Genomic DNA, 129,336 nt, shown 5'->3' with positions numbered 1-129,336 from the left:
ATCATCAAATGAAATATTGGCTTTTTCAGTGGCTTGGCAGCATCTTTTAGTGTCACTAAATCCCATCCTTGTCTGCCTCCTGTTGTCTGCATTTTTCTGGCTGTTTTTACTTTTAATTATTTGAGCTTGCTAGACAGCTTAAACCTACCAAACGATGTGTTAGTAGGGTTGCAGCAGTCCAAGTCTGCCACAGACACAGCAGCAGAAAACCCCCTCAGTCCTGTCTTCTTTCCTTTTTTTCTTCTGAGGGCACAATGGCCCTTGGTTTTGCTGATGCATACAGAAAGCTTCAAAGTTAGACGTTGAGGACACCTGACACCCTACAGCACAATACCTGCCACCAATGCACTCTGGAGGATTTTGTCATTTAGTGTCTGCTTGTGCAAATTTGTATATATTTTATTTTTCTGATGATTTAATTTTAGCACACAGTTGTAAAAAAAAAATGTGTGTGTAAAAACTTCTCTATGGTTCAAAGCTGTGCATCAGTTTATTGTCTGTGGTACATGCTGTTCGTGTACATATGTGTGCATGTCTGTGTACATGTTGTGGTTTGTGTGAGTGTGGGCTGTCTCTGTCTCTATATTCCTCTCTCAGTGGGTGGTAACTGTTAAACTCTTCCATTTGCTGGGATTACTCCTCCAGTCAGTCCTGTGGGAGCAGCCATCAGCCCGTCATCTTTCAGAGCAACACTATACCTTCTGAGGCTTTAATCCCTTCTTCCCTCTCCTTCCCCTCCTTTTCCCACACTCAACCTCTTAACTTCATCTCCAATTTTCTTTTCCCTCCCTCCCTCACTGGCTTTTTTTTCTTTTGCTGGGGCTGTCAACTTTTAGCTGAACTGGCTAAAACTCAGTGGATGCAGCAGTGATTGCATTAAAAGCTGTGATTTTACACCTTTTAAGATGCGACTGTTCTTAATCTTTTTAGGGAGAAACTGTCGGCATTTTAGCACCAATCACCCAACTGATAAACAAAATGCTATAAAAAAAACCCCACATTTATTTCATTGGTATTAAATATGTGCATTCATTTGTTAATTGTTACAAAATTCAATAATAATAATAATAGTCATATTATACAATAATATCTTGAATGCTGAAACTAAACTTTGCCTGTAGCACTATAGGCTAACCCTGTCCAATACAGGCAACCCGGGGCTAGATGATGTGGATTTGAGATGGCTGTGTGTTACAGATAAAGAGTGATGCAGTGAGACAAGCACAACTGGAGGACAAGAAAGGGTCTAATTCTGTCTCTGCGGCTTGACCTGGAAACAACCCATACATAAAAATTTCTTAAATGAGTAGGAAATGGGTGTGTGTGTGTGTGTGTGTGGGTTTTATGTGTTATTAAGTGCAGGAAGTAAGTGGGTGAGAAAAAAGAAGAAGAAGAAAATAACCCCTTTTAAAAAAAGGTACCTCTTGTCTGTGAATCTAGCTGCTGTTCTTGGCAGAGTGCTACATGCTGAATGTTATACTGCAGAGATGCTTACAATAACAGTACTAATAATAATCTGTCTTACCACCTTGGTTCATTTTGTTAGGATACTTTCATGTATAATGCAAAATGACTAATATATATCCACCTTGTTAACCTGCCACAGGTACGTGTGTGTGTGTGTGTGTGTGTGTGTGTGTGTGTGTGTGTGTGTGTGTGTGTGTGTGTGTGTGTGTGTGTGTGTGTGTGTGTGTATTGGGTGGTTGCATAGGAGAAGTTTTTGCAGGTGCTTCCATTGGGCAGCTACCAGTTAGCTATCTAAATCATTACTGAAATAGCAATATATATGTTTGTAGTTTTTATCAGTCAGAGTTTATTATTCTCTTATTAGGCATCATTTCATTGCCTTTGAGTTCTTTCTCATCTACCTTGCTGAGCCATGTTACGTGACATATTAGCACTTTGAGAGAATGTCACATCTGAATCCATTTACAGCCTTGTCCAAGAGTCCCTGATGAGTAGTGAACTCTTTTGATGTTTGAGGCTGTAACCCCACAAGAGTTTGAGCTCATGGGTCTCATAACAAAAGAGCAGTCTGGTGTGTGTATGTGTCAGTGTATGTGAGACTATTTGTGGCAGTGGAAATGATGAAATTCGCTGTGCACTTTAGTGCTCATTAGGTTGTGACGAGGTCAGAAGGTTACTTTGTGTGCACAGTCATCTGAGCCCTGCCAGAGTCTTATCTGTCTCCTCCCCCAGATGACAGACCTACATGGTGCATTGTTCTCCACACACACACACACACACACACACACACACACACACACACACACACACACACACACACACACACACACACACACACACGTCACGTATTATTTTTGCTGCCGCTTGTTGGTACGTATTTATTTTACAAATAAGAGTTAGTAAGAAAGCTGAAGTAAGTCAAAAGACCAACAGAAACAAATACAGTGTTTTCACCCCTCCCATGTCCTGCTATCCCACATAATTGTCTTTTAATCCAGCACCATAATTATCTCTGTTCTTGGTTTACATTGAAGGTTATTATGGTTGTGAGTATGATTTCATGTATTTACTCTGGTGATCTGGGCTGAGCTACGCTGAGTGACAAGTGATTATTTCTTTTCTTTTGATCCCTCAGAAAAACTGCACATAGATACCCACAACTTAATTCTGTATCTGGCTTAGTCATTTTGGAGTATTAAGAAGAGTTTATCCTGACTAAACATTGTTAATGATGCACTGTCTCTTCAGGTGCCCTGTGTATATTTTAATGGATTACTATGTGGATACAACTGGCATCTCTGCTGTATTTAAGCATCCCTGTTTCGTGTAGATCTCTGTATAAAGATCTACATCTCTGTTGACTCTTCCAACACACATTACATATTTCTTTCCTTTTGCTCTCTTATTGACTATTTTAGTCTCATCTCAACCCACATTCATGCTCCTACCATTGTGTCTTAAACCCACCTGATTCCAAAATAAATTCATGTTGACTGTAGTGCCCATCTTGTTTAATTTATCATGCTGTTTATCTCAGTATAAGCTACAAAAAGACATATGGTAAATTAGTTTAGTGTAGTAATGATTTTGTAGTGTCTCCAGGGAAAGGATTTGTAGTTGTTCTGCTGTGAGGGTCTAACTGCAACTTCAGCGTGTTATCTGATTAAGGGCTAAACATTGCTGCCAGTGTATTTCAGTGAGTGTTTATTAGTATGGACTGAGCTAGCTGTGTGAGCTAACTGTAATACAGCCCATAAATTTACAAAGGGAATCAGGGATTTGCTGATTTACTCCAAGGCAGGCCATTGACGCCTCTGTGTTTATGTTTGTCTTGTACTGATATTGAAACTGTTTAAAAATATACAGTACTGTGGAAAAGTCTTGAGCTACCCGTTATTTCTTTATATATATATTTATATTTCAGGAAAATGGATGTAGTGATTACTGGGACATGTGCAAACACACATAGAGATACATCATATAGGGCAAAAAACAGAGTGTACAGTTCTTGATATGCCAATCTTCTTCAACATAGTCTGAACTCTCCAGACCAACAAAGTAACAAAGTGCGTAAAGATGTAGCTTTCGTTCATGCCTTTAGTTAGGTAGATACTGAAATACTGGGTCTTTATTCTTAACATGACTATGTTGCAAGCTTCCACCTCACTTACAAAGAATTATCATGAACACCCTACTTTTTTGGGCAATCCAAAGTTGCTTAACTGAACTTCATGGAGTCTCCGGCAGATTTAACTGCACTGTGGCAATAGCACACTTCTGCATCTGACACAACAATGATGTAAATGACTAACTCCATTCTTTTAGACAGCAGGCAATGGGCTTACGGTCATGTTTGTCTTTACTGTAAAAGCCTATTAACAAACCACATAAGTGCAGCAGTGGTTTAGGAGCAGTAACATGAGAGTGACCAGAATAAAAAGAACAATATATAATGTTCCTGTTCGATAACCACACCGCAGGTAATGAACTAACCTCTCCCACATGAATATTCATTATAGACTCAAAGCTTTAGGCTAATGTGGTTCTGTGTGACCTTGCAGTCTAAGGGAAATAACCAGCTAGCCCATTAGTAACTGTTAACATCAACTCAGCAGTATTTTTGCTCTTTTTGTCCATCTGCTCCTAGGGGCTATCAGCTCCTAGGCTGATAACAGTGAACTTGAATTCATTCACTTGCAGCATCTAAAATAGAATTGGAAACATATGTGCATCGCATCCAGTAATGTCACTCTTTATAGTGTTTCTTTTGTTGTTGTTGAAATGATTACATGCATAAACATTTATTTTATAGGTTGAGATGAAGATATTTGTCAAATCCAATAAACAAGTGAAGGTACAGTATGTGTGCCACATCCTCTATGTACATACATGGTTGTATGTTGGGGTGTGTATAACCGGGTATACTTGACAAATGGAACAACTAATATAACATTTTTTTTGCCAAACCCACAATATCCAGCGTACGCGATATGAACAGTAATCTTTGAATTCAGCTGTTTTCAGTCTCATTGCCAAATGTTTATAAAATCAAGCACCTAGCCATGCAGTCTGCCTTTACAAACATTTGCGAAAAAATGGGTTTTTCTAAAATGCTTACTGAGACAGTTTGTTAAAGTTCTTCCCAGTAGATAATTCACATTCACACATGGTACTGTTGCAAAGTGAAAGCATTTAGGAACCACAGCAACTCAGCCATGAAGTTACACACCAGGTAAAGTTAGTGGGCTGTGATAGGAGCTTCATGGCACGGGCTTCTGTGGATGAGCAGCTTCTGTGTACGTGTCATAATGTTAATCACTAGACAAACATGCAGTCTAACTACTGATGCTCGCCTTATTTTAAAAGTCTGTCAGTCAAATCTGTTGTCACTATTCATGAGTGAAGTTGTGTCTTCCTCTGTAGGCATTTTTGTCCGTGTGTCTCTCTATTCACCGCATGCTTTGTCCACATACGGCTCAACATGTGTCTTTATAGTGATGTCCCCTGGTAATGGAAAATGTAATAGAGACTAGCTATTATGACCCTAAGCAGTGGAAAGAGCAACCAGTAGCTAATATGACTCCTGGAGAAAGGTAGAAGGCCAGGAGCAATGTGCTATTGTGGACCAGCAATGCATTATTCAACAGTTCTACTCGCATGGCTGATGATAATGATTTTATCAAATCTGGCACAGTGGATGTTGGCGGGGTGGGGGTGGGGATGTGCAATACAGTATGTTCATGAATTTCAATATGATATGTATGGCAACAGAGATGGCAGGAACCATGAAATGGGAAACCGATCTCATCCCGTCAGCTCTTAACTGATATTGCCACCCACACATACACACTGTGATGACATCTGATAAGGATCAAAAGGTGGAGTCTATTGTGCTGAAAGGCCAGCTCAGGTGGGCTGGAAGAGAGGGGAAAAACAGATACACTTGTGTAGTGGTGCTCCTACCAGTGTTTATTCAATAGAAAACTCAACTGGTCAATGGGCTTTGATATTCATTTACCCTGCCCTATCCTAAGCTCTGACACACAGCTGACAGAAGACTGTGTGTGCGTTCTTATTACACAAGCATCCCACCAGATGAGTGCAGACAGAGCAAAACAACAAAAAAACACACCCCAACATCCTGATGTTTTTGCAGCCCCCCTACGTCTCTACTTGCATAACATTCTCCACCTGCAGTTGTTGTTTTTACCAACGCTGTTTTCTACTTTTTCAAGCATGCCATCACATACAGTACATAACTTGGAGTTATCATTAAACTACTGACTAATTTCTTCCCACTCCTTGGATAATTGCATTACAGTCCAATAAAGGAATGTTTGGGTAGGAGTGTGGGAACAGGTTTCTTTTCATCCTCCAGGACCGGCTACTTCCTGTCTCAGCCAGTTCACAGCACGACACTACCTTCCCCAGTCATGCTGTTAGATAACACGGAAGACTGGGAAGATAATCGGGTCTGATGTGTAGACAGGGAAACTAGGAGACAGATACATAAGTGGACGTACATGCATACAATCCTACGCAAAGGAATTATGTCATGCAAGAGGCACAGCGGTGGGATAGTCTCAGTAAGGTGCTGAAATGTCACCATGTGCCTGGGGGGGAAGTGCTGTGAATGCATGTGTGTGTGTTGTCTGTGCATTATCATGTAGTGACTTTGTGCTTGTGACTGTCTCCCCTGTTTCCCCTGTGGAGACTGTATGAGGTCCTTTTGTTGGGTAGATCTGTTACCTCTCCTGGCCTTTGTCCGGACATGTTTGCCTGCATAAATGCTAGACACCTAAACACCAGCTATTTCAGTAACTTCACAGTGCAGAAAAAAAAGACAACAGGGATCATTGGTCTATTATATAAATGCAGTTGTTTTCCCCATAAATGTTCTGTTTGGGTGATTGAGTTTGGTAATATTAAGAGATCCAAAAGCTCTTTTGTCAGACAGTAAAGAGCAAATTATCTACAGACAGAGAGAAAGTTACTGACTGTTGTAGTGTGATTTACGCATTTATCTTTTTGGGATTTGCAGAAACTCTGAGCATATTTTGAGATGGAAAACTTTCACTAGTTCTGGACGAAACTCTCCACTGAATTTACTGTACAACCGACGTATCAAAAATGTTCCTTTTGAAACAAATGCCTGAAGGATATTACTTTCTTTCTTGATTGTTACAGATCTCTAGTGTGCTAAACCTGGTTTTAGCTCCATAAAAGCCCAAATGATCATTTCTTTGCATTTCCTGCCCTTTGATCTTGGCATTCCTCTTTGAATCTTAAATGAATTAGGTTAAAAAGCAAAAAACTATTAGTTACTAAAAAACAAATGAGGAACCAATTGGGAAATACCTCATTATTGATACTGTTCATTATCATTTCTCAAATCCAGATCCAGGATATATTTAAAGATAATTATTGTTTGCCAAAGAACTGCCTAGAAGATGCTAATACTGAACCATTAGGGAATAATTGGTTTAAAATATCTCTAATCAATCTAATTCCCCATTTTCTAAATGAATCATACCTGAATAACTCAGCAATAAAAATTAAGTGGTACAAAACAATACTCAAGATTACTCCAAAGTCAGTTGTTCTTTTTTTAAATGCTCAAGTACTGAGAAACTACTGAGTATGATTAATGTTTCATGACTTAAAGTGATGCAAAATGAACTTTTGCTGTTTACTGCCACTTAGTTTTTGAGGCAGAGGTAATCAGTATTAAAACTCAAATAAAGTGGGCAGTTAGATCTAAGTCTCACCTAATGTTTCTCTTATTTAGTGTCTTACATAGTTTATCCCCAGTTAATAATCCGCATCTCTTATTAAGTTGTACTTAATGACTTATTAGGAACGCATTGATGAATAATTCTTTCACAGTTTTTTTTCTTGTATTTACTATAAGGTGTGTGTGTGTGTTTGCTTGTGTTGACCACAAGGCAAATAGCTATCCCATCTATGATGTAGTCCTGCAACAGTGATTTGGACTTTGAGGGTCCACCGTAGATGATGTTAATCCAAGCTGACAACCCATTTCAGAAGGCTGCAAAGGTTCAGCATCATGTTTCCTGATATTCAAAATAGTCAAAGAGAAATTGAGAAAATAGTCAAAAACATCAAAAGAGACTTAATCCTTTTTTATTTGATACTTCAAATAAGAATGCTGGCTGGCTTATAAAATAGTAAATACAGAAATGATGGAAGAAAAGACAAGATTGCAGCAGAAGCATAACATGAGCAACATCAGCTTGTGTGAAAGGCTTCAGAGAGGGAGAGAGAGAGAGAGAGAGAGAGAGACAGGTTTTTCATGTACTCCATCACGCAATATCTTCACCTTTCTATTCAAAACCACGTGTGCCTTGCAGGGTATTTTACTTTTTTAAAGTTAGCTAGCTGATAAGTATTTCCTGCTAGCTTACCATCAGTAGAGCGTTGGTTTGGGCTATCTATTATCTTTCCCCAGAATTACTTACTGTATCAGCCTATCTTTCCTTGCAGGCAAATATCGTTTTCTTGTGTGTTTGTGCAGGCCCATGCTTGTCCACTCCACTCCACTGTGCCTTTGTTTGTGTGTAGAACGAGGCCAGAGAGCCAGCAATTAAAAAGAGGACTGGGACATTTAGGCTTAGAGGCGCAGACCCAGCACACACGCTGGCAGTCAATTGGCGAGGCAGAGGAGGCGAAATTGGAGCGAGAGAAAGAGGGAGTGAGCTGGAGATGAGAGAGGGGAGAACGAGGGCTGGGTTGGAGCGCATGTGGGAGAGAGAAAAGGGGAAACCAGAAAAAAAAAAAGGGGCGGGCTCACACTCAGTACACACACACCCTTCGCTAAGCCTTCAGTCTGGTGTAGGCACGCAAAAAGACAGCAAGTATGCGAGTATGCGCTCTAATGTGTCTGTGTGTGCGTAAAAGCTGCGCTGGAGTCCGGGAGACGTTTCGACGTTTGCAAGGATTTCCCTCTTTTTAATTCTTGAAGAGGACGCACACAGGCTGTGTTTTTACCAGTTCAGGGGATTAACTGTAACACGCACTGGGACATATTAAGTAAAGGTAAAGAGACCGGTTTCTTGTTTTGAGGACGTTTGGTGAGCTTTGTGAGAGGTATAAAGAGAAACTGTTGCCTATGGTGACTGGCTTTGTGTTATGTGTGATTAGATAAGTTACTAACTCTGTGTAGCACGTGTCCATCTTCATAGAGTATAAGATTTTTTGTCATACCTGTGTGTATGTGTATATATGTGCTACACCAACATGTGTGTTAAGATATGCTGCGCAGTCCCACACATGGTGTGACTACTCTTCTCTGCTAGTACAGTATAGGCTCTGTTACTGTTTGAGGGATGGCTTTTTTTCTTTCGCTCTTTAGGGTCTCTTGCACTTCTTGTCACACACAAATTGATATAAATACACGAGAATTGCACAGAAAGCCCATTTTGGTTAAATGCTAATCCTGCATGGCCACTTTATGTGTGACGATGAAAGGAGTTTATCAATCATTAATTCTCTGTGTTGGGACTTTGCCTAGTTTCCCAGTGGTGCTAATTTAATGATGATAAAATACCTTAACAGCCCTCTGAACCCACAGCACCTGGCAGTGCCCTTTGAGCTGTGCAGTTTGCTCTCTAAGAGTAGGGGAAACACAGTGAGGCTGTTATATTCAGTGCATGTGTTTGGTTGTGTGCTTTCACGTACTGTAACAGATCTGATATGCAGAGTTATGAAATTACTTGAGATAAAAGTGTGATTACTCTCATTTCAAGATCAAAAGATCAAGTGCTGCTTACAGTAATTATGGTCTGTCAGAAGCTTGTTAGCCTCTGCTCTGTGAAGAAGCATAAAAAGCACTCAGTCCTCGACATTTCTGGTTATACCATCAAAGGTTCACAATGGAAGATGAAAAAAGACAGATTCACTGAGAAATTTGGATCTGATAAAGACATCAGCCTGCTCTGTGCATGTGCATATGTGTGGGAATATTAAGAGAGGAGAAAAGAAAAAGCAAAAGAGTGAAGCGGAGGATGAGACTGACAAAGAGGGAGACTTTAGAGCTACTGAAAGTCTTGAGGGAACAGCAGTTAAAGGCAGATTGGTACAGACGACTTAGCAGAGTTGCAGTAGGCAGCAATACATAATAAAAAAGTAGGGACACATTGTAAAGTAAGGGAAATACAGAAACAGTGGTGGGGATTCTGCAAATATCCACTGTCATTTCCTACTCAACACTGCAGACATATTTAGCATCTGTCACTCAAACGTGTGTATTCGAGGAGGTGTGAGGTCTCAGCTGTGCCAGGATCCAGACAGCAAAAGAATTATGGCGGATCAAAGGGCAAGTAGTCTCTGCTGTCCTTTCCTCCACCCTTACAATCCCTCTTCTTTGCTGGGAAGGAAAAAAAAAACTTTGGTGGTTGGCTTGAGATTTTTCTCAACACCAATTATCTGTCAGCATAGACCATGTGAGGATTCCTTTCATTTTGCTGTCATTTTGTTGTTTTGGGACCTAATAGGGAAAGCTAATGCCTCACTGCCTATCAGCAGTATTTACAGTAGATGGTTTGATATTGGTGTGGTCAACCTAATTGTTTGATAAGCCAAGCAAAGGACTTACCCCAAAAGATATCCCTGTTATATAAAGTCAAATCATAACAGCTCAGTAGCCAAACTTTTAAAGCGACTGTTACACGCCTCTCTTCCACAGAATCCCGATAAGAGCTGTCACAGCACATTTTTGAGTCAAACTGTAAAACAAAGAGCTCTACAGCAAATCAATTTGCCCGCTCTGCCTTGTAACTTGGTGAAAAACTGTGCTCGTTCTGTTAATATTTGCTTTTCTTTCTTTCTTCTGATGACTGTTAAACCAGATCTCTTTATCTGTGTCACTTTCTTGTGTTTTCTTCACCTTATCTGTCTTGCCTTCTTGCCACAATTCAATGCCTCAGTTGCCATGAGGAAGTTGAATATTGGCAGGGTGTTTTGAGGAAGCGATCCGTGAAAGGATTTACAGTGACAGATAAAAACTGGTGTGTGTGTGTGTGTGCGCGCGTAAGTGTGAGCGCGTCTGCATGCGCACACTTTTGTTTATATATTTATATATTTACAAAAATGACAAAGACTTTGCAAAAGCTGGGGGCAACGAAAAGAGGGGGGAGGGAGCCATTATCCCATTCAGTTTTTTTTTTGTGTGTGTCCATTTACTGTGTACGCAAGCGTGTGCTGGGGACAAATATGTGCACATCCACACAACCACACGGTGCTGTGTATACTGTAGGCTAATAATGTGTGTGAGCATGAAGGGGGGATGGGACTTTGTTAAGTGAACCCTCTGGGTTGGTGAGTGTGTGTCTGTTTGTTAAGGTGTACATACTGACCCAGATTGATACACTTGCTCTCATGCTCTATCAGCTCACTTTTAAGGCCTGTATATGCTCAGTTCAGAGAGATCATTGAATTTACCGACAGCTTGGATAGGTCTTAATCACAAAACAAGTCAACTTAACAATGAAGAGTTTCCTTTGGGGGAAGAGAATTTTGTTTTCAGATGTAGTCCATCTCACGACATTAATACATATTCTTTATAAATGCACTGATACGTAGATATAATTTGTGTATTAAATAAGAGTCACCAAATCAACTATATACTCTGATTTCTTCATGTAAAGTTCAGTTTCCTGCATACATTAAATAACAAATATAGTATTTTTCTTCATCATCGACAAGAGAAACGACAAGGGTTTGTGCAGATATTCTCACATTGTCGTCTACTGCAGTGAATAAATCTAATAATGAAAGATATAATACACACGATGCAGGAACGGTCCTTATATGTGTCTTATTTTCTAAATTTACCTTTTATCCCTCTTCCTCTCTGGTCCACTCATTTCTGCTGTTAAACAAATGTGGGGCTTATGCTCTTCCCCACCGACCCCCCCACCAACCCCACCACCATCCCCACATGCAATCAAGCTGTTTAAATGTTTGTGTTTCAGTGTGCGCCTCTGGGTTCTCTGTGTGTGTCTGTGTGTGTGCGTTCATGTTTCTCACTGTCTGTTGCCGTCATTTGGAGCCCAGTAAGAAGAGAAATATCGCTGAAGTCTGTTTTGGGAAAAGCAAGAGAAAACTGACAGCTGAGGGTGGGGGGAAGTTCAAATGTTTTTTTTCTCTCTCTCTTCTCTGGTTTCACTGAGTTTCTCTAATTACGCTGCTGGTTCAGTTCTGGCTACACGCAAAAGGAGAGGGAATCCCTTTGCAATGCAGATTGTAACAGAAAAGGCCGTAGCTCTGAAACTGAGCGGGTCAAGATCAAGTGGATGAGATGAATCTGTGGGTTAGTAAGATGAGTTACAGAACAGGGGAAAATATGTTTATGCTGCAAAAAAAACAAAAGAAAAGATACATTTTTCAGATATTCCCCCAGCTCTTCTTTCTGGATAATTTAACTTCCTCAGTTGTATTTAATAAAAATGATTCTAATAAAATCTCGTAATGTCATAAACCGTGCAGTGGGGGTTGATGGGTCACACATGTCTCCCTATTAAAGTTGAATAGGTTGGAAATCATTTGGATATCACATATACTGCGTACACATCTGGATGTTTCTGGGCACTTGTGAAATATTTGGAAATTATGAAAAGCATATGTGACTATGCGTGATTATGTCATACTAACGTCTTTGCTTTTCCATTATGAAATGTCACTCGTCTGGTTGAGCAGGACTACTTTGTTGTCACCTAAAGACTGCAGATCAGGTGGAGAACATTGTCCCAGACTCCTTAACATTAACCCCCTGATGAGAAGTAAAAAAAGCAGAAGGGATGGCTCTAATTTGCAAAGGGGGCTAAGCAGGGGAGGGGTGTCTCACAGTTGACATGAGCTGGCATGTGCCCTCATCATTTCCTCCCTTTTGTCTGTTCTGTCTGCTGATGAATTGGGAGTTTCCTCCTTCCTTCCTTCCTTTACTCCCTCCCTCATTCTCCCATGCTTTATTTTCTCTTTGTCTCCCTCTTTCCGTCTCTTGCTCCATCATGAAATATTTCAATCCTTACTCTCTGTGTGACAGCATTACCACCCTTGTCATGTCTGCCCATTATCTCTGATCAGTGTGGTGTTCCAGCCCACACATCAGCTCTGGATACCAGCTGATGAGGTTGAAACCCATTTGCGTGTGTGTGAATGCATTTTAGCTGTTAGATTTTATTTTCTAGGGCACCCTCAATTCATAATATGTATAATTTGGTATACTTTGCGATCAGTCTCCACAGGATGTGTGCAGTGTGAGATTATACCTGTCCTTCTAAAGAATATAGTTTCAAAGTGTGTGGTTTCATGGAAAAAGGAAGCTTTGCTTTGAGATAACCTGAACAGGAAAATGCTTTAACAGACTTCAGAGTGCGAGAGAGGAAATGCACGTGTGTGTGAAGTGCTGAGTAGGGATTTAGAGCTAGTATTACTAAAGTGCAGAGAACTTTTTCAATGACTGTGTTTATGCTTTGTTTGCACTGGGAGATTTGGCCTTCCTGGGATCTTTTTTTTTTTTTTTTTTTATCTCTGATTGGAAATCTTTACTCTCCTGTTTGGAATCTGTTTCTCTGTCTAACTTCACACTCACTGGCTGTATAATTAAAGCACAGGAAACAGGCCACTTAGCCATTGTCTCTTCTCTTTATTCCTTCTTCGGCCCCATCGTTCTCCTCAACCCCCTCATAAGAGCTGGCAGGCGACTCAGTTCTCATCACACAGTCGCACTTTACGTCCCTGCCTGTTGACCTGGAAGTGATGCAGTGGGATATTGCAAGGCGGTCTGAAAAGCCTGTGTGTGCATTTGTAAGTGTGTGCAAATATGTACGTGAATGTACAGTATGATGTGTGTGTGCGAGAATGACAAAAGCAAGGGCTTACAGGCAAAGCTGCATGACTTTTCTTTGTTCTATGGAGTGAGTTTCTTTGGGGTAAAAAAAGAAAAAGCTGTGGTGAGTCCTTTATGAGGTCTCTTTCATATTGAGTGATTTTGTTATTGTCCTGTGGTGTGTTAGCTTTTAGGGACGTGAACGTGTGTGCATATGTGCCTGCGTGATGTCAGGTTGTCTTTTGTTGTTCTCCCCTCAGGCTGGCACTCAGATGTCGGTCGTGTGGAGCTTTTACAGGTCACTAATGCACTGACAGAGGAGGATCTATTCACTGTAGCCACTCAAAGTCCAAACAATAACCCCCTAGCTTTAGCCTGCACAAGAGATCAACTCCAAGGAAATGGACCCATTGACCTAGATCCAACCCCATCCTCCGAAGAGATGCCCCGTAACTGACATGCCGTTGATATCCTCGTCTCAACAACAGTGTTGTGTTTGCCACAAGATATCTCACCCCCATTGGCTCGAATCGGGGTATAGTAATGTGAGGATCCGTGTTCTAACAAGCCCACTGTGGTTTACTAGTCTTTATGATGTTTATGATAATCAGAAAAAAGAAAGATGACTCAGTCGTGCATATAACCATTAGTTTCAGCCCTAGACTTATTTTAGTCTTCCTGTGTGTGAGAAACTGACCTATTGTCTACTAGAATTACTGGTGTGTGTGGTTTTCAGCTGCTGAAGTTTGCAGAACTGGGCGTTGGTCCCCTGTGTCATTCTCTGAATTCTTCACACCTTACTGCCACGCCAGTTATTTTTCTGTTTCTGCATGAGATGAACAAATGGAGAAAGAGACCACAGTTTGTGATGTGGTAACTGAGATAAACAAATGAGATCATATTGAAAATTATAGTATGTGTGTTGCAAACCTAGCCTTGAAATTCCAGCTTATATTTTCAGCAACTGCCATAGTTTTGTGTTCTTATTTTCATGTTATTTTGAATGATCTCGTCTTCTAATTCCTTTGAACAGTGTATAGGTTTAAGTTTCCCAGAACTATACTGTATTGTTTTTGGTGGTTTGTGACCTGTGCTGACCCGAGAGTCGGCACAGTGAGCCCGGTGTTTGCCTGTCACATTCTTCCTGAGCATTTCTTACCCCCGTCCCTCGCTGAAACACATTGTCTCCTGTGTCTCCTTCAAGCTAAACTTTGTTTGCTATCCTTGTTATTGACTCAGGTGCACGGATGCACTAAGATAACTTCCCCTTCTAAATCCTGCTGTTCCCCTCCCCCAACTCCCTCAGGCCTCACTCTGTGCTGCCCATTCCTCTGCTGCTAACATCTTTCATTACATTACCTCTGACAGGTTTATACTTTGATGTTTTTCCCTGCCTTTGTCTCAATACCATCTCTTCCCTTAATTTTTAATTTTTGCTTTCTCGTGCTCCCACGGTACCCACTAATCTACGCCTTACCTAGTTTGTTGTTGTGCCAAAGCCTCGCTCTTGCTTTCTGGTAATGATTAGGGTAGTACTATAGCTTTAGCAGTAATCTTAATTAAGTGATAACAGTGTTGCTTTGCGTATTATTAACTCTCTTGGCATTACTCTGAAATGTTGAATCATTTTCAATAATATGAGTGAACTTGTACTGGTATAGTTGTAACAATTAAAGATTAATCCTGCTGTTTTTGTTTCACTGAGCTCAGGCATGGAATGAGCACAGAAGTCCATTTACATATCTGGGTTAATAGCCATTTTCAAGCAGATTTGTAAACTCGTATTTGTTAGAAAGACTGGATCCTATAAGTCCTGTGTAAACAACTGTGTGCAAATATTAGTTTTGTTTTGTTTTTTTTACAATATTTAGCGCCTAAATCACAGTTGTTTGGATAATGTGCATAACTCCATTTTCTGCAAGCAAATTTTATTTTGAAGACTAATTAAAGAGTGCAAACATATTTGAGCTTTTTCATCAAAACAGTAGCAGACTACCAGTTTTCCTGGAAAAATTGCTCCCATCATTTTTAGAGACAGTGGTTTGGTCACCTCCTAACTCACTGTAACACACACAATGGCCTCTTCAATGGCTCTCTTTTCAGATAGTCTTGCAGTCATGTCATTACTGACAACAAATCGGGTCTGTTCACATCTGGCCTACTTTGAACTGACACAACATCCATCTCTATCAGCCCCTCAAGACCTATCAACACCACTACACCTCTTTACCTCTCGTGTCTCCTTCCGCCTCGGCACGCATCATTCATCTGTCTACCTGTGGCCCAACACTCGATTCCACCAGCTCCCCGCCGCATTAACAGCCTCTCATCCCCCTTTCACCACCATCATCATCTTTTTTTTCAGACTCTCTTTCCTCTCTCGTCTCATCCCCCTGTCTCAACCTCCCACCTCAATCAGTCTACCTTTGCCTAAAACCCTCTTATCCCTCTCTCACACCCACTCAGTCGCTCTGTTTTTTCACCGTCCCTTCAGCCAGCACAGAGCACAACAGAAGTATTACCCGCCAATTTGGCTCCATTGAAAGCACTTTGTGGTTGTCTTTGACTGTTGATATGTGTCAGTGTGTGACTTCGTGGCAGTGCCGGGGTTTGACTTACATTTCTGAAGATAATATGTGATGCTAATATAAAGATTGTTTGGATTTGGCCATGATTTTTTTTAACCTTGGTGATCAGTTCAGACTTTATTCTTCAACACAGTTTGAACCCTTTTAGGCAAGCTTTCTTGTAATTTCAGGAATAGTTTTCCAGGCTTTGCTTTCTTTTGTTCTCTGTCAAGATGAAAATTTCCCACACTGTTTGATTAATGGTAAGGTCCGAGCTCTTGGGAGGCCATGACTGATATTTGTGCTTTTACTGTATTGGCAGTGTGTTTGGGATCATTAACATACTGAAAAGTAAAAGTGCTGCCAATCAGATGCTTTGCAGATGGTATTGCATGTGTTAGTAATTTCAGTTCAAGTCAGTTTTGACAACACCACTCACTAAAATGCAGCCTCAAACCATGACAGAGCATCCATGTTGCAGATAGCTGTAGATACTCACTGTTGTACCTCTCTCCTGACCTTTCCTGTTCATATCGCTGATGATTTGAACCCAGACATTTGAATTTATCACTCTGTAATTCCTGTTGTTTTCAGCCAAGTTCTGGTGTCTTTAAAAATGTATTCTTGACAGCTATCCTTGCACTGAGACTATTTCTGATGAGGCTTTGGCAAACTGTAGATGAATCGGCTGAAAAAAAACCTTACTTTTTCAGGTTTTTTGTATAATTATGTGTGTGCAATTTCTTTAGCGTTGCATCTCTCAGGTCCTGAGTCAGGTGTTTAGTGGATTTTTTCCCCAGTTTCTGAAGGTCTTGACTTTTTATCTGGTGGAGATAATACTTTAGGCCTGCCATGTCTTCTTCTCTCTTCTTTCTAACAGCTCTTTGGGATTCACCTTGATACAAAAATACTATTTTATTCCTGTCAACCTGTGTTATCGTTGCTATTTTTTGGAGATTCAACAAAAGAAATGGGAATAAATTGCATGTTTCTGCAACAGGCTGCTAGTAACAAATCGCCTAGAGGGTCAATTTCAAAAAGGTTCTTTGCTGTTGTCTGTTATATCTGGTGATCCCTTGAGTTAGGTTCCATTTTTGATTCATACATCAATTTTAAATGGCTTAACAAACAAACAATAGTACTGTACTTGATTAAAAATAGTAACAGATTAGTTGTAGTTATAGCCCCGTCTTGACTCCAATTTTTAGTTTAATGCTTCATTCTTTTTCCATATTTTTCTCCTTCTTTTGACACTCCTCCTCCTCCAACATGTCTTCACGCCCATTTCTTTTACTCCTTCTCACATATTTGAAACAGAAAATCACCACATGAATATTCAGTTGATTGGTTTTGATGACTGCGAGCCGATTGTCTGCGCAATCACCATCTCATCAGGAAGGACGAGTGAGCGTTGATTGAGGAATGGCAAAAAAGGGGATGATTTATTAATATTTAACAAACCGCACACGGTAGTTTTTCACGTGCCAGTCAGTCCGCTACAAAACGTGGTTTTGACCTTATCATGTCACATATTAACCTACAACAAGAGTCCGAGTTGGATGTAATACAGAGATATCTTGATCTTCTAGTGTAAAAGCCTTGCATTGTAATGGAGGTTAAATTGTGGGGTTTCCTGGCTTTGAATTCATGCAGCGACTTCTGATAGTTGAGGTTGTAGCAGTAGCTACTGAGCAGAGCATCAAAATCTACACACTTTCATTGACTCTCCCGGGCTCCTTGCTCAATGGAGAGCGGGAGGTAGAAGAAAATCTTCTTTAAAATATGGTAATCCCTGACTGCGCCCTGCTGCAGAGACAGTCAGCTGAAATCTGAGTTAAGGAGCATATAGCGTAAGCTCTTAGAAAGCCAGAGGAGCGTATTTAATGAGGTTAGTGACACTTGAGGAGCCAAGCAGAGTGAATTGGCTGACAGTGAATTCCACTGGCCTTTATCTTTCTTTTTAAACATGATCCTCGGTTGCCACACTGACCCCAAATCTCAAGTCTTTTACGTCATATTGCCATTCTTTGCTACATTTTTTTCTAGCTTTCCAAAAACATTTTTTAAGGAATTGTTTTGTTACTACTAAAATAAAACCCAGTCTAATTTTCTCCGCTTCTGTGTTAGAGGATGACAAGCAGTGGGGACCATAGTGAATGAATAACAATCAGCTCATATCCTTCCACTCCACTTTGTTCTGTCATCTCTGTGTTTTGCTTCTGTGGCCTCAAAATGAAAGCCCTCTTCAGGAAGGAATTATCATTTGTCCCTCGCCAGTTAAAAGAAATTAATGTTTGATTTAAGGAGTCGAGACTCGTGCTTGCAGCCACACACTGTTTGTGTATCTGCATGTGTGTTTAAGCTTAGAATTGGGGCGCGTGCCTTGTCAGATCCCGGAAGGATGAATAGAAGCTAATCTCCCTCTTCCAGGGAATTCTGCTGGTGATGTCTCAGGCAGTCCTGTCTCAAAAGAACTGTGGGAGTGCGGCGGAGCGTGCACTACCGTCTCAACAATGGTATATTTTCAAAAGCATATCTGACTCTTGTCTTGGCATTAGATAGACGTGGTTCCTCCTCAAATGTGAACAATGTGCCCACCTATGTTTGCAAACAGATGCATACTTGTGAATAACCGCAGTGATTCTTATTCATTTGGACCAAGAGGCTTCCTGCACCCATGCTCATATTTTGGCAGACTTGCTAACATGTGGTGTGTGCAGGTGTGCATGGAAAAAAAGAGGAGCATAGAGATACTCTGATAAGGTCTTGTTGTCACATTCCCATGGCAGTCTGTCTGGACTTGTTTTTGGATTGAATTCTCCTCCAATAGTAATTCCTTTTTTTTTAAACTCCCCAGAGTAAGCATAAAACCTCACTCCGCCAAGTGGGAGGAGAAATGGTAACAATTCAAAGAATGTGAGAGGTGCAGGAGAAAGGCCTCAGGGAAGGGTGATTCCAATAATTACGTCATGTGTTTTAGAGCTTCGTGGGGGGTGTTGTAGTTTGAAGATGTGAAGAAAGGTCAGTCAGGCTGGGAGCTTTTCTGGCTTCAACAATGTTTAGAGTAGTCACTGTTGCAGTCTTTAGCAGAGATTGGATTTATTTCTCTTGATCTTCTTTTTTAAGCATCATTTTTTTAGGTTTTTGGATGAAGCACATCTAAAGAGTGTTGTTGTGAGTGGTGACAGAGACTGTTTGGTCTTTTAGACTTAATAACTTTGGATTATGATGTTATTTTAAAATCAAAAAATATATATTTGCTCACTTTAAAGTAGTGTGGAACTCTCAGGAGTATTTTTTTTTCATCACTGTGTGCTCTTGATGTGTGATACAATGTGAATAATCAGTAATAGTTGACTAAAAGATAGATCTGCACAAATGAATGAACACGGGTAGTTTCATCTCCGCCATAGAAGTAAATTTGTAAAATACTATGATGTTGTGATGAGTTGTTGTCTTTAACAGTAAGTGCTCAGTGATTCACTTATGAAAAATCAGTGTCTGGTTGCAACATCCTTTTCCAGAATACAGTCAACACAGTGACGAGATGAAAGACAACAAGTGACATGTGTTGTTTGGCTTCAGTTGCAGTACAGTGTAGAGCTACATCAGCATCACGTACAGTTTGCGTCTGCTGAGCTGAGCTGTGTGTCACGTAGGGCGGTGCTGTGAGACAGGTGCAGAGATGAAAAGATTGGCAGGGGAGAGTAGGGTGTGTCTCCTTTGAGTGTGTTCTGACAGGCCTTTGGTATTTTTCCAAAAAGTGTGAGTGCATGCTGTGACTCGGAAAAACCAGCTCTCATTTCTCTTGGGATCCTGCAGGTGTGTCTGACTGAAAGTGTGCGCCTGCCTTTATTCCACAGTACTCCGCCGTGTGCCACAGCAAACTATGTTCATGCGTTAGGTGATAGACGTGCGGGCCTATAGGTGTTGAGCAACTGACTAATGCAACAGTCACAATGTGGCATAATGAATGTGACAGCTCCAGTAGAGAGCTGTTATCGGCAGCGCAGGTAAAAGGAGCCTCCAGTCCCAGTAATCCTCAGCCCTGTGTGGTTTGTAGTCAGACAGATGTGAGTGCTGCTGTTTGTGACATATTTAGACAATACTTACCTTTTTTATCTTCAGTTGTGGATATTAAATATGGAATTTTGTTGTCTTCAGTTTTCTTTCTTTGTCCCCTCTGTATGTGTGTGTGTGTGCATGTGTGTGCTTGATTGCGAGTGGGCATGTGTGCATGGTAATGATGCTTTGGCGGCTGTTGCACGGTGCGCCGTGGTAATACACTCTCCCGATGCGTTAATATACTGCGAGAATGAGAGGCTGAGAGAAAGAGAGCGAATAATTATGTTTCCCCTTTTGTCTCGGCTCCCTCAATTAAGCCTGAAGAGAGGCAGACTGAGCACATGTCTACTTATCCACTTAAAGCTCAGCAACAATAGGACCCCCCAATTTCTCTGTCTTTATCTCTCCCTCTCACGCCGTCTTTATTTCTTCCTCCTTCCCATTTTCTCACTTTTCCCTATCAAACTTCTTTTCATAGCGCAGCACCCCAGTATTTTGTTTCCCTCCCTCTCTGTCTGTACCAGACTCGACCCCCCCCATTCTTCATGTGTTTCGCCTCCAGCCTCGCCTCACCTCTCAGCTCCACAGGGGTTTAACAGAGAGGTCTCCCTCCTCTCCTTTTTACCCTTCTCCCTCTGCCTCTGCGGTGCCTTGCTGGGGGGCACCGGGAAGAGGAAAAATGAAGAGACTAAACATTTTAGACTGTACACTGCCAGAGGAAAGGCAGTGGTTTGATTTCCCCCGTGTTTTGTCACTCAGGATTGTGTTGTTTGTTTGACCCCTGTGCGTTTGTGTGTGTGTTTTGCACCTTCCCGACTTAGACTGTATGCTATAGAATATATGGGTTTGCAAAAATGATGTAAATTCAATGAAAGGGTCATCAGTGTTTTTGTGTGTTAGTGATTTGCATTTACTCCACATGTTTATCTATCTTTAAATCACTCCAGCTGAGACAATGAAGTCCTGTTTTTGCAGTAATTGTTAAAAATGAAGCAGCGGAGGAGCCATAAGCCCAAAATGAATATTCAGCCTATTTTTTTTAAGGTGGGTGGGGGGCAGCATGTGGGTTGGCCTCAGTGGGACAGAGGGTGTAGGAGAGATGAGATATAAAGGACTGCATGAGAGGCAGGAGAACTGTATCAGGGTCAAGTTCAGCTTATGTAACTGCTTCCCACAGCTGGGGTTGGGATGCGCTGCACTAGCCTCGGATGCGTTTGCACACATGGTGTTGTGGTGCAAAGTCAGAGTTGAAAATCCTCTTTGTAGTTTCCATCAGGTTTCTGATCAGATGCCTTCACTTCTCTTATTGTCCTGTTTACTTCTTGTTATTTAAAGTCTCATTTCTGTGTCATTTCCCAGAACTGTAACACGGTTGACTTATTGTTTTTGTGCCCCAGAGAATAAAAAAAAAAAAGATTACTGAATATAGAACAATAACACTAACAGAAAAAAATAGCAGCTGCAGTCAAAGTTTAGTAAAATTAAGATTTTACTTAAATCTGCAGCATAGACCTCGGGGGAAAAATTGATGCTTTTGCATTCAAAAAACAGGTGACTCACCAGATGTGGTATCTCCAAACAGATGCTCCAAACAGTGCGCTAGTGGCCATATGCTTTGAAAGTATATTGTTGTACATGGCAACACGAGGGCTTTCTTCCATCATTTTCCTGCTTATTGGCTTATCCGGCTGCAGTCAAATGCATTTGCAGCAGACTAACTACTGGGCAAATGTTCACAACAGCAAGCATGCTTGCTCTTGCATTCCTTCACACTATACATAGCACATTATGGAAATCTCGGTCTACTCTAAGCAGCTCAGGGCTGGTATTAGAGAAAATTAGGTCGTGTTGGCATGGATCATTTAATTGAGTCTTAAGCACAAAATCGTTCCCATAGCTTCTTTCATCTTCTGTCATTTTGCTGATGGTGTGTATGTGTGTGCGCTTCTCTTTGTCTGCAGCGAAACAGGGGGTGTTTCCCAAAATGTTTTGTGCACACGCCTGTACACGTCTGCGTGAATTTGGTGGGCAGTGAGTTTCAGGGTAGAGTTAGAAGAAATTGTGGTTGTTTGTGAGTCCCCCCTTCCCTTCCCCCCCTAAAAAACCCCTTCAGGCTCAGACAATACGTCTTTTCTTTGTTTCTGATGAGCTGTTTATATGTGTGCATTTGATTATTTCTTGTTTCTCTGTCTTTTTTTTTTTTTAGTCAAACTGCATTATCTTAAAAACCACTGTGATTTATTCCCTTTCATCATCCACATTCATATTCTACAGACCGTCTTATATTGCACTCTTCACAGCTGCCTTTTCAGCTTTACTTGACCAGCGTTATGTGACATACTGGGCAGGTACTCCTTCCTTCTGCTTTTAGAAGTACCTTCCTCTTCTTGTCTTCTCACTTCTTCTCTGTGTGCATTTGACACATCAGGTCACTTTGAAGTTGTGAGAGCGCTGCTAAAGATCTCCCTCTCTCTTCTTGTTTCTCTCAGGGCAGACTGACACCACCGTATGAGGATGTGTGGAGGATTATGGAGCCGGTAAAGGATCGCAACGCTCTGATGCGGGGAAGCTGGTGATGTGGCTGCTTAATCATCGGTAACCACAGTTTTCACACTTTAGTGATGCACAAATCTCCAGAAATAATAGTTTTTTAAGGACTGATAGACTAAACACAAGCAAAAAAACAACTACTTTTTAAGGCAGATTTTTTCACCAGTGTCTTTGCAGTTCGAGCCCACACTGAGAACCTGATGGTGTGGGTTTGATGATGTGTGACTCTCTGAGGACAAACTGATCCGACAGCCTTTGACTCAGCACTTCCATGTGCTTGTATAACAGAGAGCTTGAGGTGAAGTGGGCTGCCGAGATAACTTCATGATGAAAATAACGCAGGTCTAAAGTGATTTCTTTGATTGTTTTGATTCTCTGTGTTGGGAATATAGCTAGTGCATAATTTGAACACTGCTCAGGGAGAAAAGGCGCTGCAGTGCATTTGTGTTGGAGTTCAAAAGTGCACTGGCAGAACACTTAAATTAGTCAGAGTTGAGAGATTTATAACTTACTTCAGCTATTTAATTTTTTTGAAGATTTTATAGGCACTTAGAAAAGCAAATAAGATTTTGATGCATTATGAACAGTAGGCTGGGATAAAATGGAAAAGCAGGAAACTTTTAACAAACCTTTTATATATAATGTGTGTACACATCCGAGCATGCTGTGCAAATCAAATTAGACCACTGATACTTTTGAGCCATAAGTTTTAATGTGCCATCAAATCTGTCATGCAGCACACTGATGGACCTCATTACCAGCAATTTAAATCTTGCAGAGGGCTGGTTCAAACCTTTTTACTTTTAGAAGTATGGGAGACAAGGAATATTTGTTTAAATGTTTTGACATTGCAATTAAAAGACAGATTTTTCAATTTAATATTGATTTAATATTGAAACAAGTTGTATATCTAAACCACTACTTTTGCCAGTTGTGGGTTTGGTTTTCTTCTTTTCTTTCATCAAAATTGACTGACCTTACATAGATAGATATTCTAGTACAGAATATCTGACCAAGGGTCTGGCACCTGCTTTGAGTATTTGACAGTTTTTGTAGTTGAAATGAACACATTTTAAGGCTACTACTATTTTAAGGCCAGACGCCTCCCTTAACAGAAAGGACAGATTAATTTTTTAAAATCTTTTTAAATTTTCTTATTTATTTCAAACTCTTTCTTCTTTCGTTGATCTCCACAAAGCAAGTCATCCATGTACAACAGATGGCAGATATGTGTGTTGTCTAAAATCTGTGCTGCTACTTGTGAATTTGACACTGTTCACTCACCATTAGATAGGACACCAGCTCCCATTTATGCAGTTTGTGTGTGTTAATGACTTTCTGTGCTTACAAGTAAAGACGCAGTTAATAAATATATTATCTTATACCGTATGATGTGGCAGACATTACGGAATAATTTTAAACTACTTTTGTATCTGGTTTCTGATTTTTTAAGAAGAAGTTGTCTAAATTACGTAATATGCAAACTTTATTACTTGATCCACAGTTGAATCATGGGAAACGTGGAGAGTCAAAATGGAGAGAGTAGTATCCATGGTGATGTGCCGGGACATCTCTCCCGTAAGCACATGACCCGCTCACTCCGTATCTCCAACAAGCAGCAAATCAACCGCCGTTCGAGGCACTCTTCCTCAGTGAAGCAGAATCACAGAAACTCTGAAGCCTCAACCCGTTCCTCCAGCACCCCGAGCATCCCTCAGTCCCTGGTAGAGAACGGACTAGAGCTTTTCAATGCAGCAGATGAGTTTGACAATTTCGGCATCAACCCTCACTGGACCCAGCGTGTCGCTATGACAATGAGGCCGGAGTCCTATCAGCACGATGATGACCCCTTGGCCACGCCGACTCCCGAAACCTCAGAGGCAGACACCATTGCCCAGGATGGAGGAGAGGACTCAACGGGGGAAGGGGACACTATTGGAGAGGAAAGGTTCCTGCAGCAAATGACTGAAGGGCCCCGAGAGGGAGCAAGTAATAAAAAGAAGCGATCAAAGTCAGCAGACATGTGGAGAGAAGACAGCTTGGAGTTCTCTATGTCTGACCTCAGCCAAGAGCATCTGACCAGCACAGAGGAGATGGTCGATGGAGGAGAAGAGGAGGAGGGGCAGTTTAGATGCCCTAGAGGCAGCAAAGGCAGCACAGGTGAGAATGTACACAGAAGCAAAAGCATCATATTTACCAGTAGATTGTATAAACCTGCAGAAAACATGTGTAGTTTGCACACATTCAGAAATGTAGCCATCATTAGTGGCAGGATCTGTGTGGCTTATGCTTTTATTTGATGACTTGAAGTCTTGACTGACAGATTTTCTGATACAATAGAATTAAAGGATATTTCGAGATTTCTATTTCTACTATTTAAAAAAACAACAAATAAAAGCAAAACGCAAGACAATGTAGCTTTCTAAAAATAATGACAGCTACAGTGGTGATGGCTAATAAGTGGGGGGGGGGAAAGTTCAGGGGAGCATGTTCGTAGCTGTTGATTTGATTCAGTGAACAGGTGATGAGGGGGAGGGAAGTGGGAAAAATTGCAGGCACTCACTGAGTAGGGAGAAAATGATCTGAGAAAATCTGCTGATTGAAGGTTAGCTGCCATCTATCAGTTGCAGCAGTTCAACTGATCACAGGGTTGTTAGCTTAACTGGTTTTGTGCAGGAGCTGCAGGGGTTCAGTGTGACAGCAGGCGGTACCTGGTAACTCACTGAAGGTCTAGGCACTGCCATAGGTGGTCGTCTCATTCAGAATAATGTATGGGTTTGCCTCACACACACACAGATTCATAATCACTCAAGAAAAATCATAGAGTTTCACTGAAGGACACAGGCACATATGGAGAAGGTCAAATGTTTCAGAGTTAACTGAAAGTACCTGACAGTAATCAGCACTCACCTTGCCCACAAATACACACTGTGCTCTGCAATAACCACCTGTGTGTGTGTTCCAGGCTCAACTGAGAGGGCATCGTCTCTGGACCATCTGTGCAGCCAGCAGAGTCCGGGCTTCAGGGGGCAAAGGAGCCGTTACATTAAAAACTGCAGAGAAGCCGAGTGCGACGGAGACGGGGAAGTGGAGGAGGGTTTGATGTCTCCAGCAGAGGATGATGGTGGGGGGTATGGAGCTTTCACGCTCCCCTGCCGACGCTCACACTGCCTTTCTGAAGGCTTGACTGGGCTCGGTATTCCGGCTACACCTTGCCCTACCTTCCAGGGACGACGCGCACAGACTACTCAGGTATTTCATGAATATACATATAGATAAGTATTAAAAGCAGATGGAACAGGACTCAGGGTAAAAGTCTTCTTGCTCTGTTTTTTTCCAGTATTGGAAAAAATACAGACTTCTAAACTTAGAATAATAGAGGACTTTGTTTACCAGTGCTGTCCAGGAAGTTCAGGGGCATCACAGACATGACACCAGTTCATCAAGTAATTAACATGTTGTTGACAACCAGCGGAATTTCCTGTGTGTGCTCTGGACTGGTGTATATGCATGTCATATCTTTGCAAATCCAAGCATCCAAGCATGTTTGTATATTTATGCAGTTGGGAAGAGGATTACACAGAAAGATAGTCAGATAGAAAGTTACCGTGGGACTTCATCCTCTGCTCACATACTGAGCTTTGAACGACAAAGACATTTTGAACTTTGAACTTTATCTAGAGGATTTTCTTTGTCATCTTACTAAAACAGATAAAATCAAAAAGTAAGAGGAGGAAAGTAAAGTTTATGTAACGTTCATGCAGGCAAACATAAAAGCTAAATTAGTTGAATAAATAATAATATCCATGCCTCCCCAGTTGCCATGCGTCACTGATAAAAACAAAGTTGCTAAACAAAAAGTACCAAAATACTGAACCAAGCTTTTCTTTCAATGCATTCCCGGAACCCCCAAGCACCCTTGGATAGCAGATCACCCTAAGTGCTTATTATAAATTCATCTAGTCAGGCTGAGGGGGTTGTTAGATATAAATAGACTGACAGCACAGCGAAACAAAAAGAAAGAACAGAGGGAGACTCAGTTTGGTGAAAGCGCAAAGAATTTCATGCTCAAAGTGGAAAGCCTTCTTTTTTTGATCAGAAATTCATACAAAAATGAGCACAAAAGGATATTAAAGTGCACTTATGCAACTGCCAACTCATGTATACAAACAAAAGTAAACCCAGAAACCGCTTGTGCAGCCTACGCTGTCAGGTCTGTGTGAAAGAATTAACTTCTTGTGTTATGTAGATTGAGGCTGTTACTTCTCTGTCTGTTTTTGTGCAAATAAACCAGTTTCCATCCATTAATAATGCCTAATCTGTTTCTACCCTGTTTTTCTGGATGACAGGACATCTCTGGTGTTTTAGGCGAGGGCAGCGAGTATGGCGACAGTGGGATTGATGGCGTTGCCCCTGAGATAGATGGAGAAGGAGAACTGCTCTCCCGGCGTTGTAAGGCCATGTCTGCCTCTTTCTCAGTGTACTCAGCTACAGAGAGCAGTTTTTTTAATGGCAGCGACAGTGGGAGCAGCAGCGCTGGAGGAGTTGACGGAAGAGGAGGCGAAGGAGGCAAAGGGGGAGTTTATGAAAATTTCCGGAAGGAGCTAGACAATCAAGCCTGGGTTAGTTACATTTTTCGTATATTATTAAAATATAGGTAAATTCCGTGTATTTCTAACTCCTTAATCTTTTCTCATCAGACAAATCGGGGCCGAGACTGCACAGAGGAGGCAGGCTCTGCTGTAAGTGATGAGCAGAGTAGCGGCACACTCAGTAGTGTGTATCCGCCTGACACTCTGATTAGCTGTGCACACGGCACAGTCAGGAAAGCAGGGACTCTGGCTGTGAAGAACTTCCTGGTTCATAAGAAAAACAAGAAGGTGGAACCTGCAGCGAGACGCAAGTGGAAACAATACTGGGTTTCTCTGAAAGGTGTTGCACAGATTTTCAGCACTATTATGTTTAATGTTTGTCTTGGATTTTACCTGCGTGTGACTGATAGTCCACAAAAAGAGAAAGGGAGAAACTGTAAGGCAGCAGGTTTCAGGTGTCCATCCAGCTTCAGTCTGAGTACTTTATGAATGCTTAACTAAGCAATATTGTTAGTACATAAAAATGCTTCTGCAACTTTATTCTTTTGGCTGCTGCCTTTAGGGGTCACCACACTGGATCATCTGCCTCCATCTTACTCTATTTCTAGCATCCTCCTCTGTCACGCCAACCAAGCATGTCCTTCTTCACTACATCCATGAACTTACTCTGTGGTCTTTCTCTTTCCTTCCTGCCTGGCAGCTCCTTATTCAACATCATTTTTCCAAAATATCCTCTGCACATGGCCAAATCATCTCAGCCTTGCCTCTGGAACTTTATGTCCAAATCTCAACATGAGCCGTCGCGCTGATCTACTGATTTCTAATCTTCTCTATTCTCTCTCCTTCCCGCAATAAAATCTTAGCATCTTCAGCTCTGTCGCCTGTGTTTGTGTCTGCTCCACCGTCTCCAAGCCATACATTATAGCAGGTCTCACTACTTTCCTTTAAACCTTCACTCTCACTCTTGCTGCTATCCTTATCTCACACATAACCCCTGACATTTGTCTCCACCCACTCCACCCTATGTGCATTCCTTTCTTTAACACCTCTCTTGTACCACATATTTGAGTTGGCACAGATTTTAAGTTGAATGAACTTGCTGGCGCAATCCGACCGACACTAGGAGTTTCCTGGCTTGTGGCCTCTGTGGCTGGGTTTCAAATGCTTCTGCAACTAAGAAAATAATCTTAATCTCATTCAGATAACCAACCCAAAGCTGTTTAATCTTCCATACACTCTCTCTGCTGTTAGACTACATTCACATCAGCTTTAACACATTCCCTGCCCTTGGTTTTCACCTCTGCTGTCCTCTCTCACGCTCTTCAATGCAGCCTTGCATTTTCTCCCCTCAGCTTCATCACAATTTAATTTTACGGCGAAATCCGTGCCTAATCCAATCCCGTCCTGTTGAAATGCATAAGATAGAGCATCTCTTCTATGAATCATGCTAAAAATAAATCAGTCTTATCTTTATAATGTAATGTTATAGGTTTAGTTGTACCGATAACAAAATAGGTTCATGAATTAAACTATTACATTTTATAATCGTTGTTTAAATAAAGTTCAGGGAAAGGAAGGATGTTTAAATTGATTTAAGGGTACTTATTTTAACATCTGTAAAAAAAAAACCCCAAAACATCTTTTTGTCTTTTTTTTTAAACTCCTTTCCATCTTTATTTTTGTGCGTTCTTCAAGGCTGCACCCTGTTCCTGTATGAATACGATGGCCGTTCAGGTATCGACCACAACAGCATTCACAAACACGCGCTGTGGGTGGAGAACAGCATTGTCCAGGCTGTACCTGAGCATCCCAAGAAAGACTTTGTCTTCTGTCTCAGCAACTCACTGGGAGATGCTTTCCTCTTCCAGGTGAGAGAGGCACTGGAATTTAAAACATCTGCGTTACACAACATATCTGTTACTCTTAAAACCGAGTTGGCATTACAATATTTTATGCAAGTTAAAGTTAAATCAGGTTGGCATTCATGCATACAGGTCCAGTGTTTTTATATCCTGTCTTTGTTATTTGGTGCTACTGTTCATACCAGCATCAAACATAAAGAGAAACAGGAAATTGGAAGCTATATTCCTCTAGGGGATTTGCGTGTGGCACACCAATACATGTTCATCATGTGCTGGAGATAGGCAGCCCTGTGTCCTTGTGTTTATGTTTGACATGTTTAAAGGCCACGCTGTCACACTGTGACAGTGATCCACCAGACTGACCATTGTGTAATATTAAAATCTGTCTATTTATATTCATGACAGCTCTCCTCACTGACATTTAATTCATGAATGGGAAGAAAGTAATAAAATGATGATGAGATTATAATGACCATTTTCTCCCAGAGGCCGATATTGGAAGTCATGCTTCAATTCTTTCAGCTGTCAGTTTCTTGATTTTATCTGCTCACTATTGTTACCCGCTTTGTCATGATCCCTTCCTTCTGTTCAGACATCAGGCCAAACAGAACTAGAAAACTGGATCACGGCGATCCACTCGGCGTGTGCTACTGCTCTTGCTCGACAGCACCACAGGGAGGACACCGTTCGATTGCTGCGAACTGAAATCCGCAAGCTGGAGCAGAAGATTGATATGGATGAGAAAATGAAGAAAATGGGAGACATGCAGTTGTCCACTGTCACTGATGGCAAGAAGAGAAAGACCATACTTGAGCAGGTATGGGGTCAATCGGGTGGTCGTTTGGGGCTAAAAGTGGAGCTAAGTGTCAAGGATTCTGACATACTGAAAGCAGTCAAACAGATTAAAGCTGTACATGAGGTGGTGGAGCATTACAGAAACAACACCTATGAGACAAATGCCCTTTAATTTTGTCATATTATTGCAAATTAATAACACTTTATGCCCATAAAATGCGACTGTAGGGAGGTTTGTTATCTCATGGCTAAAAACCGTCCTCACCTCTTTATCTTCCAGTTAATGTGAATGAAAACACCTGAAGGCGGTTTATAGATGTACATCATTGTTACTTGAACTGCACCGACAATCTCAGGCACTGAAATCATGGCATTAAATCATCTTTACAGCATGCCGTCATCCAGGCAAAATGCTCTAAAGCAGCCTTTCCAACCAAAAATGGTTTCACTTATTCCAGCTGGTGCTCATTTAGAAACACACGCGAGTCCACTTGCTGAAACACACGCAGCGCATACAGACACATAGCACACAGGTAAACCTGGCTAATCCTTTTAGATTCAAGAGGTCTTTTAAGAGCATTGCAACTTTTTCAAATCTTTTCCAGAACCAGTTTTTGTTCAGTTTCAATTGAACATTGATTTAGGCTTATTCCATGCAGGATGTCTGGAGTTGCTGGTGATGGTAGCCAGCACTGACTGGAAAATCTTACAAAAAGAAAAAAAGCCTAGAAGTGTGGTCACTAACAATAAGCCTCCTTGTCCTAGCAAGTCTGTGCAAGTCTATCTGTCTTTATATTGGTGTTGTTGCATAATGCTCTTTCTATTGTTATATGTAACATAAAAAGAACTAGAAAGCAGTTAATCCTCATCAAGTAAAAGAGCTGCAATTTACGAGGAAGCACTTTGATTGCCTGCTGTAAAGACACAGTAACTGAAACTGTGGCATCAAAGAAGAAAACAAAGCCTCAAGCAGGGTTTATGTCATTGACTGACTTCTTTCAGTTGAGTCACAGAGCTGCCAATAAGGATATAGATGTGAAAAAAAAAAGAAAATGGGGATTAAGCACAAAGATAAATAAATAAAAGATCAAAAAAGTGGAAAGTGTGGAAATATAATGACATATAAAACATATAAGAATTGTTGCAATTATTTGTATGATAATTATATTTATTTATTTTATCTGTACATATTTATGTATACTTTATAAATAAATCTGAGGAGAGGTGAGGTGAACAAACATATGTGAAAAACCATTCAAACTTCTACTTCCGTAATTCTTTATATTTTTTATTTGTGTTAATATTTCCACACTTCCACATAGGTGACCATGGGAACTAATGCAGCATTAAGTCTAGTTTTGTGTTTCACTGTGAGTGTGTGTCCCTGTGTTTCACCTCCCACGGCCCACCCTGTGATACATTGCACATAGAACAGCAGGTCACCAACTGGTGGGGGCTGTGTTGGTGAGTAATACCTCTCCACAGGGGCTGCAGTACTCCCACATCTCACTTCTCCTGAAACAGCCGAATAACCACCTAACACAGCGTCGGTTCTTTATCTTTTTATTTTTTCTTGTTGTTCTCATTAGAGATAAAACTGAATAAATCTGGATCTCATCAGCAGAGTTTGTTTATATTGCATAATCACAAACGCATGACTTTGACTTTTTACTCTGTAATCTCTGCTGCTTATAGATCTTCTTGTGGGAGCAGAACTTGGAGAGATTTCACATAGATCTCTTCCGCTGCCGCTGCTACCTGGCGAGTCTGCAGGGCGGTGAACCTCCCAATCCCAAACGGCTCCTGGGCTTTGCGTCACGTCCCACAAAAGTTGCCATGGGACGACTGGGGATCTTCTCTGTTTCCTCCTTCCATGCACTGGTATGGTTAAAAATGTTTAGTGCTGGTATCTGACTATTCACTCCAGGTGTTTCTCAGGTTGCGATTTTTCTAGTAAACTCGATCGGAGCTCGTGAATCCAAACCTGAAAACCCAAACTCACGTGCCTCTACATGTTCCACGTAGAGATTGCGTGAGAGGTTTCTAACTGTCGACCCTCAATAACAGCCCAGCTTGAAGAGTGGGTGTGTTTATCTGCCTGTGAGTGCCTTGTCACATACGCCTACTGAAAGCAAGAATTTCTGCTTGCCTCACAAATGTTCAAAGAAATAGATACTGCCATATACCCCAAGGTTATAAAACAAATGAACAAACCAGGTATGCTGGTTTGATTCTCAGGCCCAAAATTAGCATGAGCGCTGTAAAGTTGAGTGAGTTCTTATCCGTAACACGCAATTAGCCACAACATTAAAACTGGTGAACAAGTGAATTATATAGCAATAAATTTCTTATTATAAAGATTTAGTTTAAGTGATGAAATTTAAGTAGAGTTAAGTAAATGGCAGCTCTCACAGTTGATCTGTTGGTAGCATCAAAAATGTGAAATGAACACCTACATCATTTCTGCTTTCTGTCATAGTGATGCATGCGTGCTTTTTATTCTAAGAGCTGTGACTCTTAAGCCTAACACTCAAGGTTAAGATTACATAGACGGTTTACCTTAACAAGATGGGTAGAGATTCAGACTTGCGAAGCAAACACACACCACATATTAAAATGTATCACATACACACTATCCTAAAAGCTTGACAGAAAAGTGAAAGCAAAACATTCTACCTATAAATCCTCTCTGAAACCCAAGTTATTATCTCAGTGCTGCAGAATGTACAGAATGAAACCCAACCTGATCTCGATGCTATTGTGTGTCATTGAGCTGATACTACGCAGAGCGTACATCCAAAGAACAAAGAGCAAAACATGGAAAACATTTCTCTACAGAGCAGTTTTATACGAGCAAGCTAACAGATATGCCAAACATACACTAGCACGCACACACAGCATCAAGCACTGACAGTGTTTTTTGTGATTGGTCGATCAATACAAACTCTTTTAGCAAGCTACCATCCCTGAGGCACTTTCCCACAAACAGGCTTAACACTCTCTGGCCCTTGCTCCCCCTCCTTTTACTGCCTACACCCTCACTTCCTTTGTTTGTGTCTCGCTCCCTCAGTGTCTTCTTCTCCTTATCTGCCATATTTTATACCATCCTTTTTTATGTCTCTCCTGTCCCTTTCATATTCTTTTTACTCTATTTTTTACCACATTCCTTCTAACTAATTTGAAATGTCATTATTGCATCGCTTAAATATGATAAATGGGGCATATTTATGAGGAGAATCACGTTTATAAATACATGTAACGCAAAACTACTGAAATGAAATGAAATGCAATTAAAATAATTGTTCATGGCTACTAATTAATGAATTGCAAAAATATTAAAATGAACTCATTTGTCTTGCCTAAAGGGAAATATAATTGTTCTCTCTCTCAGCTCTGGTATTCAAAGTTTTTGATCACAAAAGCAATATTTCAGTTTTTTCCTTTATTTACTTTCTACAGTAGATTTGGGTTGTAATAACAGTATAAAGGCCTCTCATGTGGGGACTGAGAAGATGCGTCTAAAAAGCGGTTTAAGCTGTTATGTTTGAAGTGTACGTGTCTGATGAAGAGACAGCACGCACTGCCAAAAAAACCCCAGCTCTTTGTGCTGTTTGTATACAAGCAGCTCTTTACTAATGTAATGCAAAGTTGCTCATACTATTTGAGTGTGATTTAACCTAAAGAAGCCAAAAAACGGGAAAGAAAAGTTTCCCTGTGCCAACGTCGTAGGTCACTGAAGGGGATTAGAGGTTGAAAGTATTCAGTAGCCGCTGAAAACTATTGCTTTTGTGTGTCAAACTGTTTTCATTCAGGGTGTTAAAGGTGTCTGTTTCATTTATGTTGTGTTTTCTGTAACTGTCACTGTCACAGGTGTCTGCCCGTACAGAGAGCAGCATGAGAAAGCGGAACCAACCTTTCCCTCGCACCTTCAGTAAACGTCGAAGCCGTTTCTCCTCCCTCTGGGGTCTGGACACCGCGTCTAGGAGAAAGAGCAAAGGACATCCTTCAATTGACCAGGTACGTTTGACTTTGAGTGACTTTGCAGTGCTTGATGTTTAATTGAAATCTGTAAAATTAGATTTTGGTGAATAAATACTACTACAGCTAACTATCTGCTTTCAGTAATCAATAAAAATGTTGTGTGTTTGCAAGTTTATGCTTGAAACTGCTTGTTGGTGTCAATGTAATAACTATACTTATGTGTGTTTTAATTTTGCGGTGCTTTGTGTTATTGCAGGTGTTTGCTGATGGGGCGGAGCCAGTGAGAAAGTCTTTGCAGAAGGTGTTCGAAGACTCCTCCAGTGAAAAATCTGTAAGCTTTCAACTCTGTTTATGTGTAAAAACCTACATTTAGATTAGATTTTGTTGTCAATGTAATATTTTATGTCTGCCCTCTTTTAACGTTCCAGAAGATGAAGCAGTCTTGCTGTTTCTGCTGAACATTAAGTAATAGTGCAGCTGAACGTCTCCTCACTGGGTGAAATTAAGTGCTAAATACATATAATCCAGTATCAACTTGTTCCTACTTCTGTTGTACAGTGCAATCATTTCCCATCCACCAATTAAAGGGAGTTGACAACAACCACATTGTACCATTTACAGTAATAATCCTCCTTAGGCTAAACATGAAGCTCCTCCTCCCTTTATTAGTTTGGTATTCACCGCAAATCAGCAGAGTTCATGTGGCTGTGGACTAATTTCTTCTCATTGTTTGCCTTTTGCATACACCAAGAGGAAAAATCACTGGAGCATCTGATGAATCTTTGTTCTTGTATAATGGGTAATGGGCTTCTTAAGACCCTGAGGCCAGCTACATCACTAGATTTTCCACCTCCTTTCACTTAACTAAGATCCTTTTGGGGCTCTGGCTCTTTGCAGGGTGGGTTATCTAAGGGAAAGCACAAAATCCCTGCACCCTTCTGCACCATTGAGCATTTCTTTGAGGTCATTTTTAAAGCCCTTGCTTTAATATTTTCAGACATTCGCTTCTCTCCTCGATAAAGAGTGATTGGAGACATTTGCAGACTCATAAAACTTTAAAAGCGGCAGAATATCTGTGTCTCTCTCAGCGTCATTGGACTATGCTCAGGTTTATTTGTGTTGAATAAACAACCCTTTGTCATCTTCTGCAGCAGTTTTTAGTATTCTGTTTTAATTTTGTCAAAAAGCATTTACAGAGCAGTGTGGACAGAGTCCCTTTATTTAATTTGCTTCAGGCAATTCCATCTTTATCAGTATCAAAAAGGCTATCAACTGGAGGGATTTTCTGTCTGCTAATCCCACAGAGACGAATTTAATCTGATATGTTCACATCATTAGTGTTCTGATGTTTCAACAAATATGCAGACATTTGCTACCATAGGATTCGCTGGTTTCACACCATCTGTGTTCTCCTGTAACTGCTGTACTGACCACACTTGCACACAATTGCAAATAATTAGCTATATATCTTAAGAAAGAAAAACAGGTTTCCTAAGACACCCATATCGATGTAGTTTTCCAGTATGCGACGAATCTATATGAATTTTAAGGAAAAATGTCCAGTTACACATAGGTTGTATAGGACAAGCCTGCTAGCTCCATATTTTATGAGCACTGGTAAAAAGCACCAGAGATGAGGAGAAGAGAAAAAAGATAGGCTTTAGTCTGAATCAAGCAGACAGAGGCTAAGTCTGCAGCAATAACCTGCTCTGGCAGTGCAGGCCCCCAGTGGCACAAAGAGAGATCAATTTTTTTTTCCACCCACGCCAGGCTTCAGCTGGCAGTGTATGGGATGACTGTAAAGAAAAGCATAAGATGTAATGTGCTGTAGTTGGCAGTAAACTAGAGCTGGAAATGCTATATCAGTGGCAAAGATTTTCCTCATTGAGCATTTCCAGCAAGAATAGCTCCAAATGTTCACATCTGATGGACTTTCCCAGCTTTAATTTGCTGTTTGTTCTGGGGAATCCCTTTGTTAGCATAAGCTGGAAAGGAGAGTTTAGCAGGGATCTGAGAACCCCGCCGCCCCACACACACCATCACCACCCTCCAGCAGAGGCATCCTAGATAGGCCAGGAGGGGAGCCAGATGGTGCCGAGCAGGACTGGGAGTTCAGGGAGTTGGGGGAGGTACTACTTACAGGCCCCCCAGTCTGTTGTCTGTCTGAGATAATGTGTGCGCGTCTGTATTTTGTTTGTGTATGTGAATGTAGGCCTGTTTGTGTTTGTGAATATAAAAATGTGCTGTTGCATGTAGTTTACTGTGGCTGTTTCCCTCTTTGTTTCACTTTATCTCTACCACACAGATTCACACACAGACACACACACGTGTACAGATACAGCCAAGTCGAAGTTCATTTCGACAGGGACCACCGGGCCTGATTGTTAACTGCCAGCAGATTGTATGGCGTGAATGAAAGATGGGGAGGAGAGAGCTGATGGAATGATGTACAGATAGGGGGAAAGGGCACCAGAAGGAAAGGCAGTGATTAATTGGAGGCTGGCGTGATAGAAGAATGAAAGAATAAATGTGGATGCTGTTACTCGATAGGTGGAGATATATTACAGATGGGGGGAATAGAAGACAGCAAGGCAGCTGACAAGGCTGCCAGATTGTTGGAGGTCAGACTGATGGGCCGAAAGGTTACAGATTATGCTTTAAAAACAGTAACACACCCATAAAAATGCAAGTGTAAGCTATATAACATGTTCTACATGCAATGCAAAAAGCATTCTGCAGTACAAGTCTCATTACTAAACTACTGTTTATGAGTTTCATGATTGCATTAAACCTGTCTTGTCTGTTTATGCTTTCTGCCACTGCAGCTGCTCAAAGATGCATAAACTTAAACTTGCTGAGTGTCTGTGTTTGTTTTATTTTCAGAAGGAGAGAGAAGCTTCCGTGAAAAGTCTTCCTCAGCAAAATGTAGACAGTGATATTTGGGTTCCTGAGTACCTGAAACCCTCCTGGGTGTGTTTGCCAAACAACCAGCCCATCCTGGCCGTCATACAGCCCGGAGAGACAACACTGGAAGTCTTGAACACTGTCTGCAAGGTGGGCCATTAAAAACAGCATTGCAAATGTTGCATTACTAGAGACTGCACATAAGAGAAATGCATTTTACACAGTGCACTGCATGTAATCACTGATGTACTTTAAAAGAAAAATGACAGTTTGCAAAGTGACAGACTGCACAGTGTTTCCTCTTTTTATTGCATATGCAATAGCACTGTATAATACTGCAAATTTTAGTAATGATCCAATACCGAGTAAATACTGGGCCGGTATTTAATCCTGTAAAGGCAGCTGAGAGCATTATGTTATGATTCATGTGATAAATCATCATTAATTAGCAAATTCTCAATGGATTTTATGATCACTAAATCATTTGTGATTTGGAGGTTTTGGAAGTGTGGCTGTCTGTCACCCACCTCCAATATGCAGCTTTATTACCTGCTAGCTTGCAGACGCAGAATGACACACATAGCATTCAATGCAATTAATTCTTCTCAACAGCTTTTTCAAAACACAGGCAATCCCCAGAGTATTAAGAGATTAGACACAGCCCTGTAGAGAGGTCAGAATACCATTAAGTTATATGAGGAAAATGAAGATCTGCCATATTACTGTCAGCTGTCAACTATGACAGGCAAAACATGTGAAAGTCAACTGTGTGTCAGATGCACATTATCAGCGGTTCAGATACCGTCTTCTTCAATATACATATATGAATTTGAGTATAACCGAGTTCTTTCAGTTCTACTTCTGTGACAGTTCTCACAGAGTCACAGATCTTTTAATAATGCTCTTACCTTTCAGGATACACTGTATATTACTGTCATTCACAGTCCATCACTTGTTTTCACTTCATTACCTTTTCTCCTTAATTGGCTTCAGCAAGAGACACATAATAGGCGTAATATTGCCTAATGACGCATATGTGCGTGCAAGTCACAAACATATCAGAGTGAAGCAGAGCATCCATCATCATCATCGTCCATGATTTTGGACCAGCATGTTAGACAGCATTCTCCAGCACTATTATTAAAACTCAATATGAGGGAATGTCTTTTTGAATAGAGTTCCAGAGATTTGTTGAACTGATGTCAAAGTGGAATGAAATTTGAAGTATCTGTGGTAGGCGGTGGCACAACATTATGTTGGTTTCTGTTTACTTTTCTCCTTGTCCCCAGATCACCAGATATTTTAAAACTTAAACATGTACAAGTAATATGTTCTTGTTGCCCCCAGACCCATAAGATCGATCCCTCTGGCCACTACCTGCGTTTGAAGGTGTTGGTTGACAACGAAATACTTTATTATGTTCCTACATTTGATGAGGACATCTCCGATCTGGTGAGGAAATACACTCTAAGCCACTTCAGAAATAATTTTTTTCAGTAATAACCAGGTGAATATCCTAGGTTTAAATATCCATATAAGTTAATCAAAGACATGCAGCACACATTATAATGCTGTTTGTGTGATTCTAAGTTTATTGCAGTATGTTGTTTGGATTTGCCATCTTCTCATTCATATTTTTATTGTCAGATATGGATGAATGCTTGTGCATTTTTTATGAGTTGGTTGCCGTTTTGATTTGCCGTGCATACAAAATCACCAGGATGGAAAAGAAGCACTATTGCATAAACTATAAATTATGCAAAGTAGCATTTCAAGTCTATTGTGTGCACTACGAAGTCGTCGTTTGTGTTTGTGTGCGTCTATTTATCATAAGAACAGTCGCACTCACTGACAGTCCCCACCACCACCGCATTATTCATCTGCTGTAAACCCCAAAACAAATCCTCTTTTTGATTGCGCCTTGTAGGTGATACACTGAAATCTTTCTCAAAGCACAATCGTTGTATAACTCGCTCTTTTCCTCAAGAGCTCTTTTATCTTCCTGCTTTGATCAGTGACTCATTTCACCCGCTTTCATCCTTAGTCTATGATATTACGTTATTATTTCTCCTCAGTGAAGGCTACTACACACTGCGGACTTCTGTTCCTGTCTGTTGCTGCATACACACAGCTGTGTCCATGTTCTAGGCTTTTGTGAGCTCAGGGTCTTGTCTGAGCACCCACTCACTTCACAGCCCTGACCTGGATTTTGACCCCACAACCTTCAGATACAATTGCTTGGCTAAGGAGCCAGAATAATACATGAACCTGTTCATTTCTTATTAATAACAACAGCATGACCTTGACCTTATCTGTCCAACAACACTGCTACCCATCCATTTTTTCCCTATATATAGCTATATCTCTCTCTATTTGTTTGTTTCTCTTTAATTACAATTATTTATTTATATATGTGCTGTTGTGTGTTTACAGCTCTACAAAGAGATTGAGATTTATCCCAAAAGTACCAAAGTCGTCCAGTTTGACAAAGCCGAGTTCTGCAACAACGGATATGGTATGCTTATTTCTGACAATAGCAGTCAGTTCTTGACACACCCATAAATTCTGTTTCAAATTGATTTTCTAATGGGCTTCATCTAGTCATGCTTTGTTAATGAATAAAAGGGAATTACCCAAATGAAGGGCACACATGATATGGGGTGGATTTAATTGCTGTGGTTATACAGCAGTTTACGCTGTCAAATAGAAATATTTCAAAGATGACCGAAGGAATTAAATGAATTTCTCTGTGTCTAACTATCTATGTCTGCAGGTTTTTCTGTGGCAGTTTTAGAGGAGGATGGGGTGCAGCAGCTCCAAGTTACTGAAGTGAAAGCAGGAGGAATGGCTTCAGCGAAAGGTACACATTTTATGCATACTTTGACATGTGTAAAGGAGATTAACCCATTACTGTAGCACACTTACAAGTGATGCTTATACAGAACACATTCACAGCCAAGAGATGCTACAGTCAAGACATTGGCCAAAATGATGTTTTTATGCTTTTATTCTGAAGGCATGACGTTCCAAAACCTTTATCCATAAAATAAAAAAACAAACAAACCATAAAACAAGAACAAAGAGATTTTTTATAAGGTGTTGATTTGTGGCTGTTTTCTCATTCCTGAGAGCTAAAACAGAATTCTACTCTCTGCTTTGCACTGCTGGGTCTGGAGATCAACCCCCCTTCACTGGTCCCTATCTTTTAACTGAGACAGTGACACTCTAATGGGTTTGAGAAACATATGGCTGCTTGGTAGATACAACACTAATGTATAGAAAATAACATGCCCCAAAACTAAGCCCCAGGGTCAGACCAAGGTTACTCAAGTGTGAGATTGTGCCCTCTAGTGTATTAGCAATCTGAAAGCTGCTATCTTAGCAGGCTGCCAAAAGACACAGGACTCAGTTGATGGTAGAGGTAGAAAAAGATTGAAGCATCCACATACCACAAAGCATCTTATTGCAATCTGGGCACAATATCCTGCTGAATCACAGTTAGGTGCAGTTTAGTGGGTCCACATGAACACTGTGATGAGCCTGTGTGTATGTGTGTGGTTTATTAACAGTGCAGAGAGTGAATGGGGAATTGAAAGACATCACGCTTGATTTTCTGCAGGGTACATGCAGAAACCAGGCCAGCACTGGACAAGGAGCCCCAAAGGGTCTATTTCTCTCTCGCTCTTTCACTGTAATTCCCGTTTCCCCTCCTCACACAGCAGCACACACAAAGGCACATCCATGCATTGGACACAGGCATACACGCAGCAGTATATGACCAGAGGGGTTATCTCTCTCTGCCCAATAAAGCCTCTGCTACAGCTGACACTTCACATTCCAGACAACTAGGTCATAACTTAAGGCTAAATGTGTGCCTTATGCGTCTATACGTACGTAACTGTGTGTTGCTGTTCTATGAGAATCCTACTGCATAATGTCTCTGCTGTTTCTGTTGCAGCAAATAATTTAAAATGAGACTGAAATAGGAAGATAAGCTCATATTCACAGATGACTGCAGTCAAAACATGTCCAAAAATCCCCTTGTGTGTTACTAGATGAGATGAGACTGCTGTGACATCTCTAAACAGCTGTCACAGCCAATTTGGTTTATTGATAAGGTTAGCTGCTAATTGGTTTGCTGATTGAGTGATAATTCTCAATTAACAGAACGGGGCACAGGTGCTTGAGAGGAGGAGCAGCAAGACAAAGAGCAAGGCTCAAACTGAAGCTATGTTCCAGTGTTTTGTTTGTTCACCTATTGTACCATGAAGAACGTATACACACAGTGGGCAGGACAGGAATAGACAGACATTGTACTTTGCCTCTTAAATCCACCCCGTCTTGTTAGATCAGTATTTGCCTCAGGCAAGCAATCATAGAAGGATCCATTTTTGATGTGATGGAACACATTTGCATCTCAGAGCACCTGATTAGTCTCCGAGGTGCTGCTGGGAAGTATGGTGCAAAAGTTTTCTTTACATAAGTCATCTGTGAGGATGCTTTTGAGCGGCCCATAGGAATTCTGCTGTTGGTTGGATGTTTTTTGGGTCATGAACTCACAGATAATGCTCTTACTGACTGTGCATTGTTTGAAAACTTTCTCTACAATAATTTATTTTATATTGACTTTGTTTCTTAAACTGTGTCTTACCATATAATTAGTGAGATTTCACATTTGTTACATTTTTTTGCCCGATTCTCTGTCAGGTTTGAAAGCAGGGGATGAGATTCTGTTACTTAATGGTAAAGAGGCATCTGCCCTCCAAAAGGATGACATGATGTCTGCATTTACAAACCAAACCCTGACCTTGAGCATCAGCACCCTGCCCCAGCTGGATCTTCGGATGGTGTGCGCCTGTCCACCCCGGCGCTCTGATGTGGAACAAAACCAAGCCACAGACATTTTCTCCCAGAGCCAAGGTAAGGTTTCCTGTCCCAAAAAAGTTGTGGATCAGTTGAATAAGCTGTTTGCTTTTTAAAATAATATATATGTAAGCAGTTTTTCTTAGTTGATATTTATATACTGACATATTTACTTAGACATGCATAGTTCTGAATGAATGAGAATAAAGGAAAAAGAACAAAATGATTCTTCCTTTTTTTGTCCTTGGCATTGAATTCACAGATCTTGTGTTGCGTGATCATTCACCCTCTGAAACCCAACTTTCTGTGGTGAAAAAGAGAGGTTTCAGATACATCTTTTGCATGCAGTGAGGTGAACAGGGCGATCTACTAATTATGCATGGATGCTGTCTGATAACTAACCTGCAGGCAGCCGCCATCCTTCCTTTGACCTGCTCTTTTTATTTGTGCAAGGGCATCATTTGTATTCCTTATAAACCAGGGCTTGCAATGCGCAGCCTGACAAGCTGGCATTGTTTGGAACTTGGAGCAATATGAATATTAATACGAATCCTTCAGCAGCGTGGAGCTGTCATCATGCAGGATATGCCATATGCAAAGGGTCAGATGGAGAGAAAAACACTTAAGCAGCCAGATGGAGGTTATTGATGATGTCATGCTTTGAGGACACAGGTGTATTAAAGAGTTCTTCAGCACAGAGGAGACTTTAAAATGGAAAGAATAGTAACTAATTTTACTAAACAGTGATATCATAATAAGAAACACTAAAGGTAATCTTTAATTGCTGTCACTTTAGTCCAACACAAAGAGGATGCTATTAAATTATTATTTTCATTAAAAAGTTACAACTACATACTTGTTACCTTTGAAAAATCAGCCAGACTCACCCAGGCTCTTAAAGTAAATGCAGATTAAGTGCACAAATAAATGAAAGCATCTTGGTATATGTATGTGTAGTCTTCTTTGTCAGCTTTGCCTTTTGTCCTTTTTGTAGAAGACATCCTGGATGATGTGTCGGGTTTGACACTGGAGAGCCCGGATGATACTTATGAGGAGGAACCTTGTCTGCCCTTGCAGAGCCACAGAGATCATCAGGAAGACAAAACTTGCATTGGGACTGGATACAAAGTAAGATATGTTTTACAAAGCCAAATTTTACACACCAAGCCAGGTAAAAATTCATACATGCAAAAATAACAGGGTATTAACAGTTTAGCCCAACAGAGGATGGAGTTTTTGGTGCTCAGTGTTTGATGTTTTGGCAGCTTTAGTCTTAGCTTTCTTAGTCTTTGATTTGTTGCATTGTCATCTTGCAGCCTGACATCTTCAGGGACATTTCTTACATTTCATGCCAGACAGCAAAGGAAAACACTATCATTTGATCAACAATCCAACACAGGCTGGATTTATGTTTGAACAAATTTCAGCAGTCGCTTTGCTTTCATGTTTTATATAGGAACAGTTTGCCCAAACTAAGTCTGAACAGAGTTAAAAGGATCAATAGAATAAGTGCTGGATCAAAAAGTTCAGCAGATATGAGAAGAGATTGACCGGCACATCAGTAGGCCCTAGCATGATACATAATGTGCGATGGTTTTCCTCAGACTTCTAAAGAAAAGATGCACTATGATCTCATCTCCCCTGTTGTTACAATTGATCAAACAATGTAAAAAATGCATCACTATCTACACAACCAAATGTATCCAAGTTATATGTTATATACAAGGTATCTATGTTACTACAAGTTTAACATAAAAAAAATCATACACCAATTATTGTTTGTGTTATATAAAGGACTTGAAAAAATAACACTATGGGCAAAATTACACATACAACAAAAGTGTGTGTAAAACGCAACATAACAAAACGGCAGTGTGGCTATTTTTGCAAAAGGCTGTCACAAAAATGTTGTAATATAAAATTCCTTATTCATTTCTTTAGGCATGCAGTGTGTTTCTCCAGAATAGTTTCTTTCCCTCTGCGTGAATGATTTATTATCTCAGCTCCTACAATATCCAAGAAGATTGTTTTGCTGAAAAACTCACAATTAGTTGTTTCTGATGCACACTGTGGTGTTTAACTATACCTTTTTAATGAGCTAGTGATTTGCTAATCTATGCCAATCCATAAGGATATGTATACATGTATATGATGCCGACTACAACCTGACCTTCTTTATTTTGTAGTTTTCCATATGGGGGTCACTGAATAACTGTGAAATGGCATTGTTGGCAATGACCACATGGGTCATTTCCACAGGGGGTCTGATTAGCAATACTTTGAATGACACAATAATCCAATAATTCAGTTTCTTTTGAACTTGTAGTAGCAAGACACCCAGTTAAATATGTACAGACACACAACAGTTGATTTATGCTCTTTTTTTGTGTAATTTTTCCAGATCCTGTGTGGAGTTTCTGATTACTTTTGTTTGAATTGTTTCTGCATGTCACATGAAACCAGAAAAAAAAGTGTTGGTCTAAAAAGATAGGAGATTCTCAGTGGATTTTCTGTTGTCATAGTCATAATATATAGGGCATATATAAATTAGTCCAACATGATGGTTACAGTGAATCTGTGAATCCTACTGATTTAACACTGTAATCATAACCATATTCTTCCTCCGATAACAGTTTTCTATGGTGCTGACAGCATATTGCATTAGCAGCACCGTATTCATAGCAAAATGTAGTGTGTATGTGTCTTGGCACATTAACAGATGTGCATGTAGTACGTGTTGGGTGCGAGTGTGCGTTCTGGAACACTGAACTGGAGACAGGTGAGTGAACAGCATCACTTTCTAATTAAGATTATGTCTGGACTGATCAGGGTCGGCGCAGTGATTGCTGGGACAGGCCGTGTGCCATCCACTCTCCCTCTGATACGCTTGTCACTTCCATTACCGTGGCACTGTCTGATAGCCAGTAACCACCGGAAACATTTTTTCCTTTTTTGGACCACAGTTGATAGCCTAGGCATGAACAAAGAAGAAAGGGAAGGGACATCGCTGTATTCTCTCTTCATTTTGTGTCAATGAGCTTCAATCTCAAGGGAGAGCTAATGGGTGAGGTCAAATGCAGCGTCAGTGAAGACTCCTCTATGACTCCAATGTGCTAGTCTGAGAAGTGAGTGAAATACTTAAAGAAAAGCTTGCCTTGCTCTTGATATAGAGGAGTCTAATTTGGAACTCATGATGAAAGAAAACATTTAGTTGAAGATGCCGCACAAAACTTTCTGAAACTCTTAGCAGTTTTTAATTAACATTGAAAATAGTTTTGCTGTTTTAACCTCACAGTTGTTCTGCTGTGTATCTGCTGTATGGTTAAATTCAGTAATCAGTCAAAACTGTGATCCTAAATATATGGCCAACAAATCCAAAGCCTTTTCGGGGAATCGACCTCTTTCAGCCACACAGCCATACAGACTAATATACTCGACTAAACGGGATTGTTTATAAGAGGAACAAATATTCACTGCAAACCAGTAGACAAGAATAGAATACAAGTGTTAAGTCAGTGATCTTCATCTCACCTTTGTGTCTATCACCTCCTGCTCTCGTCTAACACGAGCTGTCTGATTTGTGCCCTAATTTCCATCTGCTGCTTTTTTCCATCCTTTCCTTTCATCTTTACCTTTGCTGTACCCCTAATTTTCTTAGACTTTTGATTTACTGTCATATTATTTTCCAAATTGAGAGCAACAATGTGACCATGACCATCAGACACAGCAGCTCTTTTCTTTTCATCCAGTACCTTTATCTGCCGTCTTGTTTTGAATGCCCTTTCTTTCCTTCTGTCCTTGTAGTTTCATTCTGATCTTGGGTCTTTTTCCACCCTCCTCCTCACGAACCCCCTGCTGTTCATTACCATAAACAACATGAGGCTGCCGTTGGCACTTAAAACAGCCCGCTCCCTTAGCTCTCCAGCCAGCTGTGGGCACTGACCTTAGCCTGAACACTTGGATGCTCAATCCAAACTTGCCACAGACTGCCCAAACTGTGGCATTTTCTTCAAAAACAAACACACATTCACCCAAACTATTTGTCCTTTCTTTATGTTGATCAGCCTTTTGTTTCTCAAGTCTCCTGTTTGGAAAAGCTTCGAAGTGCTGAGGATTGCGTCTTACCTCATTTCACCCAGTGCCTGCGGTGCCATGGTGGCAGAGGAGTGAGGAAAACGAGGCAAAGTGGGACAATTTTAATTATCCCCACATTCTAATTACTCCATTCTCCACAGTGTTTCACATCATTTAGTGGAGATAAATGAGTGTCTGGCTAGCCGGGGGATATGGGAATGTTCATTATTTTAGACAAAGCACAGAGCAACCTCCCCGCTATGATAAACCAACCAGAGAATAAAGCGCCGATTTCTCAGGATAACGGCGATAGTAGAGATGTCGGTGATTGCTAGTGTTCTCCAAGGTGTAGTCAGCCTCACTGACAAGTGTGATGATAATTTACAAATGTCTAATAGTTTGGCTTGAGGGCATTTGAAATAGAAAATACATTATTCAGTGTTTGAAGGGTGGGGTGCAATTTTTATCAAGGTTTGTTTTGATTTATTCTTGATGATATAATTCCAGTTATTCATTTGGAGTTAGTGTATTTGTTTAAAATAATTATTATAGCTTCTGGCTATTATGAATGTATAAGGGGCACAAGTCTTCAGTTATGCTTTCACTCCCCCCCTTCCCTCCAATCGGGCCTTTTCACCTTTGTCTCAGATGCTGTTGTCCTTCCACAGTTTTCCACTGGAGGGAGCACTGTGCTGACTTATGAAGCCTCTAAGGCAGCAATAATCTTCACAAAATCAACACTGAGGATGCAGAAATAACACATCAATTTGTATGTTAGTGTTAGAATATTTTGGTAATCACACACCAAGAAAACACATTCTCTCTGATGGTTTTCCAATATTTAAATAAATTAAAATGTACACGACGTAATCCTCTAATGCTGTGTTATCAGAGCGGGCTGGTTGCTGCTGTTTAAGGGAATAAAAAAAGTGCCTCTAACTTTTTTCACCCATTACAACTTTGAGTTGAATCCTGTAGTCTGCAAATCCACGGCTCCGAATTCGAAATGTTCCTGCGCAGATTTATGAAGACTCATGTCATAACATAATCATGCTTTCAGATTAAATGATTTAAGTCTCTCTCTGTATATCCCATCAGTCCTTGCAGGGATTTATGGATTTGCATGTTTTCCCAATCTCCAGTGAAATTGAACTTCAAGACATATCCTCCTTTCCTTTCCTTTCCTTTCCTTTCTCCTCCCTCCCTCCTTCCTGTCCATGCTCAAATATTGAGAAGTAAATGCTTGTTCTTTTAGACAAACACTGTGCAAGGAGGCATAAGAGGCATGTCAATAAGAATTTCTAGACGTTTCCATTTACTCATACATGTGCCTGTTTATTGCATGTCAAAATTCACTGCATAGCTGTGAAATGATGTGTGTGCTGTGCTTCTGTGTGCCAAGTATGTGGATATGAGCAATCTCTGGTTATCCTGGTTTCAGCTGATGGGTGTGAGAGCAGGTTTGTGCTTGCCTCCATGCTCCTCTGTCATGCTACACTTTCCTCCCTCTCTGTTCTGAGTCAAGGATATAGTACATTTAGTCACTGTGCTAATAAGGACGGCATGTGCTGGACATGGAGAAAAGCCGCTACTCTCTTTATCCACTTTATCCACTCCAACTGTTGTTTTTATGAAAAGGATTAAAGTTTATCGTTTATGTGGAATATATTTATTTTCTGCCATTTTCAATGTTCAGGAAGAGCTTATTCTGACCTGTATGACATAGTTTCTGGAAATGGCAAGAACTGGTTTGACTGTGGGATGCATAGTTGGTGCATAAGGGCACTAACTTTTTCTGAGTTGGTTCCCACGTGTTCTTTTTGTCATCATTCTAGAAATAATTGCGTTATGCGGAGTATTTCTTAAAACCCATTTCCAAATGGAGCGCAAGCTCAAATATAAGGCTGCTGTCCTTCTTGGATGTAGTGACATAAGTCTTTCTCAGCAGTGATGAGTGAGAGAGAGAGAGAGAGAGAGAGAGAGAGAGAGAGAGAAGGCAGATGCCTGTTGGAGTGTTTGGCTCCCACCACCCACTGCCTCTTCAACACCCATTCTCTCCTCCCTCCTTTCTCCTCCCATCTCTTCTTACATCTCTCATGAGGGTGTGAGGTTTGATCTTGTTATTTAATGTTTTGTTCTACACCGCCTGCCACCGCTCCTCTCAAACACCTGGACAGAAAAGTGGAAGAGGCAACGAGGACAGATACAAGGCAAAGAAAAGAGTGGAGACTGGCGCTCAGGGCAGCATGCAGAGACAGCCGGTGGATTGAAAAAATAGAAAGTGATTGGATAGACGCTGTAGGATAAGGTGACATGGGAGTGCTGTTGTTCATTGCAATCTGTTCTGTTCAGTCTGCCTAATGACCCATTTGTTCAGCTGCCACAGTAATGATTTTACCAGCTGCAGTGTTTTGCAGAGCTGGGTAAGTGTTGAATAGCAGGCATCTCCTTTAGCACTTCTGATCAGTTAGCTGGACAAGTTCGGCAACTCTACATTCTGCACAGGGCAGAAAAACACAGCCTTCCCGGGGCAGAGGAAGAGTGGAAGCGCCCTGGAATTGAAAAGCAGGACAGGAAATGAAAACCTGATTTCTCGTCGAAACTTCACTTGCCGGGATGTCCGCTTTTAGGAGAAGCAGAAATTCTAAGCCACCGACCGAATCCATCTATGACATGTTACAGCTGGTGAGCTGTGCAGTCTTGTTTATATGTGTGTGTGTATGTGTGTGTGAGGTGGCTTGTGTTGTGGATGCAATCCCGCAAAGGTTAGTGGTTATGTCATGGTATTGTACCATGCTAAGCTTATGCTTAGTGCAATCCCCAGTTGTACAACCCATTTTAATATTTTATGTAATATTTGTATCTTATCACACATTTTGACTGCATGAGCTACAGTTTTCAGACATTATTATTATTTACTATATCGTGTTTATATCTCAGTGGCATGGGGAATAAAATGGCATTGATTCTGGATAAGCTAATAACTGTTATACTGCACATTAGAATCTGCGATCGAAGGTTGCACTTGTTTGTTTTGGGGTTTAAAATAAACCCCAGATAAATAATCACTGAATCCAATTAGTTATGCACTTCACAATTTTCTCTATGCCACTTAGATTGCCAGTGTGAAAGTTAGTTATTGGTCATGGTGCGGCATCATGTTGCCATTCTTCTTCTCCTTCCTCGGTCCTCATCTCTTGTCATCTGTCTCTGCCACTGCCCCATCTGCCACTCGGCAGTCAAGGGCGAGACCTCGCTTTTAGGGCCAAAAATGGCAGTGTCATTGCTCTGCTTGTTGTGTTTAGAAACAAGGAGGAATTCTCATTACACAGATCGCTGCACATTCATCCTTGCATGCTTTTCCATTTCTCAGTTCTCAGTTTTCGGTGAACAAGATTTAATGTCTGATAAATGTTGACCACAAACTTGTTCTCGGCAATGTGCAAGATCAGTTTGGGGAGTTTAAAGGGTCTTTATTATGGATACCTTCTTTTAATGTGGTTATCACCTTTGTAAGCAATGCTTACCATACAATGTAAATTATTTGGATGCTACACAAAATTCAGTTACCTGTGTCATTTTACTTGTATTCAGACTTTCAGTTCATTTTGTGGTAAGTGTTTATTATTGTGACTGTAGTTAGTTAGTGATAGGAGGAACGTCAACAATCTTTCTGTTTGCCCAATTCTGCTGTGCAAACAAGTGTGTGTGTGTATGGCAAAGTTGCAAAACTGGTTTGAATACCACAATGGAAAATTATGTTTGTCATTGCTGCAGTCCAGCAGGAGACAAGGCATTGAATCGGTAAAGACAAGCCACTTCCCCAGCTGACCAGTTTATGTAAATCAGCCATCAGCAGCACACAGTGAGGTGCACTGCCGTATCAGAGATTACAATAAGTAAACACTTTCACTGAACCCATAAAAATGATAGTTTTGTAACATATATTCTCAAAAGCGCTTCTGTGAGTAACACTGGTGGCATCCTGTTTAAGTAAATGGCGATTGAAACAGGATCGAACCCGCTTTGTGCTGCCTACAGATAATACAGATTTAAACTTGTATCATCCAATCAGCTTGGCATGACTCAGTTTGTAGTTTTACTTTGTGATGGTTTTAGTGTCTTTGTTTGTCTTTTAGAGTTTAAATTACCTGTAATTTTCCTCTCGATTACATTCTTTTGCTTTTCTTTAAAGGTTGCTTTATAAATGATTTACATGCACAATGGAAATAAACAATAACGGTTCAGTGTTATCTCTGGACAGGAGGACTGGTAATTAATGAGATTTTTAGAGTTGAGTTCCCTTATAGTTGGTGTTAGTAAGAGACTCTATAATACGCACATGTACATCTATTTTTTCTAGATTTCTCAGAAGAACTCAGTCCTTGTGACAGCCTGCCTGGGCTTGCAAAGAAAACTATTGAACTCTGGGTTTGAATTCAGAGACACCTCTTTACCTACAGGAAGTCTTTTAGTAGAAAGTATTGGCAGATGCTGGAAAGACTCATAACCATTGTTGGTGCAGCAGGGAGACATGCTGCTGTATTACTTGTAGAACATTTGATTTTTTTAAAAACACATTCAGCCTGTTGGTTTGGATGCTGCTGCTTTTTCACTTTGTCCATTTTTCAACATGCAGCACTCTGTTGTGTTCACGTTCACTCCCCTGAGACTAATAAAGAAGCATTTTGATGTAAGCCTGTAATATATAATTTATTCTTCTCAGTGTTTGGTTCCAGTGTGTAATGTTATGGATGATGGGTGACGTGTGTTTCTGGTCATTACTAAACAAGTTCTAAGAGTAATATCAGAGAATGCGGGTTTTATAGTTGCAGAAAAGGAGAAGGAGGCGACGAGTCCCTTATTTTCTTTTCTTTACTATTAGGTCTACTAACAATCTGAATCTAGCAGGTTTCTTCATGTTTGGTGCGTCTGTGAAAGTTCTCAGTCATCCAGGTCATCGTTGTCTAAGGAGCTTGGAAAGAAAAGCGTCTGGACTTCTTTAAGTTGCTTGAAGACGTTTCACCTCTTATCTGAGAAGCTTCTTCAGTTCCAGGGTCAAATGGTGGAGAGTCCCAGATTTAAGCCCTGTGGGAAGTCCCCCCAAGAGGGACAATGGACCCCCTAATGATCCTCTACCTAATCACATGAGCCAAGGTGTCAAAACGGGTGTAGGTCACAATCAGCCAAGGTTTTAGGTGAGCTCATTGTGAAACCTAACCACACTCTATCATGTGATTTCCTGATGTCAAATGGCCCAGGATGTGAGTAGGCGTTAAGGCGTCTGGGAAGGATGAAATGGATGGCAGACAGTTGGTGTCGCAAGCCACCGCCTCTGTTCAAAGATGGTCGTTCACAGAGGACGTAGATGGCTTCTTTCACTTCCTCTTTTGAGAAAGTGAAAGAAGCCCATTTGACCCTAGAACTGAAAAAGCTTCTCGGATGAGAGGTGAAACGTCTTCAAGCAATTTAAAGAAGTCCAGACGCTTTTCTTTCCAGGCTCCTTAGACTTCATGTTTGGTGTCTTTGATACATAGCAGACTGTAGGAATGCGTTTAATGTCTTGTTAATGATGACTGGTGCATATGTCTTGACGTGTACTTCTCAAAATAAACCTACATATTATAGTCAGTTATTTTATAAATTTTTGTGAGTGGCTTTTAAAGCGGTCTGCATGCTCTGCTTCCTTTTCTTTCTGAGCAGAGCACAGAGCAGGTCACTGCTTTCTGCCGCGGCCTTCATGACATCAATCCCCCCGAGTGCCCGATGTCGTCGTCCTCCTCATCGTCTTCATCATCCCTTTCTCCGAGCCCTGTGTCAGTTTTACCACCCACAGCAGCCGCGGCCACACAGAAACAGCTCTCCCACGCTGACAAACTGCGCAAGGTCATCAATGAATTGGTGGAGACGGAGAAGACTTATGTCAAAGTGAGTACAGGCTCTCTGAAGTGTTCTTTGAGCGTGCCGTCTCTTGACGGTAAGAATGCAGCTACGGTCTCAGACTCACAAATGTTTTGCCAAGTGTGTTCCTGTGTCATCGTCGCTGAAATACTTTTGTGTCAGTGTGAGTTATGTTGAAACCCGCAAGGGGTTGACTTCTTTCCATTATTTAAAATCTTTGCAAATGACTCATTAAATAGCCTTCAAATCAACAGACACCCACACATGCTATGCCTCATTCCTCCTTGAGCATCTGATCACAGGCTGATCTTGTTTATATCTGTCTCATTCAGGATCTGAACTGCCTAATAGAGCGCTACTTGAAACCTTTGCAGGAAAAGAGCTTCCTGACTCAGGATGAGGTACTCTTCACTTGATATTTATTATCCAAGAATTGAAATAAACTGTTTAGATACCATAACCTATACACGATTTTTGCTCCAAAGTAGTGCTGACAATGATGTGTGTTGCAGCTGGACGTTTTGTTTGGTAACCTCGGAGAGATGGTGGAATTCCAGGTGGAGTTCCTACGCACGCTGGAAGATGGAATCAGGCTGATGCCAGACCAGGAGAGGCTGGAAAGGGTGGAGCAATTTAAGGTGAAGGAATGTTGATTTTAGACCCAACTGCTTCATTTGGCTTCCAATCCTCTAATTATTTTGTCTCATTTAGGGAACACTCCCCCTTGGTACTGCTGTTTGTATAACGCATAATAAAGAGCTTATGTTAATCAAACAAACAAAAAAACCCAGTTGAGACTCTTTCTTATTTAGCAGCTTCTCAAAATTGCAATTTCCACATAATGTGCAATACCATCATTTAAACGCGGTCATATAATCTTATGATTGTATGGTGTGCTTGTCTGTTTCTGCAGAAGGTGCTGTTCTCGTTGGGTGGGTCATTCCTGTATTATGCTGATCGCTTTAAGATTTACAGCGCCTTCTGCGCCAGTCACACCAAAGTCCCAAAGGTCCTCGCCAAAGGTAAAAACATTCACAGATTCTTGCCTCATGTCAACATGCAGTCACCCCTTACTATTTTTAAAAGCAAGTCTTTGCGTTACTTTGTGCCTTACACAAAATAAATCTGCTCCTCCAGCAAAGACCGATCCAGACTTCAAGGCCTTCCTGGCTGAGAAAAATCCCAGACAGCAACATTCATCCACTCTCGAGTCTTACCTGATCAAACCAATCCAAAGAGTGCTGAAGTATCCACTTCTGCTAAGGGAGCTCTATTCTCTCACTGACCCGGACAGTGAGGAACACTACCACCTGGATGGTAAGTATCCTTTTTTTCATTGAGCATTTAAAACTGTGGTGAAATGGTGCATCATCATTTACTCTCCTGCCCCTTAAAACTTTATATATTCAGGATGAATCAAGGATTTGGGGTTTTAACTTTAAATATTTGCCCCATGTAGTTGCAATTAAGGCCATGAACAAAGTTGCAAGTCACATCAATGAGATGCAAAAGCTTCATGAGGAGTACGGCGCTGTTTTTGACCAGCTGATCAACGAGCAGACTGCTGATAAAAAAGAGGTAGCACACATTAACGTATCAGCCTTAAGCCCAGTGAATGATCCCGTGACTTATTTGCTATTTTTTTAACATTTTTTTTTTTTTACTTTATGCATCACAGGTGGCTGACCTCTCGATGGGGGATCTTTTACTACATTCTACGGTGGCATGGATAAACCCTCAAACCTCTTTGGCCAAGAGCAAAAAGGACCCGGATTTAGCTGCTTTTGGTACGGTTTTATGTAGATTTTACCACCTGAAATTCAGGCTGCCGGGAGTACCTCCTTACATAACACAGAGATATACCTACAATATGACAGAGTCTCCATAAAGTGGGGATTTGTTGTACTGATGTTTAATGTGATTACAAACCTAAGCTGATCAACTGTCTACATTTTGATTTATCATAGGTTCCATTTTCAGCCTCAGCTCTTCTTTATGAATAATTAAAAAAGGTCAATATACAGTTTGTATCTTTATGCACAGGATAGATTAAAAACCTGTGTAGACCAAGCATCGCTAATTCTAGTGCATTCTGCCATAGATGCAGCTGAAGCTGGAAGTTTGCATAATGGACATGAATGTCATTATTATATTCTATTTTTCATAATTTTAACAGTTTTTTTTTTTTCGTGGGGCAGAATGATTGTAGAAAAAGCACATTTAATAGAAATCAACACCCACCTAAGGGACTGCAGATGAAAAATTGCTAAGCCACATTTACATAATGGATCCAAGTACTCATGCTAAGTAATGTGCTGTCCTGTTTTAAATTGAAAAGGCGTAAACTTAGATTATTAATTCAGTTGTGCTGAAAGCTACTTAACTTTAAACTTTACTTAATGTCCTTGTTCTTAACTCCCCTTTAGTCCTCACAGTTCACAGCTAGTAGCTTCTCTGTCGCAACCCTCAAATGGTTCATTTGACAACTCTCATTGGCTCAATTGGCACACAGTGCAACGGGAAAGTCTCAGAAGCTCAGTGTAGGTATGACTGAAGATTAACACAACTCAAGAATATCTCTCGGAATAATCTGCAACCCTCAGCGCAGAAGAACTTGGTTCTGATGGTCAGGATCTGTAAGAGAAACCTGAGTTTGCAACTAACTGCACTGAACCCAGTATAAATTTGAGGTCAGATGAGATAAAGAGACTGGAGGTATGTTGGAGAGATAAAGGTGATGCATTCAACTCGATGAACACCTGCACTGATGGATAAAAGGGGCTAAGATAAACATTTTAGAACGGTCTCCACAAATGATGGCAAATATTTGGTCTGTCTGTGAAAAGTTGGGTCTGTGAAAGTTGGGTTTCCCAGGAAACTAACAAATTTATTTATGCTGCCAAAACAAGTTTTTTTTTAAAATATGTGACCAAACAGAAGCTGTCATGTATGTGCAGCCTATTTTTGACACTGTATTGGTTTCAGAAAACCAAATAAACCACAAATTTTGCACCTTTTTTTTATGTCAAAGATGTAAAAATATCATCCCAGAAAATAAACCAGTGTTGCCATGACATTCTTGTTCATCATGAACATTTCTAAACTTATAAGAGGAGCTGCATGCAGTTACATTTTTATGAAAGAGCACTTGCTCTGCATTTATGAATACTTTACTGTTTCATGTGAGGCTTTGCTGTCAGGCTTTGGTACTGCTCGGTGCTATTTCAGTTAATGGGGAAATGGACCCAGTCATGCATTCTGGGATCTTTACATTGTTTTTCAGTTTTCGGGTGAAGTGATTATTAATGGTGTGATATGCAGTTCTCACACACCTACTCAGAAGTGCCTGGGATGTGTTTTAAAATGCACTCAGCTGAGACACCTTTGACAATAAATATTACATCTGCTTATTATATGTGCTTTCTCGGGCAAGGCGACAGTGAGTAGAAGTTGCTGCTTTGTTGCTGTGGCTTTTGCCCATTTTATCTTTCTTTCTGCTGACAGATAATGTCGATAGCTTGGAGCTATTTTTTCCTTGAAAGCTGAAACATGAAGTTTATTTTACAATGTAGTAAATTTTACAATGAAACATTCTTTGATATGCGCAAAGAACAAATGCAGACCCTGTTAATCGTTTCTCTCACTTCTTTTCTCCCCCTCTCTCTCTCTGCCCGCATGCAGTGTTCAAAACAGCAGTTGTATTTGTCTACAAGGACTGCTCTAAGCACAGGAAAAAAATTGTAAGTACCTTTTTTGGACTTTTAATTTTAATTGCATTTTAAGACACACAGTGATGGAGGGTGCACTTCCTCTGAAGTGCTTTTAACGTGTTCTCTTTTTACATTGCATGGGGGACAAAAATAATTAGGCTAATGTTTCATGGTGGTGTGAGGGCAGTTATTGGCAGCTGCAATAACTGCGTGTGTGCACGCTCCCCCTAGTACAGTATAGTAGATACTTGTATCTGTTCAATGAACCTTCTCTCTTTGCACTCTGATGCTCTCTGCTGTCATGTTGATGCACTGCAGCGGTTATGCATTAAATATTTGACCAGTCTCTATCTTTCAGGGTGCATCTCATCGCGGGTCTGGGGGCGATGAAAAAGATCCCATCCGATTCCGTCACATGATTGCAACGGATTCTCTGCAAGTCCGAACCCTCCCGAGTGAGTATATTTAAATATAGTAACATGCAGCAATTTTTAATCTTTTCCCTCAAGTACTGTTAGCATTTTAAGGACTGATTTGGAGTTTTACATAAACATGGATGGAGTAATTACATTAGAAACACATGGATTTAGTTATAGCATATCTTCAAATAGAAGACCTGTACAGTAAAAATGTATTATTTGACCATTAGTCTATAATGTATGAATGTGTTGGACAACAACTGGAATACCAACATATCAACATTTTTTTTTGTTTGTTTGTTTTAGGAAGAGTAGCGATGGGCTCAAAATTTACATTAATAAAAGTGTTTTCATGAAGAAATGAGGGAAAATCATGAAAGGATTTTGGATTTTCTATGTGTTAGAGGCTATGACTTGTTTAATGCATTAATTAAATTATCAGGTCATCCAAGAACATCCACTAGATTATAGCCTAACCTTAAAGTGCTTAAAGCCATAACCAGACTATTCCAAGGCAAAATTGCTCTTTTTTACTTTTTATGCTGAGATCATTGAAAAGATCATTTGCATGTTACCCTGTTCCCCAAAATAACCATTTTTATAAATCAGCATTTTGTGACAGAAGCTTAAGATGCTTTGGAGCCCTGTCAGTGTTGCTGCTTTCCTCTCCTGCAGAAAATAAATAACCTTTTGTAGACACAACAGATAAATACTCATTAGTAGATCTGCATGCCTTCTTTCTCACAGTTTCTCTGTGTCCTAAGTGAACTTTAAATCACCCTCCGGCGATTCAGCCCAAACACGGCTGTTTATCTGCCTAATGGCCTGTTGTTAAGGGAAAAGAAATTGATGATGGAAATTAACTGAATACTTCTGCAAATGTATTTCACATCTTTTCTCTTCTGGGCCTTTTCTCAGACTCAGAGGCCACGGCGGTCTGTGAAATTGTCCACACAAGGTCCGAATCTGAAGGAAGACCAGAGAGAAGCTTCCAGTTGTGCTTCAGGTAAAACTGCACATACAGATTCAAAACATATGAACACGAATAATAACGTTATTTGTATAGCACTTTAAAAAAACAGTTACAAAGTGTGTCACATTTTGGTTCAAAACATTATTTTTTTTATTAAATGTACATATTTATACATGTTTCACAAAGTCATGGTCATTTTTTCCTGCATACACACAAAAGGCCACAGATAATTGGCAAAAGATTGAAGAAAAGAGAACCTATAAAAATTATTTTTAGCAGTCTTTCAAAACTAGTCACTGATTCAGGTGACCTGATAGGCTGAGCAAGAGCGTTACTAAAGTGGTTAAAGTGCATACTAGAAGCTCCATAATTGAAACATGCAAAAAAAAGGAAATGAGACTTAAGAAGCTTTGAGATGTGAGATTAAAAATGCAATTTTTGACAACCCCCCCCCAAAAAACAAACAAAAAACCCCATCAAACCGAAGCTACCTCTGTCTTATGATATTTTCATGGTCTTTCATGTTTCCTTGTCTGATCTGCAGTTCTCCAGAGAGTAAGAAGGACTTCCTGAAAGCAGTTCACTCCATCCTTAGGGAGAAGCAACGACGGCAGCTTCTTAAGACAGAGTCTCTTCCCCCCAGCCAGCAGTATGTCCCATTTGGGGGCAAGCGTCTTTTTGCCCTTAAAGGGGTGCGGCCCATCATGAACAGAGCAGGTGACAGAGCTTGAATATATGTTCTGTTACAATAGCAATGCAAACAAACATGCTTAGACAGTAACAGATTGATTATAGTTCTGTATATTACTTTTTATTACAAATGCATAATATGTTGGCATTAGTTAGGAAAGACAGGAAAGTCTAATTTGATGTTTATTTCAGTTAACTAAAATCTTCTGACGCCTTCCTGTCTTTCTCTGTTTAGCCTCAGCTCCATCTCGAACGCTAGCTCGCAGGCGGTTGGTGAGGAACCGCATCACCATCGATACCGACCTGGTTTTCCACGGAGACAACAACAATAGCGCTCATGAAGACCCCTCGTCTCGTCCCTCCCGCCCTTGCTCCAAATCCGAGTTGTCTGATCAACTTCAGCCTTGCAAACCTCAGGGAGAGGACACGGACCGCTGGGTGGAAGAGCAGTTCAACCTGGGCTGCTATGAAAATCAGTGTGAGGGCACCGATGTCGGGCAGGTGAAGGAGACGGACATTTTGAGCGACGACGACGAGTACTGCACGTCAGTCCGAGCCATGTCGACGAAACTGGACAACCTGGAGGAGCAGATGAAAGGACTGAACCTACAGGGAAAAGACATCAACCTGAATGGAGGAGCAGAGTGTGAGATCATGCAGGAGGAGGACGCTGATCGAACAAAGCATGGGGATGACTCCAGCTTGGTAGACTCCATTACTTTCTGCGGTGCCTCTCTCCCGAGCAGTACAACCTCAACTTTAAAGGTCGCTTCCTTGAAGCAGTGTGCTGTGGAGGGGGCCACAAACCAGGACCACGATGTCATCTGGGTGCGGCGGGACGACTTTGCCAACAGTGACGTCTTCTGATAGATGATGAAGATTATGTAGGATAATGTAGGAGTCAAAGAAAAGGTGTGAGAACAGAAAGCTTTAAAACTGTAGAATTCGGGGAACCTCAACAAATCCTGACTGCATCTCTGCACAACCCCTCCTTCCATCTCACCCACATCTTCCCATGTTCTGACAATCCTAAAGTACTGAAGCACCCAGAGAGGGGGGAAAGTAACAAGGAAGTGCAGGTAAACATATGAGGAACACAGCACTGGATGTGCACGCGAGTCAATGAGCAAGCGTGTCTTCATGTGTATAAACATACAGTAAGTGCATGTGTGCACAGACACAGAAAGTAAAGGCAGCTACTGCACCACGCATGCATTTTACAGAGGAGACATCACCACTGAACTGTGACCTTCAGGCCAAAAAGTCTATTTTTCAACACAGGAATGTGGGTGTTATATTTTTCTGACGTTTGTATTCGAACACTCAAGGGCTGTGTGTTACATTTTTTTTCGTTTTTTTCTTCAGGGGCTTTTGGCTTAATGACTGCTGCATAAAGGACGGCGACATCTAACTAGCTTTATTGTGCTTTGTAAAAAAAAAAAAAAATATTTAACTTAATATCAGCTACACAACAGTGTATAATCAGGAGAACAATAGAGTGCTGTTGACTTGTATAACTGTATAAAAATATTTTGAAGCTCACTTTTTCTCCTCTCATATCCTTACCTTGTTCTTTATTTAATTATTGCCTCTAAAAAAATACTGTAATTTTTCTATGTTTACATCACATTCAGATGCCCAGTGTTACAAACGACCTTTTGTGTGTTTGCTGCCAGAAACGAGCTTCTTTTTTCCCTTTGTGTGAATGATGAGTCTTTAATTGTGTTTCTCAAATAAAATGTCTTTTTATTTTGGTAACTAATTGGTTTCATCAAGTCCATTATTATTCTGGACTCTTTCTTTTTTTTGCCACTGAGGCCATGTCGTCTTCATGTCTGTGATAAATACCAGAGTAATGTCTATAGTCCTGTTTACTTGAATTGTCTCTTGTGTTTGAAAGGACCGTGTTAGTGACTGTACTATAATTTAAAGGGGGGGCGGTCATGCAGTTGACCAGCCTCGCTCAAATACAGGAGTGGGCGATTCACCTCCCGTCAGGGGTCACAAATTAAATACTGATCTAATCAATTCTGCTCAGTATTAATCAATAGTTCCACCATCACATGTGGCCCCTTGAGGAAAATTATTTGCCCACAACTGCTCTAATGGATTCAGACGTCATCCTCAGCTTTCATCTGTTACGTTGACTTTTGTCGTGTGGCATTTTCTATATATATTTCCACTTCATAAAATTCTGCGTTACTACCCCTGTCCACCAGGCTGTGCTGTTTCACTTTGTCGTCACAACAACAACAACCTGCTGATTGCCGTGCTCAACAGTCATGCGCACCTTAATGGATGTATCGAACAAGCGTTTAATACCCAACTGTTTGTGTGTGTGTGTGTGTGTGTGTCAGGGGGATGTGTAAGCAGCTCCGTTTCAGAGTGAAAGGAAAATGGATGGAAATGATATACTCTGTTCTTAATTCTGTCTTTTTAATGATAAAGCTGGTTTCTTAGATTTTAGCCAACTGGTTCAGAATGGTCAGTACGGACTTGAGACTGAGGTACAATCACTTGTCCTTGGAAGCAAATGATTCCCTTTGACCCCCGACCCCACCCCTTTTGTACTTTTAAAACTGTGGAGCATTTTTGATTTTTTTTTTTAAATGTTAAAATAAATCTTTTTCTAAATGTAGTTTGGTGTTTATGTGCCATTTCTGCATTGTCAGAGCAACTCATTTTCTGCAGCCAACAACCACAATTTATTTCCCATTATCTGTCGTAATTAATTTTCCCCACAAAGAAGCTGTAAACACCAATTCTGTTTAAAATGTATCCTTTCATTCACAGTACCCGTGCTTCTGCTGGAGTGTCAGGTATTCTACATGTGTTGCATAAAAAAAAAAAAAAACTTTACAAGGAGACAACTCTGCTCGGTATTCATATCAGAGGAGGGTTTTTTTTCTTTTTTTTGCCCAGGACCGTTGCCCGAGGACTATTTCTGGAGACGCAGGCTGGTCATTTTCTGAGTTAATTAAGTTTGTCTATAGGCTGTTTGTCAGGGCTCCAGGTTGAGCTGGCTGGTTGTCTCAGATCACTTGGCTCCCAGATTTGAGAGAGAGCTCGCAAACATTCTGATAAACAAATGTCATTTCTGATGTGATGGGGTTTTTGCTTGAGGCTTGCAAAATTGTGAGATGGCAGGCTTTTGGTGTCTTTGCCCGTTTTTAAATGTCACAATATTAAGCAGTAGCCCAGAGTTGGCAAACCCCATGGAGCTTTCAGTCAAGTAGTGGACAGATGAGTTTCCTCCACAAGGTAATAAAAATGATTCTCCACCGGCAGTCATTATGATTGAGCCAATTCTCTTTCAGGGATGTTCGAGCGTATTACACAACAATTCGTTATTTTTGCTGCCTTGTGAGAGTCATGGGACTGAATGGGAAGGCATCCAGTGATCCAGTCAGATAAAAACCTCGTTTTTGCCTGTAGTGAGAGATAATCTGGCCTCTGCCCTGTAACCTGAAGATTATTCTCCTCTCATCAGGACCGGTGGGGAGAACCGCTGCCAATCCATCTGCCATGCTCCTTAATCCAAAGCGACTGCAGCCAAACTAGCAAAAACGAGCTGAATTGAAATTAGACTGCGAGTACCTTCAGAGTAAAAGCTTTGAAAGTTTGACTGAATTAATTCTGATTACCATTTGAACAAAACATTATTCAAAGTGATTCCAAATAGTTGACTGAAATTCGGATAATAAATTTCAAAATCTTTATTCCAACGTTTTATTGTCTACACACTTCGGGTCAATGCAGATTTTTAAAACAAACAAACAAACAAAAAAAGAAAGAAAGAAAAGAAAGAAAGAAAACCCCATTCATTACCTAACACGCATTTTTGCAAAACCTCCACGACGAGGTAGGTTTGAGTACTATTCTGAAAATGCTCACCGGAAGCTAATTGAATTTCAGCTCGCTTGCTTGGCCCGACTCGCGCGCCCTCACTCCCCTCTGGCATCTGCATCCTCGGAGGCGCACGGACTCTCGTGGACGTGTTTGCTGTAGCCCACCGCAGCCAGCTATGTTAAGAAGACGTGACTTGATTTGACTTTGCATGTGAAAGTTGGACACACGGAACTTGTTGTCGTCGTCTTTGGTTTCTTCTGCGCGATGGAGTGATGCAGAGTGGAATCATCAAATTGGGAATAAAACTTGGGTTGCGCGCTGGCATGGCGCGTCAGGTGTGCCCGGGCTCGTTTAGAAGCTGCTTCTGTCTGTCATGGTCTCGACATTTGCCGTGACTTCGAGAACGAGAGGGAGAATGATGGAAGAAAGAAAGAGACTTTTTGGCTATTTTCTTTTCGCGGCTCAGCTCTTTCTGAGCTCCACGCAAGTCCTCAGAATCGGTAAGCGCAACAGTTTACGCACGGTGCTGATGTCGTTTCCCTGCATTTGTAAATTGACTGAACAGTCAGAACGAAAAGTCTAGCGTTTGTGTGACCTGTTTCATTTCCCTTTGAGATTTAAGAACATTCGCGGTCTGCGATGGCCGTTTTGCATCCGAATTTTCTGCCTTTATACACATCGAAAGTGACTGTGCTATTATTATTAACGATTGGGATTAAGATTCACTGAGGGTCAATACAAAGGGAAAGATTACCGTACAGCTTCAAAAACATACTTTGACAACTTTACTCGCGTATTTAACGAGATTGATTTGCCACAGATTCAGTGTTTTGCATTTTCATTACTATATAAACAGCATTGTGAGAAAGATAGTTTACATAGAAATCAATACAAGATAAATATCCCCTCTAAGGTGACTAAAATTAAATTAATTTAAACTCACACCTCTGTTTAATTCATCATCTTCACTAGACACCAACTTGCTGGTAAATGTAATTATATAGAAAGTCTTGAAATGCTGCGGATCAATGTGTTTTTAATTACAAATGCTGCAGTTCTGACAGAAACAAGCTCGTGAACAGTTATTTCACCATCCGTGGGTTTGCATGAGGCTCTGTGTGGTTACTGCCTCACACAAACACGTAAAAGTAATAGATTATTGATTCCTCTCTGGATATTGTCATGGCTTCACACACTCATGTTGGAGACATTTTCATTCAAAATATGCCCGCCAGTTATTCTCAATCCTGCTGTCATCAGCTTAGTGGAGGTGAGGAGTCAGAAGGCTACACCTAGATTTGATTAGACAGGAGGAGCTTGGTGAGCACTGAGGGCTGTGTTCATTATCCAAGGATATCACATTCAGGCTTTGAGTCAGACCAGACTCCAACCGTAATGTGTGGATCTAATTGACTGAATACATTTAGGGTTGCTGTCACTGCTACCCATTTGAATCTTTGGATTGCAGTGTCTGTTTTTGTTCTCACTTTTTCAGTTTCCTCATTTTTTTAGTGATGCTATCGAGAGATTTGCCAAGTTTTTGTATAATAGTGCTTAGGGAATCATATTTTTGGTGAAAAATACGATTTTATCCCTGTCAAACTGTGTTATCTTTGGTATTTTTGTAAACTCAACAAAAGAATTTGGAAACAAATATGTTTTTGCAACAGACTGCTAAAACAAAGTCCCTAAAGACACTATTTAAAATGGGTTCTTTGCTAAGTTGTCTGTTAAGACAAGGATTAAGGATTCTGTAAAGAACTGATAAATATTCCATTTTTGTTCTTCTTTAACAGCCACACTGTCTTTACTGAAAAGCCCACTCTTGTATGTGGCCTGATGTTTCAAGTTTCCACATTACATTTGTAAATTGTATATTGGATCTACTATGTATTTAAATTTTACAGTGAACCCACATTCGGTAAAGAGGCACTTTGGTTCTTCTGCAGATTAATTGGAAAATATTGTCTCTTGTGTCAAGCTCAGCAAAACTATACATCAGTCTACAAAGCAGAGGTTTCATGTTTAAGAAGCGAAGAAAAAATAAATATAAGACATTTCTGAGTGTTGGGGGTGGGGCCTGGGAGTTATAACAGGTTGCTAAAGAGTTGATTTTTAAAACAGAGCTTACATTAGCCAAGTGGATTACAACCTGTCAGCTCCAATTGTTATTATTTTTTAATAATCTTCATGTCCACACATGTAAATTTTGTTTTGCATGCACAGCATTTGTTCATGTTTGTTGTGAAGTCCAGCTGCACATGCACATGGTTTTATCATCAGGAGTGTAGCCCTTGGTTACACATTAAAATTCATGATAATTCAGGACCGATATGTTCAGTTTTGGTGGTCCAGACTTCTTAAACAACACAAGCCCAGAAATAATTCACAACTCCAAAACATTTACATAAGATACTATCAATGTCTGTTTGTGTGTGTGTGTGTGTGTGTGTGTGTGTGAGAGAGAGAGAGAGAGAGAAAGAGAGAGTGAGAAGAAGAAGGAGAAATCAAAGAACTGCAACGTTTGGCTCCAGGTGTTGCTTTCTTTTAAATCGATTTGCTAAAGCTGAGCAGGAGCTGTAACCTACATTTATAAACAGAGGACCTGATTAATATTATAGATTACCTGATTTTATTCCAACACTTAAGAAAAGCTATTAGGAAAATGAATGAATGTCTTCTCAGGCAAATTACTTCATTTTGGCACGTTATTGGCTTCTCTTCATTGGCTTCATTGTTAAATCTAGAAGTGGATTCAAAATCTTCTCACATACAAAGTTTTAAATAACGTGGCTCCAACATAAAGACCTCATAGTATTATATTATCCCAACAGAGAACTTTGCTCTCAGACGCCAAGCTTACTTGTTTGTAGGATTTCCAAAAGTAGGAAGGAAGCCAGAGCTTTCAGCTGTCAGACTCTTCTCCTCTGGAAGCAGCTACCATGTGGAGTACAGACAAACACGCTCAAAACTTTTAAAACTTTATTTGTTGATAATTCTTATATGTCTGGATCAAGTGACCCTGAAGCATCCTTATTATGCTACCATAGCCTTAGGTTGCTAGAGCACACCCCACAATGCAATATACCTCTCATTTCACTCCTCACGTCATTAAATTTTGTCTTCTCTCTTCCGTAATTTGCATCTTTCCCTTTTTTTCCTCTTGCCACAGCTGGTTGAGGAGTAAGGGAAAAGAGACACTGGTATTTCGAGAGGTTTGTTCATGTTAAAAGGGAGTTTTTTCTTCCCACTGTTTCCACAAGTGCTTGCTCATAGGGGGTCAGCGTAGGGTGGGGCTCTTGGTTGCAGTTTTCTCTCTGGTGTTATATAAATACTACAGATAGACAGACAGATAGATAGATAGATAGATAGACTATGGCTAAATGAGCTCTGTCAGAAACACAGTTATCAAGTAGGTAGCCAGTATTTTTGCCCTTGAGACATAAGAAGAAGCTGCAGTCATGAAACTACCTGACTGACCTTATTTATTTGTATGTATTGATCCTCCAGTCTCATAAAACTCAGGATTGCGAGTAGTAAAGAGCCACCCCTATTCATACCTTTTTTTCTTATCAGTGGCATCTGTACATGTCCAGCATGCTGGTGGAGAACAGGATTTTGGAACCTCAGAGAGACTCTGTTGGGCATGATTTCAGCTATAAACATACTGCTTTCATATCTCAAAACCAGGGCCAAAAAATGGCAAACTTCAACTAATAATTTATCTAATGTCTCCTTCTTAGACGTTTATGTATTTTAAATTTGTCAAAATATAGAGGATGTTGAGTGTCTTGGCTTTGATTTTTGAGATTTCTCTCTGTTACTAAGCAATATCAGACATCATGACATCATTTGACCTCTCAGAGTTTTTGCACTTGTATTGAAAATGTTTTTAAAAAACTCGCTTGGTTGACATGGTACACCATGACTTCACTCCTTGCCCTTTCGGTGCCCTTGCTGTAATTTCTTGGTGTTGTTTCTCTCCGTGTCTCCCTATTTTCTCTTTCTCTCCTCAGCTTTTACTTCCCCAATTGCACGTTTGCCTTGTTTGCCCGTCACACAGCTCCCTTGATTTGCTCTTGAGAACAAAATGTTTCCTATATTTTTCCTCAGCCAGAACGACAGTCCGACACCTTAGGCCCCTTTTATACTCTCCCAGATGTATTTCCCCTTACCCGTGGCTTCATAGCCTGTCCACAGTGTGTGGCAATGACTGTTTTCAGAGTAATGGCTGTAGTTTCTGTCATCGTGAGCAAAAAGATGAACTCTCTTACTCATCCAGCTCAGTGATCTTTCAGAGGTGTTAGAGAGCGCCACCTTTCATCTACCTCTGGTACTGAGTGGCAGTTTGATGTCTAACTGCCCTCCAGTGACTCAAGTACAGTGTGTGCCAGACAAACTTTTGCAAACAAATTAGGACTGGAACACCCGTATCAGTAATCATGGATAAGTTGTGGAGAGTAGAAAAGAAGAGAATAGTTAATGTAAGGCTCTGAAAAAGACAATAAAAGAAAAAATGAAAAATATAGTGCCTTTTACAGTAAAGTAAAAACGGTGAAACACCTTAATGGATGTTGCTGTTTCCCCCAGTATTCATATTTATGTGGTAAAAAGGCTTTTGACATGTAAAATAGCCACACTAGATTTTAGTGGCAGTCCACGGGACAGCTTGTTACAGCTTTAATGACTATACTGGCTTCAAAGAAAATTGATTTCTGCATAAGAAAAGAGCGCTAACCCATCAAAAACAATCGTGACGGACCAATAAAATCATTAAAATAATGACTGCTAATTTGTAAGGGTTACCGAAGCCACATTATTTGGACGGCTTCATGTCTGATGAAAAATTGGTTAAATTGATCATCACTTGGAACTGTGTCGCATAAAAACAAATTGGGACTTTGATATACTGCAACACAGCAGACTAAGCTTCCCTCATTTGTGCACACAGTTTGTATCCAGATTGTGCCAGAGTACTGAAATATCTCAGTAATCTTTATGCAAATGGCAAATGAGCTCATGTTGTCATCAGATCAAACGTCTTTTTGATGAAAAATGAGAATCTTGTGGCAGTTCACTAAAACACATTGTTAGCGTCCTGGGTTTTGTCTCTGATCTGGGATTTTTTTGGTATCATGTTATTGGTCTTTTTTTTTTATGGCATCAGAATGATAATTAAAACACTGCTGAATAACACCCATCTTAGAAAAGCATTAATTTTCTCTTAATAGATTAAAAAATAACTTAGATTTCACATTTATAGTCACCCTTATCTACACAACCAATGTTCAAACGCATTTATAGAGTCCTGTAGGTCCCCTGAAAACCTTTAACATCCATTTATGAGGCAGGCAGAAGCGCATTCCTATGACAAATTATTCTTCATTATTGGGATTGTAAATGAATGCTTTTAGTGCTCTTAGTTACATGAATTCATTTGCAAGGAAAAACACCTTGCTTAAAAAAATACATAACTTTTGTAAGTGCAGCAATCATAAGCCACAGGAGAGTTCAAGCTGCTCTCCAAGAAGGAATCACACATGACGGATGTAAAACATAATTGTTTGTAATTAGAGAGCAAAGTGAAGATGGATCATTCACAGTTCTTCATGCTCCGACACAAACATATTTATCTCTCCACAGTGGGTTGGTGAAGACGCTGATCAGGTCTGCACGGCAGTCTGGCACAAAGATCAGATTTATTCTTCGAGTTTTTGGAGCATCAGTGGCTACTGAATGCACACAGTTTGTGCTGCTGTTTTCTTCTGACTATAATTGGATTTGATGTCATTTGTAATGATTTATTTTAGGGATCCACCAATTGTGAAATTCTATGCTGATACTAATGATTTGCCGAGTAGAGGATTCAATTTGGTTACTTATTTATTTATTTTTGCTATTAGATTATTAGATTTTGGCTATTTTTTTAACCCCATTATGCAGCAGGGGGAAACAAACAATAGCTGACCTGTTTAAATGTGACTGTGAATTTTATGTGGGTGCGTGGGAATCTGTGGTGTTTGTACTCAAATTAATATTTATTAAGCATGCACAGAATGCTAACCGAGGTTTTACAGATAAGTCATTTCTTATAATCCTGGAGCGGGCATTGAACCAATGCAGACCCAGTGAATACCATTGTTCACTTGGATTTGAAAAGCCTTTGTGTTGCATTTATAAGTGAATACACCAATAACACAGTTTTTGAAATCCGAAAAACATAACGACTCGTGAAGAGCTGCAATCTATTGATTACACTTTTTTATACTGTTTTATAAAATTAGTTTTTCTTTCTTTTTTGTGTCTACTTTTAAAGTCCATTTCACTCAGATTGAGATGACGATATTAATAATACGCTTTCAGAAATGTTCGCAGCTACATCCCATAAAGCCAAACTTTTTCTTTTTGCTTGTTTCTTTTTTGAGGATTTGTACAAATTGAAGCGATAAAGCACAGCTTGATAATTTGTATGTTTTTACCAGAGTATTATTCAGTTGTTTGACTCTTTTCTGCCTTTTTGCTGCTCTTAACTTTGATATTTTGTGTACAGTATGGTGTAAAAGTCTTGAGCCATCCCTCATCTCTTTATTTTTTGCTAGGAAAATGGGAAATAGGTGCAGCAATTTATTATGAAATGCATATATAGTCCAAAGCTCTTCTTTTGGATGTTTGCCTTTTTTCCATTCTCTATCAAGATGATGGAGGCCAGTCCATGACTGTGTATTGTTACTGCATTGGTAGTTTGTTTAATAGTGCGACAACAAAGTTGTTGCTGATAAGATTTTGCTTTGCAGATGGTATTGCATGGGGCGATCCAAACCATGACAGAGCCTTCACCATGTTTTGCAAATGGTTGTTGACACTCACTGTTGTACCTCTCTGCTGCCATCTTCTTTATATACAGAAAACTAAAGCTTTCACATTTTGGGACATCACTCCATGAGACCTTCTGCCACTCATTTTCAGTGCAATTTGGCATACCTCAGTCTTACTTACCGCATGACTTCCTGGCAGCTGCCCCTCTACTGAGACCATTTCTGGTGAGGCTTCAGCCATCTATTGCATGCTGAAATCAAGTTTTCAGCTAGCAGCTATTGGGGATCTACCTTGCTGGTACAAAAATACTATTTCATGTTTAACATCTCTTTGTTATCTAAAGTAAACAGGACAAATGATGTGTTTTTGTGACAAGTTTCTTCCTTTTAAAAGGGAGTTTTTCTTTTTCCACTATCGCCAAGTGCTTGCTCAAAGAATCTTTGATGATTGGGCTTTTCTCTGTATTATTGTAGAGTCTTTACTTTACAATATAAAGCATACAGCAGACAACTGCTGTTGTGATTTGGTGTCATATAAATAAAGTTGAATTGAATTGAGTTATTTAAAGTATTGCTTCTCTTCTGTAGGCTGTCAGTCACCACATCAGCATTAATATAATAAAAATTTGAATATCTTTACAACATCTCAGCTATAATTTAATGTGATTTTTTGGATGTAGTGAAATCTGCCCACTCCTTAATTTATCTCAGGCTGTGGTTGAACACCAACCTTGAGCTAAGCTCATTATCTGCTTGGCCTTGACCAACACCACACACAATGTGGTGAGCTGTATTGTGAAGCGTGACAGTCTATTGATCAGTGATACAAAATCCCTGATCCACTGGTTATTATTATTCACATGTTACAGTACTGTTTATTTTAAGACATGTAAACCTATTAACTTGCATTTGAAAACCAGTAAATTTGCAGAAATAAATAATAATAAAATGCCCTAAAAATGTTATAATTTTTTAAAATTTCATTTTGTTTTAGGACTGGCCCAATAATACAACATATAGATAATAAAATAAAATATGTGTTTTAAATCAAGAAACTGCATCCGCAGTCACAGAAAATTATCCTGATTATCTTTGAATTATTGTAGGGTCTTTACCTTACAATATAAAACGCATGGAGGCAACTGTTGTTGTGATTTGATGCTATATAAATAAAACTGAATTGAAAAAACTGAAAAAAAAAAAAAAAAAAACTACTAAAAGACCAACAGTTATTTGTGCTTTTCCTCACTGCGATGCCTTGACTCATCTCAGAAACTCCATAGCCTTTTTTATTTCTTGCCCTTTCACACAATGGAAGTAATTATACTTTCATTTCATCTGCCCTTTGAATCCACCCAGATCATTGGATGTTGATGAGGAGTTTAAGGGCAATTTCAAAAGTCTGTCTGAACAGCATTGTTTCTACAACATTATATGCAGCTTTGGGTCTCTGCAGTGTAAAAGTGAGAGTGGAAGAATAAGTACTTATATGAACCATCCTTCCTGTGTGAGAAGCAATAAGTTCAGAATGTCTTTTATGGCCGGTCACAAACTTTCGATTATTTACCTCAAGCTCTTAATATTCATCATCATTATCATGCGACCATGGCAATTTCAATTTCATTCTCTGCTTGTAGAAAACTCAGGCTGAAGGCAGTGAAACTTTAACTGTGCGCATAATGGATTTACAGCGTTTTTATGACTCAGAGATATAGCTTGTGTAAAAAGAAAGTAAAATGTGACCACCATTAATGCAGAAAGCAGAGAATAGATGGTGTAATTGTGAAGAGGCTGTGTTGTTATTGTTGTTGTCTTTTTGTTGATTTTTTACAACAAGTATAGGACTTCAACCTGTCTATACCATCTATTAAGGAAAAGAAGTCTATGTTTTGTCTACTGTAATATCATCTCCTTATATTTTGACGTGACACATTTTCCTTTTAAGCTGTTCTGTCATTATTAACTGTTAATAATGTTTTCATTCATAACTTTTTGCTTGTCAATTTGTGCTTTACTATTTAGACTAAATGTCCATTCATTATTATTATTATTATTATTATTGTTGTTGTTGTTATTATCCTATTATCTTCTACTACCAAGACTGGATGAATATTAATGACTTATTAACATTTTTAACAGCTTGAAAAGGTGATAATATAGTGATGATAATGTTATTAAGTGCTTATAACGCCAAAATTGTTTTTTCTAGTCCTACTGGCGTTGCATCTCATCTATATAACATCTTTAATGAAGCTGTTACTGAGAACAAAGCACATCTTGACTTTAATTCACTTCAGCTGCTCACTGAGGTCATGATGTTTGCTCCTCTGGTGGTGGTTTCCTATGTTTGATCAAGTAAAATAAAGTGAAATTCAGTGCAGCAAAGGTGGTTTAGTGCAGAACACGTATGCACTAGGTGTGGTCTTTTGCAGCTGTCTCCTGATCTCAACTGAAATGATTTCTTTTTAACCTTCTCGTCTGTCTCAATGTTCAGGTGGGATTTTTGAGACCCGAGAGAGTGAGTTAGTGAGTACGGACGAGCTGGCCTTCAAGTTTGCTGTTAACAACATAAACCGCAACAAGACCCTGATGCCCAACACCACTCTTACCTACGACATTCAGAGGATCAACCTCTTTGATGGCTTTGAGGCTTCCAGGAGAGGTAGGGAGTTTTTCTAAAACGCTGACTTTAACTAGTTTAAATGCATACATTTTCCACAAAATCCAAAAATGAAATGTAATGGTAGATTCAGTGTTTATCAAGCACATTTTCCCTAACTATTAATTCTAATAATAAATAAAAAATAATAAGTAATAATAATACATAAACCTTTGATTTGATATATTTCAGTTGCTGTTCAGTTAAATTAGTGTAAAGAATCTTTTTAATTGATCTTGAGAATCCTGGAATGATTGTGTGGGAAAAATCTTGTCACCATCCGTCACCAACAACCATGCTACGTTCAAAGTCACTTACATTTCTTTCTTTTCCATTCTGATGCTGGGTTTAAAAGTCCGCAGGCAAAACTTCATCTTGACCGTGTCTATAGGCCTAAATGTAGATAGTTATTGCATGGGATTGATTAGATAGTTGCATTACAGAGTAGCTGAACAGGTAAACCTAACAAGTGGCAGGTGAATCTATTTGGAAGTGCGTCAGACAGCACCCAGGATTAGGCTAGGCAGCATCTTAATCAGTCAGTAAAGGGGGCTGTGTAGTGTCTATTCAAAATATACCAATACTACACCATGGCAGCCGTGGATTAGGCTTGAATAAAATGTCATTGTTTAATTTTCATTTAATCTACTGTAGCTCCTGATCCCCCATACGTATTAGCATTCACTTATGTCAGAGAACCACAAGCTTCTGGTTAAGACTTTTTAACCACTTACTGGTGATCACAATGAAAATAATAGTAAGATTACTAGATTACAATTCTTTCCAGGTAGTTGTAAGACAACTTATTTTTTAAATCAAAGTCTAATCCCTTTAAATTATATAACCAGTTTAACACTTGAAAATCATCAACAGTCTTCACCTGTAATCAAGAATCGTCTGATAGCAACAATCAAATCCATCCAGCTGCTTTTCTGCTGTTCTGTTTTTTTCCACTAGTGTGTGACCAGCTCGCTCTTGGGGTGGTTGCTGTGTTTGGCCCCTCTCACAGCTCCTCAGTTAGTGCTGTTCAATCTATCTGCAATGCTCTGGAAGTCCCTCACATACAAACACGATGGAAACACCCATCGGTGGACAACAAAGACACCTTTTTCATCAACCTGTATCCGGAGTACACCGCTATTGCCAGGGCCATCCTGGATGTAGTCACGTTCTTCAAATGGAGGAAACTAACGGTGGTCTATGAGGACAGCACAGGTAGGCTCTGTTAGATGTATAATTCTAACTGCTGTTGTAGCTTCGCAAGCACTTGATTAATACATTACTTCAAGGATTAAAATGTGAAGAAGGTCAAAGAGAGCACTTTTAAGATACAGTTGGATAGTTTTGGATTATGTGAATTTGACAAAGCTATTTCACTATTTTTCAGTTTATCTATATGCAATAAATCACTATGCTCAAGGAGAAGATTAGCCAATTCTACTGAGCAAACACAGCCACAGTCATTGTGATGTTACCTGTTGCTGCACAAAGTCCCATTTTGAATTCTCAGTTTTCTCTTTTTGGACATCATCACCTAATACTTTAGAGCCATAAAAAGCCAAAAAAAAACCCCCTCAAAAACCTAACCTACACAGTTCAGTGACTCAAATTAGCAGAGACTAAGTGTGCTAAGTCATTGCAGCCACTCCCTAATACTGATATATGATATAAATACTTTATATGATTGGTGAGTTCTAAGAAAAGAAAAAAAAATGCTTTTCAAATAACTGTAGTGACCAAAACTCCTGTATGCACCTGACTATGAATATTTATAATTCTGCCATAATAGTTCCGCATTTTATGATGCGAGTCTTTGGTGACTTCCTTGCTAATGGAAACAGCTTCAAGCGTCCGTTTGAGTAACTGCAGTATTTTAGTATTTGGAGCTTGGACCATGAGTTATGTATGTGTGCATGTATTTTATGTAATTTGTTTATTTTTTTGCCCTGGACGTTTCTGCTTGACTGCACCTCAGTGATTAATCGCTCACAATATCTTATTTCCATTATGACTTTGAAAAATAACTTTTACACCACGTGACAATAACCAGAAGTACTATAAGCATTTATCATCCAGCTATAAACTATAAATATGGATTTTTTTTAAAACAAAAAAACATAGTTTCAAGTTTCAAGTTCAGTGTTTTTAATAATATTTGACTGAAGACAGCATTTTACTTTTGATTTTATTTCCTCCTGTAAGGCTGGTTGTCAACCTTAAAATGGCATGGCATTTAAAGTGAAGAACTGAGAGGGATAAGAGGTCAAAGGAGCTAGCTGGTGTTTTCTGGACCTGGCAACATATTCATATGTCATGGTCGTAATTACAAAATAAAATTCTGTCTTACAAAGTCACCTCCATCGCGTTGGCCAGTGAACCCAATCTGTGACAGGGCACCAGGGCCTCATATCAGACAGCTGCCAATGTTCCTGCCCTCTGACTTCCAACTGCAGACATCCAGACCACAACACTGATAGCCTCCACATCCTGCGGTTTCCCATAAACAGCCACTGCCCACAACACAGAGAATATGAAATCCTGTTGCTAAAATGTCATAGCTTATAGATTTTACAAAGATTTATTCTTCCTGAAATGTCACATAAACACACACCTGCCCATTTACACTCTATTGTGCATGTACACGTTCAGGCTAAAGGAAAGCAAGGCGTGCTTGCAGCTTATGTAACAGAACAACGATCAGTCTGGGGAGAAGCTGAAATGATGTAGTGTATGTTATGTGTCTGACCACAAGAAGGAAGTAAAAATTAGAATTAATGAGGGGGAAAGTATCATTTACTGTTAACTTTTTAAAGGTCTGATGCGGATGCAAGAATTGATCAAAGCTCCAGCAAAGTTCAACTTGAAGATCAAGATCCGCCAGCTGACGCCGGGTAACCAGGATGCCCGACCGCTGCTTAAGGAGCTGAAGAAAGACAAAGAGTTTTTTATTATTTTTGATTGCTCCTATCGCATGGCTGCTGAGCTCCTTAAGCAGGTCTGTGCAGTACTTTATCTAAGATTCATTTCAGTAGTTTTTTGTTTTTTACATCACATTTATTTATCTTTTGGGGGACAGGGGAGGGGACGGTGCTCCATGCACTGATTCCTACATACAGAGAACTGAGATCGTCTTGCATATTTAATAACAACCCATTTCTGTTGTCCTAGTACTTGCTGGGTTTCTCACACTACATTTGTATTATTTGCTTGTGTTGTTTCTGTATCCATTGTCTATTATTAAGTAATAATCAATTTGTTTTTTTTTTTTTATCCAGATAGGTTTTGGTGTCAATCTTACAGAAACAGAAACTTAGAAAAGCCTAAACTTTTATTGTCTTTTTATTCAGCTTCAGGGGATTCAGCTATTTAATTCATACCTAAAGAATGATACATTTGATGAACACTCTTTAAAAAAAAATGCATGATATATTTGACGTACTGTGCAAGAGAAAAATGACCTGCCAAATTACTTTGTTATCAAACTTCTACATTAGCTGTAGCACTGGAGAAATCGTGATATTTAAAAAAAAAAAATTGTTTGGCATTTTGCGTTTTCTTACTTTATTTTTCCTTTGATGTTGCAGCTTTCATCCATGGGAATGATGACAGAGTACTACCATTTTTTCTTTACAACCTTGGTGAGTTAGAAAAATGCACAGCTAAAGTTTTATTATAGTTTTTTAAGGCGATAGTAGGCAAATAAGTAAAATAAAGCTCTGCATCATTTTTCCTTTAACTGGCTTTTTAAATTTATTGGTTACACCTTGAACCAGTCCTTACATTTGTACATAAAAGGACATCCTTCTCGCTATCTTGCACCTTACCTTCATCTCGCGTCTCTTGCAGGATTTATTTGCCTTGGATCTAGAGCCATACCGCTATAGCGGGGTCAACATGACTGGTTTCAGACTGCTGAACATTGATGACCCTTGGGTAGCATCTACAATGGACAGGTGGGCCATGGAAAGACTTCAGGGTCCCAAACAAGAAAGTGGTCTGATGGATGGAGTCATGACCGTAAGCCCTGTTGCTGTTATTTTACATGACAAACACCTGCACCTGCAAAAAGCCACATCTGTTCTATAAGCTGCATTATATAGTTGCAAACCAAAAAGCATGAGCCAACATTTAATGCTTTTTTAAGCTTAATAAGAATTTAAATGCTGATATTCTCAGTAATATTAATTTCATCGTTATAGCCAAACTTTATATGTTTTGCACATTTTCCCAGAGGAACTTTTAGAGTTTTTATAGCATTTTTATCTGCAAAACCTGCTCTCTTGGTTTCATAATTTAGCTGTTTACAACTGACGTTTAAGTGCAATTTTATTACACAAAAAAGCAACTTCCTCTCACTGCATCCTCTACAGACAGACGCAGCTTTGATGTATGATGCCGTGTACATGGTTGCTGTCGCGTCCCAGCGGGCCACTCAGATGACCGTCAGCTCCCTGCAGTGTCACCGCCACAAGCCTTGGCGCTTTGGTCCACGCTTCATGAACCTTTTTAAAGAGGTCAGTGTTAGATAAGTTATTGGGAACTTAAAAAAACATGCAAGATCAGCAGCATGGCTTAAAGAGCTTCAGTTGCCTTTAGCCTGACCACGATGCATTTTTGATGCATGTTTGTAACAGATGCCTCAGATGCAAACATAAAAATTTACCAAAACTGGGTGTCAGATCATTTCTTCTGATATAATATTTTATAGGTCCCTTCTGACAGTCCACGCTTTGCCTCTGAAAGCTCGCAACGTGAAAATACACGGTATTTATGTACTTATAAGTTTAAAGCGTGTGGCTCAGCCCGACAGTCAGACTTGATGCCTACAGACAGAAATGAGGCCTTTGATGCACGAGTGTTTTGATCTCTTAAGTCTTAAATCCAGCAGAGGACCGCTGCCTGCCACGGAGAAGGAACATTATCATTCAGTCGCCTCACTCATATTTTCCTCTTCATGCCCCCATCTTCCTTCTCTCACGCTTTTTCTTTATCTTTTCTTTTTTTTTTCCAGCGTCTTAGTGGCTCTCCTCTTCAGTTTTTCATTTTGTTTTCCACTGCTCATTTTTTGAAGCATCTGTCCTCATGTGCTATTCATCACTTGATAATAGCCTTTTTGGGAAAAAAAAAACATAGTGATATGTCTCTCACTACACTCAATTAAAAAGCACTGCTGACAAAAGAGCACAGAATATGAGGACGCAGCTTTTATTTCAGTGACAGAAATTAAATCCTGGGCACTTTAACCCAAATGTTATCACTCTCCTCTGGCTATTGTGTGTGTTTCTGTGGATCAAATGAGCCTATTTCTATTTGACATGTCTGAACACTTTTTTTCTTAGTCAGCTTTAATCAGGAAACACAGAACAGAGAACAGCATTGCACACTTTAAATGTTGTAGACATGTCCGTTTCTACAGTTGTGTGTTTTTTGTTGAATTCTTTTGAATGATGCTAGCAAATTACACTTCTGGCATGCATCAAAAGATTGTATTCAGTTTTTCTCATTATAAATAAACTTGCTTTAACTTAGTTTAGTTTGTATTTTTCATATGCAGTTAGAGAAAAGGTTTGGGTAGATCAGAGAAAAATGCACATTTTGTGGATTTTGGCCCCAAACAGACATGAAAAAAAGAGGGTTTTTTTGTTAAATGTGCATGAAATCTGCAGACAGATCAGAAACTGAAATAGTCAGGGGATGACTGATGTCACAGAATGTCACAAAATGATATGTAAGCTGGGGTGGTTTTGCAGACAAATGCTTTGGGCAGAGTTAAAATTGAGCTCTTTGGCCACAATCAACAAAAGTAGGTTTGTGGAGAAGAAAATACAAAGGGGAGAAGAATTTGTCAGAAGGATAAAAAAAATATTATGCTTTGGGGTTGTGTGGCAGCCTGAGGCACAGGAAACAGTGCAGAGATAGAGGGAAGAAGGGATTCTACTAAATATGAGTAAATTCTAGATGCAAATGTGTAGTTGGTGAAGAAAGTGAAATGAAAACGAGGCTGTCTGACAGGACAATGATCTAACGCAGACCTCAGACTCCACCATCAACTACTGCTAGAAACACAAGCTGAAGCTTTTGGAGCAGTTCTTACAGTCCCATGATTGAACAAATCTGTGGGTAGATCATAAACCTGTTGTTTCTAATAGACAGCCCTAAAAATATCTCGGCACTTGAAGTGATCTGCAAGACAGACTCGCAGACAGTTCCTAAAAAGGCGACACATTACGCGGTTGCATATGGTGCAATTATTTTTAATGTTTGTGAAATAAAAAGGAACAGTCCATTAACATTTCAAGGTGTATTTTTTGATGTGCTTTAGCTGTAGGGTTTATATTTGTTCTCTTCTCTAATAAAAAAGAGGTGCCAGATGTACCTCCATCGCAGTCTGTCAATAATCAGGACAAACAAGAAAAGAATGAAGTATATTCAGAAATAAGTAAAAGATTTTTGTTTTTATTTGATTAAGCGAGAAAAAAATGTATGCATATAATTGCTTTTGCTATTTTAAACAAAAGCTTTCATGCGTATTGAGACTATACAACCTGTAGATCTTCCGGTATTCACTTGCTGTGATCCAGTGAGGCTTCAAGCTTCCTCTCTTCTTGCATGGACCTCCTTCACTTCTCCACCCAGCAGCCTGTTCTAGAGTCCGACCTCTAAAGGTCTGGATAGACGAGGAGCTCAGATGGTCTTCCAATTCTCCGTAAATCTCTCTCTCTCTGCCTCTCCCCTTTTTGTAGGCACAGTGGGATGGACTGACAGGGCACATTGTTCTTAATAAGACAGATGGCCTGAGGAGAGACTTTGATTTGGACATCATCAGCCTCAAAGAGGACGGCATTGCCAGGGTGAGGACAGAGGCCTGGAACAGCCAATTACACCGCTCTCATGCTGCTTTCGCACTGGCTGATTCGTTCCATTAGGGCATGTGTTTGTGTATATGAGAGACAGAGTGAGAGCGAGAGCTGATTAGTCATTTAGTTTTCTGTACTTACATCCTTTTAAAACACACTTACTAGTTGTTTTAGATTGTCCAGTCATGAATATTAATAATGCTGCACTAACTGATTATTAATTTCCACGCTGTCTGTGCTTCACGTTGCTCTCATCACAATTCCTAAAGGGTGTTGTGGAGGGCGGAAGTCGCCTCACGAAAAGGTGGATCGAGGTTTGTGCCAGTGCCTTGTTTGGTGGAAGCCTTTGTTGTTTGCCCCCTCTTCTTGTTTGCCCTACTCTCACTCTATATGCCGTGCACCTTGCTGCTCCCTGCCTTGTCAACTTTGTCTCTCTTCACTGATTTTGTGTGCAGCAATGCCATGTGTTTGACATTTCAGTTTTTCCCCTGTTTGGGTACAGGCATTGCTCTGACACTTGTCAAAACTTTCAGGAAAAAAAGTACAGAATTACTTTGTTTAAATGGATACAGCTGTACCTCCATTAGGATTTGAAAGTAAGTCCTGCAATTTCACATTCTTTAATGGCAGGAAAGACGTAAGCAAATATATAAAAATAGCTCTCTGTCAGCTACTAAGCTATAATTTGCTTCGCTATTAGATTGCCTTCATACGTACTTTAATGGAAATCATGCAGGTTAGACTCAGTGAGGGCCACGTGTTTTTAGAAAATGAAATATTTACTGAAATTTTTCTTCTGAACACCACTAAAGAGGATTCTAAATTACATATTCAAAGTGCAAACTTTAAGCTTTAATTCAAGAGGTTTAACAAAAACATTGAATTAAAACAATATTTATACATAGTCCCTTCATTTTAGAAAGCATAAATGTAATTGAACAAACCAACATTACTGTAAATATAAAAGTTGTTTCTAACATCTGGATGAAAATCAATCAATAATTGCCTGAAATCTAGAATTCAATTCAGCTTTATTTATATAGGCCCAATTCACTACAACGGCTGCTTCAAGGAGCTTTATATTGTAAAGACCCTACAATATTTAAAAGAAAGAAACACCAATAATTATATCACCGCCTATGAGCAAGCACTTGGCAGTAGCGGGAAGCTATTTTTCTCTTCCCATCATTCTGGTATGAATACATCTTTGTTTGATTTGTCCAAATAATTTGTTTCACAACTGTGCAGGCCCCTTTAGATGTTTTCTTGCAAAGCCTAATCTGGTCGTCTTGCTCTTGAGTGTCATAGATGGTTTGCACCTTTTTGTAAAGCCTGTGTATGTAATGTTATACCTACCTCCTTTAGGGTGATTTTTGACTTGGTTTGATGTTGTGAAGGGATTTTTCTTAATCAAGGAAAGAATTATGCTATGATCCACTTTAGTAGTCTTCGGTGGTCTTTCAGGGCTTTTGGTGTAGCTTGTCAGTGCCTTCTTTTTAAGAATATACCATGTTGTTAATTTGACCACTCTTCAAGTTTTTGCTATGTTTGCAATGGTTTTTCAGCCAAATGATGGACTCCTTCCCTTCACTTGCATTAACATATCTTTGGACCTTATATTGACCAGTTACCAAATACAAGTGAAGCACTTTGAATCAACTCCAGATTTTTAACTTGTCATGGAACAATGAGGGAACAGACCTCACCTGGTCATGAGACTGGGTTATCATTTGTCCAATTAGGTTTCAGTTTCTGAACATGGGACACAATGTATAAAAATGGCTGTAATTCCTAAACAGCTAATGTAATACTTTGGTTAAACCTCTTGAATTGAAGCTAAAAGTCTGCACTCCACTGTTGTGGTCTACAGAGGCAAAAACACAAAAATGTGCCATTGTCCAAATACCTTTAGATTTATTTGTACCAAAGATAATCTGGTAAGCATAAACAACACCTCATCTCAAGTTTAAAAACTTTAAATCTATAAAAGGAGTAGATTTACTTTGCTGGCCTTTGATTGGCACAAAAAGCAGTGAACGAGTTATAACACCTTCCGGTGCACTGATTATACACCAAATCAACTTCATAACTCCATCCAGATCCCTTTCTAGTTTAAATTAAGTTCAATTTTAACAGCAATTATGCAAAAGCAATGCTTTGATGATTGAAAGAGCAAATGTTCGATTCATTCATAGCTTCTGCGTCTGTCTCAGTTGTCAGACAGGTATGTAGGCAGGCAGGAACTGCCAATATGCAAAAGCTCTGATTTATTTGTAATTTTAATTCCATTCAATACCTCCAGTCCTCAAAAGCCTCACCTCAGAGGAAATGCCACTATATAGTAAGCACATCACATAAATTGCCTGGCTTTATGGTCATAAAAAATGAATTATCAGTCCGTTGCAGTTGTGTTAGTTCTTGGGCACTGCAGTGTTAAATACACTCTGAAGAGGATGATGAGACAAAACAAAGTGAAAGTCTCTTGAGAAAAAAAAAGTATTTTCTTTTAAAGTTGTTGACTTCCCTGAAAATATATATTTTTTTCTCCTCAGCTTTCTTGGCCTGGCTTACTAAGTCTGTGGTAACGGTTTTCCACTCTGATTTGGTTCTGGATGAGGATGAGCGTTAGGATTCACAGATAACATTTTCCTCACAGCATATATGAGCGAATTCATGTCAGTTTTTATAGCACACTTAGTTGTTGGGAGCTCCTCTGGTGTACACGATAAAATTGCAAGGCTATACACAGAAAATCCATGACTCGGGGGTTTTAAAGATGCTGGCTGCATGTGGTACGGATGTCCTAGGCTATATTTTAGGATTAATTTCATTGACTTGGCTCGATTGCTCTTTTACCTAAACTTCAAACTGTGCAATCACACTGTTTATACTCGACAGAGGAGAAGCAGCCCTCTACAACAGCATGTAACACAAGCTAAATGATGCAAGACCAAACAATTTTAGACCAAAATACTCTCCACATCTTCAATATTCTCACTCTGACAAATTATCTTTGAGATTGAGGACAATGCAATTAATTCAATCCATCCCCACTCACAGTGTTCCTCATCTGCAGTGTCCACAGATAAGACAGATTTATGGACTCCTTCGCAGAGTGGTCCCTTGCAAAAGTAACTCGGTGGAGATATGGAGTGCTTTTAGCGAGGTTATAAGTGAACACATTTTCCATCAGTCGGACTTGGTTAACAGAATAAGACAGAGTGTAATGAAGAGTGAAAAGCATTTCATCTTTTGGAATAGGTAATCCCACCCAGCCATTTTCAGAAAAATAAATTGTAAAAATAAGACTGTACCTTCTGCAGAGCTCAGTTTAATAAGAGGTACTGATGCGTTCACTTCTCTTCATCCTCTTAGGCAGTGAATGAATGGAGGGGGCATTGTTTCTGAATAAAAATACTAAAAGGCACTGTTTTGTTCACAGAATGACTTGCCAGAGGAGAAAAGCTTATCTGGCACTTGCTTTAGTTTCTATTAACAATAAGGCCTAATAATTTAATGTTCTTAGCTTCATTCCAGACCTGTCATGACCTTTGTTAAAGCAAAGGGATTTGAAAGGTAAAAAAAAAAAATCCAGCTGCCAGACATCTGTTCTAATCTGATAACTGTCTGGATTATGCTGCCTGGTCTGATGATTAAGACAATCTCATTCCCAGTCACCATGTTGTCCTCTCTTCCTCCCAACCCTCTCTGCCCTTCTTCTTCTCTTGACTGTTGGTGTAATTTCCCTTTCTCCACTACTTATTTAAGTTTACTAACTGACATTTTTTTAATTAATGTTTGATTATGATATTTTTTTTTGTAGTTATTAGAAAAAATGGTCAGAAATGTAATAAATCCAAATTAATGCAAAAATAATTTCCCAAAGCCCAGCGTAATATCCTTAGATGTTTCATGTAATGCTTTTCATCATTTAATTTCATGATCACATAAACAAAAAAGACAAAAAAAATCCCAACAATTCTTATTGTTGGGATTTTTTTTTGTTTTTGTTTTTTTATCTGAGATGAAGCTGTGTGTTCATAATTGTTAATTTTAATTAAAAATGACTTTTTCTGTCACACTGCTAGTCAACTAATTGTTTCAGCTCATTGCTAAAATGACAACATGGAGAAAAATTAATTGTTTAGCAGTTACTGGATGGTATTGTTGTAACACGTTTGCACTGTGTTTCTACTATTCAGTATTGTATATTTATATATTTAAACTGGGCTTCCCTTTTGCTGTCAGCAGCAGTTATTTCAGGTTAAAGTAAAGGAAGTATTTCAGTAACATATTCAGTACTGTGCAAAGGTCTTGAGCCATCCCACATTCCTTTATGTTCTTTGTATTGAAACATGTTCAAACATATGTGGAAATAAAACAGGACCAGAGTTTTTATAGTTCTCCCAAACTTAAAAATCAATTCTTGATACGACCACCTTTATTCTTCAACACGCAGCCTGAACTCTCTTAGGAAAGCGCTTTTGTAATTTCTTGAAGTAGTCTTAAGGAATAGTTCTCCAGGCTCCTTTATGGATATTCAGAGTTCCTTGGATGTTGGCTGCACTTTATTCTGTTCTCTGTCAACATGATCCCACACTGCTTTAATAATGTTGAGGTCTGGGCTCTGGGGAGGCCAATCCATGACTGATAGTGCTCTATTGTGTGTTTTTTAGCCAGTTTGGCTTTTACTGCATGGCTTCATCTTTCAGCATGAATCATTGTCATGCTGGAAAATGAACAGTAGATGGATCAAATGGGGGCCCAGATGGATCTCTCAGGTCCTGTGTCAAGTCTTAGCTGGATTTCTTTTCCTATTATTTAAGGGAAGAAATAATGCTCATCTTCTGCATAAAGCTACTAGGTCTGCCACATCTTCTTTTGTCTTCTCCCTTTTCATCTGATAACTTTTTGAGAATCAAGTTGTTGGAAAAATACTATTTTATATCTTTCAAACTGTGTTATCTTTAGCATTTTTGTAGCTAAACATAAGAAATGGGAACGAATGGTATGTTTTTGCAAAATGCTGATGGCGCCTAAAGATAGAATTTAAAATTGTTTCTTTGCTCATATGTATGCTGTGTGTATACACAACACTGGTTCATCCCTTGAGTTAGGTGTCTTTTTTAATGCTTGAATGATTTACAGGTCAGTGTTAAGTGGATAAAACAACAACAAAAATAATTTATCTAAAAACAGTCCGGTACAAGGACTGCACTGAAAATGAGTGAAAAAGCCGCCAATGTCCAAATAAACTTTAAAAGACCCTCAGAAAGCCAGGAGAACTATTACTCAAGACCACCTTTTATAAAAAAAACTGCACAAAAGTCTGGCTTCTAGGATGCAAAATACAAAGAAATGAGGGGTGGCTCAAGACTTTCGCACATCGCTGGATGCTACTCAAATACGAGTGCTAACTGATCCAATAATTGTCATAATGAGGTTGTTGTACTCAAAATCTGTTTGGTCCAAACTGCTCCTTCAGTTTCATATTTGCTGTATATAAAATTACATTTTTTAGCACTTTGCCCAAAATCATCAGAGCAAAGCTCAGCAATAGAATAGTGAATGAAGCAGAAAGTTGAAAAGGAGGCAGGAGTGTCAGGTCTTTTAACCTTTATACTTCTTTTTCATTTTTCTGTTCGGCGAATCAGAAAATATGATTAATATGCGGTGTGTCAGAGCAAGTTCTACTTTCCCATTAAGATTTGGAGATTAAATCAACTTCATTATTCTTTATTTTTCTGAAATAAACGGAGTAATCAGTCAGCCTATTTTCCTACACAGGTGATCGCTAATCATAAAAACGCAGCGTTGTTTAAAGCTTAAACAGAAGTAAAGGTCTATACGCTGCAATTTTGTCAGTCTTACACAGTGACTCCAGAAGGTGTCAAATGTAACATCCTGTGTTTGATCAAAGGAGCAAATGTGGTTCAATAATTCTGAGGCCCTGTTTGCCTTTGCAGATTGCTGTGTGGAACTCGTACAGGGGGATGAACCTGACGGAGGAGTCCAGGCGAGACAAGAATAACAATGTGACAGACTCTCTGGCTAACAGGACTCTCATTGTCACCACAATACTGGTGAGTAGGAAGGTTAAACAGAGGACAGCACAGAAAGAAGAAGGGAAGCACATATGAGATTTGGTTAATGTAGATAGGGGGACAATAGATGGGAATGCAATGAAAAAGGAGAAGGATACAAAGAAAGAAAGTGGTGTTTAGGAGATATGGCTGCACAGTTTTTGTCTAGTTTTGTCAGCACAGAGTGAAGCCGATTCTTTATTAATCCCATCCATGAAATATTTGCACGTGCTCATGCAAATGGTTTTCAAACTAGTTCATTTAAGATACTAAGCATCAAAAAGGGTCAGAATATACCATAAAAAGATAAATACATTGTTTTGTTTTACACAGGAAAATCCTTACGTGATGTTGAGAAAGTCAGACAAGGAGCTGGTTGGGAATGATCGCTACGAAGGCTACTGTCTGGACCTTTTGAAGGAGCTCTCAAACATCTTGGGTTTTACGTATGAAGTCAGACTGGTAGCTGATGGGAAATATGGAGCCCAGAATGATAAAGGAGAGTGGAACGGGATGGTCCGGGAGCTGATCGACCATGTGAGTTACTAGATAACATGTAAACCCCTCAAATTAAATTGGCAAATAAAGTAGAGTAACGTTTTCCATGGCTGAATTCACAGATTTCATTCAAGCCTGTTTGCAGGCCTTGTTTAAAGACCAGTACAAGCTTCTTTCTTTGATAAAAATCAATGCTCCCTCTGGCTATATTAACAAGGCTTCTAACAAAAAAAGCTATCTGACCAGAGTTATGAGCTATAAATGAATATTACATTGCTTTCTAACAGTTTTCTCAAGTAAAGAAAATCTTTTAATGAGGTGTATTCATCATGTGAATACTGATGCACCGATGAGAGCCCTTGAACAGTGCTCACGTTACCTGCAGTGGGTTACTTTTGTTTGGTTTTTTTAGGTTGCAGACCTTGCCGTGGCTCCCTTAACCATCACCTATGTCAGAGAGAAAGTTATCGACTTCTCCAAGCCCTTCATGACCTTAGGCATCAGTATCTTGTACCGGAAACCTAACGGCACCAATCCAGGCGTGTTCTCATTTCTTAATCCCCTGTCTCCGGACATCTGGATGTACGTGCTGCTGGCCTGCACAGGGGTCAGCTGCGTCCTCTTTGTGATTGCCAGGTGAGAGGATCCACTGATGCTTGAGGGGACGAGCTGAGGTGTGATGAACTGTCCAAAGCCCCAGCTCAGCTTTGCCACACTCTTCTTTTGTTACTAAGGAATGCCACCACAGAGCTTTTTAGAACAATAAAAAGTGGGCGAGCCTGACAAGAATCACAAATCAGCTGTGATGTTTTGGCTCGGCTATATTTTAGCAAATTTCCGCTACTCAGAAATAACGGAAAGTGTGCTTTTAGCCATCAGCTGCCAGAGTGGATTTGATTGTGGCTGTTAAGTAGCTGGGAGTAATTGCAAACTCTCCACCTTTTTCTACGGTAGTACAAAAAGGAAATCTGCCAGCTGGTTGCACCTTGCAACCTGTAAGTGAAAATGAAAATGTGAGACTCAAAATGCATGTTTTGCATTCTGTGAAAGTGCGGATTGCACCAAAGCACTAATGGAAGCCTGTTTAATGTGAACTGCATGACTGAATTATGATTACCTGCAGCACACTGGTTCCATACTTCTTTTAATCTCGCTTCCTTTCTGTCATTGTCTTGCAGGTTTACTCCTTACGAGTGGTACAACCCACACCCGTGCAACCCGTCCTCGACTCTAATTCAGAACAATTTCACTTTACTCAACAGTTTCTGGTTTGGAGTTGGAGCGCTCATGCGGCAAAGTAAACTGTTATTTTTATATAGTCGGTTGATGAAAGTACTTGTATGTTGACTGTCAAATTAACAAAATGCTTTGGTATGTACTGAGTCTTTGACAATCATGAAGAACATGTTTCTGTTCAGACACCTGGCAAAACGTGCATTTACCAACATGTGTGTGCTTTAAAATTTTTATACTATTAGTGTGACCCTGCATTCAGAACAAATCGGAGGCCACGTGGATATCAGTACTATTATTAATTTGGGACTCACTTTGGAAACAACCTTCACTGCAGTTTTTGGTAGTTCTTCAGTGGCTTTGTTTTTCCCCAAAAAATAATAACCTAAAAATATTTGTGCATTCTTACAAATTTTGTCAGTTCATTGTTTTGGTTTTTCAAAAAACAACTTTCTTGTATTTTTGGTGCTTTTTTAAAATATGGTTTTGAGCTCAGACAGATTTGAGCTCACTCTTTGTACACTGTGTACTCAGCAGCACACAGCAGACAGACAGTTAGCACAAAGCTGGTGAACATAACAAGAAACAACTATTTCCCTCTGGTTTGCAGAGACCACATCAGTTAAATGTTTGATTTAAATTTATCAGGTTAGGACACACACACAAACCAAAAATGCTATTGTTTAAAAAGTTCAAACTTTCCTAATAGCAGCAGAAAGAACTGGGGTCTTACTGCAGAGCTACAGTAAATGAACATCCTGCACAGCAGCGCTGCTGTGAGCTGTTTAATGCCAAACATCAATATTTTTCCTATTTTCTTTGAATGCCCTTTCCATGTATCCTGGCTCCAGTTCACATGAAATGCATCCAAACCCTATTATAAGAATGATGTTGCACATCATAGAGACTTTATCTCTCTAAAGGCAGGAGATTTGGGCAGGCAAATCCTGACGTGCCTGATTGAGTGGTCAGCAAACCCACTGACAATATCAGCCGAGTGCAAGCCAAGTGTAACTATCAGTAAGCTATGTGTGTAATTTGTTAGCTCTTTAGAAAGGCAGAAAATGAAGAAATGAGCAAGTGTGGCTCATTTTGGATTCGTGCAAATTTCAATGTTGGTTTATTTTCTTATCTGTAAATCAGATTGCTGATAAACCTTTAATTTCATGTCTCCTGCTGCACTGATTCCCTTTCAGCATTTATCAAAAAACAAGCTCAGGCAGGTTTTATACTCTCCGCACTGTAAGCTGCATATGCACTGTATTCTGCATATGAGCTTTTTGATGCTGTGGGTTCTTCTCTAGAAGCACATTTAGGGATTCTTTTCACTCAGAGTGAATAAAAAAAAACTAGCACAGATGAATCCAAACCTCAAACCCTAAAAGTGGCAAATGTATTCTCCAGTTATCTGAATATTTTTTTCCCCAATTTCCTTCAAATAAAAAGATAAAGCACTTTGGTTATTTTGCAGGTTAAGTGTTGCACTTCATTACTTTTTACATGTGCTGCTACATTTTCTTTACCTTCAGCTTCAGATCTTCTAAAGTGTACCGTTGTATTTACAGTGAATCTCACAATTAGGATTAAGAAAAAATAGGGCAATTAAGAACAATGTAAATTGGTTTCTCCCATCTTTTATACATGCAAACAACACCTATTATTATTATTCTAGTTTCACTATTCTGGTATTAACAAATAGATTCCTGCATTATCAACATGTTTCTCACTCTCCCTTTCTTAAACCTTTACCACATGTGCTTGTTCTTAACCCTTTTTTCTCTTTTCCGTCCTTCCAGGCTCAGAGTTGATGCCTAAAGCTCTATCCACACGTATAGTTGGTGGCATCTGGTGGTTTTTTACCTTAATCATCATCTCATCCTATACGGCCAACTTGGCAGCCTTCCTCACAGTGGAACGAATGGACGCACCCATCGACTCAGCAGATGACCTGGCGAAGCAGACCAGGATTGAATATGGGGCAGTTAGGGATGGATCCACTATGACTTTTTTCAAGGTAAACCTGCTGTAGTGTCTAGTATGAGGCTTTTAGAAATATGTGACGCAATACGTATTACATTATATAATCTGTCTTTCAAGTGTTTTTCTCTCTCTTTATGTTTGTATTAAGCTGTTGGTCCTGTGAAAGTACTATATGTTTTCTACGGTGACAAACTGAATATGTGGTAATGCTGCTGCAGAGGAAAGTGATTTTTCACACTGAATGCAAAGCATACATATTTGATTTTTGTATTCTTTAAGAAAATGTTTTGTTATCTTTCGGTAAAACCAAGTGCTTGCAAAAGCCTGTTTGTCCATCCATTTATTTTTTTCCATTTCTCTCCAATTCGGGGTTACATGCGTGCAGCAGGCTATACCAACTGTGCAAAAAGCAGGATACACCCAGGACAGGTCACTGTTGGTTAATCACAGGGAGACAAAGAACCATTCATATCTATTGCCAGTTATCCTAATGAGCATGTTTGTAGATTGTGGGAGGAGGCCAGAATCCCCAGAGAAGATCGTCAGCTGGCTGGTGGATTCAAACCCAGGACATTATTGCTATGGTGTGACAGTTCAGCCCATAGCAATAACATCCATAGCAATATTTCATATTTCTTAAAACTATGAGGTTTTAATATATTTAAATACATAGCTCAGGAGTCATAGTACCAACCAAAATTAACATCAGCCATTGGGCATAGCCTTAGTGCTCATCTCTCATAAATTTGTAATTTACCTTTGTCAAAATGAGTTTATTACAGTTTCTCAACATAATTCACGGGAACAGATACTTCTTAAAATCATATAATTTCCTTCCTGTATCATCCTGCATTTTTGCCAAAATTCTGTTATAATGAAAATAAAAATAAATAAATAAATAAATTCTTTCATGGCTGGTGATGTGAATCCATCAAGAAGGATTGTATGATGGGAAATGGAGAAGATGCATATCGAGAATTTGGGAGTGTCTGTGTTGAAGTATACGGTAATTTGTAAGTTCCTATTATATAATGCATTAGTGTACTAGTGTCCTTGGGTGGGCTGTCACTTCCTTGCCTCACAGCTACCCTCGCTCTGTGCCTCCTGTGGCTCAGCAGGGGTGATCCATGCACGGCTTTATCCTCCCAGATTGCAGCCAGTGATTATGGCTGCCTCGATAGGAAGAAGCAGGCTGTGTTGATGGCTTGAACAAATTGAATCAGCTGGAGGAGATTTAGAACACAGCTGTCCCATTTTCTCTGACTGAGCAAAGCGAAACACACACTCACACATCGACTGAGACTCCCGCTGAAACACAGTCCCACACAGCTTGCTTGTTAAACTTGTATGCATTTATGGAAGCGTTGAAATCCAGTTAAGCACATATAACTGCGCTTGTGTAGACACAAACGCACATAGTCTATTTTAAACACTGTACACTTTTTATTAACTTTTGGCTGCTTTGCTCCTTAGAAATCAAAGATCTCCACTTATGAGAAGATGTGGGCCTTTATGAGCAGCAGGAAGAACACCGCTTTGGTTAAGAACAACAGAGAAGGTATCACCCGCGTCTTGACGACAGACTACGCCATGCTGATGGAGTCCACCAGCATCGAGTACATCAGCCAGAGGAACTGCAACCTCACACAGATTGGGGGTCTCATAGACTCCAAGGGCTATGGAGTGGGAACACCTATTGGTAGGACGAACGGGAAAGATGTTTATGCCTCAACATCATCTTTGTCACTTAGCCCTGAATGAAAAGCCCCTGAAAAAGTAAAGAAAAAAAGTCATGTAGAGTCACATATTTTGAATTGAAGGAAACCCAAACTCCTCATGTTTGACATATTTCACTGCAGCAAGACTCATTTCTTATTAAATAAATATATTAATTAAAACAAGCCATAGACAATTACTGCATATTTTCAAGCACATCAAATTCAATTCTGATTAAAAGATTCTGGTGGTCTTGTTTTACTAGAAAATATTTTTTATAGTAGCGTCTGTAAATGAATGTTTTGCATGAGAGATAGAAATTTTTATTTCATTAGGAATTTGCATATTTTTCTCAGGAGTTCAAGTGCAGAGCAGCTACCCTTTATCCTCAAAATGCAAATACCCTTCCATCAGAAAGCTCTGCCAGCTGTAAGGCTTCAGGCCAGTTTGTTAGAATTTGAACTGGAAGCAAGTCAACTGCACTTGATGTCAGGACTGTTGGATGTTTACTCAAGCAATACTTAATATATATCTCTTTCTTCTCTTTTCTTATCAAGATGCAAAGGTATTGCAACTGATGTAGGTTTGAAACCCTCCGTCAGAGATTCAGGCTCATTTGATAACAGCAGGCCAACCTGACAAGCCTGTTAATTTTCACTCTGCTGCTCCTGTAGAAAACATTCTGCATTGTTAAAAATATTAAAGGCCACCACAGAATGGAGGAGCATCTGCAGCATAGTATGACAGAGAGGGCCAATAAACAGAAAGCCTCCCTGGGTAGTTAAGTTGGCACTAACCCTTCTTGTACAGGATTTTTCTAATCCAGTCCAGTTTGATGTTGACCTATTATTTCTCGGAATTCAGTTTCACTTCCCTGCTGGCCAAAAAAGCACAAAAATGAGATGTGCATAGAGTGGTAAAAGCAGGAGAAATGACAAACCATTATCTAGGAGTGCCAGACCAGGACCAGTCCCTCTAAATACTTTTTTGCTGTTGTAGTGGAGTGTAGTGGTATGGTGTGTTTGCTAGGATGTTTTTTTCAGAGCACGGGAACTTGGTACATGGTCAGGTTTAGGTTAAAGACATCCTTAAGAGATAAACACAGATGAGCGGCTCACTGCTTTAGGCTAAAGCCCTCAGAGCAGAGGCAGCTGTGCCCACGCTGTGCTAACAAGTTAGTCCATTCAGTGCTTTTCTCAACTGATCAATAGGCTCTGATGGAGTGAAAGTTGTGTATGGGTGTGGAAGTAGAGTAGGAAAAGAGGGGGGTGCAGAAAGTAACAGGGAATAGTGATAATAGGGTGTAAGAGTTCTTAATACTGTTTAAGAATTCTTAAACCTTATATATAAATATATCAAAGAATGTCGGCTAGTTTTACTCAATAAAAATGTACAAAACTCTGTATACTGCAATGTAAGCTCCAACAAGGCAAAACAACAACAACAGAAAAGACAAACAAGGAAAAAAAGTCTCCTTAACATCTTCCAGAGCTGGTCAACCTGAAAAGCCCAGTGTAGTACAGACAAAAAAGCTATTCTGGGAAATCTTGTGTGCAGCCTGTAGCCATGTTCCTTCTTTCTTCGCAAACTAAACACAACTCTTTTGCAGCACTTCTCACAGGCCAAAAGGTGTGACACGCTGTTCTCACACGCAAAAAATACCTTCCAAATTTAGCGGCTGGAGAAAGAAAGATATTGCCTGTGTTTAGTTTTTTAGACTTTTTAGTTTCTTGTAATCTCAAACGCGTAGGAAAATAAAATAAAAATGCGCACAATCTCATGCAAGTGGTGACTGCCATAATGTTCACATGCATGTGGGTGGAGTTACAGCTAACTGTTATTATTATTTCTGTTCTGCTCATCAAATTATGGTGAATCAGGTGGAAAATAGTCTCCATTACTTAGTATTACACACTCGGATCACTTAGATAAATCCTGTTTTAACATGAGAATGTGCCCTGCCCATCACATAGGAATGATTTGACATGTTTTGACTTGCATGTGACATATTTTTTCCACTTGCTGTCATAACTAAGGTTATGACTTAGTCTTATGTCACATAAAAGTAAGGCTGCAGTTTTGTGGACTGTGGGTGTTTTTGAAAAAAAAAAAAAACTACTTTAGAAAAACAAAGAAAAACACAATAAATATTATATCCAATTTAATAGCATGGATATTTAATGCTAGATAATGGTATTCATCAACACATAATAATGAGCAAATAGTGGCATATAAATGTAGTGATGTAAACTGTAAAGATTTGACTTTAAAGACTTTTTCTACCTTCCCCCTCACCAGGTTCTCCTTACAGGGATAAAGTGACCATTGCCATCCTTCAGCTCCAGGAGGAAGGGAAGCTGCACATGATGAAAGAGAAGTGGTGGAGAGGAAACGGCTGTCCAGAAGAGGACAACAAGGAAGCCAATGCCTTGGGCGTGGAAAACATTGGCGGTATCTTCATTGTCTTGGCTGCTGGTCTGGTTCTCTCTGTGTTCGTGGCCATTGGAGAGTTCATCTACAAGGCCCGCAGGAACGCCGACATAGAGGAGGTAAGTGAGGTGATGCTATAAACTGATGTGTGATGATGCGAAATGACCAGATTACGGGTTTGCTCTGAGCAGAGTTTTTTTTATTTTTTTTTTTTATTAGAAAAGACCTAGTTTTTCTGCAGATTGTTTAAAAGCAGAAGTGATTAAGGTCTGACAACAAGTGGGCACTGACAACGAGCAAAATTTTGTTCAGTACTCATTTTGCATGTTGGAAGTTATGTTTTTTGTTGAAATCATTGGCTCATCTGAGTGATATTACTCAAATTAAAATTTGCAATTGCTGCCGGCGTCTTGGCTAGACAGTCATTGGAATGATTTGTGACTTATTACTTTGACACAGTGAATGCTGGGTTTTGATAGAACTAGAAATTGCAGTCAACTAAAACACAAAGGTCTGTGTGGGGTTTTTTTTTTTACATACTTCAAATATCCTTCAGTTCACATGATTATAATCTTCTTTTTGGAGGTAACAAATATATTTTTCAAGAAAAGCATACCATTTCACACCTAACAAAGGCAGTATTACATCATGAAAGATCAGCAATGCCATGCACATGATTCGTGTTTTCAGTCTGCCTTATTTTTCTTTCTTTCATGTAGTTTCCATATTTTTATTTATTATCAGAACTTTTTTCAAAGTCAGTTTTTCTGTGTTATCTTTTCTCATCCATCCCTTTTTTTTCTTTGCATCAGGCATTTTGTTTCTTTTATGGGGTGCAGTCTCGTCAGTTTCAGCGGCGTGGCTCCACCTCCTCCTCTGGCACTTCCTTATCTACAGATCTAGAGAGCGGCAGGCTACTGGGCGATGACACTGAGTAGCCATGGCAACACAAATACACCACATGCTCACTCTTATTGATAGGTTTGTAACCGGGTGTCCTTCTCCCTGCCACTGTTCCCAAAATATGCCAGCATAGCTAAACCTTCAACCTTCAGCTTCACCTAATCCTGTAATCATTTCTATAGTTGACCTTTTTTTCCTTCAGCATGTACCTGCAGAGTGCTTGTTTATTTCCAAAGTGCTCCCACCACTCTCCCTCATACAGAGTTTAGCTTAATAAAATGATATAGTTCTCTTGAAACTTAACACTACAATTTCAGTAGTTGGGTTTACAGTACTTGCAAGTTGTTTCTGTGCAGAGGTAGCATCGTGCTGGCGTGTCTCCATGATGACTTGGCGTCCCCTCTCATTTGTATGCTGTTTCTTATCTGTAAGGAGCAAATTAATGATTAGAGCCTTAAAATACAGCCTCCGTTCCAGAAAGCACTCAAAATATTTGCACATTTTTGGTCATGTGGAGTCTAAAAATCCTAAAAATTCAATATAGCTTTAAATTACAGCACCTAGTTTTACAATGAGCATTAAATGTGGCGCTATACTGATGTTTTCTTCACTCTGGTTAAGTACCCTTTCTATTGGCAGTGTAGTCTCAGTAGACTTTTGTGTATACTCTCAATGCCTTTTGGGAAATCAAAAGATAGGAAAACTTATTTGAATATTTCCTCCTCATTAAGCTCATTAGTAGACTGGTTTGGTTGGCTGAGGTTAGGATAACAGTGACTGAACAATGTGTTGAGTTAAGATGTCCCTTGACACAAATCCGGGGCCAGAAGTAAAGTCGTCCTTTCATTAATAACTTATATTACTGCAGAGAATTCTCAGCGAGGAAATGATGGATGGTATTGCAGAGGAAAATAATTTTCACTTTATCCCTGGACTGACCTTGTGTTCCTTTTTTTCTCTGAAAGGTAGTATGAGAGTGAATGCAATATTCACTCAGATAAAGCAAATATTAACTACTACTGTGAATTAATAACTTTACTACTGTTACAGGGCATACAATTGGTGCATGCAATGAGTGCATATCCTACAACCTACTTAGTAATTTGATAAGATACTTAAATTATACCAGAATTAACATTGTATTTAATGTATGCATGTTCAGTGATAACTTGTACTAAGACTGATTGGAACCAAGAGTCAATGAATCAATGTTTGCACAAGTAAAGTAAATATAACTTTTTTTTCTTTTCTTTTTTTTTTTTAGTTGTAATCAGGTATGATTTTTGTTTTTACAACTAGTCACCAAAAAACTTGAATTGTCAATTGTTCAGGTCAAAAAAGAAGACGTTTTTTTCTGGTATTAATAGGAAACCCATACTAGATCAAGAAGCCCGAAGCCCACGGATGGAACAGGAAGGTTTTCTTCTATGTTGTAAAGCTCAGCAGATAAAAACTGGATGACTTTCTGCTGTGAATTATGATTTCATGAGCACGTCATCCACAGTAGGGCAAAATAAAAGGCAAATAACCGCGATTGAAGATTAATGCAATGTACTATTCTACAGATTCAGATAAGCCTGAGGCTTTTCATTTCAGATGGCCTTCTTTTTGATAATTTCAAATAATTACCATACTATAAATCCATAGCTCCCTGCAATAGAATGCACAGCAGACACTGTGCTTTATCTCTCATGTCAGTAATTGGTTTTCATGATGAGACAACAGAGTTTATAAATGTTTCACAACTCTTTCTGAAAATTTACAATATATGTGAGTTTTCCCATTCCTGGTCATCTGACTCAAACCAGTTCTCTAATTCATCTTCACCCAAACTCCTAGTAGCATGTATCTACTGGAAATCAGTTTATTTTGGTGTCTTAACTCCAGCCTTTAATTGTTTATCTCTCTGGCAGTGCGTGTCTTTTAGCGCCGTGATGGAAGACTTGGGGATCTCCCTGCAGTGTTACAAAGGCATCCGGAGGAGGTCACGACCTCACGGCGGTGCAAGGTCAGCTTGCATCTTCTGTCAACCCAAACGTACTTCAAAGAGGGAGGGAGCGAGACGAGATTCCAGCACTTAAGCTTTGAATCAGAAAAGATATGGAAATGCAGAGACTGGTATCTGATCATGTTCCAGTTCTCTTATTTTTTTTGTGTGGGCCACCAGCAGATATGACGTTATTTCCTCAGCACCTCTAGACTGCTTGTGTATGGATAACGCATTAAATACTGTACCGTAAATGTAGTTGACAACACTGTAGCCTTGTATCAACATTAATAATGTTAAAACAGGTGATGACCACAAGAATGAAATCCCTGTCATTGTGTAAACCATCGATGTTCCCTCACGGCTGTAGTTTGGTTTAAGGCGTCTGCAGAGTTGAATCTGTAGACTTTATAGAACCTCCCATCGTTTAATGACAAAACTTCACTGATTTTAACAATAAAAAGACTTTTGCATTTTTTTAAATGGTTTTAAATGATTTCTTGCTCTTGTTTCCTGCTGGCAGCAGTGTGTGTGCGTTTCTTGTAGGCACACACTGAAGTAGCTTCAGAGAGGATTGCTGAGCCACCGCTGACCAGCGAAAAGAGATAACGACCTCTAAGGAAAGACACAAACACACCTGCTGTTTTATAGCCTTCCAGTACCAGCATCTCAAACATCAATCCTGACACACACACACACACACAGACGCCCGTAGTCCTTACAAACACCTGTGATCATGATGTTATCCCGGAGATGGATCAGAAAAAGAACATAATACTGGGAGAAGGGAAGGACAAAGTGAGAAGGACGTTTTATAATGCCGTAAGCTGTAAGGAGGTCAAAGACAAACAGTTTTTTCCTTCCCTTGAGAGTAACAGTCTTGTTTTTCAATAAGCCTCCTTTTTTTCAGCTTGTATTTGTCAAATCTGACAACGTTGGGAGAAATCGTGTCTTCCAGGAGTGACAGTGGATCCCAGTGGATGTTTGCATGCCACAATGAGATTTGTTACATTTAAGTACATTTTAAGCTTGACATGCATGCTGCAGCAGACCCATCAGCAGATTTAGAATTTACAGCACCAAGCCTCAGATTGAACCATAAAATTAATAAAAGCCTTTATTTTGGAAATACAGAATATTCCCATTAGTATTCTTTATAAAAGCCTGGTTTTAGGGATGGAGGCTTATGACAGCTTCATTTAAATTTCATATTGTTTGACTACTTTACACATTCAGTGTGCCTTTATTCCCCTCTCTTACTCAAACAAGAGAGATGTCTCATCTGACAGGTGAGGATTATGCTAATGAAAAATGTTCTTAGGAGCCTCAGCAGTATTATCTCTCAGCATTACTAACTAATTCACGCACCCCTGCTGGAACTCTACTCCTGAGGGCACGGTGAAGGATACCAACTTTGACACTTGACACACATCAAACGGATACACGGCACAGCACTGATTAACATATGTGACAACAACATCTTTACTGACAAATCCAACTCTCATTCCCACTTTGGTCAGTCCCCACGTTACAGTAGAAGCTTCCCCATATCAACTTTTGTTTCTGTTCTCTTGAACTTAATTTAAGATCAAAGACATGAATAACCAGCTCTTACTTTTCATGACTGTGTCCTCCCTTTAGCGTTTGAGGCTTTCCACTCACCTGCCCTGAACTCTAACTGGGTGTGTGCTCTGTCCACCTTTGTGCCTGAAGCCATCAGCTGTTCCTTCCTTTCAGTTATTGTGTAAACATTACTGCAATCAGGTTTAGACTTAACTCCAGAGTATTACAAACCAAATATTGGTAAGGAAGCAATTCCAAGGGGACAGAAACTAAGACAAACTGTTAATAGATCATCTTAAAGTTTGAGTCTTGATAATGTCAAGACATTCAAACTGACCCTCACTTCCCTGATCTTAGCAGCTAATGCAATGACATTTCAAACAGGACAGAGCACTAAATGCTGTAAATAGCTTATAAATTGTTGGAGTCAGAGGTTTTGTGCTGTAATTTCTCTCTGTAGACTCTGTATGCTGGTTTGCTGGTTTGTGTGTATCCTGAGGGAATTCAACCAAGCGTTTCTTAATCTCTTCATGTAATGAGTTTTCTCTTTTTTGGTATTCAGATTAATTCTGGGATTGGGCTCAGTCCAATGTAATAGCGTTTGGTTGCCTCTAATCTCCTAACCCCATAATTCTTAATCAAAACCAAAGGCAGTATTTTTTTTATCATTATCTAATCCATCACGAATGAGGCCATGGATTACAACTCCAACCTTGGCATGCTCCTAAACTGACCGTTATTGCTAAGCCAGGATGACCTCACCTGACTAATGCTCTGTTGTCTTAGGCTTAAACTCTTTGTGGCAATGATCTCAAAGCACAGAGCTCTCAACCTGGGGAGGTGAAAGAGAGATGTGGAGACATGAAGGGATTGTGGCATCTGTCTGTTTTTGCTGTCAGTAAGTTTGAAGTTGTGGGGGAAGAAGAAAGCTGTCAGAAAGCCTTCAGAAAACAAATAAAAAAAAGGGTAAATTACAGAGCCTGCTGTTTTCCATTCAATGTCAAAATGGAGAAGTGGAATGCCCTTTCTCTAAGGTATTTTTGAGAGCCTTTAACAAAGAACAGGAAAAACTCAGCAGGACAAAGTTTAGATTTCATTTCATCACATTTCTGGAGAAAAGCTTGTTTCTCACCAATTTAAGTCCTTCAAACCTGTCAGGCTTGGTCCATGTATTACAATATAAAGCTCTCAACTGTACATGGAAGTACAGAAGGCTCAAATCTAAATAATGACTGCGGAATAAAAGAGGCACAGACATTTGAGTGCGTCCCATCCATCACAATGTAATGAACAGTCTCTGGGGCTGATAAGGCACATCTCTGTCAACCTTCCTGTCAATGAAGACAAACGAGAGGGAGGAGGACTCTTAGAGGCGCAGAGCATTATTTATCTGTCCCCTTCTGTTTCTCCCTCCCTGCGCCTGCCTTTCTCTCCCGCTATGTGAAGTCCCGGCTGCAAAAATTCAGGGTGAATGCTGCCATCTGCTGGTGTGCAGGGGAACTGGGCTTGTGAATAAAAAACTGCAAACCTCTGAAAACCTCTGCAGTTCTTACACTTTTTTTAAAATAGACTTTGCAGACGCAGGCTTTATCTGCCGTATATTATAAATATGATGGGATTTATAGTTATCAGCGTCCGATTTTGCACGCCTCTTTAAGCATTTTCAGTAAAGTATTTTAAATTTGAAAGCTTCTTTAAAAATGGGTTTCCTGTAAAAACTCTCTATGTCTAAATGGCTTTTTATGTCCCTATGCTACTGGGTCACAGCACAGATATTTCTAGATACACAGTTTTCCCTTTAATTCTCTGAGAACGATAGGAAGATGAAACCCCAACTTTTAATTTGTATCTAATACAATAAAAAACATGTCATTCTAAAGCACAATTTAATAATATTAATTTAACCCTTATCCACTACCAGTCTAAAAAACACCTAAACAGTGTATCACCTAACCCTTTTAGGTTTGAGCTGGAGGCTACTGCATCCCCATAAATCTACTAGCAAAATATAAACACACAAGGATGCCCTGTTTTGTCGTCCACATGAGCTATCATAACATGAGATGCTCGTTCTGAACAACTGCCTCATTGCACAGCTATTGCAAAGCCCAACACCATCCGAGCGGTATGACCGTGTCACTCATAGCAGTGCCGCAGCTATGGGCATTTTTGCGGGCTAAAGTCATGTCATCTGAGACTTTTAATTGGGCCCGGGCCGCCACAGGGGGACAGCGGACGGCATTCCTTCACTGCCTGCGCCCTGTGTTGCTCTTCGCTGCGTGGCTCTGTGGATAACATGCACATGCCTGCGCAAACTTGAGCTGCTGGAGTCCCTCTGACTGTCATTAATGTATTGACGCCTTGGCTACGTGCTGGAAATCGTAAACTTTGTTAATTACAAATTAATAGAGTTATAGTCTCAAGATAGCGGAGGTAAGCTCTCGAAGAGACAGCGGTGCCATCTTTGCTGGGATTTGCGCAAGGGACGTGACGGCTGAGACGCCTTTCTTCTGAAGAGACCTCAACATTGACCTCACGGGAAGCGGACCGAATCGGTGTTGAGGACTCACACTGCTTCCTGATTTAAAACTTTGACACTGACGTTTCTGCGTCGGTTTCTTGCTGCTTCAGGTAATAATGACCTGTTGGCACAGACGGTGCATTTCAACTATTGGATGCATGCAGAAGATAGTGCATATTTATAGAATATCCTATAGTCTCCATCACAATTTTGATTATATACCAGTATGTCACTAACGTATAACACGGTTGCATTTTGATGCATCACCTGTGCTGCTCTGTCGCCAAAATCTGACCTTTTGTTTCCTTACAGAAGGACACATTATGGTTTGAAAGAATGTTTCTTTGCAGTAGAAGGTCACTGAGGTGTGTTGGCTGAGACAGTGAGTGTACCAGGGTTAAAGCAGGCAAACGCACTGTTATAAAAAGCCTGTACATTCACTGGAAAGCGGAATGCAAAATCCAGACCTCAGAGCCAGTCTGTCAAAGCTCTCAAATTATTTAATCCCACAGCTACTCCAAATGCATGATGAAACCGACGGCTGTGTGTCTGTGTGTGTGTGTATGTGTTTGTGTGTGTGTGTGTGTGTGCTCTCATAGGGCTCCTTTGTAGTGGTTTCATATCAAAGGGTTTGGTGTACACCTGCTGAGTTCAGTATTTAGTTTCTCTGGTGAGGTAAAATCACATTAATATGCTGGGATAAAAAAGAGTTTGTGCGTTTCATGGCAGATAGAAAATTTGTAGTTCTACGTTCTTGGTCTAACTACCGATTAATCTGCTGATCTGCTGAATAAGCTCAGATGTGGAACGGTTTGAAAAATTATGCCTTTCAATTTCTTAGACAGAAAGAGACATTTAAAATCAAGAAAATGCAAATTTCACATCATAAAACAGATAAAAGATGGAGACTGCTAAATTCATGAAGCTGGAAACAGTACTTTCAGTTAGAATCTCTGGATTTATTAACAGTTTATTCGGATTTCTTTACTTCTTATTAGCTGATTAACTAACTGTTTCATTGTAGCATCATCACTTGTCTCTCATGGGGTCATTTGGCTTGTGTTAACAGCTTTGTTGTGTGCCTGTGACCTTACAAAGGGATAAATGATCACCTCAACCAGAAGAGTGTCTCCTGATAAATCTGAAGTTAGAATTGCCTTCAGCCTTGATGACAACTCAGGTAAACACACACAAATACATACAGTAGGCGCACACTCATATTATGCTTATTTCACAGAATTTGGAAAGTTACTTTAAAAATGATAACAAGTTACAGATAACTTCTGTTGACAATGTAAGCAATCTTTTTAATCATTTCAATAATGTAACCGTTACTTTATTTTTTATAACAAATTACTTTAATTTGTGAGAAAACAGAAATAACAACAACAACAACTTTAAGATGCTGCAGGCTGTAGTCTGTAGGTGTTTCCTCGGGTTTGCCACAGATGGTGTGCATGTGGGCCTGTGCAGTGCTATTACTTCAGGGGTGGTTAAATGTGAATTATACATGTCTCAGCTCATGTCGACGAACGTGTGAATTTGTTATGGATTGAGCAGTTACATTATCCTCCAGTATAGTCAGTGCTGTATGTTTCCTCCAAGAGCTTAAAACACACTAAAAAGCAGCATAAGAACAACTACATATCCTATTGTCCAAACCTATGTGTCCACAAGGTAAAATAACACAGTTTTATGACTAGTTTATATTTTCTGGTGCACATCAGTACTTCCAGTGTGTGTGCATTTTCATTGTTCTGAGGTGGTTGCGTGCTTTCCAGTATTTATGAGCTTGTAACGTGCAACTTCAAGAACAAGTCTGTGAGCACCTCTGTCTCTACTCTCTAAAATGAAAATGGCAGGAATTGTGGCTCAGCAGTGCATAGTGGGTATTGGTTCTGGAGAGTATGCTAGTGTTATGGTTATCTAATATGCAGCTGTGGCATGATCATAGGCAATTTGTTGTCGGTGTACAGACCTCAGTCCAACACTACATTACAAGGGTGCTAACTGTGGATGTAGATGTATGAGGAGTACTATAAGCTAAGGAAATTTACATCACTCTGATCTTAGCAAATGCATACATATTTTCAAATGCTTCAGGTATAGCGCTGGCAGGTTGTTTAGACCATTTAGGATTTATTTGATTGGCAGGTGGAGATTAGTAGCAGTTTGGTGCAATGGTTAGCGGTGTCGCATCTCACCAAGATGGTCCTGGTGTAGAGACTGGCAGTCTACTGGGGCCGTTCTTTGTGAAGCAGGCAAGTGGGTTCTCTCCGGCTTCCCTCCATAGCCCAAAGACATGCTTGCTAGGTTTAATGGTGTGAATGTGAGTACCTGTGTTAGCCTTGTGATGGGCTGACAACCTGCCCAGGATTTACCACACCTCTTCCCTAGTGTCTGGTGGAATAGGCTCCACCTCCCCCATGACCCTGACTTGGAAAGCAAATTTTCATACAAAAGGCCAAATGAAAAATGGTCAAAATGTAAGCCTGTCTGTCAGCTTAGCTTTGATAATGATGCACTCAAATTTTTCCCAGCTTTGCTATTTCATTTTTTGGAAGGAATCCTTGCACAGCCGAAAAACTGCAAAGCAATGGTAACATGTTAAACTCTACAAGTACTTGGATTACCGCACCTGTGTAATCACTAAAATTTGAATTAATAAATGTAATCAGTCTAAATTTATGCCACCGTAACTGTAAATGGCTGTAAATGTTTACTTTGCATTTTTTATGTAACTTTGTTAAAGGTAACAAGTTACTCCACAACACCAGCTATCGGCTGATACACCCACAAACCCGTGTTGCAGCATCTTAAAATGAAGTTAACACATTATTTTGAGGATAGTTACGCATATAATTAACTGAGCATTCAACACCAGATAAATCCTGAGGTTCAACTTTCACTGCATTTCCAGTATGTGGGGAACATGTGAATGATACCAACCGCACACCCTCTGACTTTAACTGTCTTCATTCTTCTACACTGTAACTGAGACAGGTGCTCTCTCTATTTCTGTATGACCATAGCATATTAAAGAAAGAAAAAAATCACACGCATTTGTGCATGTGCAGCTGTGCGCTTGCATGCATCTGCATGCGCAAACATAAACAAGTCAGCTGATAGTCCATATAATATTCCATCATTTATTAGTACAAACATAAACAGATGCCTTTGTCCCTAAGTAACACACACATACAAACACCTACTCTACCTATGGTTCTAGGTGCTGTCTGTCAGGATATTTTACTGCAGTGGGGCCAGGCACTGGGACAGCAGCTGCAACTATGCAATGCCAGAGTCGGGTTTCCTCTCTAATACTAACAGTGTCCTGCTGCCTGATTCACTGTTCAGCTTTTAGAACACTGGTCTAAATTTATAAGCAGTTAACAGTTCCAGTCCAGCTCCACCCTCTGATCCCCCCCACTCCCTTGTCTTTCTCTTAGGAAACAAGATGAGGCCACAGAAGAAAGCACATACTCAAATCTGTCTTTCAACAGAGACTGATCACCTCATGACCATCGGCTTGTAATTCAGTGTCTCTTCCTGAATTATCATTTTTTTCATTATACTATATCAATATCCGTTACCATTCATATTATAAAAGGCAATAAAATCTTTTATTCTTTGCTTGTTTTGTTCTCCATAATAACCTCAATTGAATGGTCACAGAGGTCTTTGCCGTACGTAGGTGTAGCTCTGGAGCTGCTCAGACTCTAAACCTCCAAAGTCCAACTTTAGATCTTCCCTCCGCAATCATGTTGTTGTGTCTTTGAACTCATGTTTCTCAGCAAGGGGGCTAAGAACTGTGCTCCGTTTGGGGATCATCCTCTAGGCCTTTCATGGCTTCATGCCTGGCATAGTTATAACCCACACTGTGTCAATTCTAAGCATGAGAACTGTATTTATTCCACATCATAATTGCCCCCATGGTTGTTGGCTGGCCCTCTAATTCTCCTGCTTTTAGAAGGTTGCATCATCCTGGGATTCTCCACATGTGTTCCACAACTCCAGGGGGGCATTACTATCAGGGCAGAAGCTGGGGCAGACAACTTGTCTGTTTCTGTCTGGCTTCCTATTTATCTAAACCACTCGCTGTCTATACATCTGGTCTGTTTGTTCTGCTTACTTTGTTTGCCCTGCTTACTTTGTTTGTCTGCCTGCCACATAGATGTCCCTCTGTATTCTTATCCTGCCTGTCTTTCAACCTGACATCTCATTACTCCTGTTCAGTAAGAGGACGTGGCTCATTTATAAGTGCAGCACTATGTTGCTATGTTGTGGTGTCATACAAGAGACCCATATAGTGTTTCAATTTTGGCCATTTTATGAGGCGGAGGAAAGCATTAAAACTACTGCCTGTAGAACAAGTGGCGCATCCAAGGAAAACACTGTTATGTGTCTTTTTATGGGAAAAGTTATAACTAAAAAAGCAATAACAATAATAATATTGACACATTTCTTACTTTACTGACACTAAATTCAGCAATTAATGTTACCATGCAGAGTTTAAGATTACAAGTTTTCATTCACACTTTCTTTTTTTTTAAGAGAGGCCTTGTGCTTCATACTGTCCTTCACCAACAGCAGGTGAAATGATAAACTGTGCATTGTTTGTCTTCAAGGTTTGATCATTTAGCAAGTTCCTACAGTTCTTGATTTTGCAGTTGTTGGAAAATTATTAGTTTTGTGCAAATTCCAAGCTTCTGTAGATGAATTATGATAGGACCTGATATATATGAGCATCAGAAGGAAGGAAGGAAGGAAGTACATTATCGTGAATTCACTTTAGTTTCATTTATGTGGCATCATTTCACAATAAGAGTGATCTAAAGGTGCTCTGTAATATAAGATAAAAACCTTTAATATTAGGGGGAAAAAAACCCAGGGAGGTTGTTTGTTCACCTATGAGAAAGCACTGGGTGACGGTGATCAGTAACAGGAAGAGACTTCTGAGAGAACCGGGCTGGTCCTGCTGTGACCAGCTGGGGATGAGGGGAAAGAAAAGATAGAAAACAGGAACAGTGAGGAATCATGAACAACTGCAGAACAAAATGCAAACTATGGGAGACAGCAGACAAAAAAGTGTAATCGTAAAAGTGGAGAGGGTGTCTGTCTCCTGAACCCACACTGGGAGCTGGTTCCACAGGAGAGTCCTGATAGCTTGATAGCTGAAGGCTCTGACTCCCATTCTACTTTTAGAAACTCTAGGAACATAAAGTAAGCCTTCATTCTGAGAGCAAAGTAACACAGTACAGTGAGACACTGAAGATATGACGATACGTCATCATTCAGGGATTTCAACGGGATTTCACAGGATCAACCGAAGGCTTTTCATTGAGGTTTTAGAACAGCCAGATAACAGGGAATCACAGTAGTTGAGCCTAAAAGTAGGGTATACATTTTAGTTTTTCATGCATCACTCTGAGACAAAAATATTTATAATTTTATCATATTTTCCATGGATAAAGGGAGGTCTAGAGATTTGTTTAAAGCCAAAGGACATATCCTGGTCAAAACCAACGTTAAGCTCATTCATACTTCTACTATTACTTCAGTGTATTTAACTTAAAAATATTGTAGGTTTTGGGCAATTAAAATTATCTGACAGCTGTGTTTACCGCCTACTTTACTTATTTTTAGGATTTTCAGTTAAACGTGAATAATAACTTCTCCCAAGAAGCATTTTACATATTGGAATACTAAGCAGTGTAAATTCTTATCACCACCTCCGATTAACACGTCGTATACAGTATGTTAATGCATCATTAATACAATAATTAGCACTAAATAAAATACATAAAACCTCTGTGCTGTTGTGAACAGTTTTTCACACTTTAAATTCTTTTGTTTTTTCAGTTTTCTTTACAGTGTTTTCTGTTTAGATACAGTAGACTCTAGTAGATCTATACTTCTACCAGGAAGCAAAGGTAGTATAATGTTATACATTTTATATCATAGAAAATCTACCATTTCATTGTGACAAGCTTTCTTTTGCTATAAATGTATTGTAATGTTACTCAATGTAATGTTACAACATTACATTGAGTAACATTGTAACATTTTTACTCTAATTAATTCTAAATGAAAGATGTCTCAACAGATGTAAAAGATGTGGAGGACCTCTCCCAGACTTTCCCAGATCTTGAACAGCGGCTACAGGTATACTGTTCATAGTGATGCATCTTGCATTTTTTTGCAGTACAGCACACAAGAGGAAGAATACAGCAGAAAATTCACAAAGTAACAATTTATAGCATTGAATGTGCATTTGATTATATTGCTTTAATCTCACTGTTAGCATCATTGTTGGTTGCTCCATATTTTACAAAGTTACTACATGCTAAACCATTTCTCTCACAAAATCTTATTAATGTAAAAGAAGTAGATCAGGAAATATGTAAAAATAGAATGGAAAATAAACAAAAGTTGAAAAAAAAAAAAACTATACATTGGACATTGCTGGCTGCACATGTATTGGATACTGTAGTCAAGGTAGCAGTTGAATCTTTAAATATGGAGTAACCTGGTTATAGTTATCAACCTCTGTAAATTGAAAAAAATCCCCGCAATTCACTCTTTGCCCTCCCCGTACGGTTAGTGTTGTCATTGAATTATCCTTCATTGAGTATCATTGACAGGGGCACATAAATTGTATGTGGAGTACCAAAACAACAAGGGTATCAAATGATAATGGTACCAGACCATTAAATATAGCTTTCAGACAGTGTACTATTACACACTACAAACAAAGAAGAGGCTTCTTTTATTTCCATTTATACAAGTTTTGAAAATGTTTTCTTACTTAAACAATATACACGTATTTAAAAAATCCCTTGTGTACTTCTGCCTTATTTAAGACAGGATTTTAGTGTTTATAAAAAATAAATGTACTCAAGGTGAAACAAATAAATTAATCTAAACTGGTTGATAACTAAATGTTCTTCTCAGATATGATGATTTTAAAGCAGACTTACTTTTTTGGACTGTTGTTGAGACAGACAACAACAACACTGACGACTCAGATTCCAAGAAACTGTGAAGGACACGGTGTACCATACTTTGATATGATTCAAAACTAACACTTCATCTCTCTCATGTTGCATGCTTTACATCTTTTATTTCTCTCTGACCTTTTGCAGCCAGTGCCTCCATGTGTGTCTCTGAGAGAGAGCGTTCAGGTGTACAAGGAACATTGCAGGATGGCAAAAGAGTTCCACCAGGTCAAGAATGAGATTGCTGTGCTCGAGGATCGCAAGTAAGGCACTAGAACAGTCGCTTCCATGTTGATTGCAGCAACCCTTTTAAGCCATGTTAAAATACACGTCGAAGCTCCTTGTGACAGGGAGCTTCAACTTTGCGCAGCATATCTCACTCCAAATTAGAGTGCAAGGACGTGTACTACTGAGGAAAAATTATTGCTTAAATCTCAACTTATTGGTGAAGAACTTCAAACTCTCCAAAGATTTAGGAGTTCAATTCCCTCTATAGCATCACATTCATTAAAAATAGAACTGCAAGGTATTTTGGATCAACATGTCCACCAGATGGCACAATTAATAGCCTGCATACAGTATTTAGCATGGAAACTATCGAGAGCATTTCACTTAAGATGTTGTTTTAAAAGATAAAAATTTAAGACTTTCAGGTGTATATTTCTATTATTATGTTACGAACAACATCAAGCACATGCGAAAATTACAGTGTGCTAGGTTTCTTTGATTAGTTCAGAATTATCTACTGGGAGGATGTTACATAAAGTGCAGCTCTGGTCAGGTTTAATTGAACAAGAACTATTGTAAGCTTTAATACACAAACTCATTGTATGTTGGCATAAAAGTGGGGATGTATTACACACATGCAGTCGACAATGCGCCCTGTGTCCCCAGCAGCTGTGGGTAGTTTTAGCAGTGGGATTTTCAAGGGCCTTACTCTTACCCCACCACCACACCTACATACACACACAGACATGCACTGACACAACCTAAACCACTTCACAGTTCCTAAATACAGAACAGCATGCGGACTCTGACTTAGCCTTGAATCTAGACGAGCTGGGTAAGGCTGGTAGAAACTCCTGTTTCTTCACACTATCAGTCGGATACATTCACGGTCACATTTACACACGACAAACCACTAGTAATCTGCTCTGTAATGCTATACTATAAAATTTGATATGGTGGCTTAACTTTAAAAATGTGCACACTGTTGTTCTCAAGAACAAATAAATACCTGCAAGCAAATGAGGTGCAAGTTATACTAATTTATTTTGAGTTTACAGTAAATAAGTTACATGAAAGGAGCTATACACCAAAATAAATGAGCCTGTATACTTCTTTAAGTTAAATGCCCTTTATACAACCAGCCCTAATTTTAGAAACAAACTCAGAAAATCAGTCCACGTGATCTAGTTTGGTTTAGAAAACCAAAAGAACTTAAACACCATATTTACATATTGTGTTTTAAGAGACAGAGATCTCATGTTGGGTTACATTCATGTGTTAGATACAACATGCACATACAGGAAGAACAGGTTTTAACATGTGAGCCACAATCCTGAACATGAGCACTAGCCAGGACTTATTCAGCTCCACAGTCATGGTAGCCTGCTCCACGTAAACCTTCACAATCTTCTAAACCACACAAACATATCCATAAAAAACAAAATCTAAACCAAACACAACAACAGTAATTATTCAAACACTGCTTATCAAGCTTAATTTTAACATTAACGCCCCCACGAGTTCTGTCATTGAAGAAGTTTTAGATTCAGTATATGTCGGCTTTAAAAACTATTACAAATTAAACTAAAGGCTTTCATTGACATTAAGTCAGTACATTGTGTTTATGGCACAAGATTTTCCTGATTTTGAAACTTCTCATTAATAGAAATTTTTTTTCACCAAAAGGAGGATATGCTCACTCTCTATTCTGAGCATTAAGAGAAATACATCATACAATGAAAGTTTTGCTGCTTCCTTTATGAGGAAGTGTACACAGAAAGAGGAGGGCTTGAGACATACAGTGAAGTTTTGCAAGGATGACTACAGGAACAACGCTTTAACACAGTGGGGAGGGATTTTCCAGGACGTACTGCTCCTTTTAGTCATTCTCAGACAAGCACACACTAGTTTAATGGAATTCGTATTTCATTTATCTTCCAGTTTCTAGATCATCTCTAAGTTCAGTGTTTTTGTTGCCCGTGGATTTAGCCTTATTCCAGTAAGATTCACAAAAAGGTTCAAAGTTGGTCAAAGGGAAATACAAGAGTTTAGAAAAGTTCTTTGACTAATATTGGGGCTTTGGTTTTTTGTTGTTTTTTTTTTACGTGTGATGAAATCATGACATGACAGATTGTGCAAGATAGCTGACAAACTGGTTTTATAGCCGATATTTCAGACAGTGTGTGAAATGCTGATTTATTTTCTTTCAATTTTAATAAACTTTGGTACACAAAAAAGACAAACAGATGCTCTAATAATAAGAAGTTTATTTGTATATATAGCACTTACACATAGTTTAAAAGTACTTCACAGTTTAAATTAAACTACCCAGTAAGAAAGCGTTCATGTCCCAACATACAAACTCGGTTGACACATACAGTATTGCTTTAGTTCATACATACTACCATACAGACAATTAAGATATTAAACCTTTGTGAAACATTATATTGTAATACTGAAGGAACCATAAGGACTTTGCTGTTTTTATTCAAGCAACAAAGCATCTTAAAGGTTTTGCTTACTAATTCAGATCAAACGTTTAGTCTGATTTAGTCTAAGGAACTGAAAAAAAGAGTGTGGCTGTACATGCTTTCATCATACTTGCATGCTTTCGTACTTGCATCATACTTTCCACCAGTTTCTTTGTTTGTGGCTCACACATTTTGTTCAGGAAATAAATTGTGCAGACCTGTTTTAGAGTGTGATCTAAGACCCCAGTGTATAACAGAGCTTCCCTAATACCAGCATTTCAACAATTTGAAGTCCACTACTACTCTCAATTAAGTATGCTTCTCGCTTAATGCTTTTATCCCATTAAAACTCCTCACTCTACCTGTTCTGGATAATACATATCAATTTTCTGTTTTTTTCTTTCTTTTGTTGCTGTTCTGTAACCTAATACTTAGTAGCTGTAATACAACACTCACATACCCTCATAGACGTCAGGGCGTTACACGTAGTACCACTTTGTACACATAGCATGTCCGTGCAGTACTGCTGACAATGTCTTTCAAAGTCCAAAGGCTGTTCGTTTTTTTGCCAAAGGAAGTCAGGTCACGCCGTCTAAACCTGCTCTACAGTGTTTCAGGTCAGGTAGCTTTATTGGGGATAGTATTTATATTTGGTTTAGGAGGTTATTGTGAGCCCACAAGGACTGGAATAAGCGTTCCAGTGGGCAGAGAAAGATTTTATTTCATATACATCATTAATCCTAAAGAAAACATTAGAAAGGGATGAGGTTTTATTGAAAAGAGTAGGTCTCGAAGGTGCCATCAGTATATTTTTTTAATGTTATTTAATAGAATAAAAAGGATGGAACAGAGTGCATTTACATCTTCCAACAAACTGATGAAGTTCTCCATCCTTAAAAGACATGTATTAAAAATACATAGGAGAGGGTTTGTGGTTTGTGGTAGGCACCATGTTCCTCTACCGTATTTGAATGCAGTGCCTGGAAAGGACATCTCTCTTCCCGCTAGCCCTGTTTTACATATATGGCTAGAGACCGGCCACATACGTAGTAGACAGAGGAGAAGTCATAGGGCGTGCCATGCAGGGACATTTGATCCATGCCTGCACCTTCAGACTCAAGATATGAATCATTATACCAATGTTTTATTATCAGAGGAATCCCTGTCACCAAAGAAACAAAATCACAAAGGACACAGACAACACCACTGGCCTCTTAATAAAATATTACCCTCTTCCTTCCAGCCTAATCTCCCAAATTGAAGTCAGGGCTCTAGTAACACATAAAAATGTGCATAAAAATGCTTATTTATTCCCAATATTGTTGCAATTACTTATTGTCAGTAGATTAGACAGCTGACAACAGGCTAAACAACAACAACAGCTGATTATAAACTAACATTATGCCAGCTAATGCTAGGCTTGAGTATCTTGAAAAAATAATCACACTTTCCCGCCAATAAACAAATTTATTAAACTCTTGTATGAGAGTTTATTCAATAGTCCAACAAAGTTATGTCCACTTCAAAGACAGTTTCACCAGTGCTGGCTAATAGCGACTAACAGAGGCTAACATTAGCAAAAACTGCAGTTTTACTGACAGAAAATTCAAATATCCACAATAACTTACCTCGGTATGAATGGAAAGTCGAAGGTCAGCTTTTTCTGACTCATTGACCTGTATGTTTAGCAGTGAAAAAATTTACACACTGTAAGTTTAAGTTAATAAACTCTAAACTTTAAAACATTTATTTTGATTTCAATCCATTTCAGTGCCATCATGACGAAAAAGTCTTTTTTTCAGGGAGCCAATAAAAATGTACCCATGCACAGAGAGATCTGTGACCTGCGGCACATAAGCCCTGGAGCGCACAACATACTTTGTTATCTGCATTTATACCAGTTATCAACAAGCTGTATTTTCCTACATGTGGAAAATGTGAATAATACACTTCATTTACTTCCACAAAAAATGTCAGTAATTTTTTCAAGTCTGTGAGTGCTTTCCCCTCTTGGTCCTTCCTGTGAGTTTGCATTGTTTCTGTGTTTATTTTGGCTTCCTCCCAAAGAAACCAAAAAGCTGAGTACTTGAAAATGCTCATCTGCATGAATTTGAGAAATCTGACTTTTCCACGAACTGGGAACCTTTTCCTGGGTATTTCCCTGCCTCAAGCCAAACTCTTAGACATCAATAACTGGCTATTAAAATCTTCCCACTCATCCATCTAGGCGCAAGTTGCTGGCGGAAATGGTGGAGGATGAGAAGGTTGCCTTGGAGATCGCCCGTTTGGAGGAGGAGTTTCGGCGTCTGACAGAGGAGAACCGCACCTTGGTCACAGTCCATAAAGAGCGTGCTAAGCAGCTGGAAAGGCTCTGCGGCAACAATCGAACGAGGCAAGACTCCTCATGACCTCGGCCAGAACCTAAGACCACCAGACTCTAAGCTGACACCAGGGCCAGGAACCAGGAACAAATATTCAGCCAGTGCTCGTTTTACGCAACCACACTCTGTGAATCAGCTAATTACACAGAAAGCTGTTGTTTCGATTCATGTCTGAGTCATTTGCTTGAACCGCAGACATGCAGTTATCAAGTTGTTTTAGTGATTCCACCTAGGTATTACACACTGCCAGTTAACTGGGCACTGCTTTGTTTCTGTATGGTCATGCATAACCCTCCTGGTTGCTAGTGGAAAATCTAAAAATACAATATATCCATACTTAGTCAGTTGCTGTGACTCTGATATCTGTCTTAGGTCCAGTGAAGACTCAAATGTTTTATCTGAGATCTGCTGAGGGAGCCAAAGGTGGTACGATGTGGTCCAAATATTTTATTTAAGGAGTGTGTAACCTCCTCTCCCTCTCTCCTACACCCAGTGTTTAACACACTGTCAGGCATCTGGAAAATATAAGTATTGGTGAGGAACAGAAATACAATGGGTGACTATCCATTTCACAGCATATGCTGCAACACAACACTGTAAGAGTTGTACATTTTCTTTTTTTTTGATGTAGTGTATGTAGTATAGATGGGGAAATGTACAGCATGACGAACTGTTGGTTATTGTCCTCATACAAATAAAATGTGTTTTATTTTGACACTAGCATCAGTTCCCTATTTTCATTTCTCCAAGCCAGTGTTATGTGTGTTTTTTTATGTCCATAGTGATTACAAAGAAAAGGGAACTAGATTGTTTTTTATGTCGAGATTAGATCATTCTGGAGTTATGAAACTGTCACCTGATTGGCTGGTTTGACTCTTGACAGGCTTCCCTCTTTCTCCAAATCATGTGATATTAGAAACAGCACTTTGTAGTTTTACACTGCTGTAGCTCCTCCATTCACTGAGGCTGTCCCTTTTCTTTACAGAAAACCCATCGTCCACGGCAACATTCACACCATTTGTCTGACGTTATGACTTTTCACCTCCTATCAAAGCAATTCCATAAATATTTTCTTGGCCAGTAAAAGTTGCTGACACATATAATTATAGCTATTCAGATACTGTTTAATGCATAATAATGATAACGTTTAATTATATGGGGCACGGAACACAGACGAGTGGGTGAAAAATATGAAGTGAAACTAATGTGATTTTTTTTGGGGGGGGGGCGGGGATAATAACCAAACAACAGTTTGCTGACTGGATCCTTTTTTTCTTCTTTTTTTTTTTGTTTTTTGTAAATGATTCATGGAAATTGTTGTGTGTGTGTGTGTGTGTGTGTGTGAATTGGGCACTGCAGAAAAAACTTAAGATGCCTTCCTGTAAGACATATCACAATAAGGGTGCGAAGTATTTTACACCAAACATAAAGCCTACTATAAACTAGTAAAAAGAAGATTTAAAGTCATTCATAAAAGCACCCAACAGGAGTGGAGTGTAAAACACAACGGGTGTGCTGAAGCTTAAAATAGAGCCATGTAACTTCAATAATGAAAATAAAATGCAATGCAATAGGTACAGCTGTGACAACTGTTCAATTCTTGTACCCCTGCCAGCAAAGGATTTCTGTCCCTCTCTCTGGAACAGACGCATGCAAAGAAGATTTGCACTGAGCTCACACAAACACTTGGTGCTTTTAAAAACTGCAGCATATGAAGCAACACGGACCTGCTGGGAAACAATAACCGTCAGATTAGCCCCTCCTCCCCTTTTTTTTCCACCAAGAGGTGTTTGTCTTTACTCTTTGTTTTTTGTACAACAACCGCGTCTCATAATTCACTGTGTATGCAAATAGTTGAGTAACTCCAGGTAACCTTCAAGCCAAAGATACACACGGAAAACAATATCCTGTTTAAACACGAGCTTCGGTTCCCAGCCTGCCCCTTAATTTGTGAATTGTGCGCTCAAGGTACGCGTATAAAAGGATTTTCTGGGAAAAAAAACTGTTGGTTTACCAAACAGATCTGAGGGTGGGATTTGGTAAGGACGGGAAAACTGCTTGCTCATCCTTTATCAGCAAGAGTGCATGAGTCAGCGGCGCTCTGTTACACCCAGGGTTGTTACAACACACATAGGCAAGCACACAGACGCACACTCCCTCTGTGCCTCCTCCCCCCTCTCTCTCTCACACACACACACACATACACACACACAGGCCATATGACTGAGTCAAGCTCAGTTTTTCGTTTGTAGCCGACTTGCGATAAGGATTTATGGGAAACATAGTCCGGTTTGACAGCATTCCATGCAGAAAAAACATGTGTGCTAAGCTTGCTGGGACTTAGTTACACACCCTTACCAGCGCGGAAATCTAGTCCAGAGTAAGAGTAAGGTAGGCATGCTTTCGTTTCTTTGTTTGTTGATGTGTTGTTTTATTTTATGAAGTAACATTAAAAGTATATCATATTGTTGTGACAGAAAGGATCTAGTGAACTCTGACGCAGAGACTCTTGGTGTACATACAGATATCTATCGGTGGCCATGTCTGCCCCACGGTCGTCTGTGTTTACATTTGAGTCCACCGCTCATTCCTCCCATGTGCTGAGCTCCCTGGACGAGCAGCGGCAGCGCGACGTGTTGTGCGATGTCACGGTGGTGGTGGAGGGCCAGAGTTTCAGAGCCCACCGCTCGGTGCTCGCTTCCTGTAGCGAGTACTTCGCGCAGAGGATCTCCTCATTCACACAACATGGGGCAGTCGTCACTCTTCCCCAAGAGGTGAGAAATCACGTCGTGACGCCACAGAGGTCGAAATTATTACACATACACAAGCTCACGATAAGAAAATGTTTTCTGAAAGTGAAGTGAGAAAGGCGCTTGTGAGGCTCGTTTCCTCACAGGTAGTCGCAGAGTCGAGGATTTGTTTGTTGTTGTTGTTTTGAAAATAATAAATGAGGCCGACTGTTGTTTTAAAACGCTCGGAAGCGCCAACATATAATCTCTGGCGTCAGTGGACAAATCCATATAGGAAAGATCAGGTCAAACCGGTTAGTGGCTAAATTTTGGTTAAAAAATCAGACCTAGAGTACTTTTTTATTTTAGGTAATTGTTAGTCCTTCAAGTAAAACCTGTTTTCATAGACAGAAACTGTCATCACATTAACAGTTTTCTTTTTAAATGTAGTTTTCACAGATGTATTTCGGCCTTTCCTATTTAAAACCACAGCAACTAAATTTTCAGTCACATGTACTTCTTTCTAAGTAAATCCTTTTATTTCCCAAAACTTCTTTAGTTGGCATAAATCAATCTATTTTCACAAGTGGGCCTACAGTACTTTTCCCTTCATCGCCTCCTCTTACAGGAAGTACAGAATTAGGCAGAACATGCTCTTTAAAAAAAAAATGTATTTGACCTCTTTTACAGGTGACAGTCGCTGGCTTTGAACCCTTGTTGAAGTTTGCCTACACGTCCAAACTACTCTTTGGAAAAGAGGACGTCTTAGAAATCCGAAACTCAGCGGTCATTCTTGGCTTCAAAGACCTAGATGAGGGATGCTTTGAGTTTCTGCTCCCTAAGTTCCTCTCCACCACCGCCAAAGGCCCTCCTCCATTCAAGAGAAAGACCTGTTGTAAAGAGAAGAACAAGCGACCGCCTTCAGAGGAAAACAGCAACACAGACTCCGACAGCGTATTGTTGGATGAAAAAGAAGTACAACCAGTAGCTGAGTCATCATGTCAGCAGGAAGTGGTTCGGGACTGTAACAAATCAGTGAACAACAAAGTGGGAAGTCAGAAGAGCACAGACACTAGTGCACTAGTAGCTGAGGGGACAAATGACAGTTTTATGCAGTGTCCAAAGTATCGCAAGTTCCAGCTAGCTTGCGGGAAGGACGCTTCTGTCACAGAGAAGAGTCTGGTCAAAACAGCAGGGGTCAGGGATGACTGTGTCATCTCTGACTTGCCATGTTCCAGCAGTGCAAACAGTAAGAACGAAACCAAGGCTGAAATCTCTGGAAATTCAGTTTTAAGTGGCTACAGACAGAATAAAGGAGGGACTGATGAGCCATGGAAAATTCAAATGCATGATGGGAAGACAGAGAACTGCTTGGGCAGAGCGACAGCTCTTATGGTTAAGAAGGACACAAATGAAGGAGGGGGCAAACGGAGCGAGAAAGTACGAGAGAATGACATTGAAATGGACGAAGGGCTAGAGGGCGCAAGTGCAATCGCCTCCTTGGAAATATCCAGTGTCCAGTCAGACTCCTCAGAGTCAAGCGCAATGCTGACTGAGGGGTCATCAGGGTTAATGCTGCACCGTGGCCCTCCAAGGGCCTTGAATGAGGGTCCTGTAATCTGTAGATCACTGAGGCAGGAAAGGTTTTGTATGGACATTGAAGAAGTAATAAGCCCTATTGTACGATGGCCAATCTCCAGTCAAAAAAAGGCCGAGGATAAGATAGAGGGGAAGAGGGTAGATAATACCCTTCAAGAAGCAAGACAGGAAGGAAGCAAAAATGGAAGAGTAGCATTGCCTGTAAATAATATCACTGTGGAGAAGGAAATGGCTGAGAGCCTGGCACGGCAGCTGGGATCTGACACAGGCCACTCTCAGCTCAACTATCATGAACCTGAGGGCGGATGTCCCACCAATATAGGGGCCCGATGCCTGCAGAGCACATCTTTAGAGTGGCCGAAGCATAATACCCCGAAAACAAGCTGTCCCCTTTTCCAGGATCTGGACCAAAGGAAATATTCATGGAAAGGAGAAGGGCTGTCTGAGTGTGAGGGGGCATCTCAGTCAGGTGTGTCTTCCTTTAACTCGGGGGAGGACGGCGACTCGGAGACAGAAACAGAAGGAGACAGCGAGTCCTCCACATTAGAGAGGGCCAGGCAGGTGAGAAGTTAAAATGAATCTCTTCTCTTCTCTACCCTGCTCTACCCCGCTTAGCTACGACACCTTCTTCTGTAGTTCACGTTGTTCAGAAACTGCACTGCCTCGAGAAGCATCACCACCCTGCCTGTGTGGTGACTTCACTGTGCTTGTTATAGATAGCAGTTTTTGGCACATTTTATCATATTAAAATTTGCTTTCAGGCAACAGAAAGGAGAGCTGCTGTGGAGGCTGGTTAAAAATTCACCCAGCTGCGTGTGCGTTGGGACTGTGTGTATGCGTCCAGCCAGCTGGTTCATAGTCCAGTACAGCTTAAATTCACAGCTCAGCCTGTTGAGTTAGTAATAAGTGTGAGTCAAACAACAAGTCTGAAGAAGCTCTCAAGTCCAGCCTGACCACTTGGATTGGACAAATAAGGCAGTGAGTGTGCAGACGAAGCTAAGGTCATTTCAGAGGAAAAGCTTTTATTTATAGTAGATAAAACACTACATGACTGATACTGTTCCAATATTTCCTGTCCCAGCTTAGCAACAGCAGGGTTTTTAGAGTTAACAATTAACACCTTGGTAAAAATGTAACTCCTTGTTCACTTTATTTCTTTTCCCGTTTACACCACTTACAGAAAGTCCCACAAGGAACTTTGAATAAAAACAAAGTAAATGAATTGAATTAAATTAAATTATGTCACGATTCGATAAATTAAAATTTGCATAGCCACAAGAAATACACACTGGCCGTAATCATTTGATACCAATGGAGAAACAGTTATGTTTTTTCTGTGCCATCCTGTTTCTTTGTGGGTGTTCCCATACTCACATGTTATCTAACTTCCAGCTTTCTTTGTTTATTTATCAAAGCCTTTTGTAGGACAAACAGTGACAGTCCTGTGTTGTGATGTTGCGTAAAGATTTAAAAGTATGTCATTAAGGAACACTCTTTCCCCTCGTTGAGAAACTCTGTCATGTAACAGTTTCTTTTTTTCTTTTTTTTTCTCCTGCTGGGTTTCTTCAGGTGCAGCTGCCATTCTCTGTAGACTGGATAGTGGAGCTGAGCCGAAACGACTTCCAGCAGCTGCTAAAGCAACATGCCTTTACGCGTGAACAGCTGGACTTTGTCCATGATATGAGACGACGCAGCAAAAACCGCCTCGCAGCACAGCGATGCCGCAAAAGAAAACTGGACTGCATATCTAATCTGCAGTGTGAAATCAACAAGCTGGTAAGTACTTTTTTGTTTTTTTAAACAGTAAATATATCAATAAGATGCTCTCGGTCGTGGTAATCAGATTGTGTGTCTTGTATGTGTATCACAGAAAACAGAGAGGGAGAAACTGCTGCTGGAGAAGAGCCAGCTGAGCCAGCTAAAGTTCAAAACGTGTCACAGTGTTTCTGCTTTATGCCAGAGGGTCTGCAGCGAAGCAAATCTACAGCCAGAGCAGCTGCAGGTGTTAACCAAGTACACCACCCCAGACTGCCCCCTGTCCTCTTTCTGTCCTCACATAGACACTCTTCTCTCACAGCACGGGTTACCACTCCAGCCATAGGTGTCCACCGTGGGTTTTTCTGTGGGTGTTGAACAGTATATGACAAATGAGGAAGCTCCATGAAGTTCCAGCAGAGACACAGTCACTGGACAACACTGACATTAGATACAGATCAAGCACACTGATATGATGGAATAATACGATACAGGGTGTCAGAGGACTGCGGCTCCTGAGGTTTTCTATTTCAAACTGATTTTGAAGCCTTACTGTAATCCTTCTCGTACATTATCTGAGGGCCTTTACTGTGTATTGTGGCCTGTGTGCAAGCTCCAATATGAAGCAGTGGCTTTGCCAAGTACCATTTTAATTGTAATCGAAGAATTAATTTGCAAGTAGAGGACCACAATCAACTGCATTTTTTATTAACTACCCTTTGATTTCCAAATGTATATCGAGTGGTTTTTTTAGAGTTTTTTTTTTAGCATTGTAAATAGCTTACTATAGTTGAATGTCTGGGGAAGCAAAGCAACACAGTCAGGGAGACATTTATAGTTTTAACCGTAACCGAATGGGGACATACATCTGTAACATGGCTCACTGCCTGACTACCTCAGGATGACGTGTACATACTTTACAACACAGGTCTCAGGTGTGAACAGGACTATTGGGCCAAAATGACCTCTTGCAGAGGGTGTTGGTTCAGCCCTCTTACTCAGAGTTAAACACACGCCAGCATTTTGCACCAAAACCACGCAACTCAACCAAAAAAACAAACAAAAGAAAAGGACTTGACATAGTGTGGCATGTTTACCTTTCGTCTGGCTCTCAGTTTTCTGGCTGTCATTGTGGTTTTATATCATCCGCATTCCACAATGACACAGCTCTTTTAAACTGCAAACGCCTCTCACAGTTTTACTGTAACTCAGTGAAACACACCTCAGGAATTTTAGCTGAGTCTTTAGCTCCACGTTAACAAAGCACGCCCGTCTGAGGAAAGGGTGGAATTAAAATAATTGAACCAGCCTCCATGTTTGTCTAACCTTTCATTAAATGGAAATATTGTAAGTTATCCACGGCCGCATTATCTTTATCGTTCTTATCTAAATTAGTGGAAAAGATCAATAGGCGCGCAATAAATAACGCAATGATAGATTCAGATGTACAAACAGTTTTATGGTTGTCTTTTAGACTCTATTCTAGCAACTGCACTTTTTTTTCTCTATTCGTCATTCCGTTTTTTAATCTGCTTTCTGTAGCGTTTAGCCTTTGTTGCTTTGCGGCTTCTCTTCTGATTTTTCTGTTCACCATTTGCTGTTATTATATGTTTGCCATTTATGAAATTGTTGTCACTCATAATAATCACCTGAGTGTAGCTGGACTTGAACTGATTAGTGTAAAATTTGATTTGAACAATAGTGTAAATCAGATATGCTGAGTAACCACACTGTGTTTTCGATGACTGTAAGCTTTGAGGGACAATGACAAAACAATCTTTTGCTTTCTCTTTCAAGCTGACTGCAGACTGCACAAGAAATGCGCGATAACTTAGGTGCGTATTGCCCTCTAGTGGCAGTGTGTGTGTATATGCAATCATTCCACTAAGTACAGACGAGTAGTTTGTACTACATTGAGCTCTTCTATTGATTGTGTGTGTTTTTTAAGTCATGTCCCAAAAGTACTGTTTCTTTCTATGAACTTTTGCAAATGCATTCCTGCTTTTTTCTTATTTTTAGACCATATGTAAAAACAAAACAAAAAACCCCAATATTAAACTGAATAAAGAAGCATAAAGTTTCCCAAACAGTAAAATATGTTTCTTTGTCCTTCACTTTTAATCCCAAAAAACATCAGTAACGTTAATGAGATGTAATATTTCTTAGCATGTATGACAGATAACTTAGCTCACCGGGTCTTCAGAGGACTCATCTTTCAAATTGGACAGACATATTAATGATTTATTACTACACTACATTCTTAATATTACTCCCTTTAGAACATAGACACTCTCTACCACTTTGTCTCACCTCTGTGCTTTTTAATCTCCTTCCTGATCTTCCCTTTGTTTTCCCCCTTTTCATCATTGCCCCCCCCCTTCTCTGTCAGGAGGCTGATTTAATTGGCAGTGTTTTTATTTCATCTCTTAGTTTTCTTTTAAGTGAGCAAAAACAGCACCACGTGCACTGGATGACTTCAACACTACACCAAGGTTTGTTAATCGCAATATTATCAGTCATTCTCGCAGCTTACTCAGGGTGAAAGAATGTATGAAACTGGACGCAAAAGGTCAAGCAGGTTAATTTGGCCAAATTGATTGATTGGTTGGGAACTGACAAACGATAAGTTCCAAGGGCTTAAAGATGAGGAAATCACCTTAAAGCAGGTGGTCTTTAGCCTGGGAAAGATCTGCTGTTATTCACAAAATGTGATTAAGTTCAAAATCCAGTCATTCTCGAGTGGCTGCACTTTTTTTTTTCTTTCTTTCTCTTTGTCTGCAGAAATTGGACAGCTTGGAAATGCACTGAATGAGTCATATTTGTATACGACCCCGGTTTATAGCAAGTAAAGTTTAGGATTTGTATAAAAATACAAATGTAATTCATATGAACTGTTTCACTTCTCAGTGACTAACTGGTATGTGTGAGTCTTGAAGTAAAAGCAGCTGCAATGTGCCTAACTTTACAAGAGGTGGCTCCACATGAACAATTCTTGGCAGTGACCACAGGGAGAAAAGCACTGTCAGATCATCAGACCAAGTCATTTTTATGATCTCCATACTTGTAACTGAATTATCAAACTTGTCACATGAGATTAATTAAGGTAGCTGATTGTGTGCTAATAAAGTACAGAGCGATCTGTTTTAATCAGTGTGAAACGTTTTATGTTTTTTAAAGCAGTTATGATGACAAATTCAGCGTGTCTGTTGGTTTACCTCCACTGACTCCTTGGTAACCTTTTGTTGCTGTAACATTTTAGCGCCGTGTCTCTTCGATCTTCTCTTACTACCAGCTTCTCTCGCTCTTCCTGTCTCACAGAGAATATATGGACATTTTCTGTAGGTGGTTCTTTGGCAGAGCCCGAGAGCCACACAGAGCATGCCTTAATGTGCTCGTGTCTCCAAATTCCAGAAATCAAGAGTTAAATCTGCCCCATCTCTCATCACACAATGAGTTTAAACTTTAAGAATAAACAGAGAATGAAATAAAAATTGCCGTTTGTTTTATTTTGAATGCCATATTTTGTGACTAATATCCTCAAACAGCTTTTCAGTGATTCATTTACAGATTGGTGACAAATTAAAGGAAAAAACAAACCCTGACCTGTTTACAGTCGAGGGCTGTTCTGCTATTTGGGGATATTTTTCTGGTTTGATTTGGGATCTTAACCATCCTGACTGACAGAAATGCCATGCTTTGTTTCTATCCTGCCCCCTGACAGTGCAAGACAGGACAAGAAGGGTCAAATGAATAGTATAAATATGAAAATTATGATTTAGATGTTACAGCCTTTCAGAGTTAGACAATCCTCTTCACCATCACCATCAGAGCATCAATTACAGAACATAAGATTTTTCAGGACACCTGCAAAAAGTAGTTTCCTAAATAAAGAATTGTGTTGCTGGAGGTTTCATGGAGACAAAATACAAACCATTTTCATGTGTTTTTGAACTTCCCCACAACTCCAGCAACACTGGTCTCAGCTAAAGATAGCTATGGGAAGACTATTTAAGATAACAGTCCCCTTTTCTTTCAAGATCTTATATTTAGGTTTGAGAGCAGATACACTGGATGAGTTTGAAAACAAATATCTGTACAAAATTTAATTGACTCTGACAAGAAAATGGTTGGTGAAAGACTCTCCTTCACTTGAGGACTAGATTAATGTAGTTCACGACATTTACGCGATTGAAAAGCTGACATTTATTTTAAGACAGGAAGAGGAAAAGTTTTTAAGTTCTGGGGATCCTTGATAATGACGTATATGATCATTTATAGCAGATACTTCCGCTCCCTACTTGCTAACCTCCTCAAAGTTATGTTAATATTACCTTATTTACCTACTTTCTTTATTGGTTTTGGGTTAAATGTGTTACCAAAAAAATAATAATGTGAAAGCTGTTGTGGTGTGATATAACATGTACATCCTTGGTTCCAAATAAAAATTGAAATAACAAAAAAAAAAAAAAAAACAAATAGGTGTTTATCCTTTTGAAAAATACTTTTCCATCCCTAGATTGCTGCTTTGCAGAGGTTTAGACAAAAGACAACTGAACCTCTTCTGGCTGGAAGCGCATGGTAGCCCAGTGACTTTCTTTATCTTATTTTGTCCTTTGTCACTTTTCTGGAAATCCTTTGTTTCGTCAACGTACAGCTTGATGGTTTTCAGATGACCGAACTCTAAAATGCTTTGATGCTTTCTTGGTAAGGATGCCTTAACATGCCACAAGCAGATGACCTAATCTGCTAAACCCTAGGGCAGAGATTAATCAACAATCATGTGGCTTCCTTATGAGAATCAGCCTGAATCAAGTTCTGAATCAGCCTTACACACACACACACACAAACTCAATGTCTAATTTTTATTAAACTAATAAAAGTTAAGACACTGATTTTCTGTTCACTGTCTTACAGTGGTCCTCAGAGTGATCAGAAAATAAATGTTTGTTTCAGGTTAAAGAGGATGAATAAAGTCATTGTTTTATGAAGTCTTATGAAAGTGTTATAAAAACAGATAACATGTTTTCTATGTGTTAACTGATTTCACAGCTTTAAAATAAATACACAAGTACAATCTTCACACAGCATAACAACTGAAGAAGTGATGTTAAGTCTTTCTTTGCTTCTCAAACACATCATACAATGATTTCTCACAGCATATTTTCCTGTGCCTGTAAAGTGTAATGCCGCCATTCTGATATCATATGATAGATGCATGACTTCAGACGCTCTCATGATGAGCTAAAAAATGTGACATTTTTCTGTGGAGAGGAGATTGTTTAAATCCACCCTTGTGCATGCTGTAAATAACCAATAAAAACTCACACTACCACATGACACTGCCATATAAACCTCGGTCAGCTATGGAAGTAACCTCCCATAGTACATTAGCAGAAATCCCAACAGACCAAACAATTAATTTAATCCAGATTAGTGGGCTGATCCAGATCAGGATATGAGAGCTAACTTAAATTTATATCAGGTCAAATCTTTTCTGTCTTAATTCACTGAAGAAGAACAAAAGAATGAATTTAAAGGATAATACTAGCAAGGAGTACAAAGGAGCAGGGTCAATGCAAGGCTACTGGCTGGACAATCAGGTTAAGTACTAAATCCCACGGTATGTAGCAGATGATGAATACAGTATCTGCATAATGTACCTAATGTATAAAATGTAAATCAAAGAATAGAAGAAAGCAGAGGAAAAAGCAGAAAACATACAAAAGAAAAACTTCAAATAGCTAAGCTAAGAGTAAAAAACACAGTGAAACAATTAAAAAAAATGAGAACAGGAACAAGGATGCAGAGATTACAGAAATCTGTCTATATGGGAACGAGCGTTGATGTGTGCCTGCAAACAGAGAGAAATAGCTTCACAAAGATGTTGGAGGATACTCCAAAAAGACTCCAGTTACCATGGATACAAGGGGTTAGGTTCTGATGAAGAAAAATTACATACACAGACACTTAATAATCACTTCTGATAAAAGTGTGACTCAGGAGGTAGCGTGGGCCAAACTAACACTGTGAAGTTTTGCTAATCGGAAACTGATGATTTGGTCCACGGCTCCAGCTGAAATTAACCGAACTGTCCTTGTGAGTAAGATGCTCTGTGAGTGTGGCTTGTAGTGTAAGGCACTATGAGAGATCAATAACAAAGCAGTCCATTTACCATTTAGATGTTGTAGCCTAAAACCCAGTGTTTAGCAGTATGACAACCACTCCCCTACTATTGACAAAGACATATGTCTGGGAAATCTTTGACCACATAAAACTTGAATTGCTCCAGCACGTCTGTTCCATGGCCATAAAAGTCTGCTAACAGCAAGCAGGCTCCAGGATGTTTGTGTGCCTAAAATATTTCACTCCACTTCTTTGCAGCTTCTTGCCACAACCAAACTGTTACTACAGATATAACCAACAAATTAAAGTTTGTTAGTTGTGTGACAGATTTGAAGCAGTTTATCTTGGTACATTACCCAGTGTTAAATACTCAAAGTTAATTATATAAACAACGTATTTGATTAAAAAAAAAGTGCAAAATTCACATAATTAAAAAATAGCAACAAAAAAAAAATATATGGGATCCTCTGAAAGAGGTCAGTACTGTTTTCTTTGGCTAGTGCAGAATAAAATTAAAGATGTGTATTTGCATTGAGTCCTTTGGGTGTGTTGCATCAAGCGTATCGGGAGAACTTTCACACCATTCATGAGGTGAAGATGTTGCCAGTCTTTTTCAAAGCGAGCTGTTGTTGTAAGAGTAAAAATTGAATCAGGTTAAAAAAAAAAATAGGCAGAGATGACCAGAGATTTGTGTCTATGCTCTCTGGCTCAACACACCACATCGTGACGAAAAGCACAGACAGCAGTGTTATTTCATTATTCCGGCAAAAACTTCTCACTCGCAGCATGGCACGTTACAACAAAAACTGTTAAATAAATGAGCAACTTCAAGTGACTTCAGTCTGCAAGCTTGGGTTTGCTCCTCAAAAGCGCAACAAACTAAAATGTTCAACTCTAGTTTGGACCAAAGAGCCCAAACTGTTCCAACCGTTTCATAGTACACACCACCACTGCTCCCCTTTCCTTGTAAGATTCAGATGGCTTTGCCTCTTAGTCCTGCTGTGCATCCATTCTTTTTCAGTTCTCACACTGATCTGTCCTTTCATTATTTCAAGCAGCCAGAGCAGCTCATCTGCCTGTTGGAGTTGAGCTGCGGCGAGATGGTGTCGGGTACCACAGTTTTCAGGATGTCGTTTTCTGTGGCCATGATGTGTTTGACTAGGAAGTTTGCAGCTTCACTGATGTTGAGATTGTCCTATATGAGAGAGAAGAACTCATTAAAACAATGTCCCAGTTTTACTAACCTTGTGTCTGAACACTAACAGAGCATTAGAAGCATTTAGATGACCCCACTTTTAAAAATGTGACCAATCGGACTGCTTTTACCGTCACACAAACACCATCATGTATGTACGTCTTTAAATAAATGCAGTAAACGTTCTTCGGGCTTCTCCACATAAGGGGTGGGTACATCTGTTTGTATAGTCTACCTCTGACACTTCTGGGCAAATCTGCACCTTATAAACTTTGACCTTTCAGAATGTCGAGTCTTGATGCCACAAGCAGCTCCAACACGTCAGTGTCAACAGCAGATGTGTAAGTGAATGCAATATTGGCAGAATTCAAGGCAGCAGCATAAAAGTTAAACAGTTTTACGGAGTTCTTCTGGAAGTGTCGACAAACACACCGAGTACTGAGCATGAACATTTTATTTAAACCTAGTAATTTAAATGGTCAAGATCCCAGAATACCAAATGCTGTATATCATAAATACAGCAAATTATATGGTGCCTAAAACACAAATTATCCACATTAAGCAGGTAGAAAATATATATGTTATCAAACTGAGGTTTTATAACGCCCACTCAAGAACAGAACTGAAAACAGTGGGGTTTTGATTGGAAGCAGAACTCCCCGTGATGTGGGAGTTTTTGAACACCAGACAGTTAACAATAACTTTTGGAATTTCTTCTAACCCTGCACTGTAAATGTATTTCATGAGCATATGAAAGCCCAGTTAGCTCTGTGGAGATGATCGTTTCTGACTAAAGTGACCAGAGTGGGACTCAGAGATGGCTGGTAGTCTTTCAATCCTAAACAGTGCTTATATTTTGGGAAGTATCCCTAGTTGCACTCTTGCTCGGGGTTGTATGTGTTTGTTAAATGGTTGCTCTGAGCAGCAACTGATTACCTTAGTTTGTCTTCTCTTCTGACACTCAGGAACAAAGCTAAAAAAAAGCTCTGTTTCAGTCAGATAAGACTATTTTAAAATGACTGATTGATTAAAGCAGCACAATATAGTCAGCATTTGGCATCTAGGCTCTTGGCTCATTATTCCCTGCAAATATTTTATATGTAAAATTAGGGAGAGATGAGTCAATATCCCCCAGCGCTTACAGTTGGATGCTATGTGCTGGTGGAGAAGGATGCAGGGAAGCTGTGGGTACATGTTAATGGGAGAGATGGGAACTATAGCAGCTTAAAAAGACTTCCAATAGGAAGGGAGTGTTTGTTATATGATGTTAGGAAAAATGAGGTATGTTCTGTGTTTGTTTAGGAATCAGTGTCATTCCATACTTCAGAAATGACTAGCAAACTGTAGCAAACTTATTATAACTGTACTTTGGTCGCACCTTGGCAGAAGTCTCAAACCAACCGACAAAGCCGTGGTCCTTGCAAAACTGGTCCATTTTGATGCCATTGTTGGTCAGCTCCCTGCCCTGGTCACACTTGTTGGCCAGCAGAACGGTGGCGATGCTCTTTCCATTAGCCAGCATTAATTTAGAATCCAGATCTTCTTTCCACTTAACGACAGCCTCAAAGGTTGTTGGCCGTGTCACGTCGAACACTATGAAGGCCCCCATGGCTTCACGGTAGTACACTCGTGTCATGTTCCCAAAACGCTCCTGACCTGTGATTCACAAACACAGACAAACAGGGAGATTCATTCATTCGTAAGACAGCGTTGTTGCTGCCAGCATCAGATCCAATGACAGATTTTCATTGTTTTTCCTGCATGTTTGCAGCAAAACAACTAATACAGCTGACTGCAGTCAGCAGTGCCTGCATTCCCATGAAACAGCACATTCCTGTAGCCTTACCGTCATGTCGCACATAAACATATGGCCAATGTGACTGCTTGATTTGCTTAATTTAGACCTGCAGTTTGCAAGTAGGCTAAAACAGGCATTTATCCCTGTACGCATGTGAAAAGTCTGTATGGAAGATGCATGCAGGTGGATGTATGTGGGTTCATCTGTGCTTGTGCAAGAAATGAAAATTAGGTGCTTGAGGAGCAGGTTAGCTGTCAACAACACATTCCCTCAGGGATGCGTGTTTTGCTGTCTAATTTGACTTGTTGGTCCGGAACAGAGCGTGTAGGTGTGTGCATCCTGCTTGCTGTGCAGGAAATGTCCTCTAAGCAGAAAAGTTAATACTAATGGATGAGAGGCCACTTCTGGCTTTAATAAAAGCTCTCTGACAAAGACAAAATGTTGCCATTTGCATCATGAGTAAGGGGAAATTGATAGCTTCCTCCTTTCGTGCAAGGCTGTATATAAATAATTGCCATTGTGTAAGAGAAGTCACAGACAGACATGTGTCACATTTGTCACTTGACAAACTGTCATTCAGTAAGCCCATGGTGCACTTTACAGTTTTGCATGACTTCCAATCAAAGCATATGAAATGTATTCCCCGCATGATGAAAAAAGGATTAATGTTTCACTCCTCAGTGCCTATCTGCCCATCTGGATTAATTCAAGCAGGTAGACAAACTAAATCAGATGTGACTTACTATATTTACTTGACCCTGACATAATCATTTAATTTAATGAAGCAAAATTAAACCCATAAGGCATGTACCTCTGTGTGTGTCTCACTTTGCTCGTTGTGACTGAGTAAGGTAGTTTTGTTTTTTATTAGGGCTACAAAACACTCCTGTTACTCCTTTAAATCTCCCTCACATGGCTCTAATCACATGATGCAACATCATACCTTAAATGAATGACTGAACAACAGTGTGCTGGTCTTCTCTAAGCAATTTGTATGTGTGTGTGTGTGTGTGTGTGTGTGTGTCTGAGAGAGAGAGAAAGAGAGAACGTGGGTTGTGTCAGATACCAGCTCTCCACAGTGACAGTGCATCTCTATGTTGTGAACGTTTCATAAATATAGAAGAGTCATGCCTCGTTGTCACTTAGAAGATAAGTGTTATCTACCCAAAGGATCTTTTTTTCAGGAACTAAGCAGCACTGCTACAAATTTTCTGACTTTTCCTCCTCCACTAGTTCTTTTACATTTCATATTTTAAAATACCAAAAGGAGGAAAAATGGTGTAAACAGCGTACAATACAGATCCCTTACACCCCTCGTAAACTTTTGTGGAGGAAATGCAAGTTGCCAGTTTATTTGGCCTGCTGTCAAACCTAAAGACAGATACAACACGTAACACACACTCAGCTTCTTCACTGCCCTACCTGCAATGTCCCACAGCTGGAGCCGCACCGTCTCTGAATCCCAGTTTAACACTTTAAGGGCGAAGTCAACTCCGATCGTAGCCCGGTAATTAGTCGAGTAGGTGTGGTGGACGTAACGCCTGATGATGGAAGTCTTCCCGACCCCCAGGTCTCCGATGACCAGCACCTTATACAGGTGCTCTTTCCGGAGACTCTGCATACCATTGGAGTGTGAAGGATAGTTGGTCATTCCACCTGTCAGAGCTCAGCAGCGGCAGCAGTTTTCAGTAACTTTGACCTGACTAGAGTGCAGTTTGAGTGCGTTCCTCTGGTCTCCTGTGTGTGTCTTTCTCCGCCCTCCCTGTGGGGGGAGTGTGTGATTGCTGTGGGGCTGTGTTTGGGAACTTGTGACCTCGCCTCGCCACCCTGAGGAGACGTCAGTGAAGTAACAAGACTTTGCGAGTGTCTGTACTGCCCCTTTATACAACGAGTTAACCGTTTACGTGCTGGCATCACAAGTTAGTCAGATCGTTAAATATTAACGAAACTAAAAGCACTAACTTAACAAGAGCAATACCCGAATCTTGCTCTTAAAGAAAACAAAAATTACACAACAGGCACTGGTGCCGTTTTGTATTGCGGTAGGGTAACTGAGGATAACTTTTAATTGAGAACATCACGGTGTTCTAAACATGGACCAAGTAACAGAGGTGGATAAGCGGGTCTGTATCAAAAATACTTTTAGTGATTAGTTTTAGCCCGTTAACAGAAACACAGATTTATTTTGTAACTTCACATTTGAATTGGATATTCAGCTGTTTGGGCAGTTGTTATCTGTTCTCTGGGGGAATAAAACAAACAAACAAAAGTGCTGGCATATACGTACTTTGGTTGGTTGCAGAAGTATGCAGTAGATGCAATAATATTAAAAGCTTTAATAGTATATACATGGATGCATATGTGAGAGAGACTGAATCTACTGTACATATGTTCCTGTAAACCCAGCCCTCATGCCTTCAAGCCACATTATGTTATTGTGTGAATATAAAATAGTCTGGAGGAGTGTGAGAATCATCAAATGCCTGTGCGTGAGCTCAGCCAAGAAATATATGTTTGCATTTTTATAGCAGTATGCATAAGAGGCTCAAAATAAATAAAAAATATTAATATGTTGCACAACCTTTTAGAGTTTACAGATACTGAGCAAACGCAGAGCTTTATGTTGCTTCAAATTATTACAATGACAGAACTTTTAACTTTACAAGTGTATAGTTTTAATTTCCCTTTGCAAAGGGGTCAAACAGCCATACATAGTACAGCTGCAGTCTGCCTAGCATAGACAAAACATGATACTATTTAGCTTTCTGTCTAACCATAAAACAAAAATAATAAAATGCAGAGAAAGTTAAATTCTTTAAAACAATATCCATCATATTCCCAGTTTTTCATCATTTATTGCTCACACATGTATTTACAAAAATGGCACAAACATCAGACCTGTGCAGGGCACAGACACCTTTGTGTGTCTATGTCCTGTGTACCAAGCAATAACAAAAAAAAAAAAAAAAGACTACAATTAAAAACAACGCATCAGTTTTAAATTGAACATTCAGATTCTTCATCAAAGTCAAAAGCAGTCATCATTTTATTCATTTGTCATTTCTTACAGCAGATCAACTCATGCTGCTCTTTATTTACATTTACACTGTGGGAATTTGAAGAGGGAACAGCAGCACCAGGGTAGTTATAGTTAACTAGAACTAAACTAACTGAAGAGATTTTTTGGGTAAAACTAACTAAAAGTAAAGTAAAATAAATTACAATAAAGCATTTATAGTTTTTATTGTAATACCTGTATTGAGTTTTTAAAAAAAATAATTATATCTTGTTTGTGGGATATGCCCTCTACATACTATACAAATAAAAGTTTACTTGTGTTTTACTTACTTTATTATTCTTAGACTTTTACAGACTTTGTAGACATAGAATTCTCCCCTCAGGTAAAATTATCTAGCTGCTGTGTTTCCTAAACACCTTCACTTTGCAATAATACCACTTACGTGAAAATCTAGGAGGAAAGACATTTCAAGTTCTGACTTGTTGCAACAGTGGTATTCTATTACAGTACCACATTCAAATACAGGAAGCTCTTTAGAATATCCCATACCTTCACAAATGTCTGAAAGGCTGCACGTCTATGTGCACCTGTGACAGAGGCGGATCTACGGGGGGGGCGGGTCCCCTGCTATGCCTAAAATACTTGTGAAAACTAATTGCTTGTTTGTCCAAAAGGCTATTTAAAG

At 39.7% G+C, this 129,336-nt stretch overlaps 5 protein-coding genes across 8 annotated transcripts; 4 read left to right on the top strand and 1 right to left on the bottom strand.

The window, feature by feature from the left end:
• Positions 1 to 8,328: 8,328 nt before the first annotated feature.
• On the top strand, positions 8,329 to 59,900 carry LOC116331402 (T-lymphoma invasion and metastasis-inducing protein 1-like). Of its 3 annotated transcripts, none has more exons than XM_039618598.1 (29): positions 8,329 to 8,523; positions 22,437 to 22,542; positions 24,002 to 24,657; positions 25,463 to 25,749; positions 26,847 to 27,119; positions 27,198 to 27,429; positions 28,785 to 28,957; positions 29,544 to 29,768; positions 31,442 to 31,627; positions 33,617 to 33,763; positions 33,984 to 34,058; positions 36,614 to 36,781; positions 37,979 to 38,083; positions 39,065 to 39,146; positions 39,405 to 39,491; positions 41,339 to 41,551; positions 42,489 to 42,622; positions 51,272 to 51,496; positions 51,802 to 51,870; positions 51,982 to 52,107; positions 52,383 to 52,491; positions 52,607 to 52,786; positions 52,929 to 53,047; positions 53,148 to 53,256; positions 55,151 to 55,209; positions 55,538 to 55,634; positions 56,517 to 56,604; positions 57,116 to 57,288; positions 57,497 to 59,900. In XM_039618598.1, exons 3-29 carry the CDS (start codon positions 24,009 to 24,011, stop codon positions 58,126 to 58,128), a joined length of 5,022 nt encoding a protein of 1,673 aa, XP_039474532.1. In that variant the 5' UTR covers positions 8,329 to 8,523; positions 22,437 to 22,542; positions 24,002 to 24,008; the 3' UTR covers positions 58,129 to 59,900. The 3 variants fall into 3 exon arrangements, with proteins under 3 accessions (XP_039474532.1, XP_031609932.2, XP_039474530.1); XM_031754072.2 differs by having other exon boundaries at positions 36,611 to 36,781; XM_039618596.1 differs by lacking the exon at positions 8,329 to 8,523 and adding an exon at positions 22,277 to 22,295 and having other exon boundaries at positions 36,611 to 36,781.
• Positions 59,901 to 61,237: 1,337 nt separating this feature from the next.
• grik1a (glutamate receptor, ionotropic, kainate 1a) lies at positions 61,238 to 94,688 on the top strand. Its single transcript, XM_039618590.1, has 16 exons — positions 61,238 to 61,610; positions 70,420 to 70,587; positions 71,542 to 71,799; positions 73,398 to 73,579; positions 74,169 to 74,222; positions 74,431 to 74,601; positions 74,955 to 75,098; positions 77,328 to 77,435; positions 83,408 to 83,524; positions 83,858 to 84,061; positions 84,435 to 84,658; positions 85,201 to 85,319; positions 87,052 to 87,269; positions 88,709 to 88,934; positions 91,250 to 91,500; positions 94,198 to 94,688. The coding sequence occupies exons 1-16, from the start codon at positions 61,484 to 61,486 to the stop codon at positions 94,363 to 94,365; spliced, it is 2,739 nt and encodes a 912-aa protein (XP_039474524.1). The 5' UTR covers positions 61,238 to 61,483; the 3' UTR covers positions 94,366 to 94,688.
• A 3,411-nt stretch (positions 94,689 to 98,099) lies between these two features.
• Positions 98,100 to 111,148, top strand: map3k7cl (map3k7 C-terminal like). Of its 2 annotated transcripts, none has more exons than XM_039618721.1 (5): positions 98,100 to 98,465; positions 99,425 to 99,535; positions 104,462 to 104,520; positions 105,501 to 105,616; positions 110,280 to 111,148. In XM_039618721.1, exons 2-5 carry the CDS (start codon positions 99,460 to 99,462, stop codon positions 110,458 to 110,460), a joined length of 432 nt encoding a protein of 143 aa, XP_039474655.1. In that variant the 5' UTR covers positions 98,100 to 98,465; positions 99,425 to 99,459; the 3' UTR covers positions 110,461 to 111,148. The 2 variants fall into 2 exon arrangements, with proteins under 2 accessions (XP_039474655.1, XP_031610007.2); XM_031754147.2 differs by having other exon boundaries at positions 104,450 to 104,520.
• A 1,783-nt stretch (positions 111,149 to 112,931) lies between these two features.
• On the top strand, positions 112,932 to 120,992 carry LOC116331459 (transcription regulator protein BACH1-like; the record flags this gene model as incomplete). Its single annotated transcript, XM_031754148.2, has 5 exons — positions 112,932 to 113,207; positions 113,853 to 115,322; positions 116,331 to 116,537; positions 116,632 to 116,763; positions 118,314 to 120,992. Coding segments are annotated over 5 exons (2,118 nt in total), but the record flags the coding sequence as incomplete, so codon positions are not given.
• Positions 120,993 to 121,358: 366 nt separating this feature from the next.
• Positions 121,359 to 127,414, bottom strand: rab38b (RAB38b, member of RAS oncogene family). Its single transcript, XM_031754138.2, has 3 exons — positions 127,055 to 127,414; positions 125,213 to 125,490; positions 121,359 to 123,834 (listed from the first exon to the last, which is right to left on the bottom strand). The coding sequence occupies exons 1-3, from the start codon at positions 127,281 to 127,283 to the stop codon at positions 123,685 to 123,687; spliced, it is 657 nt and encodes a 218-aa protein (XP_031609998.1). The 5' UTR covers positions 127,284 to 127,414; the 3' UTR covers positions 121,359 to 123,684.
• Between the last annotated feature and the right edge of the window lie 1,922 nt (positions 127,415 to 129,336).

The sequence above is a fragment of the Oreochromis aureus genome, linkage group 10 (genome assembly GCF_013358895.1).
Source record: "Oreochromis aureus strain Israel breed Guangdong linkage group 10, ZZ_aureus, whole genome shotgun sequence".
Taxonomy (NCBI): Eukaryota; Metazoa; Chordata; class Actinopteri; order Cichliformes; family Cichlidae; genus Oreochromis; species Oreochromis aureus.
This window is presented reverse-complemented; position numbering and strand designations above follow the sequence as displayed.

Coding starts and splice junctions, on each gene's coding strand:
- LOC116331402 (XM_031754072.2), top strand. CDS start 24,009: ATGGGAAACGTGGAGAGTCAAAATGGAGAGAGTAGTATCCATGGTGAT. Junction 41,552..42,488: donor CATTTTCTCCCAGAGCCAAG/GTAAGGTTTCCT, acceptor TCCTTTTTGTAG/AAGACATCCTGGATGATGTG. Junction 56,605..57,115: donor AGCTTCCAGTTGTGCTTCAG/GTAAAACTGCAC, acceptor TCTGATCTGCAG/TTCTCCAGAGAGTAAGAAGG.
- grik1a (XM_039618590.1), top strand. CDS start 61,484: ATGGTCTCGACATTTGCCGTGACTTCGAGAACGAGAGGGAGAATGATG. Junction 61,611..70,419: donor CACGCAAGTCCTCAGAATCG/GTAAGCGCAACA, acceptor CTCAATGTTCAG/GTGGGATTTTTGAGACCCGA. Junction 91,501..94,197: donor GGAACGCCGACATAGAGGAG/GTAAGTGAGGTG, acceptor TCTCTCTGGCAG/TGCGTGTCTTTTAGCGCCGT.
- map3k7cl (XM_031754147.2), top strand. CDS start 99,460: ATGATCACCTCAACCAGAAGAGTGTCTCCTGATAAATCTGAAGTTAGA. Junction 104,521..105,500: donor ATCTTGAACAGCGGCTACAG/GTATACTGTTCA, acceptor GACCTTTTGCAG/CCAGTGCCTCCATGTGTGTC. Junction 105,617..110,279: donor GCTGTGCTCGAGGATCGCAA/GTAAGGCACTAG, acceptor TCATCCATCTAG/GCGCAAGTTGCTGGCGGAAA.
- rab38b (XM_031754138.2), bottom strand. CDS start 127,283: ATGACCAACTATCCTTCACACTCCAATGGTATGCAGAGTCTCCGGAAA. Junction 125,491..127,054: donor CCAGCTGTGGGACATTGCAG/GTAGGGCAGTGA, acceptor TGTGAATCACAG/GTCAGGAGCGTTTTGGGAAC. Junction 123,835..125,212: donor GGTTTGAGACTTCTGCCAAG/GTGCGACCAAAG, acceptor TCTCTCATATAG/GACAATCTCAACATCAGTGA.